Genomic DNA, 137,092 nt, shown 5'->3' with positions numbered 1-137,092 from the left:
TGGAGTGGTCAGATTTTCATCTGGATAGACAAACTTGTTTCCTTCAGAATGTGAACTCACCAATGAATTTCTCTATGATCTGTTACATTTATTTATTTATATCGTAAAATGTATATATTGCTTGATTGTAGGAAAAACCTCAAAGCAGTTTACAAAAAAGGGAAAACAATAAATTATCACAAAAAATAATTACAAATGTAGTATAAAACATACAGAAGGTTAAAACTGCAGTTAAGTAAACTAAAGCAAATTAAAATCCCTACAAGCTTTCTAAACATCTGAGTAAGCTTGTCTAACCAGCCACAGTTGGTAAAAGGCAATTCTAGCCGCTGAGGCTACCTGAGCGTCCCATGACAGAGCTGGATGCAGAAGCAACACCCAAACTCCAGGCCTGCTCCTTCATGGGGAGTGTTCTAATGGACATGGCAACTACTTACCCACAGTGCCTCTGTCTTGCCAGGATTCAATCTCAGCTTGATTTTATCCATTCATTTCATCACAGTGTCCAGAAAATTTCCCAGATTCAAATCTTATGGAGATCTTATGGAAAACTGCACGGCTTCTCCAGATTCAGATCTTATGGAGAAGTAGAGCTGAGTGTCATCAGCATACTGACGGCACCTGGCCCTGAAAATCCTAATTCCCTTTCCCAGCAGATTGATATTAAATAGCACTGGAAATAAGATCCATTCCAGCACCCCATAACATAGCTCCCAAGGGGCTCAAAAACATTATCAGTGCTACTCTCTGGACTAAGTCTTGAAGACAGAATTGGAGCCACTGCAATACAGTGCCCCCAATCCAGGAGGATACCATGATCGATAGTATCAATATAATTGGTATCACATTGCAATAAATGATGATGATGCATTGGGCAATCCGCCCATTTCTGATTTGCGCTGGAGCTCCACTGAAGTTATTTAATTTAACTCAAAAATAAATGCATTAAAAAAGCAGGAGCAAACTTTTTGCACTGCAACACCCCCCTTAGTACGCAGCATGGTCAGTTTGCAGAGGCAGCACATATGTACCAATGCATGAAGGGTGGGTGGTGTGCAAGGATAGTCACCCAGCAGGCAGCCAAGTCCAGTGACAGGGGGATTCGGAGGAGGGGCATCAGCGAAGGGCTTCTTTGTAGACCTCCAAGAGCTGCCTGCAGACGGCAATCTTCAAATTACTGAATTCTGCATTTAAAAAAAAAGCTGACAGGCACCCTCTTTTTAATTAATGTTTCAGAGGTAGAGATGAATAAATATGTCCGTTTTGGTTCCCCTTGGCTTCTTCTTTTTCCCACTCTTAAAATCAGTTGTCCACATATCCACATATGTTTCAAAGAAAATGTCTGCATGAAAAATCACCACCATTTTAGTGTGAATTTGTCCTAAAATGCATACTTTCATATGCAGTTGCCCCAGCTATAATGCATTTTCATGACTTTGTGATTTTAGATGTGCACTTTACCCGAACATGTTTTTTTTATACACATTACTCACCTGCAGAACTGCCCTGAAAAATCCTGAGAAGGGTGCATTTCAAAAGATGGCTGTTTTCCGGCTCAAATCTTTCTTTGCAAAGTGTGGTTTAGGTGTGCTTGCCTTTACATGCAAACTGAATGGAACATCTCCCTCAACCCTTGTTGGAGGTTTCGCTTGATGAGTTGCTATTGCCCCCAAGACCTACAGATACCGGAAGCTGCAGTTTGATTAACAAAACCATCAGAGCAGCTCAAATGTTTTTTTTTCTGTTTTCATGCCTTTTCATTCTTACTGACAGAGAATTTCAACTTGTGGGTTACTGCCGACCTCAACAAATATTTCCATTTGTTTGCAACAACAAAAGACTGGGAGGGTTGCTTTAGATTAGAATCTGCATTATGGATCTGCACACATGCATATAAATACCCAGTTGCCTTACTGGAACTATCTCCTTTACTGGGACTGGATGTACAGTTGAATAACTGCCACCACCATGAAGACAGTAGGTGTATTTGTGGTGCTGTCCTTGGCTCTTTGTTTCTTCTCAGGTAAGCACTTTTTGGCAGATCAGAAGTTGCATTTCAGACCCACAGAATGGGTGCAAAAACATCTCTCGTTCATCAACTGAAAAGAGGGAGAGAAATCAATGGGATTGCACATTGTTGTGCAATATTCAATGGGATTGCAAGCCAGACATCACTGGATTGTGTCTACTGGCTCCCTAGAATCTTCCCAAAAGCCTATGGTTGAGCCTTGGCAATGTCTAAATTGTGTTAAGAGTGGGGCACATGAAATGGGATGGATACTCCATCTCCCATCAAGAGTTTATAAAAATTGGATATCCCAATTTCTTTTCACCCGGAGAGCGAAAACTAACTGTGAGGGACAATGATTTTGAGAGAATGGGATTCTTTCCACCTACCTTTCTCTGCCATTCCTTTTTTTTTGGGGGGGGGGGGTAATAATTTTATTAGTTTTCAATTACAATCCAATAATAGCCTCATTATAACACTATAATTCGGTATTTGAACTTTCTCTGCCATTACTAGTGGCCATCTCCAGGGACGCCTTTTCGTTTTTTTAAAAAAGGATGGGAAAATGTTGCAGAAAACTCTGTGCAATGTAAACTTTTTCCTTCTCTCCTGCTTCATCCTATTTAGTGCTAACATCCCCATATCCTATTATCTGCCATGTGATGCCCCTTTTGTGTTAGCTAATGGCACCAGAAGCCAATAAAGAAATTCTAATTTGGAAGCACTATTTGTCTGTTACTTTGCATCCTTTCCTTCACAACATGATCTATATACTATTATGTACTGTGCCAGAGAAGAGTGTGATCTGCCTAGGACAATGGTAATACAAAAAACAAACAAAACCAAAGTTAGTTTTGCCATTCCCTTTTGCCTTAGGCTGTGATCTCGAAGCATGCTCACATAGAATTAAAATCCACAGAAAACAGTATACTATACTGTGCTTAGTATCTTAATACAAAATACTCTGGCAGAAGTGAAGGCATATTCATTCATTCATTCAAAAACATTAATAACTCACTTAATTTTTTTTTTTTAAAAAAACCTCTAAGCAATTATACAAGCTGCCACAATTCTGCAAAAGTGTAAAACAGATGTGGCAGCACACGGTACAGGGTGCAGAAATCATTTTTCAGGAAACTTCAACTACCTTTACAGTGAAATCTTTTCCATATCTACTCAGAAGAAAGTTTGACTGATCTCAGTGGGGCTTACTCTCCTTCATTTATAAGACTGCAGACTTGGTAATTAACAACTTGAATTCAGTTTCCTTCAGTGACTGCTTTGCTCTTAACTGTGTATTTTTGTGTGTGTTGATGTGTGGTTTTTATCTTAGGTGTTGACAGTGACACTGGAAGTGAGGTGCGTTCCTTTTCCTTTTTCCTTTTATTGTGCTTTACATGTTTTGTGGCAGTTGCACTTTGAGGCCCACAAACCACCCCCTCAATAAATTCACACTTCAGACAGAATATTAGTTTTGGTTTTTGGCATAATTTTGGCCACAACTTTATTAAAATACCCAATATGTGAGTGGTTGCTTAGGCATTGGTTAAGACTATCTGTCCCACTGGGGACAGAACTGGCGACCGTCAGTAAGGGGGAAACACTCTTGGGAGAGAAAGGGAGCTGGGGGATCAGACCCTCCCCTCTCCCCACAGGCTCCCAGGGGCTCTTGCAAGGCCCTGGCCCCCAACCGCGGGATACAGACAAAAGCATGTCGAGCCCCTGGATTCCTTTAACGGAATTCCCCATACACCAGCATTAATTGGAGGGGCAGACACAGTCAATCATAACCCCTCCTCAAACCAACATAATAACAACCAATGCCTAACCGCCAACCTTACAAGTTGTGACTAATTGCTATGCAGTAGGCGAAAACCAGATGGCACCAGCCAATCAACCAAATGGAAAAATTCCTACTAGGCCCCTGCCCCAAAAGCAGACGACCTCATGACAGGCATAGCAAGGTCAAATGAACAGAGGCCTAAAATTAGGGAGGGAGGGCGGGTGATCCAAAGCATGCAGCCAAGAGGGAGATTACACGGAGTGCAAACAGTTATATAGACGCTGGGCTGTCCATCAATAAATTGCAACATACAATTCTCCCCAATGACACCCTGAGTCCAATCACAGCAGTGGCCATCAATATGATCCCGCCCAGCAACCCAGGGGTAATTTGCTGGCTCGCCCGCAACCCGTGCTCTCCATGAAGGAGAACACACTTTGTATGAATGCCTTGCTCTGCAAACAAACAAATCCAGACCAGTGTTCTTTACAAGGCTTCTCAACACACACACCCCTGCTCCCAGTGCTCCTCCAGTCAGTAGTGCAGCACAGCAGTAGTGGGGCACAGGAGCAGTTGCCCCAGACACAAAAATTTGTTAGGGGCGCAACATTTCAACACTTGGTGCTGCCTCAATACAGCTACGTGCTTCTGTTGTAAACAGCTTCTCCATGCAAGTCAGGAAGTGACCTCTCCAGACAATAGAATAACTCTTCTTTTCTTATTTTTTATCTATAATTTTCTCCAAAAACCTAAACAATGCTTGGATAAATCTATTATAGCTAAAATGGGGAAAGAAGTAGGAGGATGAGGTAATATCTCACAGGTATTGTTGTTCAGTCGTTCAGTCGTGTCCAACTCTTCGTGAGGCCATGGACCAGAGCATGCCAGGCACCCCTATCCTCCGCTGCCTCCCGCAGTTTGGCCAAACTCATGCTAGTCACTTCGAGAACACTGTCCAACCATCTCATCCTCTGTCGTCCCCTTCTCCTTGTGCCCTCCATCTTTCCCAACATCAGGGTCTTTTCCAGGGTATTAGCACAGGTATTAGCACAGAACAAAGAGCTGCACACACTTTGAAAAAATAATAGTTCATGTTTCTGACACTCATGCTTAGTACAGAGGTTCATTTCACTGTGATATCTTTGTAGAAATTGTGAGTAGACAAAAAACTATCTAATTCACACTTCTCATAGCAGTAAGTGAACCAAAAACATGGCTAGCATTAGAAATTCACACTTCCCCAAATTTTGCAATGTGGTTCTGCAACCCAAACTGTGCACAGGAATGCATATTTTAGGAAAATTTGTGCATTAAAATGCATATAGGAGTGGAAATAATATTATATTATATTAAGGAAAGTTGCCTGCAAAAATGTATATATTCATCAAAACTGAAGGAAAAAATTGTCTGTTGTGAGAAATTTGCATGAAAATGCTGAATTATTATTATTATTATTATTATTATTATTATTATTATTATTATTATTTTGTGAGAATAAACCTGCAACTTGATGCAGAAATACGGAGAACTTAATTTAAGATTGGGGAAAAATGAGAGAGAAACTGAAATTAGCAAATTTGTATATGCCTAGTTCTCCTCATTCACAGATGTATAAAATGAGGCAGCTCTCTTTTGTGGTGGCCTCTGTCCTGGACCACCAACTAGAACCACCTAAAACCAGCCTGCAACAACAGCACATCAAACCGTTCCATAGAATCATATGCATCTTGCCATGGAAGAGCTAGGCAATATTGCTGAACATCATAGTTATGTATAAATGGAAAGGCTCAGATACAACCTTTGTTTATCCCAGAGGCTCCAGATTTAACAGGGGTCAGCAAACTTTTTCAGCTGTGGGCCGGTCCACTGTCCCTCAGACCTTGTGGGGGGGGGGCTGGACTATATTTTTTGGGGGGGGAAATGAACGAATTCCTATGCCCCACAAATAACCCAGAAATGCGTTTTAAATAAAAGCACACATTCTACTCATGTAAAAACACCAGGCAGGCCTCACGAATAACCCAAAGATGCATTTTAAATAAAAGGACACATTCTACTCATGTAAAAACACGCTGATTCCCAGAGTGTCAACGGGCTGGACTGAGAAGGCAATTGGGCTGGATACGGCCCCTGAGCCTTAGTTTGCCTACCCATGCTCCAGAAGATGAAAGAATGAAGCTGCTAGTATTTAAAAAAACGGTCAGCTGATGAAATATTTCTTTTACAGGTCAATTGTGAAAGATATCTAAGGGTTCCGAGACCTGGTGGCATAACACTAGCTTGCCCAAGCATCTTTCTCCAAATCTGTGGCACAGATGGCAGAACTTATACCAGTGAATGCAAGATCTGCCAACACAACCTGTAAGTGTAATAGATAAATGGAATGCTCATCTTTGGGTAACAAACAATATGGAGGAGGAGTAATAAAATGCAATAGAAATTGCCGCCTCCTCCTCCTCTCTTTTTATCCCCTTCTGGACTGCATGGTGGCAGTATGTGTACTGGAAGACTTAAGAGGGTTCAGCAGGGTAAAAATGATAGGGTATAGCAGGAGACAACATCGTGAAATCCTAGAGGAAACATTGGAAGCAGATTATTAATGGGTAAACTGAGAAACAACATGATAATGCCTTAGGATCAGAAAATAAATATGGGAAAGATTCTATTGGGGCCTTAGTTGAAGTCTACACCGGGGTAGGCAAAAGACTGATTAGGATCTACTGGTGCATCTCTGAGGGACTTGTAATACAGCAGTAAGGATTTGGAGTCCCAATTGCTTAGCAATAGAACAACAAAAATGCTCCCCCTGCTCTTAGACTTCTGGAAGACAAGGAAAGCTTGGGGAGGAGAAAACGAGGAGTGGATTTCTGTGAAACAGGACTGTTTCCCCCACATACACTGTTTTACACTTGGTTCTCGTAGGTGTAGGATGTATTTAAAAAAGAAAGTAGATCCTACAACCCTATCACCACAGCATTCATATGTAAAGTCTTTTTTAACCAGCGGAATATTAAAAAAATAAAAAATAAATGTGTTTACTTGTTGAGTTCCACATTCCTTCTCTCTTGCTTTTTCAGAGAAGCTGACGACAATGTTGGCAGGCTGCATTATGGAGCTTGCAAGAGGGTAAGCAAAAATGTTTAAAAGATTATGGGTAAAAAATATATATTCAAAATAACTGCTTTATCATGATGGTAGAATTACCATTTTGTGAATTCAAAGAGAAGACTTCTTTCATCTGTACAGAACAAAGTTTCAGCAAGTGTAATTATTCTTCCTTGCTTCTTTTGTTATATAAAAAAACCCAGTGCAATCCATCTAGATAACTCTGGTAGAAAAACCTCTCAGCTTTCTCTTCTACCAGTGAAATGAAGAAAGTGACTAATGATGAGCTTTTCTTTCTTTCTTTGTAGAAATAATGAAGAGACTCTTACCTTCCAGCATTTCAGAGAATGTTAAGTGCTGACTTATTATCCAGGAATCAGATACCGGTAATCAGATAACAATGGGTGGGACCTCCTAGTCTAATCTCTCTGCTACATCTCAGGACCATTCACCCACCAGACCCTCATAGATCAACTATATGCAAGCAGCAATAATGAAAGAAGACTAGAATCCAAGGATTCACATGTCATCTTACATTTGTATAAGGGGGCTTTTCAGACTCTCAACCAACAGCAGTCTCCCCGGCTCCCCCAAAAGGTGATTGAAGGTCATTATAATCTCATTAGGGTAAAAAAAATCTACTTCCAGAAAAGACCATCAGGAATGTCATGTACACACAGAGAAACGCTTTGCGTACACATGCTGACCTCTTTGGATCCTAGTCAAAGATACTTGTTCAAAATATTGGTTTCCAAACGCTAACTTGTATACTTTCCGATCATCCAACATTACAATTTGAGTTGTATTTAATGGTGTCTTTACAATGACAGAAGGCTCTTTAACCCACTAGAGGTTTCCATCAGCAAAACAGGAAATGAATGTAAATTTGTTCAACCTCCCACGCCACCCTACAACTCCCAACACACACACACAGAGAGAGAGAGAGAGAGAGAGGTATCTGCTTAAGGAGGTTATGAGAGGTAGCAAAAAGGCTGCAAGCTGGAGTCTGAATCTTAAAATATCTCCTCCCCTCCCATTCCACAATGTTGGATCAAAGAGTCTTCCGTCAGCAGAGGAACAGCATTGGCTATGCGCCTTTAAATTTTGTTTTGTGTGAACAATGATCTCAAATTCAGATTTTGCTCCAAGATTTTGCTACTGGTCTGCTGTCCTTTACAGACAACCCACTCTATCCACAATATTACCTTAATTATTGTTGACAGTTCTTTACTGTTTGCTTGTTCCATAATAAAATTTCTTGAAGCAAACTCAGTGGCTGTTTTTCATTAATCTGGTTGTATTTCAGAAGTTATGACCCCAGATGGGTCATAACTTCTTTTGATTAATTAGCAATTGATTACCGGTATATTGAGCTTCATGAAGAAAGGTGATTTGTAACCCCACCAAATCCACAATATGAATTAAGGAAAGGACTCGGAAATAATTCAAATGAGACACCTGAAAGCCACTGAAAATGAGGGGAGGGAATCATTGGATAGGCTACAGGCTCAGACTCTTCTCACCCTCCAATCTTCCCCATGGTGATCACAGTCATCCCATCATGGGCTTCAGCTTTTCTGTTTGCACGCTGAACCTCCCAGTTCTAACCTTTTCAACACATGCAGGCAATATGAAACATTTTAGGCCTGTGTGTGTGTGTGGCACACTTGGACTCTGCCCAAGCTGAACACTGCCTGTTAGCTGTGTGTGCTTTGGCTTCACAATCTGCTTGTTTATGAAGTCCCAGGTAACCAGCTAAACTAGGAATTTTAATGAGCCACAGGTGGGCTTCCATGCATGACTGGCAGACTGTTTTGGCAAAGCGAAACTGTAGGTGAAGAAGAAGATACAGTGGTACCTCGGGTTACATACGCTTCAGGTTATGTACTCCGCTAACCCAGAAATAACGCTTCAGGTTAAGAACTTTGCTTCAGGATAAGAACAGAAATCATGCTCTGGCGGTGCAGCGGCAGCAGGAGGCCCCATTAGCTAAAGTGGTGCTTCAGGTTAAGAACAGTTTCAGGTTAAGAACGGACCTCCGGAATGAATTAAGTACGTAACCAGAGGTACCACTGTACAGGTTAACTCCAAAGGTGTCCGAAATTCACTGCTCTCCATTTTTAGGAGATTTTCAGGAGAACCACCAGCATTATCAGATCCTTTGGAGATGTTGTTTCCAGCGAACTCATTTTTCCAGCCTCAGGCATAGCTTGCCCCTCTCCCCACTGGCCAAGAAGCTGGGGGTGGGGAGAAGATACCTTCTTTCTGCATTGCTGGATTACTCACAAAGGTAGCATAGAGAAATTACATTTCTTCCTACATAATAAGCTGGTAGGAATGATTTTTTCATTATTCTTTTAAAGATTGCTCCTCACAAAAACAGATGTGATCTATACTCTTCCTTGTCCCTGTAAATACAGCTTTGTGCAATGTAGCTTCATTCCAAGGTGACTCTTGGAAGAACAAAGGTTTAATTGGTATTTGACAAATACATAATCTCATTTTATTTATACATTTCATTAATGAACCGTTTTGTAGACTTTGGCACCGGAGAGCTGGCATACTGACTGGTTGGTTCAGGTGTGTTTCCTCTGCATGTTCCCATCATTGTATATGCTGTGTAATTCCTTTGTATTTCAGGCTCGGCTGCCTCTGTATCCTTAGAGCTACTGTGCTTTTCATTTGGAGGAAAACATGACAGCTTCCAGAATCAATCATCATACAGCAAATTCTTTCCCACACAAGTTCACAAACACACCCCTATGGTCAGCCACTTTTTTTTCCAGCCTCCACCCATTTCCATAATGTCAACATTTCCTTACCTTCACAACATTTCCTGCTCCTTCACATAGAAAACTGGCTTCTGTCAATATTGTTATGAGTTTGGAGTGTTAAACTGGTTGCCAGACTCCTTGAAACCCTGAATCTAGCAAGTGTTAAAAACTAATCCTGATCGGTTGGGTGATGAGCCATTAAAAGGGATTAAGGGGTTCGATGGGAAATGGCAGGTGAGTGGGGCCTCTCCCTCAACTCACAAATAATGAGAAGGACAAAAGCTGGGGCTGAGAGTTTTGGGGGGCTGTGAAACCAAGAAACAAAGCAGTTTTGCAATTACAGTGGATATAGAACTCTTGCCAACAAATCCGTTTCAAAAAACAAACAAACAACCCCCTGGAATTCTTGCAGTATAGAAAATTGTGAAAAACACATGGGAAAGATTCCCATGAAGAGAAGTCCATGCAAGTGCTTGTGCTTGCAAAATGAGGCCTCCCCCTCCTCCTGCACACCCTCTGCACCTGTGAAACTTGCCAGGGGGTAAGTTGGGGGGGACCCTGCAAAGTGTGCAGGTGGAAAGAGGAGGGATCATTAATAGGAAAACTTAAGAATACTGTATCTATCTATCTATCATCTATAAACTTCGAAAGTAATCACCTTGATCCAGCAACAACACCCACCATCTTTAAGATTTGCCCTCCAGATGAAGCTTCTTTGTGCAAAAGAAAGAAAGAAAGAAAGAAAGAAAGAAAGGAAGGAAGAAAGAAAGAAAGAAAGAAAAGACAAACAGGTACAATCTTGCAGATCTGGGATCCCACGTGCAACACAACCTGATTGACCAAAGTTTCAGAAGCTATGCATGCTTTTGCCATGTGCATCTTTTGCCAAGAATGTTGCAGCTCATGGTGTAATGATGACATTGCTGTTGCAAGTCACAAGAAAGGAGGTACAAACAAAACGGTTTTACAAATGATGAGACTCTTTTGACCGCAGGGCAGTACGAAAGAACAGCTTTCCCAACATTTTAGTGCAAGGGAAAAACAAAGGAAGAGCCTTATTGGTTCAACATGTAAAATATAAAATAGATATGGTAAAGGTTGTCCTAGGAAGCAATCCAAACACATTATATACATCAAACACACCTATTCTATCCAATAGTTTTGAAACCACAGGTGTGAAAAACATGCGCAGAGAAAGCAAGATCTGATTGATAGGAGAAAAACAAACCATGAATGTGTGGCAGGAGCAAGTTGGATTTACATTGTTTGAGGCAATTTTCTTCTTAATATGAGTTACTGGGAAAACAGCAGCTGCTGTTGCCCTCAGGTTCTGCTTACAGGCTTCCATAGGCCTGTCTGTCTGTCAACTGTGAGAACAGGATGCTGGGACAAGGGGCGTCGCTAGGGGGGCAGTGGGGGTGGTACACCCCGGGGACCAGGGGAGGGGGTTGACAAGCGGCGGCCCCTCCTGCCACTCCCCAAGGGGAGCCCCGCCGCCCGGCACCCTGTCTGAAGCTGTATATTCATTCTATTGAGAACACAGTGGTATGCAAAGATATTGCAAAATAACTGATACTTTTCAAAAGAAGGACAATGCAACCAGCATGCTCCAGAAATACAGAACAGATGAGTCCCTTTTACAGTTATAAGGTAGTCCGGAAACATGAATTCTGCCTCATCTCCTTCCCAGCCATCACAGCATCTCTCTCCATCACACATGCCTTTGTTTGTCAGCCACCCATGAATAGTCCACACCAACATAGCCTCTCCATCCAACATACTAGCAGCTCTCTAGCCAATTTCCCTCTAGGTTTGTGTTTGTTTTAGATTATACCTCTTGACCAAATCCAACAGGGCTCTTCTTCTCAAAACCCTCTCCAGTTTTGAACAGTACAAATGGCATGTCCAGAGCCTGTAAATGTTGAGATGTGGGCATATGAGCCCATGGGCAGAAGTGGAAACTAGTAGGCCTACATGGTAGCTGGAAGTGGGGCCTGCGGGTATGATCTAAATAGTTCCTCCATGCCCCCTTTTTGATCCCATTTCAACAGCTACTTCATTTGTGGCATTGAAAATAAACACTTCTCAAGGAACCAAGTACCAAGTATCCAGCTCACTTTTTAAAGTGGAACAGTTGTGGTTTTTTAATTAAAAACAGTTTGAATAAACAAAAAGCAGAGTTGTTGATTGTCATGAAGAATAGGGCTCTATTTACTTCCGAAGCAGTGAAATTATATCATTCATCTCTGGAAACCAAAGCAATGAATTGTTATAAAGTGAACTAAGAATTTGTTTGTATTTTAGCTCATTTTCATTCAATTTCTTTCTGTGTTTAATATTTTAGCTTTGCTATGTCTTATGGTCTAGAAACTAAACTACCAAGCTGGTTACCAAATGTCTCTTGCATAATCCTGGATTGCGCACTGAAAATAAAGTGTGAAAATTGGTACAGGATACCACAGTCCTTTGTAATAATACATTTCCAAATGTAAAAAATTCTTGACACTGGGAGATTTCATCATCAAGGCCAAGAGACTTCTTTATATGCGTGGGAGAGAGGTTAGATCTCACATGAGAAGCATCTGCTACTTGGAAGAGAACTAAGAGGCCAACAGATCCAAACCCACCAGCACAACCATGAAGCCAGGCAGCTTTTTCCTCCTCACGCTGATGGTCTTCTTTTTGTACTCAGGTGAGTCATATTTCATATTGTAAAGGTTCCCCTTCTGGAGAGATTTGCATTTTGAGATTCCCATTATATGTTCCATCTCAGAAAGGAACACAATGACCCATGGTTGTTTTCAAGGTTGCTTCCACATGAAATTATTCCACATCTTGTGGTTTTCCACAGAGGAACCATAATGAAAGCAAAATGGCATCCCATATGGGATTGATGCTATCACATGCAAATACTCTGGACCATGACTGTACATTTCAGGTGCTTTTGGTCCTCAAAGGGCAATCCATATTTGCTTTCAAACAATAACTGCCTAGAGCCATCACCACACTCATTTCTGATAGCTACCACGTGGCTCCCCTAACACAGAAAGTGAAGTTAGGTAGATGTCTATGTACACATGTACATAGGTGGTTGTTGGACTAAAATCAAGTATGTGGGATCCCAGTGTTCCATTTTGTCCTCCATGTTGCCTAACATCTGCATGGAGCCACTAAGAGAGATCACTCAAGGATTTGGAGCTTAGTGTCATCAGTATGCTGATAATACCCAGCACTCTTTCTGTTCCATTTGAATCAGGTGAGGCCATGCCATTCCAGACCACTCTCTGGGGCCAGCAATGTTCTGGATGTGGGGCAATAAGCTGAACCCTGATAAGATGGAGATACTGTTGATAGGCAGGTGTGGTATCTAAGAATTGGGGAGCTATCTTCTTTTAGATTATTTCACACTCCCCCTGAACAATGTTCACAGATTGCAGATACTCCTGAATCCGTCTTTGTCACTTCAGGCCCTAACTAGGACTGCGTAAATCGACCAGCAAGTTATTGAATTTCACCAGCAGTAGTCAAGTCAACATAGTGGCTTGAAAAGAGGGGGTAGGGGACATACACTGAGAATCCAGCAAAATGCTTCTCTGCTCAGAAATTTGTTTTCAATGCCGGAATTGAGCTCATTGTTCATTCACGCACAAACACACATTTCTGGTTTTCTTCAAAGTTTTATTTGTTTCAGTAGCCTAATTTGAAAGAAAAAAATAATGATTAGTATTCTTAATTTTTTTTTCAATAAAAAGTCATTGCTCAGCTACTACAAATCACTGAGATTTCCCAGAGATCCTGATCTATTTACTGGCTCAAATTTGCTGGCCTAATTCAAGCTTTTAATGTGTGCCTGTGGCACACTTTACTAGGTTGTGATCCCTCTGGATGCAGGATTGACAGGATACAAACAAATAATGAATAAATAAATAAATATGGATTGACTTTATAATGTTTATGCTTTTGGTGTTTTGGTTCTAGGTGCTGCTACTGAAGCAATAAATGAACGGGTGAGCGCTAGTTATCTATTTTTATGCCATTTCTCTTTAGTTATTTAGAGTTAAGCTTTGTGACACTGCAGTCCTCATGGATTTTTATTTTATTTTGATAAAGGGTTAAAAATACAGGCAATGCGCATACGTAACACAAAGCAATCACTAAAAGAATAAAGACACATTGCATTGGTCACAGCTTTTAAAACAGAGAAAGTGTTTAAGCTACCTGTGTTATACTCTGTTATAATTTTTGCAGGGGGAGCTCAAGGCAGTTAAAAATATTTTAATAATAATTGGAGTTGAAGAGTATTAGCTAAAACAGGCTTCCTCAACCTCGGCCCTCCAGGTGTTTTGAGACTACAATTCCCATCATCCCTGACCACTCGTCCTTCTAGCTAGGGATCATGCGAGTTGTAGGCCAAAAACATCTGGAGGGTTGAGGAAGCCTGAGCTAAAACATGAAATATCATGCAAAGAAGCTTACAAATGTCACAATGGTCACTATGGAATTACCCTTGCAATATAAAGGTCAAGGAAGGAATAATTCAACAGTGTCATTTACTTTTTCTGCAGAAGTATTGCCTTGGGTATCCAAAAGGGGCATGCACCAAGGAGTTTAATCCCCACTGTGGCTCTGATGGCATCACTTATGACAACAAGTGTATTTTCTGCAATGCATATATGTGAGTATACATTTCACTTATAAAGTACAAATTGAAAAGGGTGAGCACAGCTACTTTGTAGGCAGCCCAGAATTTGTAAAATATTTGAAGGGAATTCTACAAGTAATCCTTCTTCCATTTTCACAGATATTAACGGTAGCCATATTGACCCATAAGAAAAATAAATAAATCCCTGGTGGGGCAATAATACATCATTGCAAAGGTAATAATGACCTAATACAGGTGTTGCCCTAATGTGGATTTTGGAATTACTAAGTTTCAACTCAACTTTAAAAAACAAAAAACAAAAAAACTGACATAAAATGACATTTTAAAAAGGAGAATGTTTTACAAAGTGGTGCTGCAGCAATAATTAACTTGCCTTATTCACCTATCATGATGCGCGGGGGGAGGGGGGGTTTCAGGTCAGTTCACATTTTAATGCAAAATTACCTAATTCACACTTCACTAACCAATACGGAAACTGAAACAAAGCTGCTATCCTTCAAAATTCACACGTCTTTAAATTTTGTGGTGCAGGTTTCCAGCTTAAAAAACTGTGCAAAAAATGTGCTTATTAGGGAAAAAAACAATAAAAATTTGGGGGGAAAGTTTGCACAAAAATGTTGGCAATTTTTATGAAAATCACAGATTGATTCAGTAATATGAGGCACTAGATTTAAGACTGCAGAAATAAGATAATGAGAGAAACCCATCTCTACTCATCATTGTATTATTTCTGTTTACGGAGTAATGATGAAGCATGCATCTTTTGGATTAATCTCACTGAGTTCCTGGTTTTGTCTTTCCTTTGTCAGCGCAAGTAGAAGAGTACTGAGACTGAGGCACCTTGGCGAATGTGCTAAAGACTAAAGAACATCTATGAAGGGAAATGTCACTTTCTCTTCACTCCTCACCCATACCATCACCACAAAGAAATATATTCTTCCTTCTGCTTATATAGTGGTACCTCAGGTTAAGTACTTAATTCGTTCTGAAGGTCCATTCTTAACCTGAAACTGTTCTTAACCTGAGGTACCACTTTAGCTAATGGGGCCTACCGCTCCGCCACCACACAACTTCTGTTCTCATCCTGAAGCAAAGTTCTTAACCAGTGGTACTATTTTTGGGTTAGCGGAGTCTGTAACCTGAAGCATCTGTAACCTGAGTCGTCTGCAACCCAAGGTACCACTGTACTCTGCTTAGCCAGCTACTGAATATCTTGCAAGATCTTAATTTGATTAATCAATAAATAAGCTAAGCAGCATTATAAGTCTTGTATTGTTCCCTTGGGACAAACATCTCTCAGTATATTTATTTATGTTCTGTTTGTTTGTTTGTTTAGCCTATTATCTAATAAAATAAATAAATAAGCCCCCCATTTTTCAGCACCATGCAGAAAGGTAATATATTTATGGAATTTGGGGGATAATGTAATATTTGAAGTTTGTTAATACACACACACACACACACACACACACACAAAAGAGTAAAGCTAATTGCTCAGCTGAATATGCTCAACATGAACTATAACACTTCAGACTGTTAGATTGCCTGTCAATATGATTTGTGCTCTCACACACAAACAACCTCCCTGCTGGTAGAAGGCCAGCTCATTGGGGAGACATCTAGGGTAGACCCCTTCTCCCTAGTATGCATTGACCACTGATTCATTAGGACGAATGGTGCCAACTTTACCCTCCTTCCCTTCGTTTGGCTTCTTACTTACAACCACCCAGAAGATGCTTCCTCTTGTGATTGGCTCCAGATCCATCAATTGTTGGTTTCCCTGTTTTCTGCCCTACCAGTCCCAATGGGCACCAGTTCCCACTGCTGGCATGCTGCTACACACCTATGAGCAAGAAGCATTCTTCATGAGAAGACACTGGTGCAGGCTTTCCCCTTTGAATGGGGATTGGACCCGATCACGTATAAAGTTGGGGTAATAGTGTGTGTGTGTGTGTGTGTGTGTGTGTGTGTGTGTGTGTGTAGAGTGAGAGAGCACACAGAACCCATTCACACACAGAGGGGGGGGTTGTTTAGCACACCAAATCTTCTCCCTCACATTACTATTGGCTTAGGAAACCTTCAGATTTTGATGTAGGTGTTCCAAAAAGTTTTCACATCTGCACAACTCCAGAAGATTGCTATCAGCAATGGCAGATGTACCCAACTTGTGAGCAAATAGACTTGGGGGAAGGGCTAGCTTATAAAGCTATGCTCCCACCCTCTTCTGATTGGTGGATAACCCGCCAGGTGGACCTCACCCCTCACCCCTCACCCTCCCTTTGGGAGCTGCAAACACCCCTGAGTCGTCTAGGAACTGAGAGTTAATGTGTCCCTCTGCGCTAGTTGCAGGAACAACATTTTTAGAGCAGTCATTTCATGTGCACTAGGGGGACTATCTATCTTTTATTGCTAATGTTACTGCCTATCATTGTGTAGCCAAAATGGCAACACACATACACAACCAGCAGATTGGGGGGCATCCTGAGGTCTTCAGAAGTACAGAACATCTGAGGTGGAGGGGAACCCCTAAGGTGAAGACAAACGGCCCAAGGATCCCAGTGAGCAATGGAGGCTGGTCTGTTTGGGAAAGCAGGGCATGGCCTCACCAACCTCAGTCTGCACTCAAAGCCCCATCTTCCCACCTTCTTACTTACAGTCAGCCCAGGGTTGTTGTTGTTGTTGTTGTTGTTTATTCAACTTATACACCACCTTATACCCGGAGGTCTCAGGGTGGTTCACAACAAGACAACAACATATAAAATCAAACTAAAAGCAATAACCCAATAAACCCCCCCCCAAAGAACCACATTCTAAAAGGGTGTTGGATGTCAATAAGATCAACCAAAGGCCTGGTTAAAAAGGAACGTTTTTGCCTGGCACCTAAAGGTGCCTATTGAAGGAACCAGGCGAACTTCCCTGGGGAGAGCATTCCACAGACAAGGAGCCACTGCAGAGAAGCCCTGTTCTCATGTTGTCACCCTCCGGACCTCTTGAGGAGGCGACACACGAAGGAGGGCCTCAGAAGATGATCTCAGGGTCTGAGTAGGTTCAGTATAATCTTAGGATTAGAGTATAATACATGGGTAGGCAAACTAAGGCCCGGGGGCCGAATCTGGCCCAATCGCCTTCTAAATCTGGCCCACGGACGGTCCAGGAATCAGCATGTTTTTACATGAGTGGAATGTGTCCTTTTATTTAAAATGCATCTCTGTGTTATATGTGGGGCATAAGAAATGGTTCATTTCCCCCCCTCTTCAACATATAGTCCAGCCCCCCACAAGGTCTGAGGGACAGTGGACTGGCCCCCTGCTGAAAAAGTTTGCTGACCCCTGGCATAATAGCATACAGAGTTGGAGCATTATTGTGCAGATGATCACATCCTTTTAAATTCTGGACTATGTTGTATCTTATATACCTTATAGGAATAAAAAGTAAGGAATAACTTATTACGAAAGGATTTCCTCCATACCATGCCTTTATCATTTTTCTGGTTTGGGCTGATCTAACCCTCTTCAGGTGTTCCACTCACTTGCAAAAACAACATGCAAGCAGGAAGAAGCACACTAAGCTTTGCCCCACTGCTTTCCCCATCATCCTCTGTGAGTTGGAGGGTGAACTTATATGCATAGATCTTCTAACTGATCTTACTGATCTTCCAGCTTGGGAAGTGTGATGTGGACAGCAATGGAAGAACCTCATGCATTGCTTTTATATGGGACTGGAATGCCCAGAGAGAACTTTGATCTTATGGGAAAGAGTAGAAGAAAGAGATGTAGGCTATTCATCTTCTCACATTTTGGGGGGGGGGGGAAGGGAGCGGAGACGGATAACGGAAAATATGCATTTTATAACATTTAGGCTAGGTATTTGTTAGTGGTTTGCAATGCAGTGAGGTTGTTTCCTCCTGCTGCATTTCAAGTCACAATGTTATGTTGCTGTACACACCAGAGAGGGGGAGGGGATCCGCATTAGTTGTTTGGTTTCCTCACAACAGAAACTCTCCCCCAAACTCCTATTCCATGAAGCTGTCATCTGGGCGTGCAGTGTATGTCTGAAATACACACACTTCAGCTTAACCACAGCTTACTTTTCAAATCAGGTGGAAGCCTATTTCAAGGGAAAGAGCCGTATATCTCAAGATCATAGAATCATAGAATCATAGAGTTGGAAGAGACCACAAGGGCCATCCAGTCCAACCCCCTGCCAAGCAGGAAACACCATCAAAGCATTCCTGACAGATGGCTGTCAAGCCTCTGCTTAAAGACCTCCAAAGAAGGAGACTCCACCACACTCCTTGGCAGCAAATTCCACTGCCGAACAGCTCTTACTGTCAGGAAGTTCTTCCTAATGTTTAGGTGGAATCTTCTTTCTTGTAGTTTGAATCCATTGCCCCGTGTCCACTTCTCTGGAGCAGCAGAAAACAACCTTTCACCCTCCTCTATATGACATCCTTTTATATATTTGAACATGGCTATCATATCACCCCTTAACCTTCTCTTCTCCAGGCTAAACATACCCAGCTCCCTAAGCCGTTCCTCATAAGGCATCGTTTCCAGGCCTTTGACCATTTTGGTTGCCCTCCTCTGGACACGTTCCAGCTTGTCAGTATCCTTCTTGAACTGTGGTGCCCAGAACTGGACACAGTATTCCAGGTGAGGTCTGACCAGAGCAGAATATAGTGGTACTATTACTTCCCTTGATCTAGATGCTATACTCCTATTGATGCAGCCCAGAATTGCATTGGCTTTTTTAGCTGCTGCATCACACTGTTGACTCATGTCAAGTTTATGGTCTACAAAGACTCCTAGATCCTTTTCACATGTACTGCTCTCAAGCCAGGTGTCACCCATCCTGTATTTGTGTCTTTCATTTTTTTTTTTTTTTGCCCAAGTGTAGTACTTTACATTTCTCCCTGTTAAAATTCATCTTGTTTGCTTTGGCCCAGTTCTCTAGTCTGTTAAGGTCATTTTGAAGTGTGATCCTGTCCTCTGGGGTATTAGCCACCCCTCCTAATTTGGTGTCATCTGCAAACTTGATCAGGTTACCCTCAAGCCCATCATCCAAGTCATTGATGAAGATGTTGAATAAGACTGGGCCCAAGACAGAACCCTGTGGCACCCCACTAGTCACTTCTCTCCAGGATGAAGAGGAGCCATTAATGAGTACCCTTTGTATTCGGTCAGTCAGCCAGTTACAAATCCACTGAATGGTAGCATTGTCTAGCCCACATTTTACCAGCTTCTTTACGAGAATATCATGGGGCACCTTGTCAAAGGCCTTGCTGAAATCAAGATAGGCTACATCCACAGCATTCCCTTCATCTACCAGGCTTGTAATTCTGTCAAAAAATGAGATCAGATTGGTCTGACATGACTTATTTTTCAGAAACCCATGCTGACTTTTAGTGATCACAGCGTTCCTTTCTAGGTGCTCACAGACCGTTTGCTTAATGATCTGCTCTAGAATCTTTCCTGGTATTGATGTCAGGCTGACTGGGCGGTAATTGTTTGGGTCTTCTCTTATCCCCTTTTTGAAAATAGGGACAACATTTGCCCTCCTCCAGTCTGCTGGGACTTCGCCTGTTCTCCAGGAATTCTCAAAGATATTACAGGATACATATGGATTGGACTAATGTCATGCATACTCAGCTTCACACACCAGTCATGAAGCATACTGGAGCCAGAGAAAACAGTAATGTGTACACAGCCTCAATTTCATGACAGAGAGAGACTATCTGAGGTGTCTCTTAGAGCTGTATGGAATTGGGAATATAGAACTTCCTGTTATGTTGGTCTCAAGGTTTTCCAAGCCAAATTGCCCACCCCATATCTACCTCAAGCTAGACTTTATCCTACTATCTCAAATACATCTTTTTCTTGTTTCTCTGAAGGAACAGTCACCAAAAAAAGTATTTGTTCTATGTCTGTTGTCCCACATGCCTTCGCATTTGCCTGGGAGTAACTCCTGAATTATTTTTCTCAACATCCATTATTGTGTGTTATCACTCTCTCTCCCTCTCTGCTTTCCCCCACTTGCTCAAATCTGGTGACATGTTTGCTTCTGTGAGTGACATATTCTAGGAAACGATAGACTATTTGTTCAGGGACACAGGACAAATATGCTTTCCTTCCTAAGCTTAAAGCCCTAAACCTAAACTAAATCTAAAGTAAACTAAACTAAACTAAATCAGATATACATGAGCCTGCTTTGAAAGAGAGAACAACCAAAATAGCAATGCATTCCATGGCATAAAACGAGACATTATAGGAGAGATCAAAGCAATACATGGTTGCAGGTTAGACATCTTTAATGGCAAATCAGACCTTCTTTTGCAACATTTGCTATTAGAGTATAAGGCAAAGAGGTCCCTTGGAAATCTGTCATGTTCTCAGCACTCTCCAAAATGCTGGAGCAACAGAGCCCCATTGCTCTTCCTGGAAAGAAAAGGGTAACATATATTGAAATTATTATTGTGGGTAACTGGAATCGTAAAACAAAGTTATATAAGGATTTTTGTGCGGGTTTTTAAGAGCAGCTCTTAGTTTCAAAACTGCAATGACTTGCATTCCGTCTTGTCCCCAAGAACTGCAAAGGAACATTTTGCTTCCTAATGTAAGCCATTTTCACCACAGAAAATCAATCACAATTTTGACTAGAAAAAACATCCCATTCAAATAAACACAACAGACATTGCAAATGGAACTGTCAATATGAACAGCGGTGTTTAGGGTTCCTTGCTTCAGCAACATCTGCACTATGCAGAAGTGTACTTTGTTAAAGGTCCTGAGAAGATCCCTATTCCCCTCAGAGAGCTACAATTCCCAGAGAATTCCTTCTTCCCAGGGAACTCTGGAAATTGTAGTTCTGTAAGGGGAATAGTGTCTCCTAACAACTCTCAGCCACAAACAACAGACTACACTTCCCATGATTCCTTAGGAGAAACCATAGTTTAAAGTGGTATGTATAGTCTGGGTGATGCCATAGTTCCTTGGCAGATCATGGATCAGTCATTAACACTGAGACCATATATTTGTGAGACTTTACAAATTAGGAAAAAACTTTAAAGTATAGTCTGGATGGAAGCATGATTATGAGACCATATTTTTAATGCTTTCAACTGACAAAGGTAAATCAAGGAATTTTGATATGTGACAATATCCCAGCTCTGGAGAATCCTTTACATTATTATTATTATTATTATTATTATTATTATTATTATTATTATTATTATTATTACCTCGCACATCTGAGTGGGTTGCCCCAGCCACTCTAGGCAGCTTCCAACAAAATATAAAAACACAGTAAGAATATATGTAGGGTGACTTACTTCTCATCCTATGAAAACTATCCCAGTGCCATCGTAAGTAGATATGGGAACAGCTTGGAGGATTTTCATATATTTTTCTCTTCTATCATTTTATAATCACTTTAGTTATTTTTTATTAAAAAGAAATAATTATTTCTATACTTACAGGGCATCAATGCAGAAAAGGCAGTTGTTGGCATAGGTCTTCCCATCAGAACCGCAGTGAGGCATTAGGTTAAGGGGGCAAAAGGTTTGGTCTGGACTATAGTTCTTGCAATAGTCCTGCAAAAAGAATGCCATTTTAAATCTGTCATCCTGTTAAATAAAACTAAGTTCCACTTTAAAAAATTAGTAGTGATGTGCCCATCAAACTTTTAAATTTGCTCACCAGTTCAACATAACTTCTTTTTAAAGTGCAATTTGTATTCAAGTTTGTAAAGTCAAACATATTTGCAACAAAGAAACAAAAACCCAAAAAAATGAAGAAATAGGAAATACAACAGTCATAATTTGATATGCTTTATATTATTTCAAATAAATATTTTGGTTCATGTGAAGCATGTGCTTTGTTATGTCAGTATTCAATAAACATTGCCCAATTCTGTCTAAACATACTAAGTTTATGCCTTCTTTCACCCTTGATACCTTATAAAAATCTCCATAACTGCAAAAATGTAGGGTTTTTTGCTGTTCTGAGAGGAATTGATACCTGCCACTCCCAATATCTAGAATAACACAATCATGCTGCTTACCTGAATCTGAATACATTGACCTTCATACTTCACACCCACATTTTTGTTGGATTCCCTGGTTAAGAAAGAGAGAAAAGTTGACAAATTCTTTCCTATAGTTCACATTATGAAAACAAACTATGTTTAGCTCTTCAGAACTGCTGCAGGGAAAGCCTGACTGAGCTGGTTCTATAATTTGTATCCTTGAGCTCCTTCATCTATTGCAGATCCTTTGTCCTCCTGCTACAGGAGGTTATTGGGACTCCTATGAGTCCCCTAACCAGAAATAAAAATAGACTTGAAATAAAAATAGACTCTGTAGGTACATAAGGAGCCAGTTTCACTTTATCTACAGCAGGCATGTCCAACAGGTAGATCGTGATCTACCGGTAGATCACTGGACGTCTGTGGTAGATCACTGGTAGATCATTGGCTGCCCCTAAAGAAGCTGAACAACTGTGGCTCCCCTTAAAAAAGCTCAAAATTTTACCTCTTCCCTGAAAAAAACTCAACAACTTTGACCTGAACCCCCCACCCCAAAAGGGGGTAGATCAGATCACTGCCAGTTTTTAACTCTGTGAGTAGATCACAGTCTCTTGGGAGTTGGCCACCTCTGATCTACAGCATGTGGCACTGGTTTCACATCTCTGATCAGCGTTACGTTAATGCTTATTGGATTGCATTGGGCCAATCATCATTTAACATTCTCTAGATAACCAATCATTGGACTGTGAGGATTCAATGGGATTGGTCTCATGTAAGCCACTGTGTAAGCTTGGAAAGAAGGCGGAGTGGAAAGGGCCCACATACAATAAATATAATGAGATATCATTATATTATCCATTGCTGGGGGGGGGGGAATGTTCAGTATCCACATTACTTACAGGTTTTGACGACAAAGATCACATTTACTGGCATAAGTCTTGTCATCTGTTCCGCAGACTGGTTTATAGCTTTTGTTGCACAGCACGAGTCCTTTCGCTTGTGTGAATTCACTGCAACCCATCTATAAATAAAGAACCATGGAGCATTTTATAGCACACCTCTGTACCCAGCAATCCCCTATATAATTACCTCTGCACATTCATGTTTCCAGTTGATGTTTTTAATTCCAAATACGGAAAAAGAAGAACCTAGCCTTTCCTTTTACATGCCTTTTTATTTCATACAAGAAGGAAGGAACATATGGATCACTGGACCAAATAACATTGATTGAATGAAATTATCCAGTGCGGATCTTTAGCTGACTGCCAAGTTATTGTTTTGAAGAATAAACTCAGAATTAGCGATATTAAATGTCTGGTCCTAATGAATCACACTGTTATCCACCATCAGTAATGCATTTTACAGTATTAGAAACAAAATTTAAAAAAAAAATTAAAAAAAAATTAGAGACCAACTAAGTTTGTTATTGGTATGAGCTTTTATTTTGTTTTGACTATAGCAGACCAACACGGCTACCTACCTTTATCTAGCGTTTTATTAGGATAGCTGTTTAGCAGTATTTTCTTCTGTGTATAAAAGCAGTTTGTGGCTGGTCCTAGAATCATAGGGATTTTTTTTGGGGGGGGGATCTAGGGCCAGAGCATCCTCAACCTGTCTAGCTTCCAGCCCACCACCCTTCTCAGTAATTCATTCATTGTTGCACTGCTATTACCATCAAGTAGTTTCTTCCAATTTCCCACTAAAACCTATCTTCCTATAACTAGAGCACATTCAATCTAGTTCTGCCCTAGTTCTCTGGGGCAGCAAAGAAAAATCTTTGCCCTCTTCTATTATTATTATTATTATTATTATTATTATTATTATTATTATTATTATTATTATTAAAAATATACCGCCCTATACCCGAGGGTCTCAGGGCGGTTCACAAAATTCTTCTATGCCACAATCCTTCAAGGATCATATCATATTCCTCCTCAGCTCCAAGCTAAACTTATCCAGTATTCTTTCCATTTGGCCTTGTAGGACCTGTTTTCCATCGTGTTTATGTTCTTAATTGCCACCCTCTGAACCTGTACCAATTGGGCTACATCATTCTTAAAATGCGGACACAGTATTCCAGATGAGGTCTATGCGGAACTGGAAAGCTAACAGTGAACGTAACGGATCAATACGATGGACTATTTATGAAAGAGTGGAAGGGGATTATTTGAAAAACAAAATCATAACCAAATGAAATCGGAGGGCAGGATTTGAAATTTGAGCAAGAGGAAGAAAATGATAATACATGAAACAGAGGAATATCCATTACATGGAACATGTGATATTATGCCGTATGTGGGAGGAAGGGTACAAAAACAGTACGAAAGGAAAGGTGGGAAGTCAAATTATAAGAGAAATGTATAACCAATTTGCAATTAATTGGTTCAAGTTATGAAAATTGAATAAAAATCTTAAAGAAAATAGCAGTATTCCAGATGAGGTCTGACTAGTGCTGAATAATGTGAAACTATTACTTCCAGCTGCTCAGAAATTATGGTTCTATTAAGGTATCCTTAAAAAAAATTAGTTTTGGGGGCACTACATCAGATGGGTTTGCTCAGGATCATGTAGCTTGCCTATACAAAACTGGCATCCCTACCGAGGATTCAAGGCAAATGGACTTGCATGTAGTTTATGGGAAACCAAATACCTCTTAGGAAATTGTAAATGAGGTTTGATCCCATTATTCACAGAAGCTAATAGCCATTTATTCTCAGGCCCATTTCAAGGTGCTGGTTTTCACCTATGAAGACTTACGTAGTTCAGGGCCCTAATATGGTACACATTATGGAACACCTTTTCCCATAATAGCCTGCCCGTGCCCTGAGGTCAGCATCAAGACTCTTCTCTACGTTCCCCTCTGGCAGTTATCAGGAAGAGGGTGGCAACAGGGGCAAAACAAGGCTTTATTTCTCCCAGGTCAAAGACCCAGTTTGGCAAAAAAAAAAAAACATCCCATGCGCATTTTGCACATAGACAGGCTGGGACCATCAGTGGTGCTCCTCTGGAGGTTTCTCCTGGAGGTTTCCACCGTAGCTATGGCTCCGGGTGGCAACAAGGGAGGCTCGTGTTGCACAAGCACATTTCCTTTCCCCCAGGTGTTTGAAGTGTTGTTATTTTTTCTTTGCAGACATGTTTGTGTGGTGTGTCTGTCTGTTTCTGTCTTTGGTGGTTAGGGAATGGTGGGGTTGTCTTTATGGTCTGGTTACCTTGTACAGTGGTACCTCAGTTTTCATACGTCTCCGGTGACAAATGTTTCGGTTTTTGAATGCTGAAAACCTGGAAGTAAATGCTTCCGTTTTTGACATGCCTCAGAAGCATAGCTGTCAACCTTCCCTTTGGGGGGGGGGGAATTCCCCTATCAGTACTATAGTCTATAGTATAGTGCTGATAGGGGAATTTCCCGCAAAAAAGGGAAGGTTGACAGCTATGCTCAGAAGTTGAGTGGCTACCGCTGAGGTACCACTGTATTTTTTCTCAATTTTCTCTATTAAATTTGCAGACCACCCTCGGTTTTCGAATGTTTCAGAACTCGAACGGTCTTCGGGAATGGATAACATTTGAAAACTGAGGTACCACTGTACCAGAAGTTGCTTTTAATTAGTTTGTTTTGATATATATATATATATATATAGAGAGAGAGAGAGAGAGAGAGAGAGAGAGAATTTTGCAGTTACTTTGAGATGAAAAGCGATTCATAAGTTTAAGACATTTCAATTCCCTCCAAATCACATGACAATTTTGCCCAGTTGGTTCTGCAGGTTCAATTTCTCACCACAAAACTCTTATACCTACTGTTGCACATTCTCCAACATTCTTCTTACGAACAAGTTTGTTTGCTTCCCTGCGTAAGAGAAGAATTTAGGGAACTTTAGTATACAATTTCCTATATTCTGGGTTAATAATGCTCATAATAAACATTGGTCAGCACTAGTAGACCTTGCAAGTCACAGGCAAATGCCCCATTGAACTAGTTCTGCTATGCACCCTGCTGACAGTCAGAGCCATGGAGTAAAAAATATGTAGCATATGGATGGATAAATCTAGTGCTTTCTTCTTCTTCTTTTAGAAAGAAGGTGCCGGTACTCACCACGAAGTTGTTACAGTAAGTGCCACACTTTTAACATTTGTGCGGGAAAGGTGCCAGTACTGCATAACCTTGAGTATCACCGGGGGGGGGGGGACGACACTGGATAAAATTTCAGTTCCTCATCTTTCCAGTCTCATGCTTAATTCACCCCATTTCAACATCTGTTTTGTGTTTTTAAAAAACTAACTAAAGAAAAGATCTTATGGAATTCCTTTTTGCATGCATTTTGTCCTAATACATTTTTGTATGCAATTTTGCCTAATGTGCATTTGCATATGTTATTTTCAGCAATATACTTATCGTTATGTACACTATTTTTAATATAATGATTTTTGTACATATATTTTGAACGATATCTGTGTTTTGGATCACATACTGTTTTGGGATGTACAAATTAGCTGGATGTACATTAAAACATGAACTGAATTGCAGAGAGTAGAGAGTAAGTTTAATGTTATGTTGTAAGCACACTGGATTTACACAGAGATCACTGAGCACTGAACCTCAGCTGGTTACCTTGGCCCAGAATCTCTCAGTCTCCGGCTAACCACAGGGGAATGGTGCTAAAATGGGAATGTTCCCATGTAAGACATGTCCGCATCTTGGAAGTGGGGTGGGATGGAAAAGGGACAGATAAAACAAATTTGATGAGACATCAGTATAACTAATTGTAGCCATGATCTGTTGCCCAGCAAAGAACCATCTGCATCTGCGCTACTTACTGGTTATGGCGACACAGTTCACATTCATTGGCATAAGTGTTGCCATCTGTACCACAGACTGGAACATAATTCCTTGTGCAGCTTATTAGTCCATTGCCAGTTGCCCGGAGGTATTGGCTGCAATCCAACTATAAAAAGAAAACAAACAACATTATATGTCTACACAACAGTTATCCTTTACATAACCTCTCAAGGCTTTCATCCTTTAAAGTTTAAAGTTTATAACCATAGGAGAAAAGAGGGTACCTTATGAATCTACCTTTCCTTTTTACATTTCCCATTGATAAATTTCTCAAGCGTGGACTTGCCTAGGGCATGCAACATTGTACAAAAGGCAGCATATAAAAACTGAAACTTGGAATAAAAATATATATATTGAATTTGCCATAGCTCACCATCGCCATCTAGCGTCACATTTGCATAATGCACTTTACAACACACTTTAAATGTTTCATTAGCAGCTCTATAGTTTAGTCCTGTGTGTAAATAAAAGCACAGGCTTCCCGATTACTTCTCCCATCTTTGGAAGAACTATACAGCTCCCGTTGCCTTAAAAAAGTAAACAATATTTTACAGGTTCCATGTCATCCGGGATATAGTCTTTTTGCACCACTGCTTTCGGGCAAGAGATATAGAACAATTAGATCAAGAACAAATAGATTGAAGAATAGTTTCTACCCAAGAGCTAGAACCATCTTAAATGCTGTAACCAGATAATATGACCTTGGAGAGTTGTGATGGGTGTGTATGTATGTGCATGTGTGGCTGACAATGTGTTTTTGTTTTTTTGTTTTTTTTGTGCTGTTTTTATGGGATGGCATCCAATTTCATTGCACTTGTACAATGTTGTACTTGTACAATGACAATAAAGAAATCTTATCTACCTGATGCTATGGTTTGTAGATTTAATGCTATTTACTAGGTGTGGGATGGTCTGTGGTGGTCAGTCACAAGGCAGGGACAGCTGTACAACACTTCCATCGGCTTTTCTGCAATTGGGCATGGCCATCCAGATGACCAGTTCCGCTCTTGAATGTCTTTCCTGTTCCAAAAGCAGTGTGAACGGTGAGCCAGAGCTGCAGAATTGTCCTCCTGACACCACTGTCACTGTAGTTCCTGGATGCGGAGGGGGAGGGGGATGGGTGGAGCTGGGCCTGGGGCAGGCTGGAGGTCTTTGCACTGGGGGGAGCAAAGGATTGGTCTTGCTAGTGCATTTGAAGGACTTGCACCTTCCTCCTGCCCTTCTCCAACCCCAGCAATCACAAAAACGAAGCACCATTCAAAGAGAAGGTCTCACATCCCACTGAAATGAGTGGTCATATCACTGCTAATAACTGTGCTCTTCCACAGCTCTCCTTCACTCTAATTACAGAGGAGAACTGCTGTGTGTGTGTTTATGTGTCAGCTTTGTTGTTGAGAAGGAGTAGTGAGAACACCAGCATTTCCCACTTACACTTGAGGAACACAATTCAAATTCTTCTCCACCTGCCAACTTGCAATTACAGCTTTATCTGTATTACACAACCAACTGCAGAAGGCTGTAAGGGTAATACGGCATTACTCACCGTGTTCGCCTGAACAACTTCGTCCCCGAAGATGCCTGAAAGGAGACCAAAAACACATGGATGCCATATCTGAGCTCTAAAAAATTCAGAAGGAAATCTCTAAAGAGATTAAGAGCTGCACAATGGCTTCTCCTTTTTTAAAAACTAAGAATGTGTTGTAAAAGAACAAATTAATTATAAGACTTACTAGAACTATTTCAGATTACCCAGTTACTCAGTTGTATTAACTTTTTGCTGTATGAGACATTTTTACCGCTACTATGAATATCCAATTAATGCTTTAATAGACCTAATAACAACTTCTTCAAAAGATTATAAAGAGATGGGAGAATGATCAGCAGTTGGTAAGCTGAGCGCCAGCCATTTCATATAATTATAAATGTGTGCCTCTAATCAGGTCTATAATATTTTTTCCTGTTCTAGGGATGGGTGGATTTGTCCATGTTGCTTTCTCAGTGTGCCATTTTCCCAATCTTATGTTCAGTTTGTGTTTCAGCTTGCATTTTAAAAGTCCACCTCATTTGAGTGTGTATCTGTCCTAAAATACACACTTTTGCAGGAATTTTCCCCAGCACAATGCATTTTTGTAAGTTATTTTCACTAATATTTGTATTATCATGCACAATCTCCCCCTGTAGAAACATTCTTGTGCACATTTTTATATACAATTTCAAGGATAGCCATGTTTCAGTTCAACTATTAAGAAGTGTGAATCTCTCTCTCTCTCTCTTTCTTTCTTTCTGAGTGACTCACCTGTGAAGCACCAAAGTGCCAGAGCAACAACCACAAATGCACCCATTCTTCACTGAGCACTGAATGCACCAATGTTCAGATGAGAAGATTGTCTTGTAGAACAGGATATCAGATGCACACATGCAAGCACCTCTATATATATGCACAGGAGTTTACTTTAGATTTATTCATTGTGAAAGACCTGGCACTCGAAGGACAGTTTCATAACATAAAGAGTTGACATTCTGGGGGGATTCTTTCCACACCCAAAGGATCATGACAGGATGAAAGCACAATGGTGTCTTCTCTTCTCACCTAATTTACTGTTCAAATTTGCTTTTCCTGCCGCCAATATAAGATGTACAGTACTTTATTTACTATATCTTTTAAGAGAAAAGCAATTGGAGTGGGACGTCTGTTCTGAAGCCATTCAGAAGTCTTTTTCCAATGAAATGAAATCTTCTGGGGGCAGGGAGAATCCACTGTAAGAAGAATGGTTTCTAAGGTAAACTTTTCTCTTTATCAGTGCAATGAGCACAACAGTGATAGGAACATATTGGTCTAATCCCATAACAATCTTGGTTGCCATGGCTGCTGATGTCTCCTCTCCTGCCCAAAGTTCAGCAAAGTATTACAGCTGAGTAAAGGTTTTTATAAGGAGAAAGAAAAAGAAGAAAATTGTAAACAATGGTTAAGAGAACTAGGCTTTTGGTAAGAACTCATTGCTCAGTTGTTGAAGGAAACCAGATATACAGTTGTATCCAATGGTTGTATTCACACAAGGATTTCCATCTGATCTAAGGAACTTACTCTCACCTTCCTCTTCCTCTGTGACCCTCCAAAATCATCACTGGAAGGTGGGTTGAAACACAGAAAAGATTTTTGGCTTTGGCGGGGACTGCGAAAGGAGAGGAAATCCCGCAAACAGAAGTACTTGAGCTAATGGGACCACTTTGTTGGATACAACTCAGTCTCAATGACAGACCATAGCTCCCTCATAGCAAAGCACTTCTTTTGAATGCCAGAGGTCTCCAGTTCAATTCATGGCATCTCCAGGTAGGAAAAGGATCTAGATGTAAACACACAAGAGCCATTGCCACACGAAGAGCACAATACTGAGCTAGATGGCCCAGGAGTCTGACTGGATAAGGAAGCTTCCTAGCACTGCTTTTGAGAGGGAAATATATTTTTCAAGTACTCAAAATGATAGTAACACAGGAAGCTGCCTTATGCTCAGGGCTGGCCCACCCATGAGGCTAGCTGAGGTAGCTGCCGTGGGTGCAGGAAGCCTAAGCGGTGCTGCTGCTAGTGGTGAAATGACAGAAAAATCTCACAGATATCTCATAAGATCTCATTGAGCTCCTTGTGAGATTTAAGCAGCAGTTTGGGGATAAGGGAGGCATTGGTGGGGATGGCACTGCAGCAGCAGGGCAGGGTGACACTTTCCCACTTTGCCTCAGGTAGCAAAACCAGTCCACAGAGGGTCCACAGCCTGTCAACTTGGCTCTTCCTCTGCAAACTGCTGGTCTTTCTGTCTTCCACCAAACACCTTTGCCCCTTCTCTTCTGCAAGGCTACACCACTGCAGCAAAACTAACCCTTGCTCTTTCACACGTGGCTATCCTGAAAAAGCAAACATGTGGTTCAGGCATGTGGTTTCACTCATTGTTCTCTGGGTCTACCTGCCATTTCATCAATAGGACTTCAGTGAGCATAAGCACCTGCCAGAGGCCTGATAAAAAATAATAATACACTGAACCAACCATATTGACAAAGGCTAGTTTTCTCATGTGAAAGAGCTGGTGAAAGGATAAGGAAATGTTGGAACTACGGAAGTGAGTGGAGGCTGGAAAGAAGGTGTCTGACAATAGTGGTTTGTTTGAGAATGTGTGAGAGAAAGGATTTGATATTTATGCTGATTGATTCTGGAAGCTATAATGTTTTCTTTCAACAACAAAAAAGTACAGTAGCTCTAAGGATACAGAGGCAGCCCAACCTGAAATACAAGGGAATTACACAGCATATACAATGATGGAAAAATGGAGAGGAAACGTATCTGAGTTAACCTGTCCGACTGCCAGTTCTCCAGTGCCAAACAAAATGGTTCATTTCTGAATTATATAAATAAAATAAGATTATTTATTTGTCAAATCATAGTTAAACCTTTGTTCTTCCAAGAATCACATTGGAATGAAGGTACATTGCACAAGGCTGTATTTAAGGAAGAGTATAGATCACTTTTTCTTTCTGTCTGTCTTTTTTTGGTGAGGAGAAATCTTAAAACTAATAATGAAAAAAATCATTCATACCTGCTTATTATATAGGAAGAAATTTAATTTCTCATTGCCAGAATCAGAAGGCATGAGAATCAGAAGATATGGAACTGGATGTGAATTATTGAATATCCACTAAGTAAATAGCAGTGGAAGATTGATTTAACATACGATCACAGTGGAGATGCTCTTGTGTGAACAAAGACGAAAGGACTTATTATGGTTTATTCAACCCCTTTCTTTTACAAAGTCTTAAAAATTGAATTTTATTCCTTAAATCGTGTCATTCTTTGGAACTGAATTTTTAGAAGATGCTGTTTTTCAGCATACAACTGTCATATGACAAAGCTGAAAAGTCACATGGATGAGTTGATAGGAAATGACATTTTCAAAATACCAAGCTACTGTACATACTGAGGAACCTGAAATGAATATTAATCCGTGTCTGGATTAACACTTATACTACATATGTATTTGGGGGGCAAGTGGGTGCTGCTGCGTATCTTCCTTATGCTTGTCTCCTTTAATACTATAATGAAGCGGGAGAAGAGTTAGTCTTAATGTTCTTTCAAAGATTCCCACTTCTCAACGCTGTGAATGCGTAGTTTGGTCAGATGTTCACACAAGCATGACCCAGTGTGAAATTATGGTTCACAGCTCAGCTGCTGCCTTTGTGAATAGGTCTGCAAGACAGAAAGATTGTATCTTTTGTCCTCCCCTGGGCCAGGTGGGAGTAGGGCAAACTATGCCTGAGCTTTTTTGGAGTCAAGCTGAAAGGAAAAGGAGGCTGAGGACATCTTCTGGTGCTGGGGGCTCACCTTAAAAATTCCCTACAAGTGGAGAGCAGTGAATTTGGGAAACCTTTAGAGTTAACCTGTATCTTCTTTTACCTATGCTCACTTTGCCAACACCATCTGCCAGCCCTGCATGGAAGCCCACCTGTGGGTCATTAAAATCCGTAGTTTAGCTGGTTGGCTGGGACTTCAGAAACAAGCAGCTTGTGAAGCCCAAGCCCGCACAGCTAACAGGTAGTGTTCAGCTTGGTCAAGATCCCATGTATAAGCCTGTGGCCATTGCTCAGTCCCAGCTTCAGCCAACCTAGCAGTTTGAAAGCACGTCAGGCCAAGTAGATATATAGGTACTGTTGCGAAGGGAAAGTAAACAGCTGTTCTGTGTGCTCTGGCTTCCGTCATGGTATTCCGTTGCACCAGAAGCAGTTTAGTCATTCTGGCCACGTGACCTGGAAAGCTTTCTGTGGACAAACGCCAGCTCCCTCAGTCTGAAGCAAAACGAGCTCTGCACACCATAGTCGCCTTTGACTGGACTTAACTGTCTAGGAGTCATGTACCTGTTTCATATTGCCTGCATGTGTTGAAAAGGCTAGAATTGGGAGATCCAGTATGTAACAGTATGAATCCTATGATGGGATCACTGTGATCACCATGGGGAAAATTGGATGATATGGTACGTTTGGGGGTGAGAAGAATCTGAGCCTGTAATCACCTGGCTGTCTACAGGTGTCCTTTGGTGTGTGTTTTTTTAATTTGCAGTAATCAATTGCCAGAAGTCAGAAATGCCATAGTCCAAAGGAAGAAGATTCTGTTGATTCTTTGACTCAGTTGCTTGGTTGTGTATTATTAGTAACAAACATCAACATCGTTCTCTTGCCCAAATCATATAATATTCTTAAGAATAGATATTACACAAATAAATGTATGGAGAGTTTGATACTGTTGCTGAGCTTATTTATTGATAAATCGAATTAAGATGTTGCAAGATATTCACTGGCTCAGAGAGCATAAGCAAAGAGAAAAATGGATTTTTTTTAGTGATGCAATGAGTGAAGCTTGAATAGAAATGAGACTTCCTTTGCAGACGTTTCATAGTCTTGTGTATCTTAAACTTTTTTGCATTCTCCATAGTATTTCAGTTCCAGCTTTCTTTTACTGTCACTGATGAGAAAAAGAAGTAAAGAAATATGAGAATTCACAAGATGCAACTTTCATTATAACTCCTTAAAGAGAAATACTTTGTAGGTGGGAAAGCTTATGCCATCATTGCTGTGTGCCTTGGGGACGGGAAAGGGCTGCGGAAGAATCCTGTCTGAGACCCTGGAAAACTGCTTCCTGTCAGCCTAGCCAATATTGAGTAAGAGGGACCAATGTCCTTTTCAGGTCTGCCACTTTGTGGAAGACCCCCCCTTCTCCAGCCTTCATTGTACATCTGTGTCAAAATTTTCTAGGGGTAAATATTAAGACTTTTAGCTAGAGCAATTGCAAGTTCCACATTAAGCAAACACTTAGTGGAGGCCTTTGTTACCTTCACAATAATGTTCATACTACCCCCTATTTCCCTGATGGGGCTTTTTGTTATTTTTCTTCTGGGCCAACCTACTACGTTTTGTTTTGTGTCTGGCCTGGTGGGGTGGCAATAGAGCCCACTTGGGCATATTTCCCCTCCCTGTCCCCCCTGGATTGCTCTTGGCAGCAGCAAGAAGAGTGTCAGGAGGGTGGTGTATGTGAATAGCCCTCCCAACCCACTCCATCTTAAAATTCAGGGCTGCCTACTGATTAGCTCTGCTCACCATCTTCATTTGTGCCTCATAAGGTAGACATAACTCAGGGTCATGGCTTAGAACCCCAAGTTGTGCAAAGTGATTCCTGCACTGCCCAGGGGAGGGGTCCCCCCCCCGCTTGACTTTCCCTTCTACATACGTGCTGATTCTCTTTTTCTTTTCCTTCCTTTTATTTGCTTCTCACCATGCTTAGTGCAAATATGATCACGTACTTTTAAACTTCCGATAAAGATGTCGGGGGGGGGGGGAGATTCCTGCACCACAGGAGGTTGGACTACATGACTCTCAGGGTCCCTTCCAACTCTATGATTCTATGATATACTCACATATATGCATTGCAGAAGTAACACTTGTTGTCATAGGTCTTGCCATCAGAACCGCAGTGGGCAAGGTACTCCTTAGTGCATACGCTTTTTGGATACCCTTTGCAATATTTCTGAAGATGAAGGACACAACACTTTTAAATGTCCTCCCCACTTTACCTTTGGACTGCAAGGTCTTTCTGATTAGGACATGCTTAATAATGAGGCAAAGATGAGGAATGCAAATGACAATTCACCAAGGGTTATATTCAGGTATGCATTCAAGTACAGGAAATGCTGATTTATTGTCCTGGCAAGCAGGGGATTGTGTGATAATTTTGTTCTCTATTCATCCCATGTTACCACTTGGGTTATATGTGATTTGGTGACATGGTAAGGCCCCATTGTGGGGACTGAAACCTGTCAAATTATAGATCGTCAGTGCCAGGGATTTCATGTAAGACACCTTAAAGTTTAAAATATTGCAGGGTTAGAACAGGTACAAAGTTTTTCACACTGCCAGACAAAATTTGCAGACATGGTAGTGCCTTCTGAGAAGATTAATCCTGCCACATTGGGAGTGGGAAGCTCCAGGGGTTTCATGACACATTTAACGGTTGTTTTTGCAAATAAATACTTCTTTTTTTAAAAAAAAAAAAAAACACAGTGAGTGCCTGAATTCATAATACAGTAGCTAAATAATATGCCTGCAAGGTTGGGCAGTCTATCTAGTAATAACAGAATAGCCCCACTAGGCTGCTACAGAACACAAGCTGAGACTTTCCTACAAATTATGGGTAGCAACTGGAACTAATAATAATACCACTGAGTTTTAGTTTTTTTTAAGGGATGGGACTACAGATGTGAAATCATGGGGAAAACCCAACTCTTGTATGTTATATTTGTGTAGAGGTGTTTTTGTTGCCTGTATTTTAAATTCTATTTTAAAAATTCACACACACACACACAGTGAGAGAGAGAGAGGGGGGGGGAGAAGAGAGGGGGAGAGAAAGAGAATATTTAAAAATTCCACAAGAAATATAAATTCACTTATCTTAACTCCATGCTACTTCCATGTTCTATCATAAGAATAAATAATTTCCCACTTACCGCTTCCCATGATGCTTTAACAACAACATCTAGATGCCAAACATAGAAAATGTAAAAATATTTAGCAAATCCATATGTTGAATAATAGTCCATTTGATAACATTTATTTCTAGGAATTGAAAAGTGAGATGCATTGTATATTTTACATCCGATGAGATCCTAAAAGTGCCTTGGCAATATGCAATTTCCTTTAAATGTCACTGAGCATGGATAGGAAGACAATGAAATCAATGGGAAATGGTTCAATCCGTTAACTATACTAAGTACAAAAACTGTATATACTGATTTAGTCCATAACTAACTGGGACCCAGTTCTGTTGATTTCCCTTGAATGCCCAGCTGTGGTGCTTTGCGTGTTTAGAATCATGGCTAGGTCCACTTTTTGTGTCACAAGAGCCATGTGGAGACCATGAAAGGAGGAGGGTGCAAGGTTGTGGTAGCTTTTAGGGAGCATTAGTGTTTTGAACCTCAGCTTTCAAAAAGGCTCCTATTGTGTGAATAGTGGTGGGTGTATTCTGCAATGCAGAGCCCTGATGTATCTTTCATAGAGTATTTCATAGAGTAAATCTCACATAGCCAAACATTCATTCTGGATCTCCCTGACATGTATAATTTCATACAGGAGGAACCTTGAGAACAGGCTTGTTTCAGTGTTCAAAAAAGTGGGGAGGCTCAATTGTGTGTGTGTGTTTTGGGGAGATGTGTGTCCCTCCCCCCCCCCAGTGTCCCTATGCTTAACAACAATGTCCCCTCCTTCCGTAAGCTTTCAGACAGTGAACACCATGGTTTGCAGGGAGATTTTAACTGGATTTAGCCAACACAGGTGGAGCCTTCCTACACTCATTTGAAGACATGAATAGTCCATAGTCTGTTTGGTCCCTACACCTCTCCATGAAAGAGAAATTTTGCAATATGAAATATGACTTACCTGAGTACAAAAAGAAGACCATCAGAGTGAGGAGGAGAAAGCTGCTTGGCTTCATGATTTTGCTTGTGGGTTTGGATCTGTTGGCCTCTTAGTGCTTTTCCAAGCAGTAGATGCTTTTCAAATTCCACTGGTTACGGATGAGATCTGGTATCCCTTCCTTGTATTTATGGAAGTTTCTGCAGCCTTGATGATGAAATCTCCCAATTTTTTGAGATTACAGAGGACTGCAATGTCTTGTACCAATTTTAATGGTTTCCCTTTCAATGCACATTCCACATGTATGCAATAAACATTTGGCAACCAGCTCCTTACGAAATACGGCTTCTGGTGTGATTATTACATTGCTGTTGCAGGTCACAAGAAATGAGGTACAAACAAAGCGGTTTTAGAAATGCTGGGATTCTTTTGATCATAGGCAGTTGTTTTAGTACAAAGAAAAAGAAAGGAGCCTTACTTGTTCAGCATGTAAGCTATAAAATAAAAGAAGTATTGTTGTCCTAGAAAGTAATACAAACACGTTATATACGTCAAAAACACTTATGATCTTTAATTATTTGAAAAGCACAGAAGTGGAAAACAAGCACGGAGAAAACAAGATTTGGTGATAGGAGAAAACAAGGTATGAATGTGTGGTGTGAGCATCATGGATTGCCATTGTTTGAGGCAATTTTCTTCTGAATACAAGTTACTGGGAAAACAGCAGGTGGGTCCAGTGTTGTTGCCCTCAGGTCCTGCTTGCAGGCATCCCATAGGTATCTGGTTGTCAGCTGTGAGAACAGGAAGCTGGGAGAGAAGAGACATGGACACAATCCACCAGCACTATTCGTATGTTCTGATTAAACCACACTTCCGATGCTCAGAAGAGACATGGGCACGATCCAGCATGTGTATTCTTGAGTTCTTCCGATGCTCAGAGTATTACCTCAAGGTGATCTTCAACATTTTCCGGTTCTCTTTGATGCAGCATATTGCCATAGATTTAAGGGGGACCCCCCCCCAAACCCTAGAAATGAATATATGTTGGATTTTGATTAATTGGGAAATGGATTAAAATACAAACTGCAGGGCTGTGCCAGACAAAGAATTCCTGGACTGGCTTATCCAAACCAGCCTGGTTGGCTTTTTTGTTGTTGTTTAGTCGTTTTGTCGTGTCCGACTCGTCGTGACCCCATGGCCCACAGCACACCAGGCACTCCTGTCTTCCACAGCCTCCCGCAGTTTGGTCAGACTCATGTTGGTAGCTTCGAGAAAGCTGTTGGCTTATGAGAGAGCAAACCTGTTAACATGACAAAAGGCGTTGATGGGCCATCATGGAGGAATCCATGATGTGGATGTTAACAAGGTGATGGAGTGTGTGTTTGAGGTGACTGAAAAAGGGAGTCTGGAAGCAAAGGTTGCTGGGAAGAAGAAGCAGGAAGAAGAACTGGGATCCATCTTGGGAAGACTGGCTGAAGGCTGCTTTCGCTGCTGTGGGATACAAGCTACTTCTGAAAGATCCATAACTGTAAGATTTGGACTCCCTCCATGCAGATTGAAGGGGCACATAGCTTAATAAACCACATTTCTTAAAGCCATGACAGTCTCCGCTGCATCCTCAATTCTCCAAAGAAACATACACCCTGAGTGGGTGCCTGGGACCCCATGGGCTTTTGCCACCACTCGGCAGAGAGAGGGGCAGACACTCGCCTTTTGTAGCAATATTCATTCTATAGAGATCACAATAGTTTGGAAAGATCTTGATCCTTTTAAAAAGATGGATGATGCAACCCTCTGTTAGGGCGCCAACAAGTTGGCGTACTGAAGTGCAGCAGTCAGAGTCAGATAAGCCGAGGTCGAACAGTCCGGGTCAGAAGCCAGGTGAAGTCAGGTACCAACACGGGGTCAGGAACAAGCCAGGGGTCAGGAAGAAAACAAGCAAGAGCAACCACGCACTCAGCACAGCAGGTGCAGGTGCTAGCGAAAGGAACAGCTGGCCTTTCTTAAGTAGCCGGCCTGTAACCACGTCTCTTACGAGTTGCAGCTGCCCCTAATTGTTCCCTGCGTCTCTCAGCTCTACGCTCTACAGCTGAGAAGGGAGGAGGGGAGGGACCCTGCCGGTTCCTCTCCTCACAAGGGCCTGATTCTGGCTCGACTTCTTCCTCCTCCTGTTCTGGTCTTTCCCCCTCTCCATCTGACTCTTCCTCTTCCGAGGAGTGCTGCCACAAGTCTTCTCCAGGTATGAACTCCTCCATTTCCCAGGTTCTTCTGTGGGTGCAGCCTCACTTGGGGGGGGGGGGCTTGCCACCACTCCTCCTCATCTGGCTCAACCCTGACACCACCATAGTGCAAAACTTCAGAACTGAGGAATCACACTTACAATTGTGAGGCGTGAATTCTGCCTCATCTCCTTCCTAACCACCCCAGCATCTCTCTCCATCCCTTATGCCATTGTTTATTAGTCACCCATGTATAATCCATACCAACATTGCCTCTCCTCTACCAGTTCTCTGGCCAATTTCCCTCTAAGTTTGGATATGTTTTACATGATACCCCTTGGCCAATTTTGGAAACAAGATGCTGGCAGAAAGAGGACATGTGGTGAGATGGAACTGCCCTTCCAACACTAGCACCTCTGCTGCTTAGCTGATGTAGGCAAGGGAGGTTTTAGGGGAGCATGACTGGTTTAGTTGCATGGGGTGGGGAGTCTCAGGTGTGCCACAGGTGTCGCTGCAACTATGATATAGAATGGAAGGTGAGAGGCAGGCAGGGGGCACCAAATTTTGGGACGCGAAGGTCCTCTACTGCCTGGAGCTGGTCCAGGAGGGTACCATGTTTGATGGTATCAAGATAAATGGTATCAAAATTATATCAATGATGTTGCTGTTTGGTTTCTATTTCCTCTCACTGTGCACTCACAAGACTTTGTTTGCACATTCCAGGATTGATTGTTGGAATCACAGGGAGCGGATGTCTGTTGTACTCTGTTTCCAGTTGTTGTTTTTATTCAGACTTCTCTCAGAGCGAGGATTCTATGTTTTAGAATCATAGAGTTGGAAGAGACCACAAGGGCCATCCAGTCCAACCGCCTGCCAAGCAGGAAACACCATCAAAGCATTCCTGACAGATGGCTGTCAAGCCTCCGCTTAAAGACCTCCAAAGAAGGAGACTCCACCACACTCCTTGGCAGCAAATTCCACTGTCAAACAGCTCTTACTGTCAGGAAGTTCTTCCTAATGTTTAGGTTTTCTTTTACTCTGCCTTTTACTCAGCAATAAATGTAGTTTGTAGCACACACCTCTGCCTCAATCCGTCTGCATTTTACTCTGCAAGATATCTGAAATGTGCCCAGTGTCCACATAAGGCATGGGTCATACAAACGTCAGGAAGGCTGCCAGAATTGCCTGGAGAGCTGCAGGCTCATCGCTGATCAGAGACAGGCTGGAAACATTCCCGCGTTATGCCTGGGGGTATCATCATCCTTACCCCCTTCGACCCAACAGTTGCTACTTTGGGCAATCTGCACCTGATAACACAGTGCCCATTTCTGATTTGCACTGGAGCTGTACTGAAGGAGCATATCAGAAGGAAACACATTCAGTCTGGCCTTAGTAAAAAGTCTGTGGTAGCTGACCACTGCCAAATTCTTTAGATATTCAGCTATGTGAAATGTCCCAGCATACTGTAAACTCACATCCCTTGGTGAGCAGGATGGGTAGGAGTGGGCCCGCAGATCACCGTCGTGATTTTAGTGATTTAAAGGCTAGGTTGAAGCCCAAGTGTTGAAGATGAGATGGGGACAGCCCAATTGACGAAGCTTTTGGGGTGTTGTGCTTGGACCAGCAACTGACATACTGGTTCTGAGCTAGAGGTTGGAGTGGTCCTGTGCCCAGTTTGAAAACACTGACCTTAAGCCAGTACAGATCAAGGGAAGGAATAATATTACTCTTTTCTGTCTTGGACACACCACACCTGGAATACTGTGTCCAATTCTGGGCACCACAATTTAAAAAGGATATTGACAAACTGGAATGTGTGCAGAGGAGGGCAACCAAGATGACCAAGAGTCTGGGAACTAAGCCTTATGAGGAACGGTTGAAGGAGCTGGACATGTTTAGCCTGGAAAAGAGGAGACTGAGAGGAGATATGATAGCCATCTTAAAATAATTTAAGAGCTGTCATGTGGAGGAGGGAGCGAGCTTGTTTTCTCCTGATCTGGAGTGTAGGACTTGGACCAATGGTTTCAAGTTACAAGAAAGGAGATTCTGACCAAAGATCAGGAAGAACTTTCTGACAGCAAGAGCTGTTCGACAGTAGAACTAGCTCCAATGGAAGGTGACATCTTTGGAGGTTTTTAAGCAGAGGTTAGATGGCTATCTGCTGTGGATGCTGTAGCTGAGATTCCTGCATTGCAGGGGGTTGGGCTAGATGACCCTTTGGGGTCCATTCCAATTCTAAGTTTCTATGATTCTAATTAGCTCTGCACCCCACACCCCTTATCATTATCAACACATGTATTCTGGCTTAACTGGGTGGGGTTCAATATTTGTCACACTCAGAGTGAATCCACTGAAGCTAATAGACCTATTTAACTTAGGTTCATAAATTCAACTTGGTTAGAAGAAGTTGAATGGGATAACTTGCCAATTTTATACATACCATCAAAATTAGCCCCCCTCCATCACCACTACCTCAATTCTCTCCAAGGGCAGCTGGTAGCTCTCATACCCTCCAACATTTCTCCAATGAAAATAGGGGCTCCCTAAGGAAAAATGGGACATTCTGGGATCCAATCAGAAACCGGAACGGCTTCTCTAAATCAGAGACATCCCTGGAAAATAGGGACACTTGGAGGGTCTGAGCTGCTGGACTTGGATATCTTCTCTATCGCCCATCTCTCCCTCTCTTACACATGCGCACAATAACATGCATGGCTGGAAGAGAAGATCTGTTTGATGGAAAAAATCAAACAGCCACACAATGAAGCAGAGGGGCCGGTGACCAAACCACTGGCAGCTTATCTCCCGGTTGATGTTTGTGCCTTGCTCGATGGAGACATGGTGCCTGAGAGAAAAAACAGCAGCACAAAAGGAGTAGAATCTTCCTCTCTTCCTCCATAGCCCTTTCTATGTGAGATAGTTGCTTGGGCCTTTTCTCAATTGTTTCCTCCCCTTGGAGACAGGGTTGGGAATCTGCTGCTAGTGCTTTTTATGACTGACTAAGCAGAGGAGATCCATTGGCATTATTGTGGGTGACAGGAGAAGGATGGGACCTTGGGCTTGGAGAGTTTGGAGGGTTCCAAATCTTGGCTGAGCCATGCCCCACTTTGCCCCTCAGAGGTAAGGGACAGAAGTAAGGATTTGCTTTCAAGGAAGAGTGAATAGGATTGAAGCCTGACACTAATCACCTGGCTGTCTACAGGTGTTTTTTGGTGTTTTTTCTTTTTTAATTTGCAGAAATCAATTGCCAGAAGTCAGAAATGCCATAGTCCAAAGGAAGAAGCTGCACACAAGCTCAATTACCCTCTTTGATAACTTAAAATGCACAATGATTATTTTTTAAAAAATTATTTATTCCTTTTAATTATTTTTCTAAGCATTAGCACTGGAAACTTTAGCAAGAGCACACTAAATCCTGAATTATTTGATTACTGACCACGTTATGTAAACAGCAAACAAAAACATCTTCAAAAAACAGAAAAACTTTTCCCCCAAACAGAAAGCCCCAAATGGCTGAAAAACTCAGTTTCCCAGGATCCTCTGCCCTCGCAAAGGAACTACTTACCATGCAAGGGAACTCAGTTTCCCTAGCTCCCTTGCAACAATCAGCTGGCGCAACACACACACACACACACACACACACATGCAGTGGCCAGATGTGTGTCGGTGCAAGAGCTCAATTGTTATTGAGATTTTGGGAGGGGGAGAAAGACCAATAGTTGAGTTTTTTTAGGAGGAGAGCTTTTTTTTATTTTAGGCTGCTGATAACCATTATATATATATATATATGTGTGTGTGTGTGTGTGTGTGTGTGTGTGTGTGTGTGTGTGTATTTGCTTCTGGGTGTGGGAATACACTTCGTGGGTGCACTTGCACCTACGATCGTTTGTACCTGTTTAAATGTCAATTACCGGTATGTGCACTATTTGATGTATACTTCCAAGTTAAAGTGAAACTGAAAGTAGGATCCAGTGGGCGACTTGCCGCTGAGATCCCTCCGCTTAGACTTTTTGGCTCCAAGGTTTAAACTTGTTAATGGTCAGTTAATCTGCTTCCCGCCCTTTTCAAGGGCAGCAACAGTGTTCTGATTGGTAAAAGTATTGAGCATGATGTTGTCTGTTCGTTGTCAATATAAGGCTGCGGCTCCCCGTGTTGGGCAGATAGTCGGGTGGTTAGATGGAGTAAGGAACGGGTAGGTTAGAACGGGGGGTGGTTGGGTTGGTTGGGTTAGAAGAACGGGCAGGCGGTAGAAAGGAATAGATCGCGGAAGATATGGCGGTAGCCTATCCAATGATTCCCTCCCCTCATTTTCAGTGGCTTTCAGGTGTCCTTTCCTTAATTCATGTTGTTGACTTGATGGGGTTGCAAATCACCTTTCTTCATGAAGCTCAATATAATCAATTGTTATTAATCATAAGAATTGGACCATCTTGGGCCATCACTTCTGAACTCAGTGGCGGACTTTTGTCTTTAAAATTTCAGGCCAAAATTTGCCACCCCCACTCCCACCCCCACCTGTCACCTTCCATTCTGCTCAATTCAGTACAATATAGTGGTGAAACCCTGCAGCGCTCTCTAGTATCAGCATCTAGTGCACTGGAACCACCTACACTGTCTAAAATCCACCTCTAAATTAGCATGAAAAACCACAGACAACGGGAGTGGGTTCAGAAGATATGGAACTGGGTGTGGATTAATGCATATACAATACGTAAATAACTATGAAATATTGTTTTAATATATGACCACAGTGGAGAGGCTCTTGTGTGAACAAAGGCAAAAGGGTTTATTATTTTTCAACATGGTGGAATCATCGTTGACATTTATGGAAATTAATAATTGGAAAACCCCTTTTGAACTTTTTATGTGGAAGGGAAAATGAATGAATGTGAGCTGTCTGAGTCTGAAGATTGGAAAAATATCACTTGGCAGAAGGAGGAACAGCTGGGTGTCACACTGGAGCAAATACTTTGAATATTCTTTTTAAAAGTAACTAACAGAGAATCAGATGTCGTGGGTTTTTTTTTACTTCTCTTTCTTTTTTCCTTCCTTCTTTCACTCTTTTATTTTTAGTTACAGGTAGGTAGCCGTGTTGGTCTGCCATAGCCAAAACAAAATAAAAAATAAAAACAAAAAAATCCTTCCAGTAGCACCTTAGAGACCAACTAAGTTTGTTCTTGGTATGAGCTATCGTGTGCATGCACACTTCTTTCAGTGTATCTGAAGAAGTGTGCATGCACACGAAAGCTCATACCAAGAACAAACTTAGTTGGTCTCTAAGGTGCTACTAGAAGGATTTTTTTGTTTTTATTTTTTGTTTTATTTTATTTTTACCAGTAACTTCCTTTCTTCTCTTTCTTCTCTCCCCCACTCCCATTTTCCCTTTATTCTTTTTATTTGATATTCTCTACTCTACCGTAAGTCACTATTGGAATTATACACACATGAAGGTGATGGATGGTTGGTGAAGGGTAAATTTTTACTCTTCAGTCTACCAATGCTTGCAATCCCATTGAAATAACTGATATTTCAAATATTGTATTAACAGTGTGAAATCCCATTGATTTCTCTCTCTTTTTTCAGTTCATTAACAAGAGTTTTTCTGTGGGTTTTTTTTTTTTTTGCACCATTGAGTGGGTTAGAAATAAAACTTCTGATATACTGAAAGATGCTTATCTGAGAAGAAACAAAGAACCAGAGCAAACACCACAAATAAACCTACGTATTGTCTTCACGGCAGAGGCAGTTATTCAACTGTAAATCCAGCTCCAGACAGGGAGGCAGTTTCCAGTAGAGCTGTTGGGTATTTATATGTGTATGTGCAGATCCATATCACAGATCCTAATCTAAACATTCCTGTTGTTGCAAAGTAACACACAGGTTGAAATTCTCTGTCAGCAAGAATGAAAAGGCATGGGGGAAAAGAGAAAAACACTTCAGCTGCTCCAATGGTTTTGCTGACCAAACTGCAGCTTCTGGTGTCAGTCTTTCTTGTAGAAGGTCTTAGAAGCAACAACAACTCCCCAAGCAAAACCCCCAAGTGGGGATGAGAGAGACATTCCATTCAGTTTGCATGTAATGGCAAGTGGACCTGCTTCACACTTTCCAAAGCAAGATGTGAACCGAAAAACAGCCATCTTTTGAAATTCACCCTTCTCTGAATTTTTCAGCTCGTTTCTTCAGCCAAGTAATGTGTATTTTTAAAAATCAATATTTTAGAATAAAGTGCACATATAAATTCGCTTCGTGAAAGTAACAGTAAAAATGTATTATAGCTGGAGCAACTGCCTTTGGGGAGAAATTCACACTGAAATGCTGGTGAGATTTTGTGCAGATTCATTTCTTTATTTGCAAATGTATGGCAAATGTGGGGAACTGATCTTAAGAGTGGGAAAATGAAGATGGGGGCGCTGATGCCCCCTGCCAAATCCCTCTGCCTGCTGGATGAAGTGACACATCCCTGCACACCACTCATTCTGCATGTATTGGTAAATATGTGCACCCTCTGCAAAATAGACATGCCGGGTACTAAGAGGATATTTTTTAAAAATTGCTCTTGCTTTTTAAATGCATTTATTTTTGAGTTAAAATAAGTAACTTCAATGGAGCTCCAGTGCGAATCAGAAATGGGCAGCATGGTATTAGGTGCAGATTTCCCACTGCAGCAGCAGCAGCATTGACAGAATTTTGATGCCATTTATTCTGACACCACCAACCATGGTATCCTCCTGGACCAGCTCCAGACAGTGGAGGGCCTTGGTGTCCCAAAATTTGAGGCCCCCTGCCTGCCTTTCACCTTCCATTCTATATCATAGTTGGAGCAACTCCCGAGGCACCCCTGAGGCTCCCAGCCCAGTGTGACCAAACTGGTCACTCTCCTCTAAGTCCGCCTCTGCTCCAGGCAATGGGAACTGGGGGCACTGTATTACAGTGGTGCTGGTCCTATCTTCAGGACCAAGTCCTGAGAATAGCTTTGGGACACTGTTGGGGGGGGGGGCGTCTTTTGGCTACATTATGGAGTGCTTATTTCCAATGCTATTTAATGTCTACATGAACCCATTGGGAGAGGTCATTAGGAGTTTTGGAGCGAGGTGCCATCAGTATGCTGATGACACTCAGCTCTGCTTTGCCATAACATCTGAATCTAGAGATGCTGTACAGTACCTGAGCCATTGCCTGGAAGCAGTGGTGAAATGGATGGATAAAATCAAGCTCAGCTTGAAACCTGGCAAGATGGATGCACTGTAAGTAGTCCCTGTGTCCAAGAAATTGGTCAATTGCCTATCCTGGATGGGATACCAAGCAGAGTCCAAGGTGTTCCAATTAGCATATAGAGCCCTTAACAACTTGGGACCAGTTTACCTACAATATCGGCTAACCCCCAGAGCCAGCCCACCCAGATAGGAGAAATAAAACAGACAGTACTCCCTACTGGCACCTCGCTTGCCCCACCACTGCCAGAGAAGCAAACCCAGGCAACTTCATGATTGTAATGGTGGATTTGTCAGCCTCTTAGTGCTCTTCCGAGCAGTTAGATCTAACCTCTCTCCCATGCATATAAGGAAGTCTGTGTGTGGAACACTCCCAGTTTCAAGAAACATTTACATGTGGAAATGGAATATTACAGAGGACTGCAGTGTCCTGTACCAATTTCAACAGTTTCCTTTTACTGCACAATTCAAGAAACATTTGGCAACCAGCCAGTTAGCAAATAGTACATGGAACGGGCTTATTGTCTCAAACATAAGTCATAGCAAAGATAACAGATATTTTCAAAGTAAATCAATAAAAATGAGTTAAAATACAGTAACATTCTCAGTTAACTTTATTGCAATGTATCACGTGGGTTTCTAGAGAAGGGTGATATCATTTCATTGCTGCTGAAGTAAATACAGCTCCATATCTGCTGGACCCACTGCCAGCCAACATGTACTGTTTTCCCACTTCTGCCCATGGGCTCAAATGCACATACCATAACATATACATGCTCTGGACATGCCACTTGTGTTTTTCAAAACTGGAGAAGGTTTTGAAAAGAAAAGCCCTGTTGGATCGAGCTGAGAGTCCAAGTCAAAGTTCAGCATTCAGAAGTGGCACATTGGGTGGGCCAGAGCTGTGGGGCCGAATCTTTATAAAGTTGTGGCCAATTTTAATCCCATAGCATGTTGTCTTGTGTCATTATTCCGCTCAGGGGTCGCCTTGGGTTTGGGGGACTCCGCCTGTCCACGCAATACTCTGAGCATCGGAAGTGTGGTTTAATCAGAACATAAGAATAGTGCTGCTGGATTGTGCCCATGTCTCATCTGTCCCAGCATCCTGTTCTCACAACCAGATACCTATGGGATGCCTGCAAGCAGGACCTGAGGGCAAAAACACTGGACCCACCTGCTGTTTTCCCAGTAACTTGTATTCAGAAGAAAATTGCCTCAAACAATGGAAATCCAAGATGCTCATGCCACACATTCATAGCTTGTTTTCTCCTATCACCAAATCTTGTTTTCTCCGTGCTTGTTTTCCACTTCTGTGGTTTTCAAATAATTAAAGATCATAAGTGTTTTTGACGTATATAACGTGTTTGTATTACTTTCTAGGACAACAATACTTCTTTTATTTTATAGATTACATGTAGAATAAGTAAGGCTCTTTTGTTTTTCTTTGTAGCAAAACAATTGCCTATGATCAAAAGAATCCCAGCATTTCTAAAACTGTTTTGTTTGTACCTCATTTCTTGTGACCTGCGACAACAATGTCATAATCACACCAGAAGCCGTATTTCGTAAGGAGCTGGTTGCCAAATGTTTATTGCATACCATTAAAATTGGTACAAGACATTGCAGTCCTCTGTAATCACATTTGCACGTGTAAATATTTCTCAAAATTTGGGAGATTTCAACATCAAGGCTATAGAAACCATAAATACAAGGAAGAGATACCAGATCTCATCCGTAACCAGTGGAATCTGAAAAGCATCTACTGGTTGGAAAAGCACTAAGAGGCCAACAGATCCAAACCCACAAGCAAAATCATGAAGCCAGGCAGCTTTCTCCTCCTCACTCTGATGGTCTTCTTTTTGTACTCAGGTAAGTCATATTTCATATTGCAAAATTTCTCTTTCATGGAGAGGTGTAGGGACCAAACAGTCCATGGTCTATTCATGTCTTCAAATGAGTGTAGGAAGGCTCCACCTGTGTTGGCTAAATCCAGTTAAAATCTCCCTGCAAACCATGGTGTTTGCTGTCTGAAAGCTTACGGAAGGAGGGGACATTGTTGTTAAGCATAGGGACACTGGGGGGAGGGACACACATCTCCCCAAAACACACACACACAATTGAGCCTCCCCACTTTTTTGAACACTGAAACAAGCCTGTTCTCAAGGTTCCTCCTATATGAAATTATACATGTCAGGGAGATCCAGAATGAATGTTTGGCTATGTGAGATTTACTCTATGAAATACTCTATGAAAGATACATCAGGGCTCTGCATTGCAGAATACACCCACCACTATTCACACAATAGGAGCCTTTTTGAAAGCTGAGGTTCAAAACACTAATGCCCCCTAAAAGCTACCACCACCTTGCACCCTCCTTTCTTCATGGTCTCCACATGGCTCTTGTGACATAAATAGTGGACCTAACCATGATTCTAAACACACAAAGCACCACAGCCGGGCATTCAAGGGAAATCAACAGAACTGGGTCCCATTTAGTTATGGACTAAATCAGTATATACAGTTATTTGTACTTAGTATAGTTAAGAAATTGAACTATTTCCCATTGATTTCATTGTCTTCCTATCCATGCTCAGTGACATTTAAAGGAAATTGCATATTGCCATGGCACATTATAAATGCACTTTTAGGATAACAAAGAATGTACAAGTTACAATGCATCTCACTTTTCAGTTCCTAGAAATAAATGTTATCAAATGGACTATTATTCAACATGTGGATTTGCTAAATAATTTTTACATTTTCTATGTTTTGATTCTAGATGTTGTTGCTAAAGCATCATGGGAAGCGGTAAGTGGGAAATCATGTCTGCAAATTTTGTTTTGCAATGTGAAAAACTTTGTACCTGCAATATTTTAAAATTTAAAGGTGTCTTGCATGAAATCCCTGGCACTGACGATCTATAATTTGACAGGTTTAAGCCCCTGCAATGGGACCTTACCATGTCACCAAATCACATGACCCAAGTAGTAAGTTGGGATGAATAGAGAACATTATCACACAATCCCCTGCTTGCCAGGACAATAAATCAGCATTTCCTGTACTTGAATGCATACCTGAATATAACCCTTGGTGAATTGTCATTTGCATTCCTCATCTTTGCCTCATTATTAAGCATGTCCTAATCAGAAAGACCTTGCAGTCCAAAGGTTAAGTGGGGAGGACATTTAAAAGTGTTGTGTCCTTCATCTTCAGAAATATTGCAAAAGGTATCCAACCCAAATATGCACCTTGGAATACCTTGCCCACTGCGGTTCTGATGGCAAGACCTATGGCAACAAGTGTGACTTCTGCAATGCATATATGTGAGTATATCATAGAATCATAGAGTTGGAAGGGACCCTGAGAGTCATGTAGTCCAACCTCCTGTGGTGCAGGAATCTCCCCCCCCCCCCGACATCTTTATTGGAAGTTAGAAAGTACATGATCATATTTGCACTAAGCATGGTGCGAAGCAAATAAAAGGAAGGAAAAGAAAAAAGAGAATCAGCACGTATGTAGAAGGGAAAGTCAAGCGGGGGGGGGGGATCCCTCCCCTGGGCAGTGCAGGAATCACTTTGCACAACTTGGGGTTCTAAGCCATGACCCTGAGTTATGTCTTGCTTATGAGGCACAAATGAAGATGGTGAGCAGAGCTAATCAGTAGGCAGCCCAGTTTTAAGATGGAGTGGGTTGGGAGGGCTATTCACATGCACCATCCTCCTGACACTCTTCTTGCTGCTGCCAAGAGCAATCCAGGGGGGACAGGGAGGGGAAATATGTCCAAGTGGGCTCTATTGCCATCCTACCAGGCCAGACACAACACAAAACGTAGTAGGGTTGGCCCAGAAGAAAAATAACAAAAAGCCCCATCAGGGAAATAGGGGGTAGTGTGAACATTATTGTGAAGGTAACAAAGGCCTACACTAAGTGTTTGCTTAATGTGGATTTTGGAATTGCTCTAGCTAAAAGTCTTAATATGTACCCCTAGAGACGTTTGGCACAGATGTACAATGAAGGCTGGAGAAGGGGGGTCTTCCACAAAGTGGCAGACCTGAAAAGGACATTGGTCCCTCTTACTCAATATTGGCTAGGCTGACAGGAAGCAGTTTTCCAGGGTCTCAGACAGGATTCTTCCGCAGCCCTTTCCCGTCCCCAAGGCACACAGCATTGATGGCATAAGCTTTCCCACCTACAAAGTATTTCTCTTTCAGGAGTTATAATGAAAGTTGCATCTTGTGAATTCTCATATTTATTTACTTCTTTTTTCTCATCAGTGACAGTAAAAGAAAGCTGGAACTGAAATACTATGGAGAATGCAAAAAAGTTTAAGATACACAAGACTATGAAACATCTGCAAAGGAAGTCTCATTTCTATTCAAGCTTCACTCACTGCATCACTACAAAAAAATCCATTTTTCTCTTTGCTTATGCTCTCTGAGCCAGTGAATATCTTGCAACATCTTAATTCGATTTATCAATAAATAAGCTCAGCAACAGTATCAAACTGTCCATCCATTTATGTGTATTGTCTATTCTTAAGAATATTATATGATCTGGGCAAGAGAACGATGTTGACGTTTGTTACTAATAACACACAACCAAGGAACTGAGTCAAACAATCAACAGAATCTTCTTCCTTTGGACTATGGCATTTCTGACTTCTGGCAATTGATTTCTGCAGATTAAAAAAACCACCAAAAAACCACCTATAGACAGCCAGGTGATTAGTTAGACACTGAGGCTAAAACCCATCCCCCTGCCATGATACATTTCATTACTTTTCTATTGATCCTTAATTGAAAAAAAAACAACAGACAGAGAAGTAAGAGAAAAGGACACATTGAAAATTCAGTTGCCATCCTAATGAATTGATATATGCCATTTAAGTGAGTAGCCAGCTACATCATTGCACCAGTGCAACAATTAATGTTAATCCAATGGGATTTATCTCCTGCTTTCTTTCCCCACCTGGGTGTCCCACTGTGTTGCCTATGTTGCCCTGCTAGATTTGGGATATGACTAGGGCAGGTTGGGCTATGCAGGGAAGGAGGAGAGAGAGAAAAGGGGAGGCCGTTCTGCTGCACAAGGGGAATATAATAAGCAGCTGCTGAATCAGGCCAATGGCCCACCAGGTCCATCATCATGTTCTGCATATGCCCAATTGCCCAGTTCATTCAGGACATCTCTGAGAGGCAGCAGCCATCTTGTTTTAGTAAGGGAGAAAAGCAGAAGAGCTTCTCACTTTCACAGGTATTGTTCCACAAGGAAATCTCAACAGAGCAGAGAAAATAATGTCCTTCAACCTTTTCTACTGGAGGACCAGAAGACAAATGGAGAGGAAGCACTGGAAGGCAACTCAACTGCTCATCAGAATATCCGCTTGTGGCAGGGAAAGGCAGGAAGTACCCTTGTGTTGTGCAAATCTGATAAAGTGTCAGGCTTCAATCCTATTCACTCTTCCTTGAAAGAGAATCCTTACCTCATAAGGCTTAATGCTGAGTAAAAATGCATAGGATCAGGAGAAGCACCTCTGAGGGACAAAGAGGGACATAGCTCTGCCAAGATTTTGAAACCTCCAAACTCTCCAAACCCAAGGTCCAGACTTTCTCCTGCCTGCTTCTTGTTTCCAAAATTGGCTAAAACGTATCATGTAAAGCACATCCAAACTTAGGGGGAAATTGGCCACAGAACTACTAGTGTGGTGAATGGAGAGGCAATGTTGGTGTGAACTATACATGAGTGGCTAATAAGCAAAGGCCTAAGGGTTGGAGAGAGATGCTAGGGTAGTTAGGAAGGAGATGAGGCAGAATTCATGCCATACAATTGTAGGTGTGACTCATGGGCGTACCCAGGGGGGCAGGGGGGCAGCTGGTCCCTCCAGAAGCATATATATATATATATATATATATATATATATATATATATATATATATATATATAATGGTTATCAGCAGCCTAAAAGGAAAAAAAAAGCTCTCCTCCTAAAAAAGCTCAACTACTGGTCTTTCTCCCCCTCCCAAAATCTCAATAACTATTGAGCTCTTGCGCCGACACACAGCTGGCCACTGCATGCGTGTGTGTGTGTTGCGCCAGCTGATCATTGCAAGGGAGCTCGGGAAACTGAGTTCCCTTGCATGGTGAGTAGTTCCTTTGCGAGGGCTGAGGATCCTGGGAAACTGGGTTTTTCAGCCATTTGGGGCTTTCTGTTTGGGGGGAAAGTTTTTCTGTTTTTTGAAGCTGTTTTTGTTTGCTGTTTACATAACGTGGTCAGTAATCAAATAATTCAGGATTTAGTGTGCTCTTGCTAAAGTTTCCAGTGCTAATGCTTAGAAAATTAATTAAAAGGAATAAATAATTTTTAAAAAAAATAATCATTGTGCATTTTAAGTTATCAAAGAGGGTAATTGAGTTTGTGTGCAGCTTCTTCCTTTGGAATATGGCATTTCTGACTTCTGGCAATTGATTTCTGCAAATTAAAAAAAAAAAACACCAAAAGACACCTGTAGACAGCCAGGTGATTAGTTAGACACTGAGGCTAGAACCGATCCCCCTCCCATGATACATTTCTTTTCATTTCTATTTGATTTTTAATAGAAGAAAATAAAATACAGAGAAATAAGAGAAAAGGACACATTGAAAATTCAACTGCCATCCTATAAATTGATATATGCCATTCAAGTGGGTACCCAGCTACATCATTGCACCAGTGCAAGAATTAATGTTAATGCAATGGGATTTCTCTCCTTGCTTTCCACACTCAGGTGTCCCACTGTGTTGCCTATGTTGCTGTGGTGGATTTGAAGGATCCCCAGGGCAGGTTAAGCTATGCAGAAAAGGAGGAGAGAGAGAAAAGGGGAAGCCATTCTGCTGCAAGAGGGGAACATAATAAGCAGCTGCTGGATCAGGCCAATCACCCAGCAGCTCCATAATCCTGTTCTGCATATGCCCATCTTTGAGAGGCAGCAGCCATCTTGTTTTAGTAACAGAGAAAAGCAGAAGAACCCCTCACTTTCACAGGTATTGTTCCACAAGGAAATCTCGACAGAGCAGAGAAAATAGTGTCCTTCAGCCTTTTCTACTGAAGGACTAGAAGAAGAATGGAGAGGATGCACTGGAAGGAAACTCAACTGCTCATCAGAATATCCGCTTTTGTTAGGGAAAGGCTGGAAGTACCCCCGTGCTGTGCAAACTTCAAGTAAAGTGTCAGGCTTCAATCCTATTCACTCTCCTTGAAAGCAAATCCTTACTTCTGTCCCTTACCTCTGAGGGGCAAAGTGGGGCATGGTTCAGCCAAGATTTGGAACCCTCCAAACTCTCCAAGCCCAAGGTCCCATCTTTCTCCTGTCACCCACAATAATGCCAATGGATCTCCTCTGCTTAGTCAGTCATAAAAAGCACTAGCAGCAGATTCCCAACCCTGTCTCCAAGGGGAGGAAACAATTGAGAAAAGGCCCAAGCAACTATCTCACATAGAAAGGGCTATGGAGGAAGAGAGGGAAGATTCTACTCCTTTTGTGCTGCTGTTTTTTCTCTCAGGAACCATGTCTCCATCGAGCAAGGCACAAACATCAACCGGGAGATAAGCTGCCAGTGGTTTGGTCACCGGCCCCTCTGCTTCACTGTGTGGCTGTTTGATTTTTTCCATTTTCCTATTTTCCAGGGACGTCCCTGATTTAGAGAAGCCGTTCCGGTTTCTGACTGGATCCCAGAATGTCCCATTTTTCCTTAGGGAGCCCCTATTTTCATTGGAGAAATGTTGGAGGGTATGAGAGCTACCAGCTGCCCTTGGAGAGAATTGGGGTAGTGGTGATGGAGGGGGGCTAATTTTGATGGTATGTATAAAATTGGCAAGTTATCCCATTCAACTTCTTCTAACCAAGTTGAATTTATGAACCTAAGTTAATTAGGTCTATTAGCTTCAGTGGATTCACTCTGAGTGTGACAAATATTGAACCCCACCCAGTTAAGCCAGAATACATGTGTTGATAATGATAAGGGGTGTGGGGTGCAGAGCTAATTAGAATCATAGAATCGTTGAATTGGAATGGACCCCAAAGGGTCATCTAGCCCAACCCCCTGCAATGCAGGAATCTCAGCTACAGCATCCACAGCAGATAGCCATCTAACCTCTGCTTAAAAACCTCCAAGGATGTCACCTTCCATTGGAGCTAGTTCTACTGTCGAACGGCTCTTACTGTCAGAAAGTTCTTCCTGATGTTTAGTCAGAATCTCCTTTCTTGTAACTTGAAACCATTGGTCCAAGTCCTACACTCCAGATCAGGAGAAAACAAGCTCGCTCCCTCCTCCATATGACAGCTCTTAAGATATTTCAAGATGGCTATCATATCTCCTCTCAGTCTCCTCATTTCCAGGCTAAACATGTCCAGCTCCTTCAACCGTTCCTCATAAGGCTTAGTTCCCAGACTCTTGGTCATCTTGGTTGCCCTCCTCTGCACACATTCCAGTTTGTCAATATCCTTTTTAAATTGTGGTGCCCAGAATTGGACACAGTATTCCAGGTGTGGTGTGTCCAAGACAGATAAGAGTAATATTATTCCTTCCCTTGATCTGTACTGGCTTAAGGTCAGTGTTTTCAAACTGGGCACAGGACCACTCCAACCTCTAGCTCAGAACCAGTATGTCAGTTGCTGGTCCAAGCGCAACACCCCAAAAGCTTCGTCAATTGGGCTGTCCCCATCTCATCTTCAACACTTGGGCTTCAACCTAGCCTTTAAATCACTAAAATCATGACGGTGATCTGCGGGCCCACTCCTACCCATCCTGTTCACCAAGGGATTTGAGTTTACAGTATGCTGGGACATTTCACATAGCTGAATATCTAAAGAATTTGGCAGTGGTCAGCTACCACAGACTTTTTACTAAGGCCAGACTGAATGTGTTTCCTTCTGATATGCTCCTTCAGTACAACTCCAGTGCAAATCAGAAATGGGCACTGTGTTATCAGGTGCAGATTGCCCAAAGTAGCAACTGTTGGGTCGAAGGGGGTAAGGATGATGATACCCCCAGGCATAACACAGGAATGTTTCCAGCCTGTCTCTGATCAGCGATGAGCCTGCAGCTCTCCAGGCAATTCTGGCAGCCTTCCTGACGTTTGTATGACCCGTGCCTTATGTGGACACTGGGCACATTTCAGATATCTTGCAGAGTAAAAATGCAGACGGATTGAGGCAGAGGTGTGTGCTACAAACTACATTTATTGCTGAGAAAAAGGCAGAGTAAAAGAAAACCTAAACATTAGGAAGAACTTCCTGTTTGACAGTGGAATTTGCTGCCAAGGAGTGTGGTGGAGTCTCCTTCTTTGGAGGTCTTTAAGCGGAGGCTTGACAGCTATCTGTCAGGAATGCTTTGGTCGTGTTTCCTGCTTGGCAGGGGGTTGGACTGGATGGCCCCTGTGGTCTCTTCCAACTCTATGATTCTATGATTCTAAAACATAGAATCCTCGCTCTGAGAGAAGTCTGAATAAAAACAACAACTGGAAACAGAGTACAACAGACATCCGCTCCCCGTGATTCCAACAATCAATCCTGGAATGTGCAAACAAAGTCTTGTGAGTGCACAGTGAGAGGAAATAGAAACTTAACAGCAACATCATTGATATAATTTTGATACCATTTATCTTGATACCATCAAACATGGTACCCTCCTGGACCAGCTCCAGGCAGTAGAGGACCTTCGGGTCTCAAAATTTGGTGCCCCCGCCTGCCTCTCACCTTCCATTCTATATCATAGTTGCAGCGACACCTGTGGCACACCTGAGACTCCCCACCCCATGCAACTAAACCAGTCATGCTCCCCTAAAACCTCCCTTGCCTACATCAGCTAAGCAGCAGAGGTGCTAGTGTTGGAAGGGCAGTTCCATCTCACCACATGTGCTCTTTCTGCCAGCATCTTGTTTCCAAAATTGGCCAAGAGGTATCATGTAAAACATATCCAAACTTAGAGGGAGATTGGCCAGAGAACTGGTAGAGGAGAGGCAATGTTGGTATCGAATATACATGGGTGACTAATAAATAATCGCATAAGGGATGGAGAGGGATGCTGGGGTGGTTAGGAAGGAGATGAGGCAGAATTCACACCTCACAATTGTAAGTGTGATTCCTCAGTTCTGAAGTTTTGCACTATGGTGGTGTCAGGGTGGAGCCAGATGAGGAGGAGTGGTGGCAAGCCCCCCCCCCCAAGTGAGGCTGCCCCCACGGAAGAACCTGGGGAAATGGAGGAGTTCATACCTGGAGAAGACTTGTGGCAGCACTCCTCGGAAGAGGAAGAGTCAGATGGAGAGGGGGAAAGACCAGAACAGGAGGAGGAAGAAGTCGAGCCAGAATCAGGCCCTTGTGAGGAGAGGAACCAGCAGGGCCCCTCCCCTCCTCCCTTCTCAGCTGTAGAGCGTAGAGCTGAGAGACGCAGGGAACAATTAGAGGCAGCTGCAACTCGTAAGAGATGTGGTTACAGGCCGGCTACTTAAGAAAGGCCAGCTGCTCCCTTCGCTAGCACCTGCACCTGCTGTGCTGAGTGCGTGGTTGCTCTTGCTTCTTGTGTTCCTGACCCCAGGCTTGTTCCTGACCCCGTGCTGGTACCTGACTTCAGCTGGCTTCTGACCCGGACTGTTCGACCTCGGCTTATCTGACTCTGACTGCTGCACTTCAGTATGCCAACTTGATGGCGCCCTAACAGATGGTTGCATTGTCCTTCTTTTTAAAAGGATCAAGATCTTTCCAAACTATTGTGATCTCTATAGAATGAATATTGCTACAAAAGGCGAGTGCCTGCCCCCCTCTCTGCCGAGTGGTGGCAAAAGCCCATGGGGTCCCAGGCACCCACTCAGGGTGTATGTTTCTTTGGAGAATTGAGGATGCAGCGGAGACTGTCATGGCTTTAAGAAATGTGGTTTATTAAGCTATGTGCCCCTTCAATCTGCATGGAGGGAGTCCAAATCTTACAGTTATGGTCCTTTCAGAAGTAGCTTGTATCCGACAGCAGCGAAAGCAGCCTTCAGCCAGTCTTCCCAAGATGGATCCCAGTTCTTCTTCCTGCTTCTTCTTCCCAGCAACCTTTGCTCCCAGACTCCCTGTTCTAGTAGTATTGATATTGGGTCATAAAACCTTTGACCCAAGCGGTGCTGCTCGCTGGCACTGCAATCAATCACCTTTACGATCGTCTCCGACATCAATGGCGCCCAGGCACACTTCTCGCTGCGCCCTGAGCGTTTTTCTTCCAGCAGAGTGAATCACAGTGTCGGGATGGCTTTTAGGTCTGCTTCTCCGTGGTGTCTGAAATAACTTGACAGACGCCAGTGCTACTAAACTAAACTAGGCTTTATTTAGTAGCACATACACAAGTCCTACAGTCTTGAGCTGCATGCTTGCAGCAAACTAAGAAACTCACATTCAGCAGTAACGGTACACTGAACACAGAGTGAGGCGAAGGGGAAAGTGAAACCAAACCTCCCCTTTTCTAGACAAAGGAAAAGTGCCCGTATTACAGTGGGCAAGGCTAGACTCCCAGGATCAGAACGCCTCTTGCATCATTAACTCTAAGATGCCCAGAAACCTGACACTCCCTTTTTCTGTCACCTCAAACACACACTTCATCACATTGTGGATTCCTCCATGATGGCCCATCAACGCCTTTTGTCATGTTAACAGGTTTGCTGTCTCATAAGCCAACAGCTTTCTCGAACATGTTAACAGGTTTGCTCTCTCATAAGCCAACAGCTTTCTCGAAGCTACCAATATGAGTCTGACCAAACTGCAGGAGGCAGTGGAAGACAGGAGTGCCTGGTGTGCTGTGGGCCATGGGGTCACGAAGAGTCGGACACGACAAAACGACTAAACAACAACAAAAAAGACAACCAGGCTGGTTTGGATAAGCCAGTCCAGGAATTCTTGGTCTGGCACAGCCCTGCAGTTTGTATTTTAATCCATATCCCAATTAATCAAAATCCAACATATATTCACTTCTAGGGTTTGGGGGGGGGGGTCCCCCTTAAATCTATGGCAATATGCTGCATCAAAGAGAACCGGAAAATGTTGAAGATCACCTTGAGGTAATACTCTGAGCATCGGAAGAACACAAGAATACACTTGCTGGATCGTGCCCATGTCTCTTCTGAGCATCGGAAGTGTGGTTGAATCAGAACATAAGAATAGTGCTGGTGGATTGTGCCCATGTCCCTTCTCTCCCAGCTTCCTGTTCTCACAGCTGACAACCAGATACCTATGGGATGCCTGCAAGCAGGACCTGAGGGCAACAACACTGGACCCACCTGCTGTTTTCCCAGTAACTTGTATTCAGAAGAAAATTGCCTCAAACAATGGAAATCCAAGATGCTCACGCCACACATTCATAGCTTGTTTTCTCCTATCACCAAATCTTGTTTTCTCCGTGCTTGTTTTCCACTTCTGTGGTTTTCAAATAATTAAAGATAATAAGTGTTTTTGACGTATATAACGTGTTTGTATTACTTTCTAGGACAACAATACTTCTTTCATTTTATAGCTTACATGCTGAACAAGTAAGGCTCCTTTCTTTTTCTTTGTACTAAAACAATTGCCTATGATCAAAAGAATCCCAGCATTTCTAAAACCGCTTTGTTTGTACCCCATTTCTTGTGACCTGCAACAGCAATGTAATAATCACACCAGAAGCCGTATTTCGTAAGGAGCTGGTTGCCAAATGTTTATTGCATACATGTGGAATGTGCATTGAAAGGGAAACCATTAAAATTGGTACAAGACATTGCAGTCCTCTGTAATCTCAAAAAATTGGGAGATTTCATCATCAAGGCTGCAGAAACTTCCATAAATACAAGGAAGGGATACCAGATCTCATCCGTAACCAGTGGAATTTGAAAAGCATCTACTGCTTGGAAAAGCACTAAGAGGCCAACAGATCCAAACCCACAAGCAAAATCATGAAGCCAGGCAGCTTTCTCCTCCTCACTCTGATGGTCTTCTTTTTGTACTCAGGTAAGTCATATTTCATATTGCAAAATTTCTCTTTCATGGAGAGGTGTAGGGACCAAACACACCATGGTCTATTCATGTCTTCAAATGAGTGTAGGAAGGCTCCACCTGTGTTGGCTAAATCCAGTTAAAATCTCCCTGCAAACCATGGTGTTTGCTGTCTGAAAGCTTACGGAAGGAGGGGACATTGTTGTTAAGCATAGGGACACTGGGGGGAGGGACACACATCTCCCCAAAACATACACACACACTTGAGCCTCCCCACTTTTTTGAACACTGAAACAAGCCTGTTCTCAAGGTTCCTCCTGTATGAAATTATACATGTCAGGGAGATCCAGAATGAATGTTTGGCTATGTGAGATTTACTCTATGAAATACTCTATGAAAGATACATCAGGGCTCTGCATTGCAGAATACACCCACCACTATTCACACAATAGGAGCCTTTTTGAAAGCTGAGGTTCAAAACACTAATGCCCCCTAAAGCTACCACCACCTTGCACCCTCCTCCTTTCATGGTCTCCACATGGCTCTTGTGACACAAAAAGTGGACCTAGCCATGATTCTAAACACGCAAAGCACCACAGCCGGGCATTCAAGGGAAATCAACAGAACTGGGTCCCATTTAGTTATGGACTAAATCAGTATATACAGTTATTTGTACTTAGTATAGTTAACGGATTGAACCATTTCCCATTGATTTCCTTGTCTTCCTATCCATGCTCAGTGACATTTAAAGGAAATTGCATATTGCCAAGGCACTTTTAGGATCACATAGGATGTAAAATATACAATGCATCTCACTTTTCAATTCCTAGAAATAAATGTTATCAAATGGACTATTATTCAACATATGGATTTGCTAAATATTTTTACATTTTCTATGTTTGGCATCTAGATGTTGTTGTTAAAGCATCATGGGAAGCGGTAAGTGGGAAATCATTTATTCTTATGATAGAACATGGAAGTAGCATGGAGTTAAGATAAGTGAATTTATATTTCTTGTGGAATTTTTAAATATTTTCTCTCTCCCCCGCCCTCTCTCTCTCACTGTGTGTGTGTGTGTGTGTGTGTGTGTGTGTGTGAATTTTTAAAATAGAATTTAAAATACAGGCAACAAAAACACCTCTACACAAATATAAAATACAAGAGTTGGGTTTTCCCCATGATTTCACATCTCTAGTCCCATCTCTTATTTAAAAAGTTGGTGGTATTATTATTAGTTCCAGTTGCTACCCATAATTTGTAGGAAAGTCTCAGCTTGTGTTCTGTAGTAGGCTAGTGGGGTTATTCTGTTATTACTAGATAGACTGCCCAACCTTGCAGTGATATTATTTAGCTACTGTCTTATGAATTCAGGCACTCACTGTGTGTTTTTTTTAAAAAAGAAGTATTTATTTGCAAAAACAACCGTTAAATGTGTCATGAAACCCCTGGAGCTTCCCACTCCCAATGTGGCAGGATTAATCTTCTCAGAAGGCACTACCATGTGTGCAAATTTTGTCTGGCAGTGTGAAAAACTTTGTACCTGTTCTAACCCTGCAATATTTTAAACTTTAAGGTGTCTTACATGAAATCCCTGGCACTGACGATCTATAATTTGACAGGTTTCAGTCCCCACAATGGGGCCTTACCATGTCACCAAATCACATATAACCCAAGTGGTAACATGGGATGAATAGAGAACAAAATTATCACACAATCCCCTGCTTGCCAGGACAATAAATCAGCATTTCCTGTACTTGAATGCATACCTGAATATAACCCTTGGTGAATTGTCATTTGCATTCCTCATCTTTGCCTCATTATTAAGCATGTCCTAATCAGAAAGACCTTGCAGTCCAAAGGTAAAGTGGGGAGGACATTTAAAAGTGTTGTGTCCTTCATCTTCAGAAATATTGCAAAGGGTATCCAAAAAGCGTATGCACTAAGGAGTACCTTGCCCACTGCGGTTCTGATGGCAAGACCTATGACAACAAGTGTTACTTCTGCAATGCATATATGTGAGTATATCATAGAATCATAGAGTTGGAAGGGACCCTGAGAGTCATGTAGTCCAACCTCCTGTGGTGCAGGAATCTCCCCCCCCCCCCGACATCTTTATCGGAAGTTTAAAAGTACGTGATCATATTTGCACTAAGCATGGTGAGAAGCAAATAAAAGGAAGGAAAAGAAAAAGAGAATCAGCACGTATGTAGAAGGGAAAGTCAAGCGGGGGGGGGGACCCCTCCCCTGGGCAGTGCAGGAATCACTTTGCACAACTTGGGGTTCTAAGCCATGACCCTGAGTTATGTCTACCTTATGAGGCACAAATGAAGATGGTGAGCAGAGCTAATCAGTAGGCAGCCCTGAATTTTAAGATGGAGTGGGTTGGGAGGGCTATTCACATACACCACCCTCCTGACACTCTTCTTGCTGCTGCCAAGAGCAATCCAGGGGGGACAGGGAGGGGAAATATGCCCAAGTGGGCTCTATTGCCACCCCACCAGGCCAGACACAAAACAAAACGTAGTAGGTTGGCCCAGAAGAAAAATAACAAAAAGCCCCATCAGGGAAATAGGGGGTAGTATGAACATTATTGTGAAGGTAACAAAGGCCTCCACTAAGTGTTTGCTTAATGTGGAACTTGGAATTGCTCTAGCTAAAAGTCTTAATATTTACCCCTAGAAAAGTTTGACACAGATGTACATTGAAGGCTGGAGAAGGGGGTCTTCCACAAAGTGGCAGACCTGAAAAGGACATTGGTCCCTCTTACTCAATATTGGCTAGGCTGACAGGAAGCAGTTTTCCAGGGTCTCAGACAGGATTCTTCCGCAGCCCTTTCCCGTCCCCAAGGCACACAGCAATGATGGCATAAGCTTTCCCAGCTACAAAGTATTTCTCTTTAAGGAGTTATAATGAAAGTTGCATCTTGTGAATTCTCATATTTCTTTACTTCTTTTTTCTCATCAGTGACAGTAAAAGAAAGCTGGAACTGAAATACTATGGAGAATGCAAAAAAGTTTAAGATACACAAGACTATGAAACGTCTGCAAAGGAAGTCTCATTTCTATTCAAGCTTCACTCATTGCATCACTACAAAAAATCCATTTTTCTCTTTGCTTATGCTCTCTGAGCCAGTGAATATCTTGCAACATCTTAATTCGATTTATCAATAAATAAGCTCAGCAACAGTATCAAACTCTCCATACATTTATTTGTGTAATATCTATTCTTAAGAATATTATATGATTTGGGCAAGAGAACGATGTTGATGTTCGTTACTAATAATACACAACCAAGCAACTGAGTCAAAGAATCAACAGAATCTTCTTCTTTGGACTATGGCATTTCTGACTTCTGGCAATTGATTACTGCAAATTAAAAACACACACACCAAAAAACACCTGTAGACAGCCAGGTGATTAGTTAGACACTGAGGCTGGAACGGATCCCCCTCCCATGATACATTTCTTTTCATTTCTATTTGATTTTTAATAGAAGAAAATAAAATACAGAGAAATAAGAGAAAAGGACACATTGAAAATTCAACTGCCATCCTATAAATTGATATATGCCATTCAAGTGGGTACCCAGCTACATCGTTGCACCAGTGCAAGAATTAATGTTAATGCAATGGGATTTCTCTCCTTGCTTTCCACACTCAGGTGTCCCACTGTGTTGCCTATGTTGCTGTGGTGGATTTGAAGGATCCCCAGGGCAGGTTAGGCTATGCAGAATAGGAGGAGAGAGAGAAAAGGGGAAGCCATTCTGCTGCAGAAGGGGAACATAATAAGCAGCTGCTGCATCAGGCCAATCGCCCAGCAGCTCCATAATCCTGTTCTGCATATGCCCATCATTGAGAGGCAGCAGCCATCTTGTTTTAGTAACAGAGAAAAGCAGAAAAACCCCTCACTTTCACAGGTATTGTTCCACAAGGAAATCTCGACAGAGCAGAGAAAATAGTGTCCTTCAGCCTTTTCTACTGAAGGACTAGAAGAAGAATGGAGAGGATGCACTGGAAGGAAACTCAACTGCTCATCAGAATATCCGCTTTTGTTAGGGAAAGGCTGGAAGTACCCCCATGCTGTGCAAACTTCAAGTAAAGTGTCAGGCTTCAATCCTATTCACTCTTCCTTGAAAGCAAATCCTTACTTCTGTCCCTTACCTCTGAGGGGCAAAGTGGGGCATGGTTCAGCCAAGATTTGGAACCCTCCAAACTCTCCAAGCCCAAGGTCCCATCTTTCTCCTGTCACCCACAATAATGCCAATGGATCTCCTCTGCTTAGTCAGTCATAAAAAGCACTAGCAGCAGATTCCCAACCCTGTCTCCAAGGGGAGGAAACAATTGAGAAAAGGCCCAAGCAACTATCTCACATAGAAAGGGCTATGGAGGAAGAGAGGGAAGATTCTACTCCTTTTGTGCTGCTGTTTTTTCTCTCAGGCACCATGTCTCCATCGAGCAAGGCACAAACATCAACCGGGAGATAAGCTGCCAGTGGTTTGGTCACCGGCCCCTCTGCTTCATTGTGTGGCTGTTTGATTTTTTCCATCAAACAGATCTTCTCTTCCAGCCATGCATGTTATTGTGCGCATGTGTAAGAGAGGGAGAGATGGGCGATAGAGAAGATATCCAAGTCCAGCAGCTCAGACCCTCCAAGTGTCCCTATTTTCCAGGGATGTCCCTGATTTAGAGAAGCCATTCCGGTTTCTGATTGGATCCCAGAATGTCCCATTTTTCCTTAGGGAGCCCCTATTTTCATTGGAGAAATGTTGGAGGGTATGAGAGCTACCAGCTGCCCTTGGAGAGAATTGGGGTAGTGGTGATGGAGGGGGGCTAATTTTGATGGTATGTATAAAATTGGCAAGTTATCCCATTCAACTTCTTCTAACCAATTACAGGTGGGTAGCCGTGTTGGTCTGCCATAGTCAAAACAAAATCGAAAATTCTTTCTAGTAGCACCTTAGAGACCAACTGAGTTTGTTCCTGGTATGAGCTTTCGTGTGCATGCACACGAAAGCTCATACCAGGAACAAACTCAGTTGGTCTCTAAGGTGCTACTAGAAAGAATTTTCGATTTTGTTTTTTCTTCTAACCAAGTTGAATTTATGAACCTAAGTTAATTCGGTCTATTAGCTTCAGTGGATTCACTCTGAGTGTGACAAATATTGAACCCCACCCAGTTAAGCCGGAATACATGTGTTGATAATGATAAGGGTGTGGGGTGCAGAGCTAATTAGAATCATAGAATCGTTGAATTGGAATGGACCCCAAAGGGTCATCTAGCCCAACCCCCTGCAATGCAGGAATCTCAGCTACAGCATCCACGACAGATAGCCATCTAACCTCTGCTTAAAAACCTCCAAAGATGTCACCTTCCATTGGAGCTAGTTCTACTGTCGAACAGCTCTTGCTGTCAGAAAGTTCTTCCTGATCTTTGGTCAGAATCTCCTTTCTTGTAACTTGAAACCATTGGTCCAAGTCCTACACTCCAGATCAGGAGAAAACAAGCTCGCTCCCTCCTCCACATGACAGCTCTTAAATTATTTTAAGATGGCTATCATATGTCCTCTCAGTCTCCTCTTTTCCATGCTAAACATGTCCAGCTCCTTCAACCGTTCCTCATAAGGCTTAGTTCCCAGACTCTTGGTCATCTTGGTTGCCCTCCTCTGCACACATTCCAGTTTGTCAATATCCTTTTTAAATTGTGGTGCCCAGAATTGGACACAGTATTCCAGGTGTGGTGTGTCCAAGACAGAAAAGAGTAATATTATTCCTTCCCTTGATCTGTACTGGCTTAAGGTCAGTGTTTTCAAACTGGGCACAGGACCACTCCAACCTCTAGCTCAGAACCAGTATGTCAGTTGCTGGTCCAAGCACAACACCCCAAAAGCTTCGTCAATTGGGCTGTCCCCATCTCATCTTCAACACTTGGGCTTCAACCTAGCCTTTAAATCACTAAAATCACGACGGTGATCTGCGGGCCCACTCCTACCCATCCTGCTCACCAAGGGATGTGAGTTTACAGTATGCTGGGACATTTCACATAGCTGAATATCTAACGAATTTGGCACAGACTTTTTACTAAGGCCAGACTGAATGTGTTTCCTTCTGATATGCTCCTTCAGTACAACTCCAGTGCAAATCAGAAATGGGCACTGTGTTATCAGGTGCAGATTGCCCAAAGTAGCAACAGTTGGGTCGAAGGGGGTAAGGATGATCCCCCAGGCATAACGCAGGAATGTTTCCAGCCTGTCTCTGATCAGCGATGAGCCTGCAGCTCTCCAGGCAATTCTGGCAGCCTTCCTGACGTTTGTATGACCCGTGCCTTATGTGGACACTGGGCACATTTCAGATATCTTGCAGAGTAAAAATGCAGACGGATTGAGGCAGAGGTGTGTGCTACAAACTACATTTATTGCTGAGTAAAAGGCAGAGTAAAAGAAAACCTAAACATTAGGAAGAACTTCCTGACAGTAAGAGCTGTTCGACAGTGGAATTTGCTGCCAAGGAGTGTGGTGGAGTCTCCTTCTTTGGAGGTCTTTAAGCGGAGGCTTGACAGCCATCTGTCAGGAATGCTTTGATGGTGTTTCCTGCTTGGCAGGCGGTTGGACTGGATGGCCCTTGTGGTCTCTTCCAACTCTATGATTCTAAAACATAGAATCCCCGCTCTGGAGAATTGAGGATGCAGCGGAGACTGTCATGGCTTTAAGAAATATGTTTTCTTAAGCTATGTGCACCTTCAATCTGCATGGAGGGAGTCCAGATCTTACAGTTATGGGCATTTGAAGAGGGACTTGTACCCCACAGCAACAAAGGCAGCCTTCAGCTAGTCTTCCCAAGATGGATCCCAGCTCTTCTTCCTGCTTCTTCTTCCCAGAAACCTTTGCTCCCAGACTCCCTTTTCCTGTCACCTCAAACACACACTCCATCACCTTGGTAACATCCACATCGTGGATTCCTCCATTATGGCCCATCAACGCCTTTTGTCATGTTAACAGGTTTGCTCTCTCATAATCCAACAGTTTTCTCGAAACCACCAACATGAGTTTGACCAAACTGCGGGAGGCAGTGAAAGACAGGAGCGCCTGGTGTGCTGTGGACCATGGGGTCACGAAGAGTCGGACACGACTAAACAAAACAAAAACAAAAAAGCCAACCAGGATGGTTTGGATAAGCCAGTCCAGGAATTCTTTGTCTGGCACAGCCCTACAGTTTGTATTTTAATCCATATCCCAATTAATCAAAATCCAACAAATATTCATTTCTAGGGTTTGGGGGGGGGTCCCCCTTAAATCTATGGCAATATGCTGCATCAAAGAGAACCGGAAAATGTTGAAGATGACCTTGAGGTAATACTCTGAGCATCGAAGAACACAAGAATACGCATGCTGGATCTTGCCCATGTCTCTTCTGAGCATCGGAAGTGTGGTTTAATCAGAACATAAGAATAGTGCTGGTGGATTGTGCCCATGTCTCTTCTCTACCAGCTTCCTGTTCTCACAGCTGACAACCAGATACCTATGGGATGCCTGCAAGCAGGACCTGAGGGCAAAAACACTGGACCCACCTGCTGTTTTCCCAGTAACTTGTATTCAGAAGAAAATTGCCTCAAACAATGGAAATCCAAGATGCTCATGCCACATATTCATAGCTTGTTTTCTCCTATCAAGTAAATCTTGTTTTCTCCATGCTTGGTTTCCACTTCTGTGCTTTTCAAATAATTAAAGATAATAAGTGTGTTTGACGTATATAACGTGTTTGTATTGCTTCCTAGGACAATCTTTACAATACCTCTTTTATTTTATAGCTTACATGTTGAACAAGTAAGGCTCGTTCTACAAGTTTTCATGAAAGCCACATCTAAACTCCCCATACCTGTAATATACCTATCTGAAATCAGTGTTGGCTAGGAGTATGTGTAATAAATTGTTATTTTTTTGGCAAATACTATATGACATGCAATTTATCACTGAAGTCTTTTTTCAGCCTTGCTTTGGCTTATGGTCCAGACAAGCTACTGTGCATGCAACTTCCTAAGCTACTGGTTACCACATATCTCTTGCATGTCCCTAGTTTCTGCACAGGAAGGGAACTGTTATGCTTGGTACGTCACACTGCTGCCCTCTGTAATGTCCTATTTCCACATGTAAATATTTCTTGAGACTGGGAGATTTCATCATCAGGGCCACAAGGACGTCTATATATTTATGGCAGGAGTCCAGACCTCACTGCAGCCAGTGACACCTGAGAAGCATCTACTGCTTGGAAAAACACTAAGAGGCAGACAGAACTAAACCCACCAGCACCATCATGAAGCCTGGCAGCTTTCTCCTCCTCACCCTGATGGTCTTCTTTTTGTACTCAGGTGAGTAATATTTCCTATTGCGAACGTTCTCTTTCTCGGAGACGTGTTGGGACCAAAGAATCCATGCACTATTCATGTCTTCAAATGAGTGTAGGAAGGCTGGCTGAACATTGTGGTCAAACATAGGGACACTAAGGGCATGGACACACATCCCCCCAAAACACACACACACACTTGAACCTTTCCCACTTTCTTTTGAACACTGAAACATGTCTGTTCTCAGTGAAATTATACATGCCAGAAAGAACCAGAATGAATGTCTAGCTATGTGAGATTTACTCTATCAAATAAAGATACTCTACATTAGAGCTCTACATTGCAGAATACACCCACCACTATTCACACAATAGGAGCCGTTTTGAAAGCTGAGCCTCGAAACACTAATGCCCCCTAAAGCTACCACCACCTTGAACCCTCCTTTCTTCATGGTCTCCATGTGGCTCTTGTGACATAAATAGTGGACCTAGCCATGATTCTAAACACACAAAGCACCACAGCCGGGCATGCAAGGGAAATCAACAGAACTGGGTCCCATTTAGTTATGAACTAAATCAGTATATACAGTTATTTGTACTTAGTATAGTTAACGGATTGAACCATTTCCCATTGATTTCATTGTCTTCCTATCCATTCTCAGTGACATATAAAGGAAATTGCATATTGCCAAGGCACTTTTAGGATAACATAGGATGTAAAACATACAACGCATCTCACTTTTCAATTCCTAGAAATAAATGTTATCAAATGGACTATTATTCAACATATGGATTTGTTAAATAATTTTTACATTTTCTATGTTTGGCATCTAGATGTTGTTGTTAAAGCATCATGGGAAGCGGTAAGTGGGAAATATTTTATTCTTATGATAGAACATGGAAGTAGCATGGAGTTAAGATAAGTGAATTTATATTTCTTGGGGAATTTTTAAATATTCTCTCTCACACACATCTACACAAATATAACATACAAGAGTTGGGTTTTCCCCATGATTTCACATCTGTAGTCCCATTGATTAAAAAAACAAAAACTCAGTGGTATTATTATTAGTTCCATTTGCTACCCACAATTTGTAAGAAAGTCTCAACTTGTGTTCTGTAGTAGGCTAGTGGGGTTATTCTGTTATTACTAGATAGACTGCCCAACCTTGCAGGGATATTATTTAGCCACTGTCTTATGAATTCAGGCACTCACTGTGTTTTTTTTAAAAAGAAGTATTTATTTGCAAAAACAACCGTTAAATGTGTCATGAAACCCCTGGAGCTTCCCACTCCCAATGTGGCAGGATTAATCTTCTCAGAAGGGACTACCATGTCTGCAAATTTTGCTTGGCAGTGTGAAAAACTTTGTACCTGTTCTAACCCTGCAATATTGTAAACTTTAAGGTGTCTTACATGAAATCCCTGGCACTGACGATCTATAATTTGACAGGTTTCAGTCCCCGCAATGGGGCCTTACCATGTCACCAAATCACGTGCCCCAAGTGGTAACTTGGGATGAATAGAGAACAACATTATCACACAATCCCCTGCTTGCCAGGACAATAAATCAGCATTTCCTGCACTTGAATACACACCTCAATATAACCCTTGGTGAATTGTCATTTGCATTCCTCATCTTTGCCTCATTATTAAGCATGTCATAATCAGGAATGCCTTGCAGTCCAAAGGTTAAGTGTGGAGGACCTTTAAAAGTGTTGTGTCCTTCGTCTTCAGAAATATTGCAGAGGGCATCCAAACCCAGCATGCATCTTCGAGAAACGTCCCCACTGCGGTTCTGATGGCCAGACCTATGGCAACCAGTGTGACTTCTGCAAAGCATATTTGTGAGTATATCATAGAATCATAGAGTTGGAAGAGACGCCAAGAGTCATGTAGTCCAACCTCCTGTGGTGCAGGAATCTCCCCCCACCCCACCCCCAGACATCTTTATTGGAAGTTAGAAAGTACATGATCATATTTGCACTAAGCATGGTGAGAAGCAAATAAAAGGAAGGAAAAGAAAAAGAGAACCAGCACGTATGTAGAAGGGAAAGTCGGGGGGCGGGGCTTCCCCTGGGCAGTGCAGGAATCACTTTGCACAACTTGGGGTTCTAACCCATGACCCTGCTGGGTGACCTTGGGCTAGTAGTCACACTTCTTTGAAGTCTCTCAGCCCCACTCACCTCACAGAGTGTTTGTTGTGGGGGAGGAAGGGAAAGGAGAATGTTAGCCGCTTTGAGACTCCTTAGGGTAGTGATAAAGCGGGATATCAAATCCAAACTCCTCCTCCTCCTCCTCCTCCTCCTCCTCCTCCTCCTCCTCCTCTTATTTGTTTCTTATGAGGCACAAATGAAGATGGTGAGCAGAGCTAATCTGTAGGCAGCCCTGAATTTTAAGATGGAGTGGGTTGGGAGGGCTATTCACATGCACCACCCTCCTGACACTCTTCTTGCTGCTGCCAAGAGCAATCCAGGGGGGACAGGGAGGGGAAATATGCCCAAATGGGCTCTATTGCCATCCCACCAGGCCAGACACAACACAAAACGTAGTAGGGTTGGCCCAGAAGAAAAATAACAAAAAGCCCCATCAGGGAAATAGGGGATAGTATGAACATTATTGTGAAGGTAAGAAAGGCCTCCATAAGTGTTTGCTTAATGTGGATGTTGTAATTGCTCTAGCTAAAGGTCTTAATATTTACCCCTAGAGAAGTTTGACACAGATGTACAATGAAGGTTGGAGAAGGGGGATCTTCCACAAAGTGGCAGACCTGAAAAGGACATTGGTCCCTCTTGCTCAATATTGGCTAGACTGACAGGAAGCAGTTTTCCAGGGTCTCAGACAGGATTCTTCCGCAGCCCTTTCCCGTCCCCAAGACACATAGCAATGATGGCATAAGCTTTCCCACCTATAAAGTATTTCTCTTTCAGGACTTATAATGAAAGTTGCATCTTGTGAATTCTCATATTTATTTACTTCTTTTTTCTCATCAGTGACAGTAGAAGAAATCTGAAACTGAAATACTATGGAGAATGCAAAAAAGTTTAAGATGCACAAGACTATGAAACATCTGCAAAGGAAGTCTAATTTCTATTCAAGCTTCACTCATTGCATCACTACAAGAAAAAATCATTTTTCTCTTTGCTTATGCTCTCTGGGCCAGTGAATATCTCGCAACATCTTAATTCGATTTATCAATAAATAAGCTCAGCAACAGTATCAAACGCTCCATACATTTATGTGTATTGTCTATTCTTAAGAATATTATATGATCTGGGCAATAGAACGATGTTGATGTTTGTTACTAATAACACACAACCAAGCAACTGAGTCAAACAATCAACAGAATCTTCTTCCTTTGGACTATGGCATTTCTGGCTTCTGGCAATTGATTTCTACAAATTAAAAAAACACACCGAAAAACACCTGTAGACAGCCAGGTAATTAGTTAGACACTGAGGCTAAAACCCACCCCCCTGCCATGATACATTTCATTACTTTTCTATTGATCCTTAATTGAAGGAAATAAAAAACAGACAGAGAAGTAAGAGAAAAGGACACATTGAAAATTCAGTTGCCATCCTAATTAATTGATATATGCCATTTAAGTGAGTAGCCAGCTACATCATTGCACCAGTGCAAGAATTAATGTTAATCCAATGGGATTTATCTCCTGCTTTCTTTCCCCACCTGGGTGTCCCACTGTGTTGCCTATGTTGCCCTGCTAGATTTGGGATATGACTAGGGCAGGTTGGGCTATGCAGAGAAGGAGGAGAGAGAGAAAAGGGGAGGCCGTTCTGCTGCACAAGGGGAACATAATAAGCAGCTGCTGAATCAGGCCAATGGTCCACCAGGTCCATCATCCTGTTCTGCATATGCCCAATTGCCCAGTTCATTCAGGACATCTCTGAGAGGCAGCAGCCATCTTGTTTTAGTAAGGGAGAAAAGCAGAAGAGCTTCTCACTTTCACAGGTATTGTTCCACAAGGAAATCTCAACAGAGCAGAGAAAATAATGTCCTTCAACCTTTTCTACTGGAGGACCAGAAGACAAATGGAGAGGAAGCACTGGAAGGCAACTCAACTGCTCATCAGAATATCCGCTTGTGGCAGGGAAAGGCAGGAAGTACCCTTGTGTTGTGCAAATCTGATAAAGTGTCAGGTTTCAATCCTATTCACTCTTCCTTGAAAGAGAATCCTTACTTCATAAGGCTTAATGCTGAGTAAAAATGCATAGGATCAGGAGAAGCACCTCTGAGGGACAAGGTGGGACATAGCTCTGCCAAGATTTCGAAACCTCCAAACCCTCCAAACCCAAGGTCCAGACTTTCTCCTGCCTGCTTCTTGTTTCCAAAATTGGCTAAAACGTATCATGTAAAACACATCCAAACTTAGAGGGAAATTGGCCAGAGAACTACTAGTGTGGTGAATGGAGAGGCAATGTTGGTGTGAACTATACTTGAGTGGCTAATAAGGCCTAAGGGTTGGAGAGAGAGATGCTGGGGTAGATAGGAAGGAGATGAGGCAGAATTCACACCTTTCTGTGCTGAAATGTCATGAACGTCCTGAATGACCATGAACGTCCCCCCCCCCTAGTTTTGATGCTGGGTACACCCCTGGTGTGACTCCTTAATTCTAAAGTTTTGCAGAATGATGGTTGCATCATCCTTCTTTTTAGAAGTATCAAGACTTTTCCAAACCATTGTGATCTCTATAGAATGAATATTCCTACAAAAGGCGAGTGCCTGCCCCTTCTCTGCTGAGTGGTGGCAAAAGCCCATGGGGTCCCAGGCACCCACACAGGGTCTGTGTTCCTTCGGAAAAAATTGAGGATGCAGCGGAGACTGTCGTGGCTTTAAGAAATATGTTTTCTTAAGCTATTTGCACCTTCAATCTGCATGGAGGGAATCCAGATCTTACACTTATGGGCATTTGAAGAGGGACTTGTACCCTACAGCAGTGTTTTTCAACCACTGTTCCGTGGCACACTAGTGTGCCGCGAGATGTTGCCTGGTGTGCCGTGGGAAAAATTGAAAAATTCAAGAGAATTACTTTATATATAGTCAATATAGGCACAGAGTTAATTTTTTAAACATTTTCTAATGGTGGTGTGCCTCGTGATTTTTTTCATGAAACAAGTGTGCCTTTGCCCAAAAAAGGTTGAAAAACACTGCCCTACAGCAACAAAGGCAGCCTTCAGCCAGTCTTCCCAAGATGGATTCACAGCTCTTCTTCCTGCTTCTTCTTCCGAGCAACCTTTGCTCCCAGACTCCCTTTTCCTGTCACCTCAAACACACACTCCATCACCTTGGTAACATCCACATCAAAGATTCCTCCACAATGGCCCATCAACACCTTTTGTCATGTTAACAGGTTTGCTCTTCACTAAGCCAACCAGGCTGGATAGGCCAGTTCAGGAATTCTCTGTCTGACACAGCCCTGCGGCTTGTACTTTAATCCATATCCCTATTAATCAAAATCCAACATATATTCATTTCTAGGGTTTGGGGGGTCCCCCCTTAAATACATGGCAATACAGTGGTACCTCAGGTTACAGACGCTTCAGGTTACAGACTCCGCTAACCCAGAAATAGTACCTTGGGTTAAGAACTTTGCTTCAGGATGAGAACAGAAATCATGCTCCGGTGGCACGGCAGTAGCGGGAGGCCCCATTAGCTAAAGTGGTACCTCAGGTTAAGAAGAGTTTCTGGTTAAGAACGGACCTCCAGAACGAATTAAGTTCTTAACCCGAGGTACCACTGTATGCTGCTTCAAAGAGAATCGGAAAAATGAGGAAGATGACCTTGGGGTAATACTCTGAGCATCAGAAGTATGGTTTAATCAGAACATAAGAATAGTGCTGGTGGATTGTGCCCATGTCTCTTCTCTCGTGCTGTTTTCCCAGTAACTTGTATTCAGAAGAAAATTTCCTCAAACAATGGAAATCCAAGATACTCACGCCACACATTCATAGCTTGTTTTCTCCTATTAAGCAAATCTTGTTTTCTCTGTGCTAGTTTTCCACTTCTGTAGTTTTAAACAATTAAAAATAATAAGTGTGTTTGTCGTAGATAATGTGTTTGTATTGCTTTCTAGGACAACAATACCTCTTTTATTTTATATCTTTCATGCTGAACGAGTAAGACTCCTTTGTTTTTCTTTGTACTAAGATGGCCTTTGGTCAAAAGAATCCCAGCATTTCTAAAACCATTTTGTTTGTACCTCATTTCTTGTGACCTGCAAAAGCAATGTCATCATCACACAAGAAGCCTTATTTCCTAAGGATTGGGTTGCCAAATATTTCTTGCATACATGAGGAAGGTGCACTTAAAGGGAACCATTAAAATTGGTAGAAAACATTGCAGTCCTCTATAATCACATTTGCACATTTAAATATTTCTCGAAACAGGGAGATTTCATCATCAAGGCTGCAGAAACTTCCATAAATACATGGAAGAGGTGCCAGACCTCACCATCACCAGTGGGATCTGAGAAGCATCTACTGCTTGGAAAAGCACTAAGGGGCCAACAGATCCAAACCCATCAGCAAAATCATGAAGGCAAGCAGCTTTCTCCTCCTCACTCTGATGGCCTTCTTTTTGTACTCAGGTGAGTAATATTTCATATTGCAAAAGTTCTCTTTCATGGAGAGGTGTAGGGACCAAACAGTCCATGGACTATTCATGTCTTCAAATGAGTGTAGGAAGGCTCCACCTGTGTTGAATAAATCCGGTTAAAATCTCCCTGCAAACTTTGGTGTTCCCTGTCTGAAAGCTTATGGAAGGAAGGGACATTGTAGTTAAACATAGGGACACTGGGGGCAGGGACAAATGTTCCCCCCAAAACACACAAACACACACACATGAGCCTTTCCCGGACTGAATCATGTCTGTTCTCAATGTTCCTCCTATATGAAATTACACATGCCAGGAAGAACCAGAATGAATGTCTTGCCATGTGAGATTCGCGATCCATTAGGGCTCTTCATTCCAGATAGTGTCCAGCACTTTCCACACAACACCTTTTTGTGAGGTGAGGCTTCAAACATTAATGACCCCTAAAGCTGCTGCCACCACACACCCTGTTGTTCAGTCGTTCAGTCATGTCCAACTCTTCATGACCCCATGGACCAGAGCACGCCAGGCACGCCTTTCTTTCGCTGCCTCCCACAGTTTGGCCAAACTCATGCTAGTCGCTTCGAGAACACTGTCCAACCATCTCATCCTCTGCCGTCCCCTTCTCCTTGTGCCCTCCATCTTTCCCAACATCAGGGAAGAGAACATTCTCTTCTCATGATGTGGCTAAAGTACACAAACCCTACTTTCTTCACAATCTGCACATGGCTCCTGTAAGATAAATAGTGGACTTGGGCACAATTCTAAACACACACAGCACCACAGCTGGGTATTCCGCTGAAATCAAAAGAACTGGTACCCAGTTAGCTAGGAAATGAATCAGTATATTCAGTTATTCCCATTTAACTGGTTAGACCATTTTCCATTGATTTGATTATCTTCCTATCCATGCCCCGTGACATTTAAAGTAAATTGCATATTTCCAAGCCACATTATGGGTTCACTTTTAGGATAACAAAGGTTGTAGAAGATACAATGCTCCCCATTTTTCTTTTCCTAGAAATAACTGCTCTAATATGAACTGCTATTCAATATATGGATTTTCTTTATAACTTTACATTTTCTGTGTTTTGCTTCTAGATGTTGCTGTTAAAGCATCATGGGAAGCGGTGAGTGCGAAATATTATTATAGTGTTAGGAAAACATTCTTTAAGAAACAGATAAAAGTTCCTGGAAGCTTTAAAGAGGGTTCCAGGATTTTGTTTAGTGTGTGGTAGTGGCACTCTAGGCTTGATTGTTGTCAGCTGGAGGTGCAAATAAAGGGAGGAAGTTGCAGGCTGCAATTTCTGCATGAGGAAAGCACACACACTGACAGCACGCATGCTGACAACAGGGTTGGAAGTAAGACCATGTGTGCTGCTGATACTGTGAGTTTTGCTGTGTCAGGATTGTTAATTACTTGGACTGAGATTATACCATGTAAATAGCTTGTATACAATGTAAATAGCTTGTATACAATAGTAACAGAAGTGCTTGTGCAACCACTCAAGCAATAAAGAAGCTCTTGACTGTGGCTTTGAGTATGACTCCTGTTCTTGTCCTCTGCTACAAACAGTAAGAAGTGGTTTACCGGGGTGCCACCTCACAAGCAGAAAAGCACAGCGGAAGTGTGTGGGCAGTAACCCCTAATAGATAGAACATGAAAGTGGCATGGAGTTAAGGAAAGTGAATTTATATTTATTGTGGGATTTTATTATATTTTAAAATGGAATTAAAAATACAGGCAACAGAAACATATATGCATATATATAACAGAAAAGAGCTCCCCCCCCACACACACTTTCACATTAGTTCCAATTGCTATTAGTCCCAGCCTGTGTTCTGTAGTAGCCTAGTGGGGTTGTTTTATTATTATTAGACAGACCACCCAACCTTGCAGGCATATTATTTAGCCACAGTCTTGTGAAATCAGGAATAATAATATTCTTGAGAACTGGCAGGATTGGACACACACAGTGGGTTTTTAAAGATGTATTTTAAAGCAACTGTTAAATGTGTTGAGTATGAAACCCCTGGCACTATCCACCTGTAATCTGCAAATTCTGTGTCACAACGCAAAAAAAAACTTTGTACCTGTTTTAACCCTGCAGCATTTTAAACTTTTTAAATGTCTTGCATGAAACCCTGGCACTGACCATCTGTAATTTGACAGGTTTAATTCCTCATGTAGGGGTTACAATGTAACCAAATCTCATGCCTTGACGATGAAAGTTTTGGCATTTTTATTTGGCAATGCAAGTCTGCGATATTCTGGAGATTCATAAAAAATCAGCTCTGGATCAGGTTGTTTGGGGTCCAAATCAGTCTGGACCAGAGCAGGCCTGATTTGGATAAATCAGAGCCACAAATTGGATGGGGTGGGGTCCATGCACAACCCTAGTAGAAAGCTGTGGGTGCCCACAGGTTGCCAGAGTTTTTGGTTTTCCTGGATACAAGGTCCTGTAAATCCCCAAGGCTCCTAAACACTGGACTTCTCTGCTGTGCCTGTGTGGAGCTGGCACAGTCCAAATGGCAAAAAATAATCCACGTTCCCAACTTCACCCTGACTAACAAGAGCTGCGAGAGCGTCAAATGGGAGCACCTTTCTGCCCCTTTTCAGCTTGTTAATAGTTGGGAAGAGCAATGCTAACTAAAGCTAAACAGAGCTGAAATTCTCTTCTTATGAATTGAATACAGGAATCTCACACACACACACACACACACACACACAAGTCATGTCTGGGAGCATCAACCGCTCTTTGGAAGAAGTGATAACACAGGTTGAATATGGCACATTATCACACAATCCACTGCTTGGCAGGATGATAAAGCAGCTTTTCCTGTGTTTGAATGCATATCTTAAATTCACACTTGGTGTATTCGTCACCTGTGCCTCATTATTAGGCAAGTCATAATCAGAAAGGCCTTGCAGTCCAGAGGTTAAGGGGGGAGGAGCCCTTAAAAAGTGCTGTGTCCTTTTTCTTCAGAAATATTGCCAAGGGTATCCAAAATCCATATGCAGAGGAGTACCTTGCCCACTGCGGTTCTGATGGCAAGACCTATAGCAACCGGTGTCACTTCTGCAATGAATATATGTGAGTATATCATAGAACCACAGAACTGTAGAGTTGGAAGGGACCACAAGGATCATCTAGATCAAACCCCTGCAATGCAAGAATAATAATAATAATAATAATAATAATAATAATAATTATTATTATTATTATTATTATTATTATTATTATTACACAATGTGGGTTATGTGTTGCTTATGAGGCCCAAATGAACATGGTGAGCAGAGCTAATCTGTAGACTGCCTTGAATTTTAAACTCGAATGGGTTCACATGCACCACCCTCCTGACAGTATTATTGTTGTTGCTGCTGCTAAGTGGGATCCTGTGGGAGGAGAGGGCAAGGGAAAGGTTCTATGTTCTATGACACAGATCAACAATGAAGGGTGGAGAAGACAGATCTTCCACCAAGCGGTGGAGCTGAAAAGAACACTGGTCCATCTTGTTCGATATTGTCTAGGCAAATGGCAGAAGCTCTCCAGGGACTCAGATATTATTCTTCCATAGCCCTTTCCCTCCCCAAGACTTAGGGCAATGATGACCTTAGTTTTCCCACCTATGCAGTATTTATCTTTAATGTGTTATAATGAAACTTACATGTTATGAATTCTCATAGTTATTTACTTCTTTTTTTCTCATCAGGATAGAGAAAAGAAAGCTGCTACTAATGCACTATGGAGAATGCAGAAAAGTTTAAGATGCACAACACTACGGAACAGAAGTCCCGTTTCTCTTCAGGCTTTGCTCATTGCATTGCCACAAAAGAAATATCCATTCTTCTCTTTGCTATGCTCTGTGAGCCAGTGAATACTTCACAACATCTTAATTCGGTTCATCAATAAATAAACTCAGCGACATTATCAGACTCCCCATACATTTACTTGTGTGTTATCTATTCTTAAACATATTATGAATAGAATTTCTATATGCCATCCAAGTTAGTATTCAGCTACATCCTTGCATTAGTGCAAGAATTAGTACATAACACACAATCAAGGAACTGAGTTTTAAACAATCAGCCTAATCTACTCCCTCTAGAATGGAACACTTCTGACTGCAGACAATGGATTTCTGCAGATTAAGAACAGCCAGGTGATTAGTTAGACATTGAGGCTAGAACCCATTGCCCTGTCATGGTACTTTTCTTTTCTTTTCTTTTGATTTTTAATGGAAGAAAATGAGAAAGAGAAGCAGAGAAATAAAGGTACACATAGAAAATTCAATTACCACCATATAAATTGATATATGCCACCCAAGTTGGTATTCAGCTACATCCTCCCACTAGCTCAAGAATTAATGTCATTGCAATCGGATTTTTCTCCTCCTTGTTTTCCCCACTTTGGCATCCCACTGTGTATCCTTGATTTCTCTGGTGGATTTGGGAAATTCCCAAGGCAGGTTAGGCTGTGCAGAAGAGGACTGGACTTTTTTTTTCTTCAAGAAGAGTCCGCTTTTATTCTTCCTAATGCTTCCATAAATGTAATATTTATAGCCTCAATAGCCCCTCCATAATCCGATTCGAGACCAGTGACTTGCATTGTATCACAAATTGGCCTGCATAAGATTCTCGTTTTGAGAATTGGGAGCCTGAAATCTGGAGACGGCTGCTTCCATAGGTTTTCATGATCGCCACATCTAAACTCCCCACCCCCGCAATATATATGAAATCAGTGATGGCTAGAAGTCCATGTAATAAATGGTTATTTTTTGACAAATATTATATGACATGCAATTTATCACTGAAGTCTTTTTTCAGCCTTGCTTTGGCTTACGGTCAAGACAAGCCACTGTGCATGCTACTTCCTAAGCTACTGATTACCACATATCTCTTGCATTTCCCTAGTTTCTGCACAGGAAAGGAACCGTTATGCTTGGTACATCACACCATCAAGCAAGACACAAACATAAACTGGAAGATAAGCTGCTGGGGGGGGGAGAGAGATTTGGTCACAAGCCTCTCCACCCCACCATGTGGCTGTTTGCTCCCATAGGAGGCAGCGGTGGCTGCCCCCGTTGATGGCTTTAAAAGAGGGTTAGACAAATTCATGAAAGAGAAGTCTATCAATGTGGTGGCTATGCTCGACCTCCAAAGTCAGAGGCAGCAATGCTTCTGAATGCCAGTTGCTGGAAACCACAAGAAGAGAGAGTACTGCTGCACTCAGTTCCTCCTTTGGGGATTCTCACATGCATTTGGTTGGCCACTGTAAAAATCAAATCAAATCAAATTTTATTAAACGGTCACAGACCAAATCGACCTCTTCAACTGGACAGTGAAGCACACACAAGACAAACAACACGAAACAACAGCATTTCGAAATTAAGATCTTAAAGAAAATTAAACGTTTGCCTTCGCCTGCGCATTGTCAATGGAGAGCTCACATTTCCTGCGTCTAATAGCAGAAACGCAGAATTTGGCAACATTAATCGTAGTCTCAGAGACCTTGTCTTCTACTAGGGCTCTCAAGCGTTGGGATTCTGATTCATTTTTAAACTTATGAAGGACTGGGGTAATAAAAGTCTGGTGTGGTCACCTTAAGAATCTGGTGTGGTCACCTTAAGGGTATTTTTCCTTAGAGGGGGTGATGAAATAATCTCCTTGGAGGGTGGAACAATTTCCCTGGGAGGGAGGTTAATCTTGGCTTTAATCTGGAAGTTACGTTTCATGTTCTTTTTTTGAATTTCATTTTTGGCTTCAATATCTGCAACCCTTCCGGCCAGCGTATCTCTTAAACTGTCAAGTCTTTCCAAGATATCAGTTTGTATTGATAGAGGGAATGTCCAGAATTGATCAATTAAGATATTTTCTTCCATATAGAGGATATCCTCATCATTGGTCTCGAGATTTTTCGGATTCTGATTTTCAGGCCCAGCTTTTGGGGGTTGTTTCTCCTTACTGTGGGATTCCTGTTTAAATTTTAAAATGGGGCTCAACGGTGCCTTGTTTTCGAAGAACCTGCATATTATTATCCGTGCCTTTAGGAATGCAATGCTTAGACTATATATGTGCTTAGCCAGATCTTGATCCCTAAAAGTGATCAAAGCTCTCACTGCGTGACCATCATAATATAGATATTCCACCGAGGCAATATCATTGGGTTTAACCCTTCCTGGCAGAATTTATTTAGAATGGATACAAAATTCATAATTCGATGGTTCCTTGTAAGAAATCCCTTTGGTTTTGGGAAGTTTGTAAATACCAATTTTGGGGGATTTAACATCAAATTCCATCTTCTTTCCTGGCTACAGGCTTGCCCAATTTGGTGGGAGGTGTCGTTTCCGCTAGGCACCTCATCTTCCCCACTGTTCAGATCACTGGATGTTTTGTTGCCCTCATGAATATGGGTCTCTGATTCCCCAGCTGCTGGTTTGTTGAATGTTTTATTATCCGAGGTCTGGGTTGTTACGTTTCCCTTCTCATCTGAATCTGGGCTCCACCTTGATGGAACCTCCTTGGCCAGCTGCTGTATATCTATCTTTGTTTCTCTCTTTTTACCCTTCTTTTTACTGCCCAGCTTGGTCGATTTGTTTGAGTCCAGGGGAAGGAGTTTAAACAGTTTCTGCCAATATGTATTTCGATTTCTACAGGTGGGCTTAGCTTTCTTTGTGGTTTTAATATTTTTGCTTTTCTTCGCTTTTACCTTTGAATTGTGTCTTTGCATATTCTTTTTTCTTTCTAGTTTATTCATCCCCGCTGGCTCGATTATTTCCTGCTCTTGTGGCATGTCATTTAGGTTTGTCTCTTTTAATTGAGATGGAAAGTTTTCTACTAAGGTCAACAGTAGTCCATTTGTTATTGTTAAATAGTTTTTTATGTTGGCTAGCTCAGTGCCTATCTCGAGAAAGTAATCCAAAAGTAGACCGGCGCTCGCTTCTATTTGAGGGTGTTTGGGAGTGGGAGTCTGGTTTTGATGAATTGGTGTAAGATCTTCCGTGAGTGACTGTTCCTTAGTAGTAGGAGAATTTCCTTCCTGGGTTTCCTCTGCTAAAGCTAGTTCTTGCGCTAGACTACATGGGGAGTTTATGTTACCGGTATGAGATGACCAATCAAGAACAGTATGGGAAAAAGGGATAGTTTTACACTCGGCCCTCTTGGGGAAGTACCGTATTTTTTGCTCCATAAGACGCACTTTTTTCCTCCTGAAAAGTAAGGGGAAATACCTGTGCGTCTTATGGAGCGAATGGTGGTCCCTGGAGCTGAATTGCCCAGGAGCCAAAAGCAGATTGTGCTTTTTATTTTACAAAGAGAAAATGGAGTGTTGAAAGGACCCTGCTCAGCAGCTGATCAGAAATAGATCGGGAGCTTTGCTTTTCCCCCTTTGCAAAAAAAGCTGCAAAACCTTTAGCTGATCCTCAAAAAAAAAACCCAAAAAAACAAACAAACCAGGGCTTTTCCCTTTGCAAAAAAGCTGCAAAGCCTTTAGCTGATCCTAAAAAAAAGGCCTTTTGCATTTGCAAAAACAGCTGCAAAACTTTCAGCTGATCCTCAAAAAAGCCAGGGCTTTTCCCTTTGCAAAAAAGCTGCAAAACTTTTAGCTGATCCTCAAAAAAACAACAACAAACAAACAGGGCTTTTAGAGGAGGAAAACCAGAAAAATGTTTTTTCCCTGGGTTTCCTCCTCTAAAAATGAGGTGCGCCCTATGGTCCAGTGCGTCCTATGGAGCGAAAAATACGGTAATTTATAATTTTACTTTGTCTTTTGCCTGGGCCCAGAGGACTGATTGCCGAACCAGGCAATATGCCCAGCTCCTTATATGTCCTTCTAGTTAGAACCATGATATTAAAATAATAGCTTCCTTCCTCATCAACTGCAGGCAAAAATAATGTTTCCAGTTAATTCACACCGCGTTCACAGCGGTAGTCGGGTGGGGGTTAATCAGCCTCGGGAATTAGTTTGTAGTGGATTAGTTTGTAGTGCAGAGTTTCCAACCACTAGGTAGGTAGGGAGGGAGGGAGGATAGCAGCAAGGAGGGAGAGAAGCAAGCCCTAGAGCCCGCCAATTTCACTGTCTTTCTTTATATTCGGCCGGTCTTCTCCAACCTGCCCTTCCCTCTGAGAGCCCAAACGGGTTAAAGCTGAAGATCTATGGGGCAGTCCCAGCATAGAGCTCAAAACGAAGCTCACAGCTCAAAGCAAGACTCAGGTTTTTTGCTGCACATTTGCTGCACATTTGTATCTCTCCTTACCCTCTTTCTCCAAGTACCATTAGCCAATTCTCTCACCGCTCTCCGCACAGCAACGCTCCCTTCTCTCTAATCCGATCAACTAGTACGAAAGGTAGGGGAGAGTTGGGGCCGGCTAGGGCCGAGCCGAGACACACTGAGAAGCAGAAGCTTAACTCTTTCCTTCTTTCCTTCTTTCCTCTTTCCTCCTTCTTGAGAGCAAATGGGTCAGTCCAGGGCCTCTTCCCTTCCCTATTCCCTCACTCTAGCGATTTTACAGCTCCACAGCTATGCAGCTCCAGATACTCAGTGGGGGTGGGAAGTACAGCCAGACTGCAAGGCTGAGGCTCAATCGAGTAGTAAAACGATAAAACAGTAAACACTAATTAAGGACAACAGAGGCAGTGGTGATACTGCATCCCGTAAATCATTAAAATAAAAGGATAAAAGGCCAAAAGGGCTAACAAGCTACTTAAAACTTAAAACTATATAAGATTTAATTTGAGGGTAGACGAAGTTAACTAAGCAACTACCTTCGTCGCCCGCCACTGTAAAAAAGAATTCTAGAACTAATGACAGAATCAAAGGAAACCGGGGGTTTTGCAGTTCCAAACTTGAGAAGATATTTTGAAGCAGCATGCTGAAGTTGGCTGAAAGAGTGGATGCTTTTAAAAAATACTGAAATTTTGGAACTGGAGGATTGGGACAAAATTTTTGACTGGCATGGAATTTTAATGTATGGGAAAATACAAATGCATAAAGGATTTATGAACCACCTAGTGAGGAAAGCCTTATTTGAAGTATGGGAGAGAACAAAAGAGAAAATAATAGAAAGAACTCCTTGGTGGACATCTCCAATAGAGGCAAACTGTACATTAAAAAATAATAGGGGAAAAACATGGCCAATTTATAGAGATATGTTAGAAGGAAGGAATGGGAATATTAAATTAAAGGATTATGAAGATCTTAAAACAATGGGGATAAATTGGCTAGAATATTTTCATCTTAAAGCGACGTATGAGAAAGTCATAAGGACTAGGGGGTTTGGGAATAAAACAACAAAATTAGAAAAAGAAGTTCTCCAAAATAATGAAAAGACACACTCCAAAATGTATAGATTATTAGATAATGTGGAATCGGATCAAGAAATTAAAGAAAAGTGCATGCAAAAGTGGGAACAAGATTTAGGTTATGAAATAGAATATAAAGATTGGATTTTTTATGAAAAATATAAATTTTACAGCCTGTTACCTATTAAGAGAAAATTATATGAAGATGCACCACAGGTGGTATTTGGCCCCTGATAGATTGGCAAAAATAAATAAATCAATTAGTAACAAATGCTGGAGATGTAATAGAATGATAGGCACATTATACCTTACGTGGTGGACCTGCCCAGAGATCAAGAAATTTTGGGAGATGATCCATGAAGAGATTAGAAAATTAATAAAGATATCATTCACCAAAAGGGCAGAAACATATTTATTAGGAATTCTTTATAATGATATCCCCAGTGACAAAATTAATATCCTCATGTATGCAACAACAGCAGCGCGAATATTAGTAGCATGTAATTGTAAAAGAAACTACATTCCAACAAAGGGGGAATGGTTATATAAGCTATGTGAATATCTGGAATTAGCAAAAATGACAGATTTAATACGGCAAAAACCAAAGGTCATGATTCAGAGACGATGGGAATGCTTGAATGAATATCTAGGAAAACAAGGTCTGGGAACAAAATAATTGGTTGTGTTTAGATTAACCTTGCAGGAAATATGCAAATACAAAAATAAATAAATATAAAAGATAGCCTAAGAGAGAATTTAAGGTAGGATAGATAATGAAGGACAGAGTGTTTTTGCATAAAACAAACGAGTGCTGTGCGGGAAAGCGGTCAAAGTCTTTTATTATAAACCCTAGAAAAGGTTAACAACTTTGGTCGGCCCTTTGGTCAGCCCTCACGGCCCTTCACTTCATCAAATCTGGCCCTCTTTGGAAAAAGTTTGGACACCACTGGTTTACACCATACTAAATTTGTTATCCTTTTAAGGTATCTCTTATTTAAAGCAGGCCCCTACCCACCCCCCAAAAATACTTTTGGTCTCACAAACAGCAGCACATTCCACCTCAAAACAAAATATTAAACAGTAAAAAAAATTATAACTCCTGTTAGGATAATTAAACCAATCTTACACATAGATTTTATGGGCCAATTTATTCACACAGGCGTTTCCTATGAGGTTTTGACAATTTGAGAACTCAAGCAGTGAAATTGCTAGGAACCATAATATAAGTTTCACAGGTGCAGTATGCACAGATGTTGGTCACATAAGTTGGCATCTCTTCATTTATTCCTTTACTTCTTAACTACTTTATAAGAATCTGAAAGCAAGGAGACATAGCAACTCACACCTCTTCCATGCAGCAGCATATCAGAACACTAACACTTTATGACTAAATAGCTTATAATTTACTTTAATTACTTGCATGCAAGCAAGTGTTAACCATTAAGTGACAAGGTGTATTCTGAAATGCAAAGAAGTGAGTTGTTTGAAAAGCACAGGAAAACATCACTGCTTATTTATACTCCAAAACAAAATTTAAAAAAAATCCTTCCAGTAGCATACTATAAGGGTCTGTTGACTTCTGTTTCAGTGTATCTGAAGAAGTGTGCATGCACACAAAAGCTCATACCAAAAACAAACTTAGTTGGTCTCGAAGGTGCTACTGGAAGGAATTTTTTATTTTATTTTGTTTTGACTATGGCAGACCAACACGGCTACCTACCTGTATTTATACTCCAGTCATCAATCCAGCAATAGAAAGTACATCAACACACAAGCACACCAAACCATGTGTGTTTGTTTACTACCAGTTAGGTAGACTTTGTTTAGTTTTAATTTAGATTTGAAAAATCATCCAAACACTTTTCTTAGGGGTTAAAAAAAGGCGGCCGGGGGGGGGGGGGTTAAAGGCAATGGACAAGGGGGTAAAGTCACTCACAAAAAGATTGCTGTGGATCAAAACAGCAGCACAGAGAAAGCTCCCTCTTCCCTTCCAGAGATCATACAACCATGGAGGGTGGGGGCGAGGGGGAGGGGCAGGAGTCAGTTTTAGCGACCAGGGCCATCAACTGGGATTAGGCGTTAATAGGTCACAGAGTAGCCTGTGTCTTATCAAGCAGTCTAAGGTGGGTGAAAACGTCTGGAGACTGATAAGGAAGCTTGGGGGGGGGATCAGGGAGATCTCAATCTCCAGTCCTCTCCAGATTTTTCACCCAGCACACTTCCCTCTTTGCTCAGTCTCAGCTTTTTAAGCCAGACCCAGGAGACGACTGATCATTTTTGCTTTGGGGGGGGGGAGCTTACTTCTAGGGGGGGCAGTGCCCCCCCTGTCCCTGCCTGGGTACGCCCATGCCACAGAGACTTCTATATATTCAGGGCAGAGAGTCCAGACCTCACTGCAGCCAGTGACATCTGGGAAGTATCTACTGCTTGGAAAAAGACTAAGAGTCAGACAGAACTAAACCCACCAGCACCATCATGAAGCCTGGCAGCTTTCTCCTCCTCACTCTGATGGTCTTCTTTTTGTACTCAGGTGAGTCGTATTTCACATTACAAAGGTTCCCTTTGGGGGAAAGATTTTTCTACAAAAGTTCCATTCGATACTCCATCTCAGAAAGGAACCCAAAATCCATGAATTGAACAGGTGTTCCAAAGACTGTATGAAGGCTCTTATTAGGTTTTCAACTCAATCTGATAAAATCTCCCTGCAAGCCTGAATGCTTCATTTGTGAAAGCTTGTGGAAGAAGGAGGCATTGTTGTCACACACAGGGACATGGGAACAGAGAAGCACATCCCTCAAACACACACACATACAGTTGAACCCTCACATATTCTTTTGAATGCTCTGATGTAGCTATTCTCAAGGAAGCTTCTATATGAAATTAGTCAGTAGGAACGAGAAAGAATATCTTGTCATGTGAGATTTACTCTATCACCCTACTGAAAGCAACAGAATGGGCTTCAGTTAAGCTAGGAGTTGAGTGGGTATATACATGTTTTCTTTATCGTCAACTGATTGGCTAGTTTGGTTTGGTTTGGTTTGATCTGATTCTCTTCCCATCAACTGATCGGGGACATTTAAATTCAGCTGCATATTTCCAAAATTCAATATAAATGAAATTTTAAGAGAACAAAGGAAATGTAAGATAAAATGTTTTCTCGTTTTTCTATTCTTAGAAATAAATGTTTTCAAATGGAAAAGTAAAGTCAGGCATTGGGTAAGCCTTTGTTTGGTTGGAGGGCAAGTTGTAGCCTCCACCTTCCCCTCCTCATTAAGGGTACCTTGTTAAAGGTATCCAGGGGTGTGGATTCTGTTCGATGCCCGGATGTGAGCTAGGGCCATGCCATGACCCCAGCAGGGACCCTTCGGGGTGGCCCTATTTTATGTAATTCATAGGAATCCCCCTATTGGTGGTTGGACTCCCTGGAGACGGGTGGAAGTCAAGATATAGTCTGGCTTCACCCAATGCCTAAGCCAAACCGCTCACATCTGTAACCAATAAAGTTGTGGCGTATTTAAACCCATAAACCAAAATCCACTGTCCGTGTGTTTATTTATCCACTAGGGAATTGTTGGTCACAGGGCCTTGGCACACAAAAATGAAGTGTAATATAAAATGTATCTCATTCTTACATTTCCAGAAATGAATCAACATGTAGATTTGCTTTAGAATTTTTACATTTTGTATGTTTTGATTCTAGACATTGTCACTGAAGCAAGTTTTGAACGGGTGAGTGGCAGTCATTTATTCTTATTACAGAACATCGTAATAACTTGCTGTCAAGATGTATAATATTGCTTTTTCCTGCAGCTCAGGGTTAAACTATGGAACTCGCTCCCACAGGAGACAGTGATGGCCACCCCCCTTGGTGGCATTGAAAGGGAATTAGACAAATTCATGGAGTAGAGGGCTACTTTCTTGGAGTTTGCACAGATGGCTTTTTGCACTGCCTCTCTCCTTGCCAGTCTTTCTGCAGCATAGTTGATTGCAATGTTTACAGGACGCCTTTGAGTTCAGCAGATTTGCTTTGTGCAAAAATAAGACTGTGGCCCTATCCCATTTAATCAGTACTCTTCATTTTGGGGGGCGGGTGTGTGTGTGTGTGTGTGTGTGTGTGTGTGTGTGTGTGTGTGTGATTTCTTAAAACAAGAAAAATCTGATGTTGCAACTAAGACCTGATTGGTAAAAGCAACAACATGAGATTTGCCAGAAAATGGACAATACTGTAAAATTTGCTCTCTCTGTAGAGATATTGTCAAGGATATCCAAAACAATCGTGCCCCCTGGAAGTCAATCCCCACTGTGGCTCTGATGGCGTGTCATATGGCAACAACTGTGGCTTCTGCAATGCATATGTGTGAGTACAGGTTTTGCTTACATTTTCATTCTTACATTTCATTCTTACATTTTCATTCTTACTTCTGCAATGCATATATGTGAGTACAGGTTTTGCTTATGAGGTGGAAATGAACATGGTAAACCGAGATAATCTAGATTTTAAACTAGAGCGGGTGCAGGGCTCCACATGCACCACCCTCCTGACAGTGTTGGTGCTGATGCAGCAATGTGGCATAATGCGGGGGGAGGGCATGGGAAAGATGCCCAATTGGGTTCAGTCACTGCTCCCCAAAAGCCCCAACCTCACCTCTCTCTCTTTCTCCACACACACACACACAATTTTTATTAAATTTCTGTTTTACCATTTAAAGTACTCGTTTTTATATCCTTAAGATATCAGTGACTTCCCTTCTTCTCATTCCATGGTTCATCTTACATATCATAAATCCCTGCATATTTTACACAACCTATACCATTCAGTATTCCATTATTACATCCATCAAAACCTATTTACACTGTTGAATTTATCTTAATGCTGCCAGTGTTTTCAGCTGTTCACAGTTATTTCCCATAAACGTTTTCCAATCTTCTCTAAATGTATGTTCTTCTTGTTCTCTTATTCTGTATGTTAAGTCTGCAAGCCGTGCATATTCTGTCAACTTAAGTTGCCATTCTTCTTTGGTTGGGATGTTGCTTGCTTTCAATATTTCAGTCTGAATTAACCCCAACATAAAGAACTCTGGAGGGTTTTTTTTGGGGGGGGAGTACTTTTAATTTTTTTTTTCCAATTCATTATGGATCATTTCCCAATACTCTTTTACCCTTTTGCAAATCCACCAACCTCCTCGCCACTCTCTTTCCCCACCCCCACCCCTAAGGAGCAGAGATGCCCCTGTCAGGAGGGCAACCGTGCTGAAGTGTCCCACCATGACACAAAAGGTAGTAAGGTTGGCCCATAAGAAAAATAACACAAAGGCCCATCAGGGAATTAGGGGGTAATAAGAAAGTTATTGTGAAGGTAGGAAAGACTTACACTAGGTGCTTCCCTAATGTGGATCTCAGAATTGCTCTGGTGAGAAGTCTTAACATGTACTCTTAGAGAAGTTTCTGACACAGATGAACAGTGAAAGCTGAAAAAGGGGGATGTTTTACCAAGTAGTGGTGCTGGAAAGAACATATGAACATAAGAAGAAAGAACATATGAACATAAGTCAGGCCACTGGTCCATCCAGCTCAGAATTGTCTACATTGATGGGTAGCGGCTATTGTGGTTATTAATATTGCTCTTTAGAAGCAATAGGTGAATGAAAACTGGATCTTCTTGAACTAAAAATTGCCCAGTCAAAAAATATGTTTCCTAAGCTTTTCTAACAGAGCTTGTTCCAAACCCAGACACAAAACAATAATGATACACCCGATAGTTGCATAATATCATGCGCTTGTTCCAACACAGGCCTAACATCTTAGAAATATGAAATAACTTTTCCCAGAGCTGAAAATAAAGCTCTTTCTTTCCACGACTCCATTAGCCTGGAGGCTATTTTCTCCTGGACAGGGAGTCATTAGTGGTCCTATCTCTTCAGCCCTTTTTCGGAAAAAACAAAGACCAACTCACACACCGAAAATGGAGATCTGCAATTCAATACCCCATGTGATCATGATGAGTAGCAGAGATGTATTCTCAGTTAATCGTTTAAATGTTAGGCATTCTGCTGCTCTTTCTTACCTTCAAGGGATTTTTCCAATGCTATGTCATGAGCGATACACATGCAGTTATTTTAAATGTCAATGTAGAATCAAGCAATTATACTTAACCCCAGGGGCGGAGTAGGCACCCCCTGGGGTGGGGCGTCCTGGCGTTGCGTCGTGACATCACGACGCAACGTCAGGACTGAGTGCGCACATGCAAAATGTCGTGCATGAGCACTCCGTGGCTGGGCCCCCGCTGCCGCTTCTGCGGCGATGTGAGCCTGCCAGGTGAAAAGGCGGCTTGTGGGACTGCTGCGTGCGATCGGCAGCTCCCTACATGCTGCCTTTTCACCCGGCAACCTCGCACTGTCGCCGCGAAAGCGGCAGCGCCGGCCCAGACGGAGCGCGCACGCGCGAAATGCCACGCATGCGCTGTCGCGTCTGGGCTGGCGCTGCTGCTTCCGCGGCAGCTCGTGCAGCAGGGGCGGGGCAGCCCCATAGCGGTGCTAGCAGGTAGGCCCCGCACGAGCCGTGGGGCAGAGCGGCCTCGCTCCGCAGCTTGCTCGGGGGGCGCCGGAGGGGCGGGGCGGCCCAAGTGTCACCCCCCTCCCCTGGAACCTGGGGCGGCCCGCCCCCCCTAGCGACGCCCCTGCTTAACCCTGTCTCTTCAGGTTATTGGACAGGATTATTTCTCATCCATTTCCCTTCCCTGAGAAATAGAGCAATGATGAACTTACCTTTCTCACCAATACTATTTCTCTTTAATGAGTAATAATGAAGCTTGCATCTTCTGAATTCTCACCCTGAGTTCTTGGCATTGTCTTTCCCGCATCAGCCAAAGTAGAAGACGTCTTAGACTGAGGCACCTTGGAAACTGCAGAAAACTTGAAGACTAAAGAACTTCTACAAAAGAAAGTCCATTTCGCATCATACCCTATTCATGCCATTTCCAGGAATAAATTCCTTATTATTCCCTCTGTTTATGCTCTGTTCTGCTAGCCAGTGAATATCTTGCAACATATTCATTTGATTTATCAATAAATAAGCTCAGCATCATTATAAATCTCTCCATACATTTATGTCTGTATTATCTACTTTTTAATTTATTATATGATTTGGGTGAGAGAGAGTGATCTGGAAGTTTGCTACTAATAACGCACAATCAAAGAACTAAGTCAAACAATCAGCAGATTCTACTTCCTTTGGACTGTAACACTTCTGACTTCAGGCAATTGATTTATGTAGATTAAAAAAAAAAACACCTGTAGATAGCCAGATGATTTAGTTAGACATTGAAGCTAGAACCCATCACCCTGCCATGTTAATTTTTAAAAACTTTTTTTAATTGATTTTCAATAGAAGAAAAGGAGAAAAAGAAACAGAGAGAAATGAGAGAAAGCTACAAAAAAATCATTTAAATTGATACAGCATATACCAATATATATCTGTGTATTCAGCCACAGTCGTGCACTAGTGCAAGAATAAATATTAATGCAATGGGATTCCCTTCTTCTCTGCTTTCCCTACCTGTGCACCCCACTCTGTCCCCTAATTTCCTCTGCAGGATTGGAGAAATCCTCAGGATGGGTTAGGCTGTGCAGAAGAGGAGGCGAGGGGGGGGCCATTTTGCTTGCTGCACAAGGAGAAAATAAGAACATACAAATATAAGAAGTGCCCCCAGCTTCTCAACAGAATATCTGCTTATGGCAGGGAAAGGCTGCAGCTCTCCCCATCCTGCACCAACTTCAGATAAAGTGTCAGGCTGCGATCCTATGCAAAGTTGCTTGTGAGTGACTCCTTACTTCACAGGACTTACTGCTGAGTAAACATGCATAGGATCAGGGGAAGCTGCTCTGAAGGGCAGAGTGGAGCCTAGCCCTGCCAAGATTTGGAACCCTCCAAACTCTCAAAACGCAAGGTCCAGTCTTTCTCCTGTCACCCACAATAATACCAATATATTCCCACCTCTGTCTCCAAGGAGAAGGAACAGCTGAAAAGAAGCCCAATGATCAATTATTGTACATAGAAAGGGCTATGGAAGGAGAGGGTGCCAGTGAAGATGCTACTCCCTTTGTCCTGTTATCTTTTTCTCTCATAAACAATGCTTCCATCGAGCAAGGCACAAGCATAAACGGGAGATAAGCTGTGGGGCGGGGTGGGGTGGGGAGAGATTTGGTCACAGCCTCTGTATCCCACCACGTGGTTGTTTGCTCCCACAGGAGACAGTGATGGCTACCACCCTTGATGGCTTTAAAAGGAGGTTAGACAAATTCATGGAGGAGACTGTCAATGTGATGGCTATGCTCTACCTCCAAAATCAGAGGCAGCAATGCTTCTGAATACCAGTTGCTGGAAACCACAAGAGGGGAGAGTGCTTGCTGCTGCTTACACAGAGGGTGTTGCTTGGGGAATGCTTTTCAGCCCCATGGAACCTTCAATGTGGGGTTCCACAGGGCTCAATTCTATCCCCTATGCAGTGGCGGAGCTTCATTCTCCGGCACTGGGGGCGAGGAGCAGGCGGGGGCGAGGCTGGCACGCGTCCCAGGGCGGGGCGTGCTGCCCAAAGGGGCGGGGTATGCATACTGGGGGCGGGGTGTGCCGCCCGCAGGGGCGTGGCACACGTTCTGGGGGCCGGGCATGCACCCTGCAGGGGGCGCCCAATGCGGTTGGGGGGCATCAGCGATGGAACCCCATGGGGATCGCACCAATGAGGGCGGTGCGCTCCCATCGCACCCCCTTCCTCTGCCCCTGCCCCTATGTTGTTTAACATCTACATGAAACCGCTGGATGGGGTTATCCGGAGGTTCGGAGTACATTATCAGCAGTATGCTGATGACACTCAGCTCTATTTCTCCTTTACATCTCCAGGTGAGGCAGTGGAATTGCTGGACTATTGTCTTGCCTCAGTAATGGACTGGATGAGAGCCAACAAACTGAAGCTCAATGCAGATAAGACTGAGGCACTGTTATTGGGATGGCTGGGAGGTCACCTGCTCTTGATAGGGTTACACTTCCTCTGAAGGAGCAGGTTCATAGCTTAGAGGTACTCCTGGATCCTTTGCTGTTGCTCAGCTGGCCTCAGTGGCCCGGAGTGCCTTCCATCAGCTTTGGCTGGTGGCCCAGCTACACCCCCTTCTGGACAGGGATGGCCTAACTACTGTTGTCTATGCTCTGGTAACCTCAAGGTTATATTACTGCAATGCATTATACAGGGTGAGTCCTTTAAAAGAGGCCCCGTGGATACAGAGTACACATGTTCCACGGGGACTCTTTTAAAAGACTCACCCTGTACATAGGGCTGCCTCTGAAGACAGTTCAGAAACTTCAGCTAGCGGCCAGGTTGCTCACTGGAGCAAGATGGTTTGAGCATATTACACTGATCCTGGTCCAACTGCACTGGCTACCAATTAGTTTCCAGGCCCAATTTAAAGCGCTGGTTTTGACCTATAAAGTCTTAAATACCTCAGGACCACCTCTTTCCATATGAACCTACCTGGACCCTGAGATCATCTTCTGAGGCCCTTCTTTGTGTGCCTCTGCTCTTGTACCCCAGCTGAGGAACTCCTTCCCACTGAAGATACTGGTGTTCTCCATTTTTATCTGTTTTTAGGCATCAAGTTAAAACTTATTTCTCCCTTACAGTGTTGGCTGCTTTAAGAATTTATTTATTCTGCTGGTAGATTGCTGTTATCTTTGTTGGGTTTCTGGCTTTTATTTGATACCATTGTCTTGCATTTTAATGAACTGTTTGCGTAGCACCTTGAAAGCATTTGAGCTGAACAGCAGGCTATATAAATACCATAAATCTAACTTTGATGTAATGAGAAGTTTGGCTTGAAGCCCTCACTTCAAACCTTTCTAACACTGTAAGCTGCAACTAGTGGAATTCCCTCTTCTACATAACCATTTTTTATTATGGAAGCCCTAATTTAAAAAAAGGTTGCTGTGGATAATTTAACTATGCTATGATGATGAAACCTTGGCAGGTGCACAGTATGAGAAATTTCAAGCTGAACTCAGCCCCAAACTATATTTACTTTGAGGAATACACCCGCGGTATCTAGGATACGGCTTGGTTCAGCTTGAAGTTTCTTGTGCCTTGCAAATGGATAGATAAATGCAAAACTACCACCATGCAAAAGATAAAAATAAATGCGGCAACATATGTGCAGGCAATAAGTACCGGTACTCCAATATGTAAATAGACAAAAAGATCAAGCCTAAGATTCCCAATAGGCTTGAAGGAAAAAGCTCAAGAACCTAAACTTCCCCCTTTTAAAAGCTTCTAAGGAAGACAACTGTTTAAAATGCACAAGGTAAAGGAGATTTGGTTAGCAGCAGAGAACAAGCCCTAAGGATGTGGCTTATTCATTTATTCAGAGCCTGATCAGGCTTTTCACCTTTAGAAGCCACTCCAGCTCCACCAGCTCTTTCTTTATTTTATTTTATTTTTTTATTTTTTATTTTTTTGCAAATATATTTTTATTTTTCATCATTAAACAAGATACAAATGTATATATCAAATAAAGTTTTACAATATTACCCAAACTCCGCCGAGTTTTTTGACTTCCTTCCCTCCCTTTTCTGGCTTTCTAATTTTCCATCATTCCCACGCTTTCTCTTCTTTTTCTTTTCTTTTTCACATGTTTTGTTATCTTAATATTGTCATTACTAACTATACATTTTGTCCTGCTACAAGAATTCCATCATAACCTGTAAGTGCTTACACCTCTTTACAATCTCTTATATATTCCAAAAATTTACCCCATTCCAATTGAAACCTTTGATCTTTTTGTTCTCTTATTTTCCCAGTTAATTTTGCCAATTCTGAATATTCCAATAATTTTCTTCTCCAATCATTTAATGTTGGTACCTCTTTTGATTTCCACTTTTGCGCCAATAATGTTCTTGCTGCTGTGGTGGCATATAAGAAGAATCTTTGGTCTTTCTTTTCAATCTCTTCCCCCACTAAACCGATCAGGAAAGCCTCCTGTTTTTTTTTTTGGAAATGTATATTTAAAGATTTTCTTCAATTCATTATAGATTGCTTCCCAATAAGGTTTAATTTTGTCACATGTCCACCACATATGGTAAAACTCGCCATCTTTCCTCTCACATTTCCAGCATTTCTTATCATATTTTTTATACATTTTCGCTAATCTTACTGGCGTTAGGTACCATCGATACATCATTTTCATGATGTTCTCCTTTAGAAGTGTACAAGCTGTAAATTTCATATGTTTCTTCCATAAGTTTTCCCACATTTCTAGTTGGATATTGTGTCCGACGTCTATCGCCCATTTTACCATTACCTCTTTAATTTCCTCATCTTTTGTATGCCATTCTAATAAATAATCATACATCTTAGATAATAATTTTTCTTTACCTTCTAAAATTTCTACTTGAAATTTTGATTTCTTATTATCAAAGTTACACTTTCTTTTATCTTCATTGAATAGATTATATATCTGGTGATATTGGATCCATCCTGTCAATTTTTCCGCCACCTGATCATATGCTTTAATTTTCCAACCTTTCTCTGATTCAATTAACAATTCCTCATATGTTACCCAATTTTCTTCTTCCGTATTAATTTTCTTTATTGTTAATATCTCTGTGGGTGAAAGCCATCTAGGCGTCCTTCTCTCAACCATATCTTTATATCTAAGCCACACTTCGTACAGAGGTTTCCTGAATACATGTGCCAAGAATTCCCTATGCACTTTCACTTTGTCCTGCCAAAGGTAGGAGTGCCAACCGTACCTATTGTTAAAACCCTCCAGGTCTAGCATCTCCTTATCCTTCAGCACCATCCACTCTTTTAACCAAATCATACATGATGCCTCGTAATAAATCTTTAGAGGTAAAGGAGATTTGGTTAGCAGCAGAGAACAAGCCCTAAGGATGTGGCTTATTAATTTATTCAGAGCCTGATCAGGGTTTTCACCTTTAGAAGCCACTCCAGCTCCACCAGCTCTTTCTTTATTATGCACTGGGAAATTCTCCTTCGAAACAGCTACATATCCAATCTAATGAGATCCTTATATATGCAGCAGTTTTGTACAATATTCAATACCCTTCAACAGGAGCACAATGCTACCATTTCCCTCCTGCCTTGTGCCCTCTCTCTCTCTCTCTCTCTCTCTAAAGGTAAAGGGACCCCTGACTGTTAGGTCCAGTCGCGGACGACTCTGGGGTTGCAGCGCTCATCTCGCTCTATAGGCTGAGGGAGCCGGCGTGTGTCTGCAGACAGTTTTTATGGGTCATGTGGCCAGCATGACTAAGCCGCTTCTGGTGAACCAGAGCAGCATACGGAAACGCCATTTACCTTTCTGCCGGAGCGGTACCTATTTATCTACTTGCACTTTGATGGGCTTTTGAACTGCTAGGTGGGCAGGAGCTGGGACTGAGCAACGGGAGCTCACCCCGTCATGGGGATTCGAACCACCAACCTTCTGATCGGCAAGCCCTAGGCTCTGTGGTTTAAACCACAGCACCACCCTCTCTGTCCCTCCCCCCCTCTCTCTATATATATATCCCACATACAATAGTCTAACAAGATAAACAGTTCCTTGCTCACCCATTGTAGCACGTGTGCCAGCTTTACAAAGCCATTGGAGAGAAGCGAAAGCTGTAACAGTAATTGAGGTTCACAGAAGTTTGCTTTGCCTGAACTGATTCTGCAATAAATATTGCAGGGGGGCCATCTAGTGGTTATTACTGGTAGCATATGGTACTATATCTGTGGCAGTCTATGCGGTGTCAGAGGAGAGGTAGTAAATCTGGTGGGGAACATGCCATGCTCCTTCTGAGATAGTTTGTCCACCTTTGGTCACCGTCCTGCACTCAGCTCTCACTTGCGGCTCCTGGAAGCTGTCAGCATATGACTGTGGCCACACACTTTGACTGACTTACTAAACCAGGTGAGAGTAGCTGATGGGTCTCAAATCCTCATTGTGTTCAAAACTTCCCTTGCATGTGAAGACAGGCTCTGACAGATTGAGCGGATGGGACCCATAGGATATGTGTGTGGCCTCAGTTTCTGTGCACATCTTCCAATGCAGTTCATGATACATGACAACTGCTTCCGTGTGCGTCTTGCCCCTGTCTTGCCCTAGTTTCCACCAGAGACTGCTTCCAGAATTATTGCACATAACCTCTTCAGTACTCTTAAGTTGCACTCAAATGATGAGAGAAAATCATGTGCTTAAATCGAGGTGCAGCTTCAGAGCCCCGCTCAGCAGGAAGTTCTTTGAAGAGGTCCTGCTGTCGAAGCCTAAGTGACATCTAAGGGCTATTGTCAAGAGAGGTTAATACAAAACCTTGTACCTTTTCTGGTGCTCCTTTGAAGAAGGGGGGGGGGGAATGCAACTATAAACGGTAACTTGAACTGCTCCCCCTCCTGTACTATTGATTTTCTTTTTAATAACAATAATCTGTGGCATTCTGTGCTGGGTTTCATTACGTTAATGTTTGCCATGTGAAACATTAGCTTGCTGTAATTCAGTTACTAACAGTAACTTCCCCAAACAATGTATGAGTTAGTGCATCTCAAGCATAACACGTCCCATAACAATTTTTCCTCCTCGTGGGGTAAGCATTTGATGATACCAAAGAAGGGAAGAGATAAGTAACTCACATTCCATTGTCATTATATGCTCAAACAGGTGCGATACCATCGTTAATATTACCAAAAAGTTTTCAGTACTTAGCTTGATGATAATTCCAGCTCAGGGTGCAGCAGCAATCAAGTAGACACTTGCAATTCTAGGGTTTATTAGGAAAGGGACTGAAAATAAAATGGCCAGCATCAAATTGCCTTTGACTGGACTTATGTCCCCCTGAAACCAATGAGAACACTGAGCAGTGACTTAAGTTCTATTCACGTAAATGGGAACTAAGTCCAACCAACTTTGATCAGTGGTTCCCAACCTTTTTTTGGCCATGTCCCACCTAAGCATCTCTAAAAACCTGATTCACACACACACACACACACACACACACACACACACACACACGGTGACATATAATTCTTATTATTCAAAACGTGAACTATTCACATGGAGGAAGCTTAAAAGGCCATTAGGTAAAGGCCTACTGAGGGCATCTTTGACCAAGCGCCCCCCTCCCTCCCTGCACACAAAAACACCTGGATCTGGCACTGATTTCGGCCACATCTGAAGAATACATTTAAAGCAGCAATGTACCATTTTCACAGTCATGGCTTCCCCCAAACAATCCAGGGAACTGTAGTTTGTTCAGATTGCTGAGAGTTGTTCATCTCACAGAGTCACATTTTCCTGCTGGAGCTGCGTGGGGCAGGTTAACCTGGGAGGGACAGGATATAACAAAAATTATCCATGGTGTGGAGAAAGCGAATTGATTTCCCCCTCCCATCTCATAAAAGTCAGGTGACTCTGGGATGCAACAATAGCAGTAGACCAGGGATGGGGGGAACCTTCTGGGTGCTGCATGCCAGGGGTGGGTCAGGCTGGAGCCAGATTGGGGGGGGGCACAATGTAGCTGCCCCAAAACCAGAGAATTCTATACCAATTCCAGTGCTTTTTTTCCCCTTTTTAAAAATATATTTAGGGGGTACTCAAGAAAACCATCATTTTATAGTCCAAATAGGGAAAGATAAATACAGTAAATGGACAAAAGTACAAAGATTCGCAAAATGTTTAGGGGTATGCGTACCTGTTAAAGGAGAAATCTGAGGGCTCCCTTGGACAAAAAAAGGACACCAGCCAGGAATGCCAGAGCAAAACAGCAGCCAGTAGGCTTGGTCTTTATTGAAGACTGTCGCGACAGGGCTCCCACCCGCCACAAGATGAAGCAAGATGGAAGGCCCCGAACAGGAAGAGACCCCAACTTTTACTAGTTACTAATCCCCCAAGTTACACCCCCAAACTACATCATTACTAAATCATGGATACATCAGAACTACATCACAAACTGGGAGGGCTAGAGGAGGTAACCTGAGTGTACTGACACCTGTGTCATCCCTCCTTGTACCCCTCCCAGGCACACATTTCTGCAAGACAAAATAGTGTTCAAGACTTCCTGCCCTGGCCAGGTAGGGCTAATGACCGTCCTTTGTCTTAGCCCAGGCCAAATCCATTTTCAAGTGGTGGGTCCTTTCTGAAAGAAATGTCCCATAGTCTGGCAGCTTTGGGTGGGTACGTCCCCCTGGCAAGACTCCGCTGTGGACGTGCTGGTAAGCTTGGGGGATTATGGCTGCCTTGTGAGCACACCAGGCCTCCCACTACGGTAGTCCTCCTAATATGGTGAAGAACAAAAGTGGAACGGCCCCGATCTGATATATGGTTGAATTTATAGGAATTTATAACAGAAACACTATAGAGGAAGAAATATTTTCACTCGTGTGTGTGTGTGTGTGTGTGTGTGTGCCGTGCCTGTGGAACTGGGTGGTTCGGGAAAATTCCTGTAACATACCCCTGCGTAACCCCCCCCCCCGCCCCCCCGCCCCCGGAAAAAAGCACTGTCCAATTCTATACCAGAAGATTCTATGATTCCAATTCCCTTCCAGCACCTGCATTTCTACCAAGTACAGCAATGTGATATCTTGGGTCACAAACACTTCAGGTTACAGACTCCGCTAACCCAGAAGTAGTACCTTGGGTTAAGAATTTTACCTCAGAATGAGAAAAGAAATCGCGCAGTGGCGGCAGCGGGAGGCCCCATTAGCTAAAGTGGTACCTCAGGTTAAGAACAGTTTCGGGTTAAGAACGGAACTCCGGAACGAATTAAGTTCTTAAGCAGAGGTACCACTGTATTGCCATCTGCACAGGACTGTTATTTCGATGGGGTTTTGAGGCTGAAGTGTTGAAGAGGCTCCCTCCCCACAACTTTCTGTTTCATTGTTACGTTTCTATGGAACTGCAATCCAAATGCCTGGCTCACTCTTCAGTTTAATGAGACCGCAGGCTGAAGCAACAGCAAAACAGTTTGTGCTTGCCAACATTGAAAGGAGAATAATGAGGAGGTGGGGAAGGGCTCTGTTTGCTTTTGGAGAGAATTGGCATTGGTCTTATCTCTTATCTGGGGCTTTATAAGGAAGGTTGCCAGAAATACAACTAAGAATTTTATTGAGCATTCTTTTTATTGACTGCTTTTATGCATGCAATCCTTATATGTAATTTATCAGCCAGCCCTTTTATGCTATTCTTTGTTGTGGCATATAGCCAAGGCAACGAGATCATTTACTTGCTCTCTGATAACAAGCTAGTTGCCCCTTCACAGATAAGGAACTTTTGAATTTGCTCCACCTCCCCACAGCAGTATCAAATTTCCACATGTAGATATTGTTTGGAAAGTGGATATAGGGAGACCTCATATTCGATCTTTCCTCTGCCAGTGGAATCTGAGAAAAGTCTGCTTGGAGGTGCTAGATCCAAGACTCACCATGAAGACATTGGGTTTTTTGTTTCTCATTCTGACACTCTTTTTCCTGTACTCAGGTGAGTCACCTATCATACTGCCAAGGTACCTTTTGGAGAGACTTTCCTCTTGAAATTTGTGTCGCATTATACACTCACATCTCAGAAAAGGACACACGTCAATTCCATGATTCCATGAGTTGGATGTAAGAGCCACAGGGAATGCAGATGCTTAACATGTAGAATTTACTCTGCCACATGGAGAGGCTCAATGACAGCACAGCAAATTCCTGGTGGTACCTGGCACCATTACCTGGTACTCTCCATGCCAATCCACATGCTGAATAGCTTGCAAACATTAATGACCCCAGGAGCCACCACACACACATTTTTGATGGCCTCTACAGGGCTACCATAACACATGTAAGCAGAACTTGTGTGCAGTTCTAAGCATCAACAAGAGAAAGTTCAACAGGATTGTGTTGCAAACCGATGGGATTTGAACAAATTTATGGAGGGGGGGGAGCTTTCATTTATGTTGTCAGCCACATAAGGAATCTTAATTTATTTGTTCATTCGCACTTCAACTATTAATCAGTTATGTTATTTGGCATATTCCATATCAAAATGGTAAAGGAAAGGTAAGAGAAAATGCACCTCATTTTTCAGAGGTGAATAAAATGTCCCCCAATGGACTGCTATTCAACAGGTGGCTTTGCTTTACAGCTTTTTAAATTGTTATTTTTGTTCTAGATACTGTCGTTGAAGCAAGAAGATCCCAACTACAGGTAAGAGCCAGCTATTTCTTCTGATTACACAATTAATATCGTGTAGCTGTAGGTGAGAATTAAAGCACATAATAGTAAGTAAAGAACAATGAAAACAAAGTTTAGGATGAAACTAATTCGTGCAGTGCAGTGCTGTTGAATCTGAGAGGCTTACAGGGGGCAAATGTAAAGTTGTGGTCCTGTCTTGTCGGCACATTCATTTCCATGAAGGAAATGTGCTCCTGAACAGAACAGGGGGGAAATAATTGGCTGAGAAGTGGGGATGAAATGCATTAAGTAAGAATTGTGACTCAAAAGCGGTTGGAGCAACTCTACTATTAGCAAAGGTTTACAATATATGGAACTTTTTAGTTTGGAGAAATGGTGAGAAAGAGGGGACATGACAGAGGTGTATCAAATAATGCAGGGTGTGGGAGAAGTGAATAGATAAATGTTTTCCCTCCATAACACTAGAACTTGGGGCATACAGTGAAGCTGAATTTTTGAAGATTCGGGAGAGACGAAAGAAAGGGCTTCTTCAGTGGTTGAACTATAGAACTGAATCCAACAAACGATTGTTATAGCCACCAGCATAGGTGGTTTTAAAAGAGCATTAAATAAAAACCATGAAGGATAAAGCTCCCAATGGCTACTAGCTATAATAGCTATGCACTCCAAGGTGGGACAGGAGGAGGCAGCTGTCCACCCCCTAAATCAAGTAAATAAATCTAACTAACCAACCAATCACGTCACAGATAGCTCGTTCTTCCTTCACTGACGTAGGTAAAGGGTAAAGGACCCCTGGACGGTTAAGTCCCGTCAAAGGTGACTATGGGGTTGTGGCGCTCATCTCGCTTTCAGGCTGAGGGAGCCGGCGTTTGTCCACAGACAGCTTTCCGGGTCATGCGGCCAGTATGACTAAACCACTTTTGGTGCAACGTAGCACCATGACGGAAACCAGAGCGCATGGAAACGCCGTTTACTTTCCCACCACAGCAGAAACTATTTATCTACTTGCACTGGCATGCTTTTAAACTGCTAGGTTGACAGGAACTGGGACAGAGAAAAGGCAGCTAACCCCGACACGGGGATTCGAACTGCCGACCTTCTGATCGGCAAGTCCAAGAGGTTCATAAAGCCTGCCGCCACTAACATAAATCCTGGCTATGCCCATGAGGCACTACTGCATAGTATAGGGTGTAAGTAGCGTTGCCATATTTCAAGAAGTAAAAATCTGGACAAAAAAGTTGGGGAAACTGGTTGAACTTCCCGAAGAAAGTTGTTGAGCTTTTTTAGGAAAAGGGGTAGGACGCATCGTGCTGCTTCTGGTGTAGTTTGTCCACCTTTGGGGTCCCCACCCTGCACCCAGTTCTGTGAAACCTGCCCCCTGAGGTGGCCACCTTGCCTTGACTCGTGGGTGAGCTGGTCCGCATGAGAGATGCTCCTTCAGGCATACAGGACCGAGGCAGGGGCGGAGCAAGGTGGGTACGTTGGGTGCGATCCACCCCGGGTGCCACCCTGGACACTTGGCGCCCCCCCCCCCCACAATGCCCAAGACGAGCCCTGCCGCCCACAAAACTGCTCGGTGCGCACTTTCCTTTTTCTGACTGGGGCGGAGGCGAGGGGCAGGCCAGGGAGCAGTGCCACAGCAAACCCCACAAGTTGCGGAGCGAGGCAGCCTCGCTCTGCAGCTTGCTCACAAACCTGCTCAGCACCGAAGCAACACCCTTCGGCATGCATGCTTCAGAGTGACACCCCGCCCCCACAGGGTGCCCCCAGGTTTGCCGCTCCAGGTGGCCAAGTGGCTTCATTCGCCACTGGACCGAGGCAGTTTAGGGCTTTAAAGGTCAGCACCAACACTTTGACTTGTGCTCTTTAGTTTTGACATTAAAAATTACATTGAGTTGGCTTTGCAAGTAAGCCTGAGAACATTCCTCACTTTCTGAAAACGCCGGAGGACTACTTTACTATAAGTTTATCTGCACCTGAAATTCTCCTTCTCTCTTGGCAGAATGGTAAGGCACAGCATAACAATACTTGGTGAATGACCATGGGTATTCACTCACTGTATATTTATGTATGTGCTTATATTTATAACGCTCAAAGAAGTCGTTGTGTAGCTTAATGCTAAGTGGGCAAGGAAGCTTGAAAAGGTGCTATTGCTCTCTCGCTCTCTGCAGGTTGATTGCCAAGGCTATCCGAGAAACTTCTGCACCCTGGAGTTACAACGAATGTGCGGTTCTGATGGCCAAACGTACAGCAATAAGTGCTTCTTCTGCAATGCATTTGTGTGAGTACAGACTTCCCATTATGAACAATCTGAACAGGATGAGAAGGATTTGTAGCCTATTTAAGAGAAATGCTGCCTTATAAAGGGCTGGATCCAATGTTTGTGCAAGTTTTCTGCTTGTGTTGTGGATCTTCCCCTCTCTCCTCTCTCTCCCACTCTGGCATGAGGAACCCCACATCTGTTGTGGGGGTTCCTCCAACCCTCTAAACCAAATTTGGAGCAGGAGGGAGGGCACAAGGAGAGGAAAGGGAAGTTGCATGGCACAAGTGGAAGTCCTTGCCTGAACAAAACAACCGCCAGATGCAATCCAAATAATTTTGTAACGTGAAACTTGGAGAATCAAGCAATTTCATCCAGTGTTGTTGCCAACAGGAAATGTAACTTTGGACAGTATCCAACTAAACAGTTAGGCTAGCACAAACACTTGGGGCTGCACAATGGAACTTCTCATTCCCTTCTCCCACCAGAACATATTTAGGAGTTGTGCATGGTGTAGCAAGAGAGGATAAGGTGAAGTTTCATTGCACAGTTCCAAAATGCTTATACTAGTAGACCTGTCCAGTTGGAGGCCACCCTATGGTTGCCAGTTTCAAGTGACCTCTCTTTTTCAGTTGGTCCTGCTCACTGGTACATTTCTTCTCTTTAATAATTTTGCATCTTGTGGACCCTCACTCTCTGCTTTGTCTTTCTCTCACCAGCAAAAGTCGTGGAAGGCTCTCCCTGATTAGATATGGACCGTGCTATGGAGCTATGAATGTCTAAAGAACATCCACTAAAGAATGTCACCCTCAGTTCATGCCTTGCTCACCTTTTAGCATCACCACAAACAAAGCCACCCATTGTTTCCTCCTTGCATTTTCTGCTTTAGTAGCTGAAGAAAACATTGCATCATCTTGATTGGATTTATCAATAAATAAGCTAAGCAGCATTATCTATCTCAGAGTCTTCTTTCCCATTCTTACACCTCGTATACATTTGGGATCTGTGAAGAGAGAAAAAGTAGATGTGGACATACCCACTAAGAGTGGAGCTACACAAACAGTAATATCATGAGTTACAGTTCATGCTTGACACTGTGGGTGGTGGGTTGCTACAAAATACACCTGCCTATACATAGGAAACCAGCATATCAGGCAGGGGGAAGTCTAAATTTGAATCCTTCTGTCTGATGTTCTACATTTCTAATTTCTCCACCCCGCAGGGAAGCATTCAGTGATGTGATTCATGCACCAGCAACTTGATGTGGTGTAGTCCAGCAAGAGCCACATCATTTAATTCTGCTGGCCACATACTGTAGCTTGTTCTTAACATCTCCTTTGAAAGACCTCATGGCTTTGCAACTGAACTTTTAACACAAAGTTTTGCAATGTCTGTGTGCTGGCCCCAAGGGCTTGTCCGTGAAGCGAGGTCCAAGTCCAGTCCTGGGTCTAGGGGTCCAAAGGAGGTCAGTCCGGCGGGGAGCGAGGCAGGGAGCAGGTCGAGGTCCAAGGCAGGTTCAGGCACAAGGTTGCAGGTTGAGCACACGCTTGCAACTAAGTTGCTCACGCAACTTGGGCTGGGTCTGGCTGGCTTTTATCTGGCCCTATGCTTAGGGCGGCCCCGATCCTCCGGAGACTCGCCTCTCCTCCGGGCCTGGAGGCGAGCACTCCTCCTGTAGGCACTTAACTCCCTTCGCCTCTCTGCCCTGAGCCTTTGTAGCTCAGGAGAGGCTGGTGGGTTACTGGACCCAGGGGCTGCCTCAGCTTCCTCTGAAGAGGCTGGGAGTGGAGCACCTGCAGGCAATGGGTCCTCCCTCCCATCAGGAGCCAGAGCAGACTCTGCTGATGCCTGCACCTGGGGATCCAGCACAGGTGGGGATCCTTCAGGCTCAAGCCCTGGCCCCGGCTCAGCTGGTTCTGGAGGCGGGGAATCCTGTGCAGGCTGGGATCCCTCAGGTTCCGCATCAGAGTCTGACTCCCAGGCCATCACAGTCTGTTTCTGGCCTGGTGGTTGTTGTTCAGTCATTCAGTCGTGTCTGACTCCTCCTGACCCCATGGACCAGAGCATGCCAGGCACGCCTGTCTTTCACTGCTTCCCACAGTTTGGTCAGACTCATGTTGGTAGCCTTGAGAACACCGTCCAACCATCTCATCTTCTGTCGTCCCCTTCTCCTTGTGCCCTCAATCTTTCCCAGCATCAGGGTCTTTTCCGGACCTGGTAGGCTAGATGGTTATCTGTCCCCATTTCCATGGGTCATCTTTGACAGGTAGATGGGACAACCCACCTGGCAATCACCTGACATCATGATTTTCAGATCATGGAGGATGAGTTCATACTCGCTTTCTGCACAGATCAGCTGAGCAATTGAGTTCCCCATGGACACTTTCAGAGTGTCCCTATTTAGGAGTCGGTGGCCTACTAGCAAATTCAGGTTCCCTTCCCATAACAGAGCCTGGCTTCTAAGGAGTTGTCCCTATTTGCTGAGGTGAGATTATATACCATTGTGTTGCTCAGTTGTTATCCCACTCCTCCCAGTGCATTTCCCTGTCATTTTCCTTATCGCAGAAAGTCCTATTTTTGAGGTCCCCTGAAGGAAAGGGATACCTGTGGGGGGGAGGAGATATAGCCAGGCCATGGCTGGATGGAAGGGACACTGCAAAACATTGGGTGAATTCATGATTTATTGCAGCTGTAACAATGTAAGTTCCCTCCCTCAGTCTGACTGGGCAGTCCTGGGGGCAAGGGTGAAGGAGGGGCAGGAGTCAATGGGAAGAATGTTGTCTCATGCATATATCACATTTGAGCTTGAGTGACAGGGGTGTCCCATGTGGAAACTGGAGGTGAAAGCACTGAACCTTAAAATATCCACATGGCAATTAATTTATGGTGGAACAGTGCCGGTTGGTATATTCAGATTTTGGATAGTCTGGTTCCCTCCAAAAATCTTGCTTAGGTCAATGTGACAGGTACATAACTTTTGCTAGCACAAAATAAAAACAATAACAAAAATGTTGTTAGCAGCAGCAGCAGCATTCTCATTTCCACTTTCAATGTTGAAAAGATTTGAAAATATGGAAAAGATTTAATAAGAACCGAAAGCAGTTTGTTTTGTGGGCCTTGTTCACATTCGTAGCGTTCTTGCTGACATCATGTTTCTCATTTATTCTATGAAATATCCCCAGAAATGGAAGGCACTTTGTGAAATGGATGGAGCCTACATCCCATGTATTACAATGCAAAGCGTGTCATTATATATGACCTCTGACCAATGTGTCCCTGTTCTCATAACAAGGAGGCATGGAGGTTATTTTACAGAAATTACAGGTCAGCGAAAATAGATGGTTTCTTCTTCGATGGCTGGGAAGAGAAGATATGGAAACTATGCATCAGCACTGCTATTTTGTGGCAACGTAGAACTAATCAGGCATGGATTAATCATTTTACATTTAGGAATATATCTATACCAGATCAATATATAGTATATCATGCTGGCCACTATTTCAGGTTTTGATTACTTTCCTCATCACAATTGCTTTCGGCAGGCACTGGGAGAATGATATTGGAACAGACATCTACACAGTTGGGTGTAGGGGTCAGCCAAGTACACTTGCCCCAGACCTCCGAGGGGCAGCTTGGGGGCACAGGCAGGGGCCTGCTGGACATAGACTGCCATGCCAAGAATGCCTTGTGCCTCCAAACCGACATTTCTCTTGCATTGTGCTTCATCATCTCTTCTCCTCTCCTGAGGGCTTCATAATGACACACAGCAAAATTATTTTGAGTTTTACAATGTACCCTGATTGGGTCAGATTTGATGGGATTTTTATCATAAAAGGCTTGGTCCTAGGTTTCTTCTGAGCATCACAGCATCTCCCCAAATGTTTTAAGAGGCATTTGGTCCGGCAGTAATAATTACATTTCAGAGAGGACAGGGGAGGACATTTCCCCCCTCTCATCCCTTGAAACCAGCTGGGTTTCAAAATATATATCTGTGTGCATGTGTGTGTTATATATACACATGCTGTACATACATACACATGATGACATTTAAATCAACCTGTAGCGCCCTTCTTCCATCTTTTCCAGTTTGGGAACATGTCACTCATGAAGTGCTTGTTACGCATCAAACTGAATGACTGGATGTCTATTGTTCTCTTCTAAGATCATTGTTTTCATTCAAAGTACTTAAAAAGAAGCATCAAAGACACACCCTTTTCCACACCTAACAACAGAAAGGTTAGATTTTCACTCAAAAGTAAGCAAAGCCATTTTGGGTGCTGAGATCTTATGCAATTTCGTGTTGATTCCCCCGCCCCCCGGGTGCTTTGTCCAGGGCCATGATCTTGGTGTCTTGGTGGACCACAAACTTAACATGAATCAACAGTGTGATGCAGCAGCAAAGAAAGCTAACACTATTCTAGTATGCATCAACAGAATTAGTGTGTCCAGATCAAGGGAAGTAATAGTATCACTCTATTCTGCCTTAGTCAGACCACACTTGGAATACTGTGTCCAATTCTGGACACCACAATTTAAGAAGGATGTTGACAAGCTGGAACGTGTACAGAGGAGGGCAACCAAGACGATCAAGGGTCTGGAAACTAAGCCTTATGAGGAGCGCTTGAAGGAGCTGGGTATGTTTAGCCTAGAAAAGGGTGGACTGAGAGATATTGATAGCCCTCTTCAAATATCTTAAGGGCTGTTACATGGAAGAGGGAACATGCTTGTTTTCTCCTGCTCTGGAGGGTAGGACTTGAACCAATGTCTTCAAGCTGCAAGAAAGGAGATTCTGACTAAACATCAGGAACTTTTTTTACAGTAAAAGGTGTTTGGCAGTGGAACAGACTCCCACAAGAGATACTGGACTCTTCTTCCTTGAAGGTTTTTAAACAGAGGTTAGGTGGCCATCTGTCATGGATGCTTTAGCTGAGATTCCTGAATTGCAGGTGTTTGGATTAGATGACCCTTGGGGTCCTTTCCAACTCTAAGATTCTATGATATTGTGTGTTGCCCCCAAGTGCATGTTTTTGGGGCAACATGTGAGCACAGCTCTGAAAAAGCATGTCTTTTGGGCTCTGTGATCTCATGTGGGTCATGTGACACATGCGGGAATACAGGCAGGAAGTCGTGAGTCCTTGTTTCTGGGACTCAGGATGCTGGAGTGTTTGCAATGGCCAGCCCAGATACAGTCAGAAAGCCCACAAGTTCTACTTTGGCTTGGTGTGGGGGGGGGGTGTCCAGTGACAGAGCAAGTTCTCCTTTCACAAGTTAATAAAAAGTGGGGATAGAGTGGCTCAACACACTCTGGAATTTCCTTGTTCATCTATGCAGAGTCCTTGGGTGAACAACTTTGAGAACTCAGCCTTACTCTTCTGAATAAGCCATATTACCAACCATAACAGCACTGAGTTGAATTAATTAAGCCTTTGAAAGTCAGATTTGTTCATTTAGGTGGCCCTCTTCTGCTTCTAGGCTCCTTGAAACATTACCCTAATATCAAGAAGATATTTTACCTACAACTTAAAACAGCTGTGGACAATATGAGCACAACAGGCCAGTAGTTCAGTGAATCTGATATGGGATGATCCATTCTAGGTGACCGATCCTCCAAGGGTCCATATCTTCCAGGGACAGTCCCATATTTACAGAAGCCTTCCCAGTTCCTGATTTGATCCTGGAATGTCCCGCTTTTCCTCAGGATGTCCCTATTTTCATCGGAGAAATGTTGGAAGGTATGGTTTCTCTGCACAGTTCCAGCCGAAATGAATGGGAGATGAGGAAGGAGGGAGTAATGTTCTAGCACAGTTCCCATTCATTGCAGTGGAACTCAAGCAAGAGAAACTCCCAGTGGATTGTCCTCAGTGCCGGATTACCAAATAGTCAGAGTTAGGCACTGGTCTGTGGGTCCCACACCTTTTACGGATCCCACAACAATGGATCAAAATAGCATTGCTTTGATCTCGAAAGAAAGTTACAAACACATATTAGGAGGTAATTGCAAAGGGGACCCTGAGATTTCAACTGCCTAGGGGCCACCACAGGGTTTAATCCTGCAATGATTCTCCTGCTTATGTACATGTTTTGCAGCCTAATTTGTTTGTACATTTGCTTTTGAGCTAGGTAAGGTGAGCCTTACTTTGTGGACTGATCTTGCCCTCTAAGAACCACATAAAACACCTTCAGTGTCCTTGCTGTAATCCAGCTTCATTCATTTCAGTGTTAGTATAATGTACCGTATTTTTCGCTCCATAGGACGCTCCGGACCATAGGGCGCACCTCATTTTTAGAGGAGGAAACAAGAAAAAAAATATTTTTCTGGTTTTCCTCCTCTAAAAGCCCTGTTTTGTTTTGTTTTTTGTTTTGTTTTTGAGGATCAGCTAAAAGTTTTGCAGCTTTTTTTGCAAAGGGAAAAGCCCTGGGGTTCGGGGTTTTTTTTTTTTGGGAGGATCAGCTAAAGGTTTTGCTGCTGTTTTTGCAAAGCCAAAAGTCCTTTTTTGAGAATCAGCCAAAAGTTTTGCAGCTTTTTTTGCAAAGGGAAAAGCCCTAGGGTTTTTTTTTTGTTTGTTTGTTTTTGTTTTGAGGATCAGCTAAAGGTTTTGCAGCTTTTTTTGCAAAGGGAAAAGCCCTAGGGGTTTTTTTTGTTTTTGTTTTTGTTTTGAGGATCAGCTAAAGGTTTTGCAGCTTTTTTTGCAAAGGGGGAAAAGCAAAGCTCCTTTTGCAAAGGGGGAAAAGCAAAGAGGAAAAGCCCCATTTTTATGGGGTTTAACTCACATTTCTGAAAAATCTTAAGGAAAGGGAGCCATTTCTACTGTTTTCAGACAGATAATCTAATCAGCCAGTCACATGTCCTGGGGAAACAAACAACCTCCCTCTGCAGCACATTCAACAAAGGAGGGCGGGGCTGAAAGGGAGCCGGGGACTCTTATCTCTCTCCCGATCTCCTGCTGATCAGCTGCTGAGCGGGTCCTTTCAACACTCCCTTTTCTCTTTGTAAAATAAAAAGCACAATCTGCTTTTGGCCCCTGGGCAATTCAGCTCCAGGGACCACCATTCGCTCCATAAGACGCACAGGTATTTCCCCTTACTTTTTAGGAGGAAAAAAGTGCGTCTTATGGAGCAAAAAATACGGTATGTTACAAGCAAAGTGTGCACTGTTCGACATCTGAGTCATAGCATGAGTCTTCTGATCTGCCACAATCATTACAATGGATATTCTTTGTTGAACAGGAAGGATCCATCTTAAAATTCACCATGCCAATATTTATTCAAAGGTTCGATTTTAAACAACCCTTCAAATAGAAGTCACCTTCAAATACAGGAATCTCCCCCAAATATCTGCTAAAACCATTTTCCCAGGAGTGAAGATGAACCAGCCTTCCAAGTGCAGGGCAGTCCTCCATAAAATAGGCCACCCTACACCTGACATAACAGGGACGCGGGTGGCGCTGTGGTCTAAACCACTCAGAAGGTCGGTCGGTCGAATCCCCGCGATGGGTTGCTCGGTCCCTGCTCCTGCCAAGCTAGCAGTTCGAAAGCACATCAAAAGTGCAAGTAGATAAATAGGTACCGCTCTGGTGGGAAGGTAAAGGGCATTTCCATGCACTGCTCTGGTTTGCCACATGACCCGGAAGCTGTACGTTGGCTCCCTCGGCCAGTAAAGCGAGATGAGCACTGCAACCCCAGACTCATCTGCGGCTGGACCTAATGGTCAGGGGTCCCTTTACCCTTTACCTTACACCTGACATAAGTCACACATTGAGACAACCAAAATATGTAAGGGGAGTAAGGGGAGAGGTATTCCTTAAGTATCATTATGTATTCTTGTTCTGGACTTCCCTCCCATCAGCCATGATGCCTAGTGCTGATGAAAGTTGTAGTTCAGAACATTTGGAGAGCACCAGGCCGGTGAAGGTTGCTGTGCCATTCTAGCCAGTAAGGATGCTAAGCTTCAGGATTTTATTTTATTTTAAACAACCCTACATTGTGACCATCCAAAGCATGAGTAGCAAATCTGGGTCTACAACTTACCATTTGTGGCTCATTCTGAGGCTCCCTGCTGGACCACAGGGGCTCCCTGTTTAGGAACAAACCTATAACGTCCTTTCATCTCTTTGTAGAATTGAAAAAACAAAACTGACATCCATAGTCTAAATAGACACCCAAAGGAGTTTCAGCAGCAGCAGCAGCATATGTAACCTCTGAGACTCCACAAGCAGCAATGAAGTCATGCTCTTTTATATTGCCTTCTCCCAACACTTCTCGTGAACAGATTTAGACTCTGCTTCCAAAATAGAAAGCTGTGTTGGAGCCATTATGCTCTCCAAATCTCAATCCTTCTATTATTATCTTTACTGTGCCCATTAAGAAACAACTCGTAACACTTTGAATCCACACTGCAAGGACTTGGTAAGGATCCCATGTCACCAGTGCTGCTGCCCTGCTGGATGACTGGCTGGGAAGTTCCAAGCTGTGAGAAGGCTATGATTATGGAGGAAATGGAAAGTAGCAATTGATGGATAAATTACAAGCTCCAAGGAGTGCCTTGCATAATTATTGTTGTAGTCTGGGCTTGTTGTGGATATAGCAGCATGCCTAAAGGATGCGACAACCCCATAAACATCTGCTGGTGTCTTGGGCCAATGATTGCTCTTAAAAGAAGGTAAAGATGTTTTTTCACCAGGTGGGGCCTACTGTGCTGGGCGTATAAATAAATGGAGAGTTTGGTGGCTCAGAGCTTCCCCTGAGTTTCAGCACTGACAACTCGTCCACTTGACTTGAACCCAACTTACAGGAGCAGAATGAAAACTGCAGGTGTCTTTGTGATGCTGAGCCTGGCTATATTCTGCTTCTTCTCAGGTAGGTGGAAAAAAAATGGACTCAAGTGTTTAAAAAACAGCCTCCGTCTCCATAAAAGACTGCTCCCTAGAGGGAGAGGTGCTATTCCAGAGTGTACCAGAATATTTTCCTTCTACCGCTTGTTGTAAAATGAATTGTGCTTCTGTTGACAACACCAGTAGGGATATTAAAAGATAAGACAATTCTTGCTTGAAAGCATCATCACCTGAGCATTTCACCTATATAAGACTGTAAGCTGTGTTAACTTCAGCTCTCCAGATTCTGGTGTCCATTTCTGACATACTGTAACTGCTGTTCCTCGTTGTTTTCTTTTACTATACCCAATGACTTGATCAGACAGATTGACATCCACACACTCTTGGGAATACAAGTAAGATTTATGCAGATCTGTACAACTAGACACACACCAAGCCAAGTACGGTTTAGTGGTCACATACAACAACATGATTAAACAGTTTTACTGATTGTACTTTTATATGACTGTTATAAATGGATTGTATATATATATATATTTTTAATGTGCATACCACCCTGGGCTCCTTTGGAAGTAAGGAGAGGATAAAATCTTAACAAAGCAAATAAATACATTAGGAAGAAAATGCTAAGCTAGTGCAGTGGTGCTACCTACACACATCAGGACTGCGTGATTTTTGTATAATATTATGTGTACTTAACAATGACAGTCTTTCTAACTTAAGGGAAACTTGGAGCAGCAATTGCAGAATTTTTTTCTTGCTCCTCTTGCAATTTTGTATGGTGTACACTGCCCTGTCATATTTTCATGAAAGTGAAGTTTATAAAGTGCAGTTTATATACAATATTCTGATTCTATTACTCCTTCGGTATTAGGTCTATAATATGTTAGTAAGCCTTGCTGTTCCTCTTTCTGTTACAGATGTTACCAGCCAACGTGAGGGAGAGGTCAGTGCAGCTGTTTTTATTTCCTCCTGGGATGTTGCTTGTGTACGGCCCCATTTCACATCTAGACTTACTATTAGGTTGCTGTGAAGAGAAGTGGTCCTATCTTGACCCTGAAAGGGATTGTTCTCCAATCACGTGGTCCTACACACTTGTTCTCTCCCTTTGTGTTGGCATCTGGGGAAGGAGCAAATAGTACATAGCTCTTCCAAGTTTTCTGACCAAGGCAAGCAAATTTAAGGGGGATGGACAACATTGGTTAGGCTATCCTGATTCAGAATTGGCTGTTATAAAACTGTTTAACCTGGTATGAGGAATGCCCCATGTTTCTGTAATGAGTGCAAAATGGCAGGACTAATAGGACCATGGACACAGATTCCTAGGGATCAAGGCAGTTTCAGGGGGGCTATGTTTTTTTTAGGAAGCTGGCCCCCCTCAGTGTTCAGATGGGATTTGGCTCTGCCCCCTCAATCATCTGGAGAATCTGGTACTGTCGGAATACGTTTCACGGATCCGCCATGGATTCATAATTAATTGGTTATTTTATGGGTTTTTCAAGGTCTATTTTTGGTATAATTGCGCGCAAAAGTGAAAGTGAAAGCATGAATGAATAGTGTGATTCACTTACAAGATTAATCCGCCTTTATTTTGTAGATCCGGTCATGTTCAAAGTTGTTAATGAGCGTTAAACTTGCTTCCCGCCCTTTTGGAGGGCAGCAACAGTGATTTTATTGGTTAAAGTACTAATGATGATGTCACGTTTGTTCCCTAATAAAAGGCAGAGGCACCCCGCTTAGGCAGGAGGAGTAGCACGAGACCGCACGTTCTTCTTATGTTCTTTTAGTTGGGTTTTAGTTGAAGTCAAGTTTAGTTTAAGGGGCTAGGAGCGGGCTGGACGGGTTGGATGGGTTTTTCTTTAGTTAGAGTTAGATCGCGGAAGATCATTCGGTTTAGCCTTAGTTAGGTTTTCTTTAGGTTTAGCCTAGGGCTAGAATTGCGGAAGATATTTCGGTTTTAGTTTATTTAGTTAGCCTCGCGGAAGATTGGGCGCGCAGGGTCTTTAAGCTTAGGGGAACTTAGCTTAGGGGACGAGCCTACGCGGGTTCTGCCGAAGCCACTAAAGATACAACCGGTGTCTGTCTTCCTTTGGGGTTAAAGGGGGGAGTAAAGTAAAAATTTTATTTTCTGTAAATTGGTCCGTCTATTCAGAGTCAGGGTATATATTTTATTTCACGAGGCAACTGTTCATTAAAGAAGGCAATTAGGAACTCACACTTCATCGGAGTCGTCAATTGGCTTACTCATCATCCTTCAGACTGTGAGGCTTGGCCGGCGACCGTGCTCAAAAGCACGCGGAACGCTGGCCACTTTCCCCGCAACTGGTACCTCGTGCATAACCAATCCAAGGCCGTGCACGAGGAGCTCCAGCACCCAAACCCCGACAAGTGGTGCCCCGTGTGAGGCAAAGCGTAGTCAAAAATCGCTTCCACGAAGACTCCGGTTAAAGGCAACATATCGGAAGTGGCTCGGAAACAGACATTGAGAGGTGAGGTATAACGGCCCGGTTTATCCAGGATTTCGCTGCAGTAGCGCGAATCCACCGCTTGCCCAAAGTAGTGTAAATAGAAGTCGCGCGCGTATATTTTGCCCCAAGGGGTCCCCGGGTAGAGCGGCAAGGAGTTTAGTGTAAGCCTACGGGCAGAGTAAGGTCTTCCCTAAAGCCTACGGGTGGGAAGGGTTCTGGCAAAAGCCTACGGGTGCCAGGGTCTGGCAAAAGCCTACGGGTGCCAGGGTTTTCGGTCAAAGCCTACGGGTAGGGCCGGTGTCTCCCGAAAAAGCCTACGGGTGGGAGGGAAAGGTTTTCTGGCTAAAGCCTACGGGTGCCAGGTTTTTCGGTCAAAGCCTACGGGTAGGGCCGGTAGCCCCTAGTAGAAGCCCACGGGTGGGGGCGGAGGTTTTCTGGCTAAAGCCTACGGGTGCCAGGTTTTTCGGTTAAAGCCTACGGGTAGAACCGGTGTCCCCTAGTAGAAGCCTACGGGTGGGGGAGGAAAAGTTTTGGAAAAGTGTTTAAAAAATGGGCTCCTCACTCTCAACTGCTCAAGTAAAATTTTGTGAAGATTTATTGTACCTTTTGAAAAGAAATGGTCACCCTGTCTCTGAATCAGAAGTAGAGCTTTTAGTTAAAACCATTGGGGAAATTTGTCCCTGGGTCCCTAAGGAGGGAACGAAAGATTTAGCCTCATGGGAAAGGATCGGGTTAGAATTTATGGCCAACCCGAAAATCGGAATTCCTGTACAATTAGTATGGAGCAAAGTAAGAAACTGCTTTCAACAAATCGCTCCAAGAAATGTTTTGCTTAATGGAACAGTGAATTTAGGAAATACTGCTTTTAATAGTGCCCCTGTGCTGCCGCTTGCGGTTGTGCCATTTTCGGCCCCCTCGCAGCAGCCAGTTCAGGCCCCGTTGTCGTACACGCACTCGCCCTTGTCCAATTTGTCATTGCCAGATTCATTGCCGCCTGTGCCGGTGCAGCAGACGCCGTCGGCCTTTCAAGCCCCGCCGCGGACTGCCCCACCGCCAGTCGCTCAGCAGTCATCGCAGGCCTTTTACCAGCCAGCGATTTCAAGTCAGCAGCAGCCGCGGACCTCGCTCCAAGCAACGGTCCCGCTTCCTTCATCGCAAGCCGCGCTTTTGCCAGCGATCCAGCAGCAGCAGCAGCAAGCAGCCTTTTTGCCAGCAAACCCTGCTGCCCTGCAGGCCGCGCTCAAGCCAGCAGCTCCAGTTTTGCAGCAAGCTGATTTCCAATCAACAGCAATCCAAGCTTCAATGCAAGCAGCACAACAGCAATTTACCAACCCTTCAGCACCTCCAATGCCAATGCAGATTCCAAGACAAGAGCAAAGCCAAACAATGATGATCCAGATGCCAGGACTTGCAGTACAGAGCCAACAACCTTATGCTCCAACTTCAAGTCAGCCATCTTGTCTTCATCCAACTTCAAGTCAGCCATCTTGTCTTCATCCAACTTCAAGTCAGCCATCTTGTCTTCATAGTCAGCCATCTTCAAGGCATCCAGATGTCAAAGACTCTTTAGCACCATCTAGTGGCTCATCATTTGGAAAGCATCAAGAAGATTTAAACTCACTGATGCCACCTACAGATCCAACAGCAATGCAGCCCATCTGCAGAACCCAAGCTTTGGAAGCAGCTTTGGGACAAATAGACTTTAGTGCTGATCCAATGCACATCTTTCCAGTGATTCGTGCTAATGGAGGACAACCTGCAAGATATCAAGCCATTCCTTTTGAAACACTACGTGAACTGCGAAAAGCCATACGCGAAAATGGACTTCAAGCTCCTTATACTAGAAGTTTACTTGAAGGACTGTCCACTAGTAGACTTCTGCCATCTGATTGGAAGTTGATTCTTCGCACCTTCCTGTCGCCTACAGATGCTCTTCTGTGCCTGCAAGAGTGGAAAGAAGTAGCAGCCAGACGTGCAACGCCACTTGCCACAGAAGATATGCTCACAGGATCAGGACATTACTCCAATCTCAATCAACAGCTAGCCATACCTGATGCTGCACTTGTCACCATAGCAGACATTGTAGTCAAAGCTTGGCGCAGACTACCCAATCGCACAGATGCTAGCTCAGTATCAGGATTCGCTGCAGTTAGGCAAGGTCCAAAAGAACCTTATGGGGACTTCGTGGATCGCCTGATTGTTGCAGTGGAACGCCAGATAGAAGATCGTCATGCCAGAAACATGCTGACAAAACAACTTGCCTTTGAAAATGCCAATGATGACTGCAAGAATGCCCTAACAGCAGTTGCAGCTCGTCCAGATGCCACATTGACTGAGATGCTACGCGTCTGCCAGAATGTCGGTACCCACTCCTACAAAGCACAGCTCTTGGCAGCTGCGGTACAGATGCCACGTCAAGACAGCTCTACGCCAGTCAAGAAGTGCTATGGGTGTGGAGGCGATGGGCATTTCCGGTCGCAGTGCACAACAACGCCAAGGCCTTCTGCCAAGCCGCCAGAGAGATGTCCCATCTGTCAGAAAGGATTTCATTGGGCGAATGATTGTCGCTTGAATCCACAAAACACATCACCTACCTCATCTCCAGTTCAGGGAAACGGTTCTGCGGGCCGCGCCCCGGCCCCGGTAAAACAATAGGGTGCAAGTTCAAGAACATCATGAAGGTCAACCATCCCAGAAAGGTGAACAACGCTACTCCTTATCCAGGTCATCAGGAAAAAAGAGTGATCCAGAGAGATATCTACTCTTCAGATGTCCAGAGAAAAGATGTGACCTCATCAAGCATTCAGGTTCCAGAGGTTTCATCATCTGCCTTACCTATTCAAAGGGTTCCAGTAGAGAACACAGCATTCAGTTCACCTTCTGCTGACCGCCCTTCAGTTCCTGCTGATGTTGATCCTGCTTCACAGCAAGCAATCACAGTCAAGCCTCTGATCGCAGAATTGCCTTCAACGTTGAGAAGACATCCTACTGAGATCAATCTCGCAACTCCTGAGCTTTATTCATCTTCAAATCAAGGTCAATCTGTCATTGAAGGACATTTGCCCTTGATAAAACAGCAGTGTTCAAGTTGCAACCCAGCTGATGATCACTTTCCATGTGGCCAAAGAATGCAAGTGAGTGAGCCAGCTCCCTCTTGTGGAAGCTTAAGCATCACTCCAGTTAACAATGTCCACACCTTTGTGTCACCTCCAGCTTTTAAGCTCAGCCCGCCACAACCAAACAACTATCAGGAACAACAACTTCTACTGCCTCGTGTCAAAGAAGAAGTTCCATCCTGCCAGTTTGATGCACAACTGACTGAATGCCAGCAGGTTCAACAGCATCAGCAACTTTTACCAACAGAGGAACCTCAAGTTTGCCAACTCAACGCCAAGCAGCTTCAGAGTTGCCAACTTCAGCAGTGCAAAAAACCCGAAGCCAAAAAGATATCTTCAAACACTGCCAACGAAGAACAAGAAGAATCTTCTGTCCCAGGTATACCACTCTTCTTAACAGAGGACTGTTACTTTTCAAATCCATGGTTTGCTCAGCAATTGCCAACATCCATTCGTGGTCCATTCCCAGACACCTCAATTTGCCTTATCCTGCCTAGGATGGATCGCCTCCCTGCCACAGTCACACTGACTGCAGGCCTAGTTCGAATCACGGATTCATCTCAGTTGCTGATTCCAGGATTTTCAACTGTTCCTTGTGTCCTAACAAAAGGTTTGGAAATTGCCAGACTCTATTTGCTTACTTCTACGCCTACAGCTCCTGTAGACTCTTTGCCTCCTCAGACAGCAATGGCGCTAATCAAGATTACAGAAGAACGCCCTCATCTCGTCTTAGAAATGGGTGGACGAAAGATCAAGGGTCTTCTTGATACAGGCGCAGATGTCACAGTGATCGCCAGAAAGGATTGGCCTGACCAGTGGGCAACGACTGTCACCCAGGAAGTCTTCGGAGTCGGAGGTTTCGAACCCGCCCACCAGAGCGTGCATCCGATTACCTTCCAGTCAGACTCAGGCTCCATGGTGCAGCTCCGTCCACTTGTTATGGATGTGCCTATCACCCTTTGGGGTAGAGACTTATTATCTAAAGCAAGAACTGTTGTCCACACTCATTTTTGATGTGGGCCTCTGCATCAGCGCCAGTTCATGCACTTCCACTCACATGGAAGGAAGGACCCCCTGTATGGGTCGACCAATGGCCGCTGACATCCGAGAAGCTCGTCGCAGCAGAGGCCCTAATTAAAGAGCTCATTCTCTCTACAAGCCCCTGGCAAGCACTGTTACAAAAGTGCATTGTTCTTTTCTGCATTGCTCACATCTATCCACTTTTCCTTTATTCAATGATCCAATCGCCAGCCATGGAACATTCCTTGTTATGTTCTGTGCTGACTTTGGCAGTGGTTGATTGAAAAACTATAACTCCCGGCGGAACTTTTGGTTCTTTGGCTAGATTCCTGTTTCTTTATTATCCTCTCAGGGGCGTTCCTAGCCCCTTGGCCACCCGGGGCGGGAAGCGAAGAGGCACCCCGGGGGCGGGGCATCGTGACGCGTGCGTGCGTCATGACGTCATGACGCACGTTCACAGCGCGATGCCAGGCCCCCGGGGAAAAAAAGGAACATAGCAGGCGCTTGAGAGCGCCCGCTTTGCTCCCCCCCTTCCCTTTTGGCTTCTTTCAGTGCCGAAAGGGGAGGAAAAAAGGAAGCAAAGCGGCGCTTTAAGCGCCGGCTTTGCTTCCCCCCCCCCATTCAGTGCCGAAAGGGGAGGAAAAAAGGAAGCAAAGCGGCGCTTTAAGCGCCGGCTTTGCTTCCCCCCCCCTTACAGTACCGAAAGGGGAGGAAAAAAGGAAGCAAAGCGGCGCTTTAAGCGCCGGCTTTGCTTCCCCCCCCTTTCAGTGCCGAAAGGGGAGGAAAAAAGGAAGCAAAGCGGCGCTTTAAGCGCCGGCTTTGCTTCCCCCCCCCCATTCAGTGCCGAAAGGGGAGGAAAAAAGGAAGCAAAGCGGCGCTTTAAGCGCCGGCTTTGCTCCCCCCCCCTTTCAGTGCCGAAAGGGGAGGAAAAAAGGAAGCAAAGCGGCGCGTTTAAGCGCCGGCTTTGCTCCCCCCCCCTTTCAGTGCCGAAAGGGGAGGAAAAAAGGAAGCAAAGCGGCGCTTTAAGCGCCGGCTTTGCTCCCCCCCCCCTTTCAGTGCCGAAAGGGGAGGAAAAAAGGAAGCAAAGCGGCGCTTTAAGCGCCGGCTTTGCTTCCCCCCCTCCCTTTCAGTGCCGAAAGGGGAGGAAAAAAGGAAGCAAAGCGGCGCTTTAAGCGCCGGCTTTGCTCCCCCCCCCTTTCAGTGCCGAAAGGGGAGGAAAAAAGGAAGCAAAGCGGCGCTTTAAGCGCCGGCTTTGCTCCCCCCCCCCTTTCAGTGCCGAAAGGGGAGGAAAAAAGGAAGCAAAGCGGCGCTTTAAGCGCCGGCTTTGCTCCCCCCCCCTTTCAGTGCCGAAAGGGGAGGAAAAAAGGAAGCAAAGCAGCGCTTTAAGCGCCGGCTTTGCTTCCCTGCCCGCTTTCTCTTTCGGCCGCCGTTTGTTCTGTCGCCCCGGGAGCAGCAGCACCGCACACACTGTGCGCTGCTTCTCCCACGGCAACGGAGCGAGCGGCGGTGCGTGGGGGTGACAAGCGGCGGCCCCTCCTGCCACTCCCCACGCACCACCGGTCACCCCAGGAGCAGCAGCGCTGCACAGACGGGGTGCTCGGCTGAGCGAGCACCCCGTCCGTGCAGCGCTGCTGCTCCCGGGGTGACGGAGGGAGCGGCAGCGCGTGGGAGGGGCCGCCGCTTCTCACCCCCACCCGCGGCTTATCACCCTGTCACTGGGGGCGTACCGCCCCTACCGCCCCTCCCCAACGACGCCCCTGTATCCTCTATATACCCAGCATGCTGAGAATATCCAACTCGTTGTCTGAACACACCAGTTTCTCAAAGCAAGGGACTTGTTTCTGTTCCTTAAGAGGAAGTTTCTAAAATTTGGCCCAGCCATGGAGAACTACGGTCTCCAGCTGCCCGCCTTCATTTGTGTGTTCAACCTCTACTCTTCAACAAGACGTTTCTACAGTTTGTCCAGTTAGGGAGAACTACGGTTCCCGGCAATTTTTGCCCAACGCCTTGTCAAATGCAGTAATTCTTCAAAAGTGCTCAACGAACAGCACCAGTTGAGTTCTGGGCAGTTTGCCTTATTCTCCTACTGCCTAGGCCTTTTGTTTGCCTCTGGGCGGCCTCTGGTTCCTGGCTGCCTGGATTTGTTCCAGTTTCACTCTTTCTCACACTCACTAGCAGATCGCCATGATTTGCTTGCTTAACCTTCTTTCCTCTACAGATGTTCCTGTATCCCTCGTATGCAGAACTTTATTCAGGAACTTTTCCTGTGTTCCATGAACTTTTCCTGAGTCCCAGGATCGTATATACCTGAGTAGAAGACGACCGGCAACTCATTCATCATCTTCATCTTCCTCGCCAGTGTATTTTGCAGTTCTAAAACTGTCCTGTACTTTTATTGTATTTACAAAACTTGTATTTTCAATTTTGTATGCTTCTTGAAAAATCCGCCTCGCATGTTACATGTGTTTTCAATATAGCTTGGTAATTAATGATATGGATGTTTATGTATACAAAGCTTTTCTGCAACGATTTCCATTTAGAGCGTCACAATTTTGATGATATGGAAATGTTTATGTAAGGTCAAAGCATCGTCTTTGTGCAGTTCTAGTCATAGACATATTTATACATATATGTTTTATTTCAATAATCCTAAATCTCCACGTTGTGCTTGCAAAAGTTGTAGTTCAAAATGTGGTAACACTTATATGCCTTATTTGAAATATTTCCTTTGGTCAAAGAATTGGTCATTCTCGGATTTGTTCAAGATATATGTGTCAAGTCTGGTGGCGTCCTACCCTTTTGGTACCCCTATTTTCTTTGAAGAATACCCCTCTATATGCTACCTTTGGCAGTAAACCAGGTTCCCAGCTTTTCCCTTCACTCTGTTTCCTGCTGTTGATGGGAGACCTTTATGTAGTTGGTTTAATTCCCATCTCGTTTCGCTGGAAACCCTTGCGTAGATGGTTTAAATCCTCATCCTGGCTGGGACACCTTTATATAGGTAGCTTAAATCCCCTCTTGTGGCGAAAACCACTTGTACATAGGTGGCTTAAATCCCCTCTCTGGAATCGGACCCTAGTTCCCCGTTACCTGTGGTCGCTGTGGTAAGTCCAGAATCTAAAGTTCCCTCGATTCTGTAGCCTCAGAGCCACAACCCTTTTATGTTTCCTTATCCATTTTCCTTAGTTTCCAAATAAAAAATTTAAAAAAAATGGGGGAGGGGTCTGGGTAGGCCATGTAGCCCCAGCTCTAGTTATACTTTAATTTTGGGTCCCGGATCGGGACCTCTCTTATGTTTGGGCAGTCGTTATCCGTTATTCTTAATTTTGGACCTGTATCAGGTCCTCTCTTGTGTTTGGGGAGTAATTTGTTGTTTTACGCTGCACGCGAAAGTATACATGCTTATGAGGTGATTTGTTGTGTTACACTACATATTGAAGTATTTATATATGCCTAGAAGGTTTATAGTGTATCGGATCGATCATTTTTTATGTTCGGCTAGTGGTTTGTTATTTTCATGACTTTATTGCTACATTATTGTACAAGTATTTCCTCCTATGAAAGGGATGGATGTTGATGGTATTGCTAGTGTTTATATCACAGTCTTGATGTAGACTTTGGCGTGGACACTGTCGGCATTGTCGACGTTTGCCTTTTCATGTCGAGGTTTATATCAAAACAAATGGTAATGTTTGTGTCAGATAAATGCTTATGATATCTCTAACCTTCTTTTTTTATATAACTAAATCAAAAATAATTTAATTTAAAACAAAAAAAGAAAGATGATATGTCGGAATACGTTTCACGGATCCGCCATGGATTCATAATTAATTGGTTATTTTATGGGTTTTTCAAGGTCTATTTTTGGTATAATTGCGCGCAAAAGTGAAAGTGAAAGCATGAATGAATAGTGTGATTCACTTACAAGATTAATCCGCCTTTATTTTGTAGATCCGGTCATGTTCAAAGTTGTTAATGAGCGTTAAACTTGCTTCCCGCCCTTTTGGAGGGCAGCAACAGTGATTTTATTGGTTAAAGTACTAATGATGATGTCACGTTTGTTCCCTAATAAAAGGCAGAGGCACCCCGCTTAGGCAGGAGGAGTAGCACGAGACCGCACGTTCTTCTTATGTTCTTTTAGTTGGGTTTTAGTTGAAGTCAAGTTTAGTTTAAGGGGCTAGGAGCGGGCTGGACGGGTTGGATGGGTTTTTCTTTAGTTAGAGTTAGATCGCGGAAGATCATTCGGTTTAGCCTTAGTTAGGTTTTCTTTAGGTTTAGCCTAGGGCTAGAATTGCGGAAGATATTTCGGTTTTAGTTTATTTAGTTAGCCTCGCGGAAGATTGGGCGCGCAGGGTCTTTAAGCTTAGGGGAACTTAGCTTAGGGGACGAGCCTACGCGGGTTCTGCCGAAGCCACTAAAGATACAACCGGTGTCTGTCTTCCTTTGGGGTTAAAGGGGGGAGTAAAGTAAAATTTTTATTTTCTGTAAATTGGTCCGTCTATTCAGAGTCAGGGTATATATTTTATTTCACGAGGCAACTGTTCATTAAAGAAGGCAATTAGGAACTCACACTTCATCGGAGTCGTCAATTGGCTTACTCATCATCCTTCAGACTGTGAGGCTTGGCCGGCGACCGTGCTCAAAAGCACGCGGAACGCTGGCCACTTTCCCCGCAACTGGTACCTCGTGCATAACCAATCCAAGGCCGTGCACGAGGAGCTCCAGCACCCAAACCCCGACATGGTACCTCTGAACTATAAAGAAAACTATCACTTAAAGGCTGTTTCTTATCCCTTTAGGCTATTGACTGCAGTGAGTTTGATAACAATGAACCATACTGCACCAGGGAATCTAACCCTCACTGCGGCACAGATGGCCACACCTACGGAAACAAGTGTGCTTTTTGCAAGGCAGTTGTGTAAGTATATTGAAGGGAGCTCTATACGCACCGCGGATGAAAGTATAACTGTTATGTTGCTTTCATGGTCAGCTCCAGGCTTGGGGACTGAAAAAATGTCCACTGACTGATGTGTGCTCTCTGTTGTAAGTTGGCTATCCCTATGCTGCTGGGATGCAGGTGGCGCTGTGGTCTAAACCACTGAGCCTAGGGCTTGCCGATCAGAACGTCGACGGTTCGATTCCCTGCGATGGGGTGAGTTCCCGTTGCTCGGTCCCAGCTCCTGCCAACCTAGTAGTTTGAAAGCACATCAAAGTGCAAGTAGATAAATGGGTACCGCTCCGGCGGGAAGGTAAACGGTGTTTCCTTGCCCTGCTCTAGTTTCACCAGAAGCGGCTTAGTCATACTGGCCACATGACCTGGAAGCTGTCTGCAGACAAACGCTGGCTCCCTCGGCCAGTAAAGCGAGATGAGCACCACAACCCCAGAGTCATCTGCGACTGGACCTAGCGGTCAGGAGCCCCTTTACATTTACGCTACAGTTAGTGAAACTTATTTTCAGGATTTGCATGTCCTCTGCTTTTATGGAAATTACATTTCCACCAACTTTATGTTTCTGCCCAGAGACCCCCAATGAATCCAGCCTTGCTAGGAATTACTTTCTTGTTGAAGTCGGGAAGAAATTCAGCTCTATACGATGTTGGAATAGGGTTCGCACATTTAAGCATTCAACAAGTGAATGTATTTGTGATCTTCTGAGACTATATTAGAGCCAAACCAGAGAGATTCCCACTGGTATTAAAAAAAACAACCAACCAACCAACCAACCAACCTGGGTTTACAAGAGATTGCTGTTCTATGAGTTAAGACTTTACAAGGATGTATAACTATGCAAACCAGGTAGGGGAGTTTTCCCAGCATGATGCATCAGCTACAAGAGGATTAAAAGAGGGAGTTGTTTGGCTCCTTCCAAGCTGTTGGTGACAACTCTCCCTATCGTAGCAGGATTGAGAGGCAGTCAGTGTATGATGTGATACAGCTTTCCGGCCCTTGAATGCACAGTCAAGATGAGATGAAATGGGAGTCAAGAAGGCTTTCCAGTCATGAGAAGGTGAGGCTTGGTGCCTTGCGGAGTTCTTTGCCCCCCACTGGAACTGGCAGACAAGAAATAAATGATAAAAAATAATTATGCATGCAAATAATGCCCATTTCTACTATTGGTGTCATTTTTGCATGAGTCAGAGTTTAGCTTTGGCACACAAAATGTGTTGCTTTGAAGTAGAGAAAAATTTGATATGTGAAAGATGCATCTTTCAGATTGTGCACTGTTTCACTGGTGTCCCTAAAAATGTCACTGCCCTTAACAGTTGCTTGAGTTGCCTGTGGTGTTGGGCCTCCACTTGCCCTTAGTGGCAGTCAAGGGGGTCTCCTGCTGTTAAATGGACTGGTCTGGTTTTACTCACAGCTATTCCTCCCAATAAACTATAGTAATTAAATCAGAACATCCCATTTTTGGGTGCCCTGCTCTCAGTAGGGTGCCCAAAAACACACATTATTGTGATGTCAACATGCACCATGTGGGAGCATAGCCAGGAAGACGCCCGTCCCGGCTTTTGGCCTCAACATGTTGGAGGGTATGATATAGGTACAAAATGACAAAGTAAGACTATTTCAGCATCTCACAATCAGGATCCCTACAAATCAAAAATGAGAAGTGATGGAAAATTAAGTCAGGAATTTTCTCTTCCTTAAAAGTTCTGAACTTGGCCTTCCATAAGTAGACTGGTATGTCATTATTCAGCAGTTCCTGCCATGTATAATCCTGTTCCTTCACAGATGAATGGCTTTAATTTACATGTGTAAATCCTATTTTTCTAGGAAAAGTAATGGGAGTCTCGGTCTCCTGCACATGGGAAAATGCTCTTGAAGGTTTCACTGTTGCAGCTGAACACTGAGATGTCATGTTCTACTCTGCACTGGTGAATGCTTGGAGAAGCTCTATGTAGGGGTGTGAGCTGTCATTGCTACTGTGCTCCCCTCCCCGCTTTGGGCTCCTGGTGATGCTACTGTCTCCAGCACACATCTTCAATAAAGCCAAACTCAGCAGAATGTTTTGGCTCTTCTTTGTACGATGAGAAGACTCAGAATGGTGCAAAGGATTGTTGTTGTTTAGTCGTGTCCGACTAATCATGACCCCATGGACGTTCCGCTTAATATTCACTAGAAGGCTCCATTGACTGGTGATTCCACATTCTTCCCTGTTTCCAATCTCTCTCGCTCTCATAAAATGTCTGTTGGAAAGGAGCAAACACCTTCCATGCAAAAGTTTCATAGAGTATTGTGTTGGGTGCAAGATAAAACTATGAATACTTTCTGTGATTTGGAAATTCAGGAGCATGGGGTTAAATGGGAGTAGGGCATGTTGTTCAGGAGACCATGGCTCTACACAGGTCTGCTCATAATTCAGCATCTGTGTTGCCTCTTTTCCTTTTCCTAATACACAGCCAGAATGATGATAGTGGCAGCAACATAGTTAAGACCCAAAAGAAAATGAGAGAGAGAGAGAGTGTGTGTGTTGTTGGAGCCAGAGGCCATCTTAATATCAGAGCTTGCTTTTTGAGCAGATCTGAAGATCCAAATCTGCCACTCTAAACAAGTTTGAAGCTCCTTTTCCACTTCTAGTTTTCCATATATATCACACACACACACACACACACACACACACACACACACACACTGTTCTGGATTCAAAGTGTGCTCACAGCCATGGACGTACCCAGGGGGGGCTGGGGGGCAGTTGCCCCCCGCGCGAAGCAAAAAAAATAATTAAATGGTTATCGGCATCCTAAAAGGAAAAAAAAGCTCAAGACTGGTCTTTCTCTCCCTCCCAAAATCTCAGTAACAATTGAGCTCTTCCGCTCTTGCCGAGGCAGTTGGCCACTCTGTGTGTGTGTGTGTGTGTGTGTGTGTGTGTGTGTGTGTGTTGCGCCGGCTGTTTCCCCCTCCCTCATGCCGACAAAGAGCTGGCGTGCCTATCAGAGACCGGATCCTAGCCTTCACCCTGCTTGGTCAAATGGGGATGCAGGCTGAGACTTGGGCAGTGTCAGGGGGCGAATTCATCGTTGCCGGGATTCATCGTTGCAAGGGAGCTTGGCAAACTGAGTTCCCTTGCATGGTGAGTAGTTCCTTTGCGAGGACTGAGGATCCTGGGAAACTGAGTTTTTCAGCCATTTGGGGCTTTCTGTTTGGGGGGGGGAGTTTTTTTTAAGCTGTTTTTGTTTTTGAACCTGAACGGCCATGGCTTGCCCCCCCCCCAGTTTTGATCCTGGGTATGCCCCTGCTCACAGCCAAAACAAAACTATTTCTAAATAGCTTTTCTCTAGCACAAAAGTTCCTGTTCAGATTTTCAACATCAACAGAAAATTCCAATTTTCCAATCTTGCCCTGTAGGTGTGTTTCATATCCGTGGCATCAAACCCTCTTTAGTGACTCATTGAGCAAATAAATTGCCCTATTAATCCTGCAGGCAAGTTGACCCAGCACCATCGAACACAATCCTGATATTCAGATCTGAAAAGCAGATCAACAAGTCTTTCTCACAAATTTCAGAGACAGATTTATTATCTATTCATTTAAAAGATTCACACACACCCTTTCCACAGCTGCTCAAGATGGTTCAGCTGAAATTATATGAAATTATATGTGCGCCCAGCACATATAAAAACACAACAAAACTCATTGTAAGCATATATACAGCACCAGATTTTGCATTGATACATATCCCATGTCATGCATAGTTCAGCTATGCCGATAATACCAAGGTTGCAGGTTTGATCCCCATATGAGACAGCTTCACATTCCTGCATTGTAGGGGGTTGGACTAGATGGTCCTCAGGGTCCCTTCCAACTCTGCAATTCTATGATTCTATGCATATGATTGTACATATGCATGTTTCTCAGATAGCCCTATTTAAAAAAAAAAAAAGACTTTGGGCTAGATTGGATAGCTCCCATTGAGTCCAGCCCACTCCATGGAAAGAGAGAGAGCTGACTCCAGCTCCCCACTTTTCTTGCATATCTGCCCTACTCTAGATGTCTCTCCATGCCCATGTGGGGTTAAAAAACACCATGTGTATGTAAAATCCAATGGGCATAGGCAAAAAAAAGTTGGTCTCCATAATACAAATCCCAGTAACTGGCATTGAATATTTGGCATGTTTGCTCTGAATTTTATACACCCCCACCCCCACACAAGGATGTGTAAGGAAAATTGTAGACATGTTAGGTTGGCAAGGAGAGCAAGCACTCTCTTGCACACTTCCAAGCCTATTGGGCTAGACCAGGGGACAAACACCATCAAATCCTGTTCATAACTTGAAGGCAAAGAGAATAAAACCATATAAACAAGGTTTTCAATTGGAAGACTGGCGGTTGTGTTGTTTTAGTTGCCAGATGCACTGAAAACAATGCATTGTTTGGGCAACAGGAAGAATCAATTTATGCAAATCACTAGTTAAGGAGAATTTTCGCTACAGGGTTCTCTGCAGTTCAGGTCCCACTGATATTAACTACATCAAGGGAATAAAGAGAAGAAGAAGAAGCAGATGGCTTGAAGTTCAAAAGTCTTTTTGTGACTTTCCACTGCATCACTCTGCCAGAGAGGTGACTTATTCATCATTTTCATCTCCCAGCTTCAGGCAACACTAGTTATATTATTGTAATTACAAGGGTATTTAGAAGACATCCTGGTGCCATCTATCTGAAGCCATGCGCTGTGCCTCCATTCCCTTCTAATAAAGAAAGGAGTAGAAAAGAATTCAAACAGCAGTAACATTTTTGGGAATATTAGTATTTTTTTCTAAAATGGGGACAACACAATGTGCTTTCCCCCCCCCTAGAAAAATAGGTGACTGTACTCACCACAAAGTTGTTATAGTAAGTGCCACACTTTTTAACAACAAAAAAGAGGCACCAGTACTGCATACCGTTGAGTACCTCCTGAGAAAAAGGACTGAATTCACCTAATGTTTTGTAGCGGCCCTTCCATCCAGCAACTTCATGATGTTACTGTGTCCTGACGTCCACACGGACCTTCTCCATGGGGGCAACAAGTCAGCTGCTTTGTTTGCCCTGTGGGAATGTTGCTCCCACAAGCAGGACAAAAGAAAGTGGCAGCCCTTCCCACCCCAACTTGGAAGGACTGGCATGTGCTTCACTCTCAGGCTAGGTGAGGTGGGAGTTCATGTTTTTCCCCCACTTAGCAGATTGATTATCCATCTCCATATATGGCTGAAGCCCTCAAAAACACCTATGGTGAGCTCATTGCATCTGACAGGTGATTGCAAAAGAATGACGTGCAAGCGAATGTGGAGCAAACCAACACACTTTCTTTGCAACATCTCTATGAACAGCAGAGCCACTGTATTGGTCCAGTGTGTGTGTGTGTGTGTGTGTGTGTGTGTGTGTGTGTGTAACGCAAAGTCAAGTGTCAGCATTAGGCCACTGTTCCAAGAGTGGACACAGCACCAGCCTTTAGAACTAATGCCCAGCTTGCTCTGCAACAGGCTTCCTAGGTGGGTTATTAGGTCGTTACTTTTCATTTATGGGCAGAGCACTGGGGAGGTATCTCTGACGCATGCAGCTGAGAGGAATGCATCTGTATAGCTTTCAGTCTTAATCAGTGTGTGTGTTTATGGTTCCTGCAGTCAAATGCTGTTTTGACAGGCTGCAGCCTACGTGGCTGTAACTACTGTCAAGCAGTTGTTTCTTTCAGGTCTCCCTGCTGCACAGCATGGGAAATGGCCAAGTTGTCTCAATTATGAGTTTCAGATGTTTACAAAGCAGCACCTAATTGCCCCACTTGTTCCTACAAATTGGTCTGCAGCCAAACCTCTTTAGAAATATCTAAAAAGGCCGGGACCTTTGGAGTTCTTCTATTTACTACAAATCAGTAGGGCAGGGGGAGAAGATGTCATCATTGCAAGTGTGCACAGAATGAGACTTCTTGGATATATATAAATACAGGGATTCTGTCACTGGGGAGCACCGGGAGACTGGACACCGGCAAAAGCATCAGCATCAAATCACACTATCTGCATGATGAAGGCTGCAGCTGTGCTGTTCCTCCTCCTAGCACTCTATTGCTGCTTCTTTGCCTCAGGTGAGTATAATTATTTTTTACTTCATGCTTAATGGAGATGTTGACCCAGTGTGCAGCAGCTATGAAAAGGGAGATACACTGCCTGTCAGTGCAGACAATACTAAACTAGATAGATCAGTGGTCTCTTTCAGATTAAGGCAGCTTCCTATGTCCCGAAGGACAACATAACTCACACTCACCTTGACTCTGATACACCCAGCTCTCTGAATGTCACCTATCTTGAAAAGAATGATTCATGTCATTTATGGATATATATTTTTAATGCAGATTAATGGCAGATTAAATTGATGGGTTATGCCAAAATGGCAAAAATGACCAGAAGAATCAGAAATCAGGAAAACCAAATTTTTAATAAAGAATGGCTTAAATTTATAATTTATCTTAAAAGCCATTGTAAACAGTTAAAATTGTTAGTAGGATTAGAATAACACTTGTAGTTTAATGGTGAATTTTGGATATAATGGAGATGTAAAAGATTTGGATTATTATAAAAGATGCAGGAGGAAATGATTAACAATAGGACCCACAAAGGGGAGGAGGGAAGTCCAGGAGATTCTATGTAATTGTAAAACTGTAATTTGAAAAACCAAATAAATAAATTAAAAAGAAAATGCAGCCCAAAAGATAAAATTTATTTTTAGGTCTTGGGGCCAAAGGAGATAGCCTAGGGCTTCCTTTTTGCACAATAGGCCCATTGGGACATGAGTGGCGCTGTGATCTAAACCACTGAGTCTTGGGATTGCCGATCAGAAGGTTGGCAGTTCGAATCCCCATGACGGGGTGAGCTCCCGTTGTTCGGTCTCAGCTCCTGCCAACCTAGCAGTTCGAAAGCATGTCCAGCGGGAAGGTAAACAGTGTTTCCGTGTGCTGCTCTGGTTTCGCCAGAAGCGGCTTAGTCACGCTGGCTACATGACCCGGAAAAACTGTTTGCGGACAAACGCCGGCTCCCTTGGCCAGTAAAGCAAGATGAGCGCCGCAAACCCAGAGTTGTTTGCGAGTGGACTTAACTGTCAGGGGTCCTTTACCTTTACCTTTAATGCACATGAGCAATGTGAGCATGCTATACTTTTCTCATTACAAGTGATGTGCATTTGCTTCTTATACCAATAGCCCCTTGAAAGGCCAGTGAGGTACGCCAGTATTCTCATCTCCATTTTTGCAGATAAGGAACTGAGCATGACTGGTAGTGGCTACCCTAAGACCACCCAGTGAAGACATAACGAAAGTAAAATTTGAAACCTGAAATCCACAGGTCATCATCCTAGCATCAACAAACCAAATGAACATAAAGAGAATGGTGAACAGTGGCAAAGGGCTGCCTGGACCACTCTGCAGCTACCACCTGGGGGGTGGTAGTTGTTTTAGTTGGTGCAGCTATGTGGCTATGGCCAAGAAAGTGTGACAACAGGAGTCTTTATAGAGCAGCAGAGGCATCAGCAGAATTACACCATGTCTCTACACTGGCCTTCAAAAACCTCTACATAGGTACCTCCACAGACAGTGGCCTTTTTGTGCTCTCCAGCCCTCCCAGGCCAGAGTGACATAAGGACCACACACACAAACAATCACATAAGGCTGGTGTTGTGCAAATTCTGTGAACTTTTAGCACAGTGCTTTGATTGGTTTGCCAAAGGTGTGCCAAAGGTGAATGCCTGCGTAGTTCCGCTCATTCATATTATTATCATGAGAACCAGCATTTCATGTATCTTGATGAATTTGTATGTGTATTCCCAAGGGCAATGAGGACCGGGTTGTTTTATTTTTGCTTTCTCGCACTGTAAAAGAAAATAAAAAATTGAGAAGCTTTTGCACAATAAGATTTAATTCAGTTTTTAAAAATGGTTTTCATCTCTGTTGTTTCTTTGCTTTCTTTTGCAGATGCTCGTCATTCCTATGAGCCACAGGTGAGTCCATCTGTTGATTGTTTCCTGTGGGTATCTAGATAGCAATAAAATTTTTGAGCATGATCTCTTGTGTGGAAACTAGTAAATAAAATGCCCGTCATTACACCACCATGAGAAATGGACATCCTGAAACAAATCTAACCATATTCTCTTAGTACAAGTCTCATAATGCATGTCCCAGACATGTGATGATCCCTTGCCTGAATTCACATCCATTGGACCTCGGTGATCAGACAGGAGATGTGGGGGCAGCTTTAAGTATTCTGGCCTCAAGTCCTGCACTTCACAATTTCTTTGTGAATCCACAAAATATGCTTGTCCTGATCACAGGAGACATACTGTCTCTCAAAACATAATGCAATTCTTTCTGCTGAGAGCATAGATCTGGGAGTCTGAAATGGCAAAGTTCTGTTCATTAGGAAATAAATGATATCCGAGATGAAATTTCCAATACCATAATGCTGTACTCCTCAGAATAGAGACATTGAAATGAATAAACATGACTAGCTTAGATCCATTTATTTTAATGGCTCTACTGTACTTTGAGTTGAACTTCATTGCAGGCAACACATGACTATAACTTGGAATTCTGTGTTTACATGCTTGGCAAAAAAATAAAAATAAATAAAAGGGGGCGGGGGTCGGGGTGGGGGGACTTTGACAACCACCAGTGCACCCAATGTGTTTTGATTATATATGATTTTGGCTTTATGTGCTATCCGTGGAACACAACCACTGCATAAGTTGCTGGTCTACTGTATAGTTCTGGCACTTCCACTCCTTAAACTGAATACTGAAAAAGATGCAGAGGAGGACAGCCGAAATGATCAAGGGTCTGATTTGACAAAACAGGACATTCTGGGGTTATGTGCTGTCTTTGCTCACAAACGTACTTGAGCCGATTCCATTTTCTGTAACCAGGAAAAGTGCATATGCTTTGGAGTTTGCATAATTGCCCCAAGGCTAAAAAGGCGAAGAGAGCAATTCAGTCAGGATTTAAATTCAGCAGTGCCAAAGTGGTCATGGTTTTAAGAAGAGAACCTTTTCCTTTTCCAGGTTGACTGCAGTGCTTATATGAAGCTTTCCGACAGGACCAAATCTAAAGGATGCACCCTGGAGTACTTCCCAGTATGTGGTTCCAATGGCCAAACGTACACCAACAAATGTCTCTTTTGCAGAGCAGCCATGTAAGTAGGAAAATATCACTCCTGAATAAGTGAAGCAGAGATAAGCTACTTTTGTGAAGGGGGCACATGACTCCTATAATGTGATAGGCTCATTCAGACATCAATGCTAGTGTTGTTGTATTTACAGCTGTACATAATAGAGCTGTCTCATGCCTATATAAGTAAATGTACAGCGTACAATAACACATTTCAAGGCAGTCATCCTCTGAACCAATGCCAGCAAGCCTTTCCTCATATCCTCAAGGATAGTGAGTGGTGTCAACTCAAGGGATGAGAAATGATTTCAATTTTGCTTGCATTTTAATGAGAAATTACCTAATTTGTACTTCTTAAACCAATATGTGAACTGAAACACAACAATCCTTTGAAATTCATGCTTCTCTGAATTTTGCAACGTCATTGGAAACATAGGCAGCTGCCAGATGCAGAGTCGGTCCATTGGTCCAGCTAGCTCAGTATAGTCTACACACCAACTGGCATCAGCTGTCCAGGATTTCAGGCAAAGGTCTCTCCCAGGCCAGCCCTACCTGGAAATGTCAGGGATTGGAACTAGAATCTTCTGTATACAAAACAGGTTCTCTACCACTGAGCTGCACCAGTTCTGCTAGCAGGTGTGCATGTATTAGCGTGAAGTGTGTATTCAAATGTATACATTTGTTAAAGTAACATACAGAAATGCATCCTCTTCGGGGAAATTGCTTGTAAAATAGAATGCATGTTATTCAAAACTGCATGCAAAAGGTGCACATTAGCGGAGATTCACACTAATATGCCGGCAAATTTTCACGAGTTATGTGAGAAAATTCTAAATTCTACGCTGCAGAAATGTAGAAAACTGAAATTAAGATTGGGAAAACAAGAAAAAAGGGAGAAACCAAAATGGACATGTTGGTCCATCCCTAAACCCACAGAAATTTCATTTCTGGAACATTGGGGGATCAGCAAAGGCACTGAATCGAGGTTTTTTTCTCTAAGGCTATCCACTTAGGGCACTAGAGCTAGTGCAGCTGAACTCCAAATCAAGGTTCCTGGTTTGAAGGTTGTCTCTTCTGTGAACTCACTAGGTGGCAATAAGCAAGCCGCTCTCTGTCAGCTTCTATTCCACCCCATCTGCAACATTCGGCCTAATAATAATGACCTATCTGACAGCAAGGCTGGGGAACCTGTGGCCCTCCAGATCTTTTTGGACTCCCATCTGCCCCAGCCGGTTTGGCCAAAGGTCAGGAGTGATGAGAGCTGTAGTCCAGCAACATCTGGAGGGCCACAGGCTTCACATCTGTGTCCGATCAGATTGTTGTATGGATTGCAACCAAATGCATATGTCAGACACTTGAAAACACTGTGCAAATGTTAAATATTATTATTAGCTTTGTTTTATTTTCTTGTTTTCGCCCTAGAGCAAGTCAAGGGAAGATCCATTTTAAGCATTATGGGAAATGCTGAGTCACTGCCACACACGGCCTATGGAGGCGTGATCCGTTCATCTCTGGCAGCTCTGTCTTGCTCTTTTCATCTCATCCTGCCGCATCCTAATCCACTCAAGCTTTTGTTCTTTTCAAGTTTCTCCTGATCTGTTGATTTAAAATAAAGACTTCCCAGACTTATGTGGAATGATTAATTTTTTAAAAAAAGAAGTTTGCAGTAGCACACTAAACCAGGACCTATGCTCAGTGTTAAGTGCTTTCACTGCTACTTGAAACACCCAGAATCTCCAGGGTCATATGGAGAGGTTTCACACCAGCAGCAGATGCCTCCAGGAAATCTAGCACAGACACGGATACTCGTCACATAAACTGGGGAAGATCTATGTGACAAGCTATGCTGAAGGTTGCATCTGTGGTGTAATGATCACTGGCAGGCAACCAAGCCCTGATAAGAAGTAATGACTTTCCGGCAGTTTTGTGTACGTTTATTTACAAAAAAAAGACACACCCAGAGCACGGCTTCTCACCTGCTCGCATTTACGATAGTTGGTCATTCTGAAATTTTGCCCCTCCCACAGCAGGAAGGACGCCAAACTCCCACCTTTCCCCTCTTGCCCTTCCATTGCCATCTGATCTTATCCAGACGCCTAGCACAAGGGCTGAGAGACTGGCCTGCCCCCTCCCCACTGCTACTCAACCCAGACTCAGACCTCCACTTATCTGCTGATTGCCTAGCAATGTTCTGGCTGCCTTCTAACTCTTCTTCATCTCGAGAGCTAACAGAGTTTTCCTCAGGAAGGGTGGTCGAACTGCCCTTTCTCAACTGACAGCCAGCTCTCATCTGCAGAGTCTGCCCCTCATTCGTTTACTTCGATTTCTGAGTCTAACTCTTCTCCTGAGCTCTTGGGGGGGGCACATTCCTGACATCTGGGAAGAATTCACACATCTACATGCTTCTTGCCAAAGGGACGGCTGACAGTTTATGCTCACAAAATAGGAGCCGTATGATATATGATTTATAGTCATGTAAGAACAAATTCAGATCAAGCACCACTAATTAAACATGTGGCACTCCAGCATCAATCCACAAAACCCACAACCACTCGCCCCATTTTTTTTATATTTGAATTGTTCTCTGTTGCCTGACAGGGCAATATTTAATCGAATAGGGTTAAAGGAAAAGATGGTTTCAGCTGAACATTAGGAGAAACAACTTAGCTATAGGAGCAGCTAGTTCCCTACATGAGCAGTGTTGGGTTCTCCTTAAGTGAAGGTCTTGAAGCAGAGGCTGAGACAGCCACCTCTGAATTTCTTGCCTCAAGCAAGGGGTTGGAGTAAAGTGCCTACAATATCCCTTTCAAGTCTATGCCTTACCTAGGCTATTACTGTGTCATTCAGATCAGTATACACACACACACACACACACACACACACACACACCCCTAGTTCTAGTTTGTGCTGAATTTCCAAGAAATAAAATATGGGTGTTTTTGTAGAGAGGGAAGAAATGTAATAAATATTAAAACTCATCCTTTTCCATCTCTGTCTAATGAAATCTAGTTTTGCAGAAGGGGGAGTTTCATACCAAGTTGGGCAACACTAAGATTTGGGCTTTGCTACATTGCCACAGAAGGAAATTGTATCATTGGGGGACAGCCATGGAAAAAAACCCTTCATGCTTCTAATCACTCTTCAATATAATATTCAACATGGGTGGTAATTTTTTTTAATGTGGGGGGATGGTACTCTCAGAAATAGGACCCAAGGAAGGATACGGTCAGTGAGATTTATAGGGTCCATGTATTTCCAGGCTTTACATATAACCAGCACCTTGGGATTGAGCCTAAAAAATAATAGGGAGCCAGTATAAATGCTAAAACAGAGGTATAATGAAAATAAAAATAATAATAATAATAATAATAATAATAATAATAATAATAATAATAATAATAATAATTTATTTATTTATTTATACCCAGCCACTGTGGGCGGCCTCTGCCTTCAGATGTCTTCTAAAAGTCTGGTAGTTGTTTTTCTCTTTGACATCTGGTGGGAGGGTGTTCCACAGGGCAGGTGCCACTACTGAGAAGGCCCTCTGCCTGGTTCCTTGTAACCTGGCTTCTCGTAGCGAGGGAACTGCCAGAAGGCCCTCGGCACTGGACCTCAGTGTCCCGGCACAAAGATGAGGATGGAGACGTTCCTTCAGGTATACTGGACTGAGGCCATTTAGGGCTTTAAAGGTCAGCACCAACACTTTGAATTGTGCTCGGAAACCTACTGGGAGCCAATGTAGGTCTTTGAAGACAGGTGCTATGTGGTCTCGGCAGCCGCTCCCAGTCACCAGTCTAGCTGCCACATTCTGGATTATTTGTTAGTTAGTTAATTGTTAATTAGTTATATTAGTTAATTGTTTATTTGTTGCTCGCCACAGAAAAAAAGTCTCTAAATTCCTTTTTTCAAGAACTTACTAAAAAAAAATTAAAAATAAAATCCAAGGTGCAGGAGGTTTAGCAATGCAATAAAATTCATACAAAAATCCAAGGGACAGACTCATAAAAATTACAGCAAAATGTATCACTCTTCAAAATCATCATAATCCGTCAAATGCTTACAGAACATTATCAAGGGCAACGCTGTACAGAACACAGTAAAAGTCTCCAGCAATTGAGTAATGGTGGCCAGAAACAAATTTGACAGAAGGGATCAGTCTTCTTAGCCTTTAGCTGCAGGTGTAACTTGGGCTCACTGGTGCAGCTTCAGATTCAGAAGCACCTCAAAGTTTTGATGCTGCACAAACAGCAGAGGATGAATCATATTGTTGATGGAAGCCCTTGTCATTTCTGTAGCTCACAAGACCTGCCAGATTACTTGCCATTCCCCAGAAGCTCTCAGGGCAGGTCACAGCAATGTTAAATACAACACTAAAACAAATTACAGTTACAGCTAACGTCGGTCCTAAAAATATATGTCTCAAGTGTCAAAAGGTAAAGAGGTCGTCTTCAGTACACAATGAAAGCTGTAAAATTAAGGTGCCAGACACACTCTGTGGGGAATGGAGTCCCACAATTTAGGGGTTTCACAAAGAATGCCCTTTCCTAGGTTGTCCTCCCCCTCTGAACCTGAGAGGGTGATGGAACTATCACAAGGGCTTCCTCTGCTGATCTTAACAGCCAAGAAGGTCTGTAGGGAAGGAGGTGGTCTTTCAGTTATTTGGGGCCTAAGTTGTTAAGGGCAATAAACACTAGAGTGAGCATATAAATTTGAGCCCAGAAACAAACTGTCAACCATTGCAGCTGTTTTAAAACAGGAGTTGTATGCGTTCTAAATGGAACCCAGTCAGAAATC

General features: G+C 43.0%; 9 protein-coding genes across 9 annotated transcripts; 7 read left to right on the top strand and 2 right to left on the bottom strand.

The window, feature by feature from the left end:
- The first annotated feature begins 12,229 nt into the window (after positions 1–12,229).
- Positions 12,230–15,316, top strand: LOC117042936 (ovomucoid-like). Its single transcript, XM_033142565.1, has 4 exons — positions 12,230–12,362; positions 13,649–13,677; positions 14,236–14,345; positions 15,143–15,316. Exons 1-4 carry the CDS (start codon positions 12,308–12,310, stop codon positions 15,195–15,197), a joined length of 249 nt encoding a protein of 82 aa, XP_032998456.1. The 5' UTR covers positions 12,230–12,307; the 3' UTR covers positions 15,198–15,316.
- A 5,305-nt stretch (positions 15,317–20,621) lies between these two features.
- Positions 20,622–23,402, bottom strand: LOC117042935 (ovomucoid-like). The gene is made up of 4 exons (XM_033142564.1): positions 23,255–23,402; positions 22,392–22,446; positions 21,806–21,921; positions 20,622–20,767 (listed from the first exon to the last, which is right to left on the bottom strand). Exons 1-4 carry the CDS (start codon positions 23,374–23,376, stop codon positions 20,722–20,724), a joined length of 339 nt encoding a protein of 112 aa, XP_032998455.1. The 5' UTR covers positions 23,377–23,402; the 3' UTR covers positions 20,622–20,721.
- A 10,058-nt stretch (positions 23,403–33,460) lies between these two features.
- Positions 33,461–36,835, bottom strand: LOC117042934 (ovomucoid-like). The gene is made up of 4 exons (XM_033142563.1): positions 36,652–36,835; positions 35,724–35,752; positions 34,638–34,747; positions 33,461–33,688 (listed from the first exon to the last, which is right to left on the bottom strand). The coding sequence occupies exons 1-4, from the start codon at positions 36,704–36,706 to the stop codon at positions 33,634–33,636; spliced, it is 249 nt and encodes an 82-aa protein (XP_032998454.1). The 5' UTR covers positions 36,707–36,835; the 3' UTR covers positions 33,461–33,633.
- Positions 36,836–47,804: 10,969 nt separating this feature from the next.
- On the top strand, positions 47,805–50,548 carry LOC117042933 (ovomucoid-like). The gene is made up of 4 exons (XM_033142562.1): positions 47,805–47,926; positions 48,837–48,865; positions 49,271–49,380; positions 50,332–50,548. Exons 1-4 carry the CDS (start codon positions 47,872–47,874, stop codon positions 50,384–50,386), a joined length of 249 nt encoding a protein of 82 aa, XP_032998453.1. The 5' UTR covers positions 47,805–47,871; the 3' UTR covers positions 50,387–50,548.
- An 8,302-nt stretch (positions 50,549–58,850) lies between these two features.
- Positions 58,851–62,220, top strand: LOC117042932 (ovomucoid-like). The gene is made up of 4 exons (XM_033142561.1): positions 58,851–59,043; positions 59,939–59,967; positions 60,934–61,043; positions 61,993–62,220. The coding sequence occupies exons 1-4, from the start codon at positions 58,989–58,991 to the stop codon at positions 62,045–62,047; spliced, it is 249 nt and encodes an 82-aa protein (XP_032998452.1). The 5' UTR covers positions 58,851–58,988; the 3' UTR covers positions 62,048–62,220.
- Positions 62,221–67,249: 5,029 nt separating this feature from the next.
- On the top strand, positions 67,250–70,573 carry LOC117042931 (ovomucoid-like). Its single transcript, XM_033142560.1, has 4 exons — positions 67,250–67,388; positions 68,198–68,226; positions 69,101–69,210; positions 70,357–70,573. The coding sequence occupies exons 1-4, from the start codon at positions 67,334–67,336 to the stop codon at positions 70,409–70,411; spliced, it is 249 nt and encodes an 82-aa protein (XP_032998451.1). The 5' UTR covers positions 67,250–67,333; the 3' UTR covers positions 70,412–70,573.
- Positions 70,574–99,627: 29,054 nt separating this feature from the next.
- LOC117041514 (ovomucoid-like) lies at positions 99,628–103,694 on the top strand. The gene is made up of 4 exons (XM_033140389.1): positions 99,628–99,785; positions 100,458–100,492; positions 102,652–102,761; positions 103,460–103,694. Exons 1-4 carry the CDS (start codon positions 99,731–99,733, stop codon positions 103,521–103,523), a joined length of 264 nt encoding a protein of 87 aa, XP_032996280.1. The 5' UTR covers positions 99,628–99,730; the 3' UTR covers positions 103,524–103,694.
- A 7,447-nt stretch (positions 103,695–111,141) lies between these two features.
- Positions 111,142–125,181, top strand: LOC117042930 (serine protease inhibitor Kazal-type 6-like). The gene is made up of 4 exons (XM_033142558.1): positions 111,142–111,596; positions 112,492–112,517; positions 122,975–123,093; positions 124,951–125,181. Exons 1-4 carry the CDS (start codon positions 111,539–111,541, stop codon positions 124,997–124,999), a joined length of 252 nt encoding a protein of 83 aa, XP_032998449.1. The 5' UTR covers positions 111,142–111,538; the 3' UTR covers positions 125,000–125,181.
- A 3,934-nt stretch (positions 125,182–129,115) lies between these two features.
- Positions 129,116–133,927, top strand: LOC117042929 (ovomucoid-like). Its single transcript, XM_033142557.1, has 4 exons — positions 129,116–129,232; positions 131,111–131,136; positions 132,193–132,323; positions 133,721–133,927. Exons 1-4 carry the CDS (start codon positions 129,169–129,171, stop codon positions 133,764–133,766), a joined length of 267 nt encoding a protein of 88 aa, XP_032998448.1. The 5' UTR covers positions 129,116–129,168; the 3' UTR covers positions 133,767–133,927.
- The last annotated feature ends 3,165 nt before the right edge of the window (positions 133,928–137,092 follow it).

This window comes from Lacerta agilis, chromosome 2 (genome assembly GCF_009819535.1).
Source record: "Lacerta agilis isolate rLacAgi1 chromosome 2, rLacAgi1.pri, whole genome shotgun sequence".
NCBI lineage: Eukaryota > Metazoa > Chordata > Lepidosauria > Squamata > Lacertidae > Lacerta > Lacerta agilis.
This window is presented reverse-complemented; position numbering and strand designations above follow the sequence as displayed.

Bases quoted from the DNA above. Each gene is read 5' to 3' on its own strand.
- LOC117042936 (XM_033142565.1), top strand. From the start codon at position 12,308: ATGAAGCCAGGCAGCTTTTTCCTCCTCACGCTGATGGTCTTCTTTTTG. The intron at 12,363-13,648 runs GTGAGTCATATT...TTTTGGTTCTAG, and splicing joins GGTCTTCTTTTTGTACTCAG to GTGCTGCTACTGAAGCAATA. The intron at 13,678-14,235 runs GTGAGCGCTAGT...CTTTTTCTGCAG, and splicing joins CTGAAGCAATAAATGAACGG to AAGTATTGCCTTGGGTATCC.
- LOC117042935 (XM_033142564.1), bottom strand. From the start codon at position 23,376: ATGGGTTGCAGTGAATTCACACAAGCGAAAGGACTCGTGCTGTGCAAC. The intron at 22,447-23,254 runs GTAAGTAATGTG...TTTCTTAACCAG, and splicing joins GATCTTTGTCGTCAAAACCT to GGAATCCAACAAAAATGTGG. The intron at 20,768-21,805 runs GTAAGTATAGAA...TTTTCTTTCCAG, and splicing joins CTTTTCTGCATTGATGCCCT to GAAGAGCAATGGGGCTCTGT.
- LOC117042934 (XM_033142563.1), bottom strand. From the start codon at position 36,706: ATGAAGCCAAGCAGCTTTCTCCTCCTCACTCTGATGGTCTTCTTTTTG. The intron at 34,748-35,723 runs GTAAGTGGGAAA...CTTCATCTTCAG, and splicing joins TTAAAGCATCATGGGAAGCG to AAATATTGCAAAGGGTATCC. The intron at 33,689-34,637 runs GTGAGTATATCA...TTTTCTCATCAG, and splicing joins TACTTCTGCAATGCATATAT to TGACAGTAAAAGAAAGCTGG.
- LOC117042933 (XM_033142562.1), top strand. From the start codon at position 47,872: ATGAAGCCAGGCAGCTTTCTCCTCCTCACTCTGATGGTCTTCTTTTTG. The intron at 47,927-48,836 runs GTAAGTCATATT...TTTTGATTCTAG, and splicing joins GGTCTTCTTTTTGTACTCAG to ATGTTGTTGCTAAAGCATCA. The intron at 49,381-50,331 runs GTGAGTATATCA...TTTTCTCATCAG, and splicing joins GACTTCTGCAATGCATATAT to TGACAGTAAAAGAAAGCTGG.
- LOC117042932 (XM_033142561.1), top strand. From the start codon at position 58,989: ATGAAGCCAGGCAGCTTTCTCCTCCTCACTCTGATGGTCTTCTTTTTG. The intron at 59,044-59,938 runs GTAAGTCATATT...TTTGGCATCTAG, and splicing joins GGTCTTCTTTTTGTACTCAG to ATGTTGTTGTTAAAGCATCA. The intron at 59,968-60,933 runs GTAAGTGGGAAA...CTTCATCTTCAG, and splicing joins TTAAAGCATCATGGGAAGCG to AAATATTGCAAAGGGTATCC.
- LOC117042931 (XM_033142560.1), top strand. From the start codon at position 67,334: ATGAAGCCTGGCAGCTTTCTCCTCCTCACCCTGATGGTCTTCTTTTTG. The intron at 67,389-68,197 runs GTGAGTAATATT...TTTGGCATCTAG, and splicing joins GGTCTTCTTTTTGTACTCAG to ATGTTGTTGTTAAAGCATCA. The intron at 69,211-70,356 runs GTGAGTATATCA...TTTTCTCATCAG, and splicing joins GACTTCTGCAAAGCATATTT to TGACAGTAGAAGAAATCTGA.
- LOC117041514 (XM_033140389.1), top strand. From the start codon at position 99,731: ATGAAGACATTGGGTTTTTTGTTTCTCATTCTGACACTCTTTTTCCTG. The intron at 99,786-100,457 runs GTGAGTCACCTA...TTTTTGTTCTAG, and splicing joins ACTCTTTTTCCTGTACTCAG to ATACTGTCGTTGAAGCAAGA. The intron at 100,493-102,651 runs GTAAGAGCCAGC...CGCTCTCTGCAG, and splicing joins CAAGAAGATCCCAACTACAG to GTTGATTGCCAAGGCTATCC.
- LOC117042930 (XM_033142558.1), top strand. From the start codon at position 111,539: ATGAAAACTGCAGGTGTCTTTGTGATGCTGAGCCTGGCTATATTCTGC. The intron at 111,597-112,491 runs GTAGGTGGAAAA...TTTCTGTTACAG, and splicing joins TATATTCTGCTTCTTCTCAG to ATGTTACCAGCCAACGTGAG. The intron at 112,518-122,974 runs GTCAGTGCAGCT...TTATCCCTTTAG, and splicing joins CCAGCCAACGTGAGGGAGAG to GCTATTGACTGCAGTGAGTT.
- LOC117042929 (XM_033142557.1), top strand. From the start codon at position 129,169: ATGATGAAGGCTGCAGCTGTGCTGTTCCTCCTCCTAGCACTCTATTGC. The intron at 129,233-131,110 runs GTGAGTATAATT...TTTCTTTTGCAG, and splicing joins TTGCTGCTTCTTTGCCTCAG to ATGCTCGTCATTCCTATGAG. The intron at 132,324-133,720 runs GTAAGTAGGAAA...TTTTCGCCCTAG, and splicing joins CTCTTTTGCAGAGCAGCCAT to AGCAAGTCAAGGGAAGATCC.